Source organism: Brachionichthys hirsutus, chromosome 15 (genome assembly GCF_040956055.1).
Source record: "Brachionichthys hirsutus isolate HB-005 chromosome 15, CSIRO-AGI_Bhir_v1, whole genome shotgun sequence".
NCBI classification, from domain to species: domain Eukaryota; kingdom Metazoa; phylum Chordata; class Actinopteri; order Lophiiformes; family Brachionichthyidae; genus Brachionichthys; species Brachionichthys hirsutus.
Genome location: NC_090911.1, coordinates 2,321,305 through 2,458,651, shown reverse-complemented (window position 1 = coordinate 2,458,651; position 137,347 = coordinate 2,321,305). Strand labels below are relative to the sequence as shown.

The 137,347-nt window shown below is 44.6% G+C and overlaps 11 protein-coding genes and 1 long non-coding RNA gene across 15 annotated transcripts in view; 8 read left to right on the top strand and 4 right to left on the bottom strand.

Annotated features, from left to right (window-relative positions):
• Window positions 1-2,962, top strand: part of LOC137904974 (proenkephalin-A-like) — an 8,895-nt gene extending 5,933 nt beyond the window's left edge. Inside the window, exon 2 of the mRNA XM_068749199.1 lies at window positions 2,384-2,962. Coding sequence (XP_068605300.1) covers window positions 2,384-2,962 — 579 coding nt within the window. The remainder of the gene's footprint in view (window positions 1-2,383) is intronic.
• Window positions 2,963-17,209: 14,247 nt separating this feature from the next.
• Window positions 17,210-30,354, top strand: LOC137904567 (epidermal retinol dehydrogenase 2-like). 3 transcript variants are annotated; one of them, XM_068748763.1, is made up of 7 exons: window positions 17,210-17,317; window positions 18,889-19,216; window positions 19,301-19,432; window positions 20,194-20,293; window positions 21,646-21,790; window positions 23,114-23,239; window positions 30,258-30,354. In XM_068748763.1, exons 2-7 carry the CDS (start codon window positions 18,896-18,898, stop codon window positions 30,352-30,354), a joined length of 921 nt encoding a protein of 306 aa, XP_068604864.1. In that variant the 5' UTR covers window positions 17,210-17,317; window positions 18,889-18,895. The 3 variants fall into 3 exon arrangements, with proteins under 3 accessions (XP_068604864.1, XP_068604865.1, XP_068604863.1); XM_068748764.1 differs by lacking the exon at window positions 30,258-30,354 and adding an exon at window positions 25,159-25,481; XM_068748762.1 differs by lacking the exon at window positions 30,258-30,354 and adding an exon at window positions 25,156-25,481.
• A 2,625-nt stretch (window positions 30,355-32,979) lies between these two features.
• tmem70 (transmembrane protein 70) lies at window positions 32,980-34,999 on the bottom strand. Of its 2 annotated transcripts, none has more exons than XM_068749095.1 (3): window positions 34,765-34,999; window positions 34,216-34,312; window positions 32,980-33,804 (listed from the first exon to the last, which is right to left on the bottom strand). In XM_068749095.1, exons 1-3 carry the CDS (start codon window positions 34,948-34,950, stop codon window positions 33,362-33,364), a joined length of 726 nt encoding a protein of 241 aa, XP_068605196.1. In that variant the 5' UTR covers window positions 34,951-34,999; the 3' UTR covers window positions 32,980-33,361. The 2 variants fall into 2 exon arrangements, with proteins under 2 accessions (XP_068605196.1, XP_068605197.1); XM_068749096.1 differs by having other exon boundaries at window positions 34,216-34,306.
• Window positions 35,000-37,732: 2,733 nt separating this feature from the next.
• On the bottom strand, window positions 37,733-41,859 carry cyp7a1 (cytochrome P450, family 7, subfamily A, polypeptide 1). Its single transcript, XM_068748446.1, has 8 exons — window positions 41,780-41,859; window positions 40,622-40,862; window positions 40,287-40,490; window positions 39,802-39,996; window positions 39,521-39,720; window positions 38,472-38,602; window positions 38,164-38,342; window positions 37,733-38,035 (listed from the first exon to the last, which is right to left on the bottom strand). Exons 1-8 carry the CDS (start codon window positions 41,857-41,859, stop codon window positions 37,733-37,735), a joined length of 1,533 nt encoding a protein of 510 aa, XP_068604547.1.
• A 6,759-nt stretch (window positions 41,860-48,618) lies between these two features.
• On the top strand, window positions 48,619-49,362 carry LOC137904287 (uncharacterized). The gene is made up of 3 exons (XR_011105815.1): window positions 48,619-48,730; window positions 49,040-49,077; window positions 49,164-49,362. It is a non-coding gene; the product is annotated as an uncharacterized lncRNA (long non-coding RNA).
• Window positions 49,363-49,480: 118 nt separating this feature from the next.
• Window positions 49,481-53,774, bottom strand: LOC137904286 (leukotriene B4 receptor 1-like). Its single transcript, XM_068748447.1, has 5 exons — window positions 53,681-53,774; window positions 51,340-51,928; window positions 50,717-50,917; window positions 50,586-50,629; window positions 49,481-50,265 (listed from the first exon to the last, which is right to left on the bottom strand). The coding sequence occupies exons 2-5, from the start codon at window positions 51,910-51,912 to the stop codon at window positions 49,989-49,991; spliced, it is 1,095 nt and encodes a 364-aa protein (XP_068604548.1). The 5' UTR covers window positions 51,913-51,928; window positions 53,681-53,774; the 3' UTR covers window positions 49,481-49,988.
• Window positions 53,775-61,592: 7,818 nt separating this feature from the next.
• On the top strand, window positions 61,593-74,640 carry nfatc4 (nuclear factor of activated T cells 4). Its single transcript, XM_068748602.1, has 13 exons — window positions 61,593-61,779; window positions 66,529-66,686; window positions 67,314-67,835; window positions 67,920-68,086; window positions 68,684-68,846; window positions 68,997-69,097; window positions 70,258-70,359; window positions 71,502-71,689; window positions 71,811-71,951; window positions 72,179-72,234; window positions 72,319-72,445; window positions 73,031-73,726; window positions 74,419-74,640. Exons 1-13 carry the CDS (start codon window positions 61,593-61,595, stop codon window positions 74,487-74,489), a joined length of 2,679 nt encoding a protein of 892 aa, XP_068604703.1. The 3' UTR covers window positions 74,490-74,640.
• Window positions 74,641-80,521: 5,881 nt separating this feature from the next.
• On the bottom strand, window positions 80,522-82,857 carry LOC137904749 (myeloid-associated differentiation marker homolog). The gene has a single exon (XM_068748952.1). The coding sequence runs from the start codon at window positions 82,855-82,857 to the stop codon at window positions 81,976-81,978; it is 882 nt and encodes a 293-aa protein (XP_068605053.1). The 3' UTR covers window positions 80,522-81,975.
• Window positions 82,858-89,234: 6,377 nt separating this feature from the next.
• pex19 (peroxisomal biogenesis factor 19) lies at window positions 89,235-93,529 on the top strand. Its single transcript, XM_068748740.1, has 8 exons — window positions 89,235-89,321; window positions 90,109-90,185; window positions 90,431-90,593; window positions 90,679-90,764; window positions 90,846-91,019; window positions 91,098-91,268; window positions 91,531-91,575; window positions 92,197-93,529. Exons 1-8 carry the CDS (start codon window positions 89,258-89,260, stop codon window positions 92,281-92,283), a joined length of 867 nt encoding a protein of 288 aa, XP_068604841.1. The 5' UTR covers window positions 89,235-89,257; the 3' UTR covers window positions 92,284-93,529.
• Window positions 93,530-94,587: 1,058 nt separating this feature from the next.
• copa (COPI coat complex subunit alpha) lies at window positions 94,588-106,942 on the top strand. Its single transcript, XM_068748450.1, has 30 exons — window positions 94,588-94,737; window positions 95,057-95,170; window positions 95,251-95,324; window positions 96,261-96,341; window positions 96,414-96,490; window positions 96,742-96,851; window positions 98,314-98,423; window positions 98,564-98,663; window positions 98,808-99,026; window positions 99,125-99,275; window positions 99,358-99,424; window positions 99,527-99,602; window positions 99,784-99,866; window positions 100,643-100,868; window positions 101,214-101,352; window positions 101,487-101,649; window positions 101,751-101,897; window positions 102,088-102,277; window positions 102,374-102,469; window positions 102,715-102,803; window positions 102,988-103,111; window positions 103,192-103,281; window positions 103,384-103,487; window positions 103,632-103,778; window positions 103,882-104,022; window positions 104,124-104,306; window positions 105,130-105,240; window positions 105,349-105,510; window positions 105,932-106,126; window positions 106,594-106,942. Exons 1-30 carry the CDS (start codon window positions 94,698-94,700, stop codon window positions 106,651-106,653), a joined length of 3,669 nt encoding a protein of 1,222 aa, XP_068604551.1. The 5' UTR covers window positions 94,588-94,697; the 3' UTR covers window positions 106,654-106,942.
• Window positions 106,943-107,325: 383 nt separating this feature from the next.
• ncstn (nicastrin) lies at window positions 107,326-125,038 on the top strand. The gene is made up of 17 exons (XM_068748708.1): window positions 107,326-107,383; window positions 108,564-108,665; window positions 109,109-109,232; window positions 109,562-109,683; window positions 110,490-110,635; window positions 118,879-119,023; window positions 119,171-119,283; window positions 119,730-119,882; window positions 119,967-120,071; window positions 120,275-120,352; window positions 120,941-121,110; window positions 121,753-121,855; window positions 122,010-122,108; window positions 122,542-122,629; window positions 122,760-122,923; window positions 123,028-123,240; window positions 124,004-125,038. Exons 1-17 carry the CDS (start codon window positions 107,326-107,328, stop codon window positions 124,124-124,126), a joined length of 2,106 nt encoding a protein of 701 aa, XP_068604809.1. The 3' UTR covers window positions 124,127-125,038.
• Window positions 125,039-131,700: 6,662 nt separating this feature from the next.
• On the top strand, window positions 131,701-136,812 carry vangl2 (VANGL planar cell polarity protein 2). The gene is made up of 7 exons (XM_068749003.1): window positions 131,701-131,780; window positions 132,332-132,455; window positions 133,231-133,838; window positions 133,945-134,078; window positions 134,658-134,793; window positions 134,932-135,175; window positions 136,411-136,812. Exons 1-7 carry the CDS (start codon window positions 131,716-131,718, stop codon window positions 136,669-136,671), a joined length of 1,572 nt encoding a protein of 523 aa, XP_068605104.1. The 5' UTR covers window positions 131,701-131,715; the 3' UTR covers window positions 136,672-136,812.
• Window positions 136,813-137,347: the final 535 nt, after the last annotated feature.

Genomic DNA, 137,347 nt, shown 5'->3' with positions numbered 1-137,347 from the left:
ATTTTGGTTAAGCCTCCAGGGATGATGGCAGGTGTGGAGTTGAAAACTTTTAATTTATTTTTTAACTGTGGTGTGATGTGCGCTCTCATGCTATCCATCACAAGCAGAGCTTTGCGTGCTCTAAAGAAGCCATCCGGTCGCTTATTGTAGCACTTTGTAAGCCACAAGTTCATCATTTCTTGATCAATCCACCCTTTCTCGTTCACGGCGACTTCAACTGAGGAGGATTGGATTTTTGGCATGGTTTTTCGTTTGAAAATGACCATCGGTGGCAGTTTTGATCCGTCTCCACAACATGCCAGCACCACTGTGAAGTGTGATCTCTCATGACCAGTTGTAACGATATTCACACTTTTTTGCCCTTTCTCTGCAACACTTCGGCCCATGGGGATGTCAAAAGTGAGGGGGACCTCGTCCATGTTAATAATATGATCCGGTGTCACGTTGTGATCACTTACATGCTTTTCAATGAACGCGCGGAAACTGTCAACCTTGGCTTGGAAGTCCGCTGGCAGTTTTTGGGACAGTGTCGTCCTTGCTCTGATAGAGAGGCGTTTGCGTTGCATGAAGCGGTAACACCAAGAAGGTCCTCCCGCAAAGCCGTTTATATTCACCTCCTTGGCAACCACCTGGGCGCGGAGACGCAACTGCACCGTTGACAAACCTCTCCCAGCAGCACGTTGTTCAAGCACCCATGCGTGAACTCGTTCCTCCAACTGCGGCCACCTAGCTTGTCGCCCGCGATTAGCTTTCTTTGTTTTCTTCATTTCAGTAAGCGGAACCTCCGCTTTTCGCCAGTCCCTTACAAGTTTTTCGCTCACTCCAAACTTTCTTTCTGCTGCTCGATTGCCGTTTTCGGCTCCATATTTCACTATCTGAAGCTTGTAAGCCGCGGAATATGACTTTCTTTTCGGCGCCATTTTCATTCAGCCCTTCTAATTTGTGTTTTTAGATAACAGGTGTGACAGATAACTCTGTGACCCGTCAGAATCTGTCGCGGTTTCTGGAGGTTCAGAGTTCCCTGTAACACCTGTTATAGAAATGTGTAGGCTACTGTCTCTGCGCTCACAGATTTTGTAAAAAAAAGCATATATAAGTCGCTCCGATTTATAAGTCGCACCCCCGACCAAACTATGAAAAAAACCGCGACTTATAATCCGGAAAATACGGTATTTATTTTTTTATTTTATTTAACTCTTTAGCCGCCACAGTAATTACAATCAAACATTCAGTTTTGATATCACTTTTTGAAAAGGTTGTAACTTAAAGATTGTTCGAGATAAAGCCATACTGTAAATGAGAAAAATCATAAGTATGAACCAAAGTTTGTGATGGGAATAAATGAACACATCTAATAATGTGGAAAAGTTCCATTCAAATGCCATCATCACGGAGGAACAAAGATAATCAATACAAAATTAAAGCAAAACCAAAAAACCACCACCTTGTCTTGTCATGGACACGCGCAAACCAAAAAAACCAACCGAAGTGGGAAAGATAAAGAACATACCCCGAGTCAATGCCACGGAAAAGACGTCACTTTCAGGATCAGCACTGGACAGCTCCATATGTAGCCGACTAACTATGGAGCTGTCCAGTGCTGATTCTGAGCGCCATATGTAGCCGGGGTCAACATTTGCACATGCTGGAAAAAACAATAAGTTCAAATAACTAGTCAGCGCCAGCAGATTATTGAAGATGATAAAGATTATTAATTTCCTGACTGCAGCGTGTTGCTCTTGTTGTTGCCATGTTGCTTAATTTTTCCATTTGATCAGTTCACTACTTAAATTACAAACATTGCATATTCAATTGTATAGTTGTAAAAACATATGGATAGATTATTGCTGTTATTATAACATAAATCCTTTCAATTGATCAGGTTAAGAAAACCACACTACTCCATCGATCAATAATCAAACTGATTCACTGTCACGTTGTTGCTAGCGCTGGAGCTGTGGACGGTGGACGTTGTAAAGACATTTGTTTCACTTAAAGAGCATGCAACCTTGCAACTACTCTTTAGCTACTTGCGGAGGAGGCCACGTGGAGGCTGTCTTCTCCTCCAACTTCAGCATTAAACAACCTTTGAAATCTTGATGCCGCTGTCCAAAGTTTTTTTTTTACATGTTGCTTGCATAAAATTAAAAATAGGCATGCAATCCCCCCCCCCCCCCCCCCCCCCAATTTCTTTTTCTCATTTTCGACATTTGATACTTTGAATGTTTGCTATTTTCATTTAAATATGGGGTTATGCCTTTTTGAAATCCTCAGATTCTGTTTCTATTTACATTTCACTCAGGCTCCCAGTTTGTCACTATAATTCAGTGATAGTTCTATTGATTAGACTGATTATGAATCAATAACGCCTGTCTTTTTTCAGACATGCTCACTTGAGTGTGAGGGTGGGTTAGACAGCCAGAAGCTCCGACTGTGCCAGGATGTCCTTTTGGAAGAAGAAACTCTGAATGCTGACCCCCAGCAGGAGCAGGAAGTGATGAACGCCATGGCGTCTGAAAAGGATGCGTCACCAGAACAGCAAGTGGCCAAGAAGTACGGCGGCTTCATGAAGCGCTATGGTGGTTTCATGTCTCGCCGCTCCTCCTCTCCAGAGCGGCCTTTGGCTGATCCAGGAAATCAGAACGAAGAAGAAACTGTTGGTTTAGAGATCCTGAAGATTCTCGATGCAGTGACCAACCGTGGCAGTGCGATGGATGGTCAGGGAGGTGAGGTGGCGAAGACGTATGGGGGCTTCATGCGTCGGGCTGGAGAAGGAGTGGTGCGGGGTGACCTGCTGGATGCCGTGTTAGACCGTGGCCTAAAGAAGCGCTATGGCGGTTTTATGAGGCGTGTGGGCAGGCCCGAGTGGCTGGTGGACAGCAGCAAGAGCGGAGGAGTGTTGAAACGAGCTTGGGAGAATGGCAGCGAGCTACAGAAGAGGTACGGGGGCTTCATGGACTAGGATGCCACAGTTATGACCCTTCATGGCCCCCGTCGTTCCAACCTGCCATCTTGTCGTGTTGAGTTTTCAAGCCTACCTGCTCTGCCAATGACGTTGCGTCATCTGGCTTTGTATAAGTTTGTGCTGCCGCTACTTCATTGGTTCAAGTGATCCCATTCTGAGAGCGAGAGAAAAAAATATATTGTTCAGACTTACATTTTTAATCTGTATTTGGTATTTCATGTTGTTTATTAAAAGAATCTGTTGATCAACTTGTGCTGGTGTGTCTGATTTCTTTTTTCTTTTTAAGTGTCTGTGTGTTTCTGTGCGGAGAGTTTTTCTGTCATTTTACAGAATTGTTCAACGACGCGAGTCTGAACTACGATTACACAGCAGCTCAGTCCAGGAAGATTCGGCTTAGAGACTGGATGGAGGCCAAGTTGGGATCATATGGACCAAGAGCAAACAACTCAGGAAGTCACATAACACTCCAGGTCAGGCTGACATAACCCCCTCGCCCCGGTCACATCCTCACTGACACTGCCTCTGTCTCTCAGAACTTTAATACGAGCATCTCCCTCACACACAAAGCCGGTACTTTGAGCACATTTTGCCACCAATCTGGCAACAACATCAGCAGAACATTCGTGAAGTCCTGTAAAAGTTTTGATGTTGGGCCGACTTGGATTCACCAGGACATCAGAATTTAGATCTGGGGAATTTGGAGGCAAGCCGACATCTTCTAACTCATATCTGTGTTCCTAAATCCAACCGTTTCACTGCTCCATGATGAAGTTCTGATGCTCACCTGCAGCTTGTAAGCATTTTCAGCAGGATAGCAGGGACACACGGTCCACTCTGCTCTGCACATCCCATTACGCAGCAATATGTGATGCTCTGTGTGTTCTAACGTCTTCCTCTCCGAGCCGGCGCCGGCGGTTTCAATATTTGATGCGACATTACCTCTTCAGTGGAATCAGTGGAACGAACAGCACTCTTCATCACTGAGCCTTAGCTGTCCATAATCACGGCAATTAACAAGAAAAGCCAACAGAGCTCAGAGAATAAACATAAATAATTACAATCATTCAAAAGTTAAGCCCAAGATGAGGGGAAATGTGGGTTTCTGTGGCAGAAATTAAATGATGCTCTGAGTCAGAGTGACCTTTTCTCTGTTGTCCAGTCAATATACAGGCCAAGATCATTCCTATCGCTTTATCAGCCTCATGGGTAGCGCAGGTAGCACGGCTAGCAGGAGCTAGCCAGTGTCTCCCGTGAGCCGGTCCCAAGCCCGGTCTGTGAACCAACATCACTCACTGAACTTCTTTCGCCAGTCCAGTTGACTTTATTCAACACAAACCCTTAAAACTTTAGGAAGGTTAGAAAAGTGGGAGCAGTAAATGATTTGACACAGAATGCAAAAGAACAAAAGTGAAAACCAGAGTACTACAAAGACAAAGCGTGATCAAACAAAATAAAAAATACAGTACAAAATGACTCCTCCTCACAGAAACCGTATCGTCTTAACGTTCCCTATAAATCAATCAGCCAGATCTCGGCTTTAACCATCTGGTGGTTGAGCTTGATTGATTAACATCATTAAATGTGAAGATTAATTCTTATCTTGCCACAAATTCTGGAGTAGGATAGGCAACATCAGTCACTACACCATTTTATCTTTGTATCAAATGCTCAATCATAGGTAAGCAAACAAACAGCCAAACGGACCCAATTGCAACACCCCCGCCTCCCCTTCAGCGAGGGTAACGAGGAAATCCGAGCCACCTCCGAGGGGAGTTGTTCCGTGTTCTAGCCAGCAGGGGGTAGACCGTTACCAGCGGAAGACACAAAAAGCAAGGAGAGCTGAGCAGAGGGTGGCTTTCACATTTTATTATTATGGAGACAAAGATAAACGGGAAATTATGGATCGACCGTGAGAGAAACAAAGATTTATTTCTTTAATAACTACTCTTTTTGTGTGTTTTTATGTATTTTTTTTTTACAAACCAAATTCGATAACTGAGAACATAAAATGCAGCTTTTGTGACACACATATCAGACAGCGTTGTCTTATATAAATTCACATCATCAGATGATTGTAGAGATAAAAACAACAACAGCAACAACCCTGAACCAAAGGAAATAACAGGATTTGTGCTGAATTAGTTTAAAATATAAATCCCCTCAAACAATGACAGTCTCCCACAGTTTGATGTGGATCCTGCATGGCTGTTGGATTAAATAATAATGTGCTCTGTTTTTAAACATAAAGATCCTCGTACTTTTGATTAAAAAAAATTGGTATTGGACGGCATTGGCCAAATGTCAGAAATGTTGCCCATTTAAAGTGGTTAACAACATGTACATGGTTTTAAATAATCTAAACAATAAATGAATAAATATGTAATAACTCAAGACATTTAAACAAGCAACAAAAGAGAAATAATGAGATATATCTTGAAACTTAATACCACAGTTAAACAAGCCATTGCACATCATCACATGATCTATATTTGTATATAGTGTTGTTTCTTTTTTCTTTCGGATTAGCTCAGAGCAGATGACTTTAAATTCACAACTTAAAATAAACTCCATGTTTTTTTTGGGGGGGGGGGGGTTTCTGCCAAAACCTCATGACATATTCACTCAAATGCTAAAATCAGTGCTGTGTCTTTACAGAAGATTGGTCATCCTCGGGTTGTCGGAACTTAAGGCGGACCGTATGTGTGCGTGTGTGTTTTTGTTGTTGTTTTTTTGGGCTGTGCTGGGGTCAGGCGTGGGGTCGTGCCGGGGACTAGGGAGGCGGCAGTGGGGGTTTGAAGGTGCAGCCTCCGGTACACTGACGAGCGGTGAGCATCTTGCAGGAGAAATGATGAAGGGCATCATGAGTTTCTGGGGAGGAATGAGTCCATCAGTTAGAAGATGCAGATAACCGTTTATTGATTACTCTACCGGTGTAGCATTGAAATCGATATGTCGTAATCAGGTGCAAATCGTGTCCATATTTTGTTAAGAATGTCTTAAAAAATTAAAATGTTCTGACATGTCCAAATGTACCGGTATGTATAAATAGTTTCTGGTCCTCCATACAGAGGGAGAAGTGATGGAGAAACTCCCTTCAGGTTGAAATCATCGCCCGTGCTGGAGGATCCAGAAATCACATCCAGCCTCGTAAAGTTCTTTCACACAAAATGTTATTTTTGTGCGTTACTGAGACAGCGACATTAAAAAAAAACTATAAACTATATCAGAATGTACTGAATTGTTTGAAGAAAATGTACATACATTTCAATCTACACTGAATATTACTTGCTGGCTTATTTAGAAAAACAGCCGGTCAAGAGGAAGAAGACAACACAATGGTGACGGAACAGAATGCATCAAAAGGTGGAAAACTGATGGAAATATTTGTCTTATAAAAGGTGTATCTGGATGTTTAATACACTGAGCTCAGCTTCTCTATGATGAACCGACTCAAACTTCTTTCTCCTGAGTCTTTACTCAGAAGAGCAGAGTTATGCTACGCTCTTAATGCTAATTTAACTGGAACATATCTGAATTATTTTCTCAGATCTAGTCTCGTTTCCCTTCACTGTTTACATTCATCTGATGTGTGACGCGGATCTTCCATCAATCCGCGACCCCACAATTCACACCAAACACGCTGATGAACCAAGGAAGCTGCCGAATATCCAACCTTGTCGTTGGGATTTCTTATATTCGGTTTTTTTTTTCCACCTTTGCTGACGAAGCGTGCTCAGTGGGAGGAAAGCCTCATGAAATCACATGTGACTGTTTCACACTGCCGTCACAGCAGCGGGAATCACACGTGATCAAATCACAATTAAAATCATCACATTTCTTGTCCTGAAAATGAATCATCTCAGCTACATTTGACAAAAAAAAAACAAAAGAAAAAAAATCTGGTTTGGGCCACTTTCTCCTGCAATGCGAAATCAAGCACCAACTCAGGGGTGGGCAAACCTTTTGGCTCGCGGGCCACAATGGGTTCTAAAATTTGATAGAGGGGAGTGTTTGTGTGAACTAATATAAATGACATGTAAAAGCCATTACATGAAAGGATTTGGCCTTTTCCAGGTAGCATTACAGAGAAAAAGGTAAAATGAATGAGGTTTATAATAAAATTTTATTTAATGATTTTATTTGGACAAGTTCGGCGGGCCGTATTGCCGGAGCGCCCCCTGAAACAATCTGTCAATCTGTGCTAGTAAGTTTTATTGCATCAAAATTATAACAAAAACTGTTTGATGAAAAGACAAAATGAATTTTACTAAATTACATCAAATTTATTTTAGTATTCAGTAAAATCTGTTTTTACATACACACTCAAATAATGTATAGTATATGATGTGACTTACACGATCCCGCTGCATGTTTTGGATTCGTTCTTCTGGAATCCCTCTGCTTTGAAACAATGACCGAAGATCATCCTTTTCCAGATCGGATGCTGAAGACGTAGCCGTAGCGAATTCTGTTGTTGCCACAAAGAAAGTAGAATGTTTTATTTGATCAATCAGCACATTGATCAACACAATAACTAATTCATTGTTGTTATTATATTATACTTGTTTGCAACTAGTCTTGTTTAGTGGCCATAAACATATAAATTGTAGTTTATTTTAACCCTGCGCCCATAAGATACCCCCCAAACAAAAGAAGGCAGTAAACTAACCTTACTTCAGCAATAAACCACTCAGGCATTTGGTGTCATTGATACTTGATGTTATTACAGGACTCTGTGTTTACTGAGTACATGTTGTGTGTTGTTTTTTATTGGACCATTGTGTCTAATACAGATTTGATTGATTGATTAGGGGCACGATCTTAGCAGTGTTTAGATATGACCCCATATTTGGGGTTGCTGGTAAAATATGTCCAACCCTTTGGCAGGTAAACCACGGTATGCTAATATCGATCAGCGGAGCTGCAGAGATCATAACTCGCGTCGTTAACCTGGTTAGCAAACGGAGGCTATGAGCTAACAGGTCGGCTAACAGCAGATTCTAAAACAGCGCATGACGCTCAGCGTCCAGCAAAGCAAAGCACATTAAGCTGCATTTAGTAATGCAGGAAATCAACTCTGAACAACTTACCTGCGTTCACCTGCTGCACTGATCAAAGTATCCACCCTGCGGGCAAACGAGGGCGGAGGCTGCTTCGGAAAATAGGGCTGCTCCGGAAAGTACACATTTTATACTTTAATCATCTCATTAATTTAGAAATTCAGGAAAACCGAAACTTTTTTTTTTTTTTCAGTGAATGCAATAAGCTTCCGTAGTTTCATCCATATTCTTGTAGATGAGACAAACAAAATAATTTAAAAAAATCTATTTACTTCGATACGACTTCCGGAAAAGACTTTGGAAGCGCAGTTTGTTTCCATGGTAGTGCTTTGATGCCTTTTCTGTTCGATGGCTTTGATCAACACGAGTATATAAGGCAGAGCAGTATCCCGGCTTTCTATTGCGTTTAGTGTCTGCAGAGGTCGGTTGATTTTGTGCTTGAACATAAACTTTAGCTTGAAAAACCGAATCAAGACGAGCTCTTCACACCTTCCAACTGTGAGTACACTATTTAAAATCAGCTCTATTTGTGGATAATTGTTGCTTTAAAATATAAAATATATATTTAATAAAATGCTAATTCGTTTTTTGTCTGTTTTCACATGTTTATTTTTAGATCACTTGATATTTTGAACGCGTAATTCTATCAGCATCCGTCTGATCGTGCTCGATGGAGAAGGCTCCGGCTCAGGACGCGCTCCTGGGTACTGCCCTCAACTTTATCCAGCTGCGTCTGCTGCGGCTGGCCAGGAACTGTGGTGCGGCATTGCGGACCGGCGGGGCCACCTTACAGTTCTTCACGGAGCTACAGAAAGAGATGGAAAACATCCTCCATCAGGTAACTAATGCGTTTTCTTTCTGCTACGTCTGTTGGAAACCTCCTCAATGCATTGGCTGGGGCAGCGGTCCCCAACCTTTTTCCTGCCACGGACCGGTTTCATGCCGTGAATTCTTTTCGCGGACCGGGAGGGGGGGGTGCAGACACACCCCCCCCCCCTTTATTGCAGACACAATTGTCCAATGACAATATCAATATCTACTCACCATAAATTGTGGTCCCAATAATTACTTCTGTCCTTCATGGTTTTTTGTTTCATAAATTCCACATTCTTGTCTTTTAATCCGGGTTCTTGTTTTTTAATCCGGGTTCTGGTCTCAATGTGCCGAAGCAGTTTTGAACCCTTCGTTTCTCGTTAACGGAGCGAATCAGCCGTTAATACCCGAGTTTTAAGTCTTAGTCCTGGTTTCTCTTCTTGGAGGTCGTCGGCGCCTCTTCTTCCTCCTCTTCTTCCTCCTCAGTTGGACTTTTCTCCTTAGCAAAGAAGCGCTCCAAATACTTTAGTTTTTTTTAAATTAATTTTCGCGAGTTCACGGCTGTTTTTTTTTCCCGCAACGTATCAAGACGCGATTGTTACGTTGGAGAAAATCCGGTCGTTTTTCAAAATAAAACACCTTTTAGACGCTAATAATCGATACAACGGAAATTGTATACATTAGTTGTTCTTTCTTTGTGGCCCGGTAACAAATGCCTCACGGACCGGTACCGGGCCGCGGCCCGGTGGTTGGGGACCCCTGGGTTGGGGTAGATGTGATGGGCCTAACACTTGTTCATGCATTTTATTTATTTACTTTTTTCTCTCTTGCATTTGATTTAGACTCGGGCAGTCTCCTGTCCCCCGTTGGAAGCTCCAGGACTGAGTGACTATAAGACCATCCGGTGCATTGGCAGTGGCATGTTTGGGTGAGTCAGACAAACTAACTGTTCAGTTTCTGTTTCTCTGACTGTCAAAGCAGAAAAGACACCGAAAATACCCTGTGACATTGCTCTTGAATATTTTATTTTGATATGACTGGTTTTTTATCAGTTTATCAGTGGGTTTTAAGGACCTTAAACCTTTATCAGTTAAGCCGGCCAACTGATAAAAATCAGTCAGAGAGGGCTAACTTACCGTGTTTCTACAAAGTCCTGGAAAAGTTAGTATGTAGAAGAGTTATTAAACACCTTAATGATAATAACACTCTGTACAAATACCAATATGGCTTTTGCAAAAAGCATTCAACATATATGGCTCTTCTGCAACTTTTAGATAAAATTTCTACTGCTCTGGATAAAAATGTTTGCTATTGTTATTTTAAAACTCCATCGATACGGTCTTCAAGATGTTGTGATCAGATGGTTTAGTAACAGAGAACAATATTTTTGTATCAATGGCCATGTATCTAAAAAAAGCAAAACTATACTGTGGTGTTCCTCACGGGTCGGATTCTTGGGCCCCTTCTCGTTCTAATTTTTATTCATGATTTTGCCGTAATATCTGGATCTTCGCTGCCCATTTTATTTGCGGATGATACAAATATTTCCATGTCTCACTTGGACTTTGGATGTCTAATCAGAAATGCCAATGCCACTGGAATACGCCCCAAGATGGTTTCAGATGAACAAGCTTTCATTGAATGTAAATAAATCAAATTATATACTTTTTAGAAACAAAAATAAAATCATTCCTAAGCAGGACTCAAAGCTGCCAATTAATAACATTGAAATCAAACAAGTCTCTTGTACAAAATCTCTTGGTATACTAGTTGATGAAAGATTGTCCTGGGGAAACCATATTGACTATGTATGCAAAATAATTATGGTCTTATGGTATTATCAGAAGAGTCTCTCAGTTAATCAGTCCTGTGTCATGACATGATATCACAGTTTAATTTATCCATATTGGACATCTGTAACAGCTTGGGCTGCTTCATATTCCTCACACCTTAATCAGATACTCGTAATTCAGAAGAGATTCTTGAGAACTTCAAACTCTACCAATCAAGTATCATCTGCTTCTTTATTTAACAAATTTAAACTTCTCAATTTTTTCTATTAATATGTTTCAAATGTGTCTTTTTTATGTTTATATTAATTCATTATACACAAGACATTCCAGGCACTTTTAAAAACATATTCCTGTTATCATCTGATATTCACTCGTATTCAGTAAGAGGTCAGAAGAACTTTCGATCTTTATCGTACCTCCAGTAATACATTTTTCATCAGAGGAATCTTCTGTCCAGGCAAAATGGTACTCATGTCTAGTATTGGAAATTCATTTGTCATTTTATGATGTTTATTATTTTGGATATGAATAATAATAATAAAAAAACATTCCCTTTTCCCTGTTATCCAGCTCAGTCAGCCTTGTCAGCCACAAAAAGATGGGTGGAAGATTCGCAATGAAGACCGTCGCACGGGAGTCAATACCCTACATCCCAGAGGAACTTCGGAAAAGGGAGAGAGGCATCCTTACGTTCATGGACCACCCACATGTTGTGTCTTTGTTTTGTGCCTTTGAAACAAAGACCGACTTTCATCTTGTGATGGAGCACGCAGAGGGTGAGGAGCTTACTGTGGATGGTTCAAGTGGGCATCATCGAGTGTCATGTGTAGCCCACTCTTAGAATTAATTTATGAAGTACTGACCATCATTCACTGTCCACTTCTGACAGGCTCCGAGAATTACACAGGATGTCTGACGCTGTTCTGTTCTTATGTCTTCCTTTGGCGTCGTAGGAGGAGATTGTGGAGCTCTACTCGAGCGCTGTGGGCCTCTCCCCTTGAGCCTGGCCCAAAAGTATGTGTCAGAAACGACCCTGGCTTTGGAGTACATACATAGCTATGGGATCGTACACAGGGACATTAAGCCGGCCAAGTGAGTCCACAGCCTGTCGTGAGACATGACATGCCAAACATGACATTAACTTTGGTACCATGCATGTAGCAACGCTCTCTTACAGCTGTAGTTTGAAGGCTCTTAGGTAAAAAGGTTCCGACCTTTTTACTTAAGATCTTATTTTTTGGCGTTCATAAATTACAATTTGGACAAACAGTCATAATTATTAAAGTTGCTATGCTGTGATTGGACAGTTGTTGCTCAGAGGAGGGATTTAGCCAACGGTCATTCACAGTAAAGCTGTCTCATGATATTGCAATCCTCTTTTAGGAGCTCAAAATGTGCATATAATAACATGAGTCATTTTTCTGCTGTCTTCCATTTATAGTTTGTTGATCAGTTCCGGAGGCCACATCAAGTTGGCTGATTTTGGCCTGGCCATCATCGGTCCCGTCAACATGACGGTTGACTTGACGGACCACAGTAACCACGGTCGTGTTGCCAAAGAATTTAATGGCAATTCGGTTAGTCTCCTCTCCTCTCTTCTATTTCAACTGATTGTTCCTTGGACTTATCAGTCATGCCTTAATGCATTTCATTTGTTTACTCCTACAGGGGGCAGGGACCAAACCATACATTGCTCCTGAAATGATATTGAAGACAGGTTACGGGAAACCTGTGGACTGGTGGGCTCTCGGTGTAACCCTATATGAGTTCCTGACATGCACTCTCCCCTTCCGTGGGCCTCCGTCCTCGAATTACTTTCGTTCCATTGTCAACGGTAAGACTCTTGTTTAATGCAATGTTTTCCATATCACAGCAGATGTGAATGCATCTGTCTCTATTTTAACAAAGAGAAATACGTGCATTTTCCTAATTATACATTTACCTTCAGGTATCGAAGCAGGTTGAATTTTTTTTGCGTCTTCTGAGATTGGGATATTTGTTTACACTCTAGGTTTATGGTGATCGATGTAAAAAGTCTGCCATTCAATCCTTTTGATGATGTTGGTAACAAACATCTCACTCTGGCTGCTTATATTTGCTTCAATTCCAGATATCATCACATGGCCATTAACGTGTCACACACTTCCAATCCAAGCCAAGTCCCTAATCGGTTGTCTTCTCCTCAAGGATCCGATGTACCGTCTGGGCACAGGTTAGTAACAGCTAAAGGTGGCCAGGTGGATTAAAGCAGTTTGACACAGATAAACTACTGCAGGGAGATTTGGTCAGGGTTTAGGACAGGCCCAAGATTTGCTGATGTACAAACCGCATTTAAGCTTATATGACTGTTTTACTGGTTTTCCAGGGGGAGCCGTTGAGGTTAGGAGGCATCCATTTTTCTCCGTTCAGTACGACAAGCACGAGCCTCGAGCGGATGTGCCGTCATACGTTGACTGCTGGACTGAGTCGCCAGTCAATGTCGCCAGCAGAAAGAACAGCAGCATTGAGGAGGCCATCAGCAACTCGGTGGAGGTTGATCGCACACGGGACAACAGCGACTCCCAAAGTCAAATACCAGACATACGAAGGACAACGCGCAGTGGGAGGAGGAGGCACAGGAGGAGGGGGAACAGGAGGCGAGAAGGAGGCACATGAAGACGATGAGTGGGGGGGGGGGGAGCGGGAAGATGACAAGAAACATAAAACATGAAAATGTTTTATGTTTCTTTATTTTTTATGTTTCTTTTAAGTTTTTTTTTTATGTTTCTCGCCCTTTTGTATGTAAAAGTGCTAAAAAGTTTTAAATGTGTATTTTCTTACTTGTATTGTTTCAAATAATTTATCGTTGTCAGTCAAATAAATGATAACAGATAAATAAAATGTCTGAGTCTCGTGATCAAGCAAACAAACGTTTAGACAACACGGATCTGACAGGTTTCGGCGAGAGTCTGAAGGACTTAGTTGTGAGTAAATTCCCACAGATGCTGGACAAGTCAAACTGAGCTTTAGCATTAGAATGACATTTTCTCCTATCATTGCTAATTTGCTACATGTCATTAAGGCACAGACAATTTGTCAAAGGAGACAAAGTTAAAACACCAACTTTGATATAAATCACACTGACATCATCTTGGGACTCATGATGCAAACATTTTATTGTACTGCAGAAAACAAAACATCAATTGTTCATGACATCAAACCTGTCTCTGGTCAGAAACTTAATTCTGATTATATATTAATTTAATTATCTCTGTAAAAATCTACTATACTTAAAGTAAGCTGTTTTTTTTGCTTCTTTAAATTAAGAATTTATGCAGAATTTGTATTTGTAGGATATGATGACAACTGCAATATATTACATGTACTTAAAAAGGGGTATGTTAGCAATTTTATAAGATTTTATACTGGCAGAAAGCAGTGCAACATTCTATAAAACAACTGCATATATAATATATTATACAACACACACACACACAGGTTATATATGCCAATGGAGAGGATTCTTCCAGCCAATCAGGCACAAGCTGAGGAGTCCAAAGGCTCAGAAAGGCAACAAAAATCCACTACAACACTCCCCTTACTACTACTACTATTAGAAAAAATGGAGAAGTTAAAAACCATATAATATGACCACAAATTGGGAAAAAGATTATCAGAAACTGAAAGATTATTACAAACTGATGACAAACATTTTTGAGTTAGACAGACAGACAGACAGAGACTCCAGTCAAACCATGTCCTCCTTGGCGGAGGTAATAATGATTACAACAAGATGCAGAACAGCCACCAAGAGAAAAACAAACAAACGCTGACAATCACAAAATGAACAACATGGCAAACCAAAACTTCCTCCATCATCATGTTGAATCTGTGCATCTTCCTGCAACTTGTGAGGAATGATCTGTGTCTGTGTCCAGCACTGCACTCACACATAATCCATTCATGCCCGTCACCACAAATCAACTGTAATCAGGGTTTTATTCATGCTCAGCAGCTGAATAAAAAACACAGCACAGCAGACGAGGATCTCCGCCGGTCTTCCCAGCCTGTAGCATTCAAAGGGGCAAAGCCAATTACATTCACAGAAAATGAACATGCAGTGTGTGTGAGTGACATCACATGAGAATCTCTCTCAGCACCGGAGCATCGAGGGATCGAGCGCCTTTTAATCAATTTATTCTATTAGTCCTCCCATCAGAAAGATTAGATTTCACTATTAGAGATCAGCCTGCTCCCCTGACTCCACGTCAAACATTAGAAGTTGACTGAACATGTCATGCACTGATGTAAGAGGCTAATGAAAGAGATCATATCGAACTCAAACACAACTAGAAAAAGACAATCAGAGATTGCAGACCCTCGCCTCCAAAAGACTATTGGATCTTGTGAGACAGTAAACAGGGCTTCCGGATCAGAGGGGCCAAACCTGCGCTAGCTTGCTGCTCCGGAACGGGAAAAGATACAACTACAACTGTAACATATATAAAACTAGAATGAACTACGAGTGTGCACACCAAATTTGAAGACTCTAGCTCCAAAATTGAGTTCAGGATGGACTCCTGAAAAATGCAGATTTTAGAAGAAAAAGCTCTCAGTTCCGGATTGTGATCCGGATACGGACAAAATTAGTCATGGTCATAGACCTTTAAGGAGTACTTATGTGTGATTTTTTTTCAGATCCATACCGCCATGCGTTTTGAAGAAATTAAGAAAAATGTCAAAAATCCTTACAAAAATTCTAGAATCTGGATCCAGATCCGGATCAACGCCATTCTCGGGGAGGATCGAGCCACGGACAGAACCTTGCTTGTGTAAACATTTCAAGTCGATTGGGTTACTAGTTTTTGAGTTATGCGCTCGGACAGACAAACAAACAAACAGACCCAATTGCAATACCCCCGCCCCCCCTTCGGCGAGGGTAACAAGACGTTATACAACCCCCGCCGAGGCGGAGCTCATGTAATCGCCATCGTTTGTCTGTCCGTCCATCGTTTAGCAAGATAACTTGAAAGGTTCTGGACGGATGTGGATGAAATGTTCAGGAAATGTTAGGGATGTTACCAGGAACCGATGATACAATGTTGGTGATGATCCAGAAGGGATCCTGGATTATGGATCCATCTGAAAATGTTGGTAACATTGCAGTCAATGGAGCTTCAAAATCTCAGTTGATTATTGGCCAATGTTTATGGAATATGACACAGTCGTGCAGGGTGGGGGCCTCTATCTCACCACCGAATTGCATCTGGATCGGATCCAGAATGAAGTCAAATTAAAATATATTTAATTTTTACATTGGAAACTAAAAATACACATCAACGCAGATTCCCGTTTACTTTTCATAGTTGGTGTATAAAGAAAAGAAACACTGTTTCAGCTTCTTCAACACGGTTTGAGAAAGCATCGTATTAAATGCTGAGCTGAAGTCCATAAACTGTCCTCTGTGGAATGCTGCAGGGTTGCCCAGGTGCTCTCAGGTGTTGCAGTGTTTAATGTGTAATCATTGCCTCTGTCCTCACTGTAAGCAACTCGATAGGGGTCCATTACATTCTGTGCTCCACTCCTTTGAGCCCCAAACATTATGGGTTCAAATGATCAACACCACCATGCTATCGGTCTGAAAATAATGTCTTCCTTTTGGATTCCTGGCAAAGGAATGATACTATTTTTCACACATTGTAGGTCTGCTCAATGCATCGTCAGAGATTCCTTCATTGAGGGGAACAGAGTTTCTTTGTCTTTTGACCAATCAGATGAGACAACGGCACCTTGTTAGAAGCATATATGACTTGTAAACAAGAGCTATTCCGGGTTCTTGGAACTTGGATCGACTCGGTAAGTGAGGTGCACTTTTACTGAATCACCTGCAGAGCCACATCACATTTTAATCGACTCTTGAATAAACATGCTGCTTGTTTGAGCTAATCTGATACTGCGTTTGTTCTCTTTCACAAAATTAATGAACACACTGTTGGGTGAGTTCGAAGCAACCCAATAGAGGCAGGTTTCATCGTTTGGAGGGTGACTTGAAGGTGGTGAATAGTTGGATGGTGTTGAATGCTCGCATCATATACAGCTTTAATATTTAATATTAAAATATGATTGATCAAGGCTGGATCACTTTAAAACTGTTTGGCAATGGCGATAAAAATGCTGCTGCGAAATTTGTTTAAATTAGTTGTTGTTTTTTCATCCCAGATGAGCCAACAAAGTGTGTTATTAATGTCAAACGGGACAAAAATCATCAACATTTAAAAAAATAAAATGCGTATATATTTTCTTCCAGACAGTATATGTGTAATTTAAACACATATTTTTATTAAAAACCGTTTCAAACACTAATCTTATTGAAACCAGACCAATGTTCCCTCTAATTTTTCATGCGTCTGATTCTCGCTGGAAGACCTATCAGCTGTGCGTAATTACGCACGAGCGCACATCTGAAATTGTGATCTTTAGCAGACACTCCAAGTCCCACAGTGCACCGCGTCACGGGTGGGCCGCGGAACTGGGATTGGTTGATTACTTGTCATGTGACCCGCCGCGCAGTTAAAACATTGCCTCCCATGTGCAGTCGGGACATCCTGTTTTTCCTTCTCCTTAGGCTACAGAAACGACGAGCGGCAGCACAGAACCGCTACAGAGCCAGAACCGGAACCAGAACCGGAACCCTCACGAGCCGTCGGGTAAGCCTTGCTGGACGCGCACTTGAAACGCGCACTCCCGTGGTCTTATCGGTGCCGCTGTCGGTCGGGGCGGGGAGGTGCGTGTTTGAACTGCACCGAGCAAAGGTCTCGTTCGCTGCAAACAAGTTACGTAAAGAACCGTCCCCGCGGTTCCGGGGGGGGCTCGGCCTGAACTCCACACGAAGTACTGGCGCTGAAGCCATACAAGTATCCGGAGGGGTTTACTTTGTTGAGTTTAGCAGTTTTTATATTTGTGTCTCAAACTTCTGCAGACTTGAGGCTCCAGTTCGGTTGATGTGTGAACATCATAACGTTTTAAAGTTGTGCCTTTTTTTTTATTCTTGTGGAATAAATTTGTTTGGTGCATAAAACGGCAAAATGAATGTTTGGACACAATGGTGGATACACGTGTGTGTCTTAGCGTTTGGCAGTCTGTGGTTAGTCACCAAAGGGGCCGATGAAGCAGCTCTCTGTCCTGTAGGTTGAGATGTTGTGTAGAATAAGAGTACAGATACTAGCAATATGCAAATATGTATTCCTGTCTTATTTGTGTTGAGGTGGTATGCATGTAGATGCTGTAAGGTCAACCAACAGGTGTTTGCAGGTATTCTAAGAAGTTTTTCATCAGTTGGGCAAAAAAGTATTTGGCAGCCACCGATTGTGCACGTTATCCTACGCAGAAGGATGAGGCCTGTAATAGTCACCGAACCTCAACTGAGATAAAATGTGGGGAGGTTGTGAGTTCTTGTGTGGAATAAGTAGACAATAAGACATTCCTGCTTAAACGGGCTCTTCTATCCGCCACTCGTCGGCTGTATTATTGGGGCCTGATTGAACTCGTTACCTGAACAGAGACACCTGTCCACACCCTCAAACGGTCAGACTCGGGCCTCCACTATGGGTGGGACCAAGGGGACCGTTGTTCGCCCGCACGAGGCTGCGATGAGCCCGTCTACAGAACAATTATTAGAAAATGTAATGAATACAAAATCGCTGATCTCCATTGACCCGGGGCCCGACGCAAGATCTCTCGTTGGGCACACATGATCTTGAACGGTATGTTTATATTCTGAACCATTGTATAGAAGTTTTTTTTTTTTTTATCATACAATGTGATTTCCTGATTTATTTTCATTCAGTCTCTCAGTTGAAGTAACTAAAATGAGAATTACTGATCTTATCTTTGCAATTAGCCACGCCCCCGACCTGTGCTGCTCCCTGCATATTGTCCGCTGGCTTAAAGAAGCAAACCTCCAGAGAAATGAAAGAGGAAGGCTGTGCGGAAGTGGGCAGAACTTGCTGCAAAGAGGCAACCGTCAAACTAGAAGTGTAAATGTCCGTATAACCTGTAGGTTGAGCTTGACCTGACGAGACCTGCTCCTCACAGAAGCCTTGTGAGGATGAGTTCAAGTCAACTTATCACGCTAAATTGGTTAAAAATGACTGAAAAGCTGTCGGCTTCTGTCAGACGGGCAGAGGGATGTCCTGCTGCGGCTAGTCGGAGACGTGATTGTCCATCCGGACTCCGTTCCCTGAGTTCACCCTGGATTCTCATTGCTGTCCTCCTTTAGATCCACCATGAACTTCTTCCTGGAAACCATCCGAGTGCTCCTTCTGTCCGTCTGGTACAACGTGGAGGCTTTCGTGCACTTGTTTCTGCCCAAGAAGAAGAAGAACGTAGCCGGCGAGGTGGTGCTGATAACGGGAGCAGGAAGTGGGATCGGCCGCCTCATGGCTCAGGAGTTCGCCGTTCTGGACGCCGTGTTGGTGCTGTGGGACGTTAACCAGGACGGGATGAGGGAGACGGCGAGGTTGGCGAAGCCGTGCGGCGCCAGCAGAATCCACTGCTACCTGTGCGACTGCAGCGACAGGAATGAGGTTTACCGAGTCGCGGACCAGGTGAGGTGTCTGAACGGTTTAAATCTGGTGGCCCACGAGGTGCGACTTCTGCCAGTGACGGCCGCGCTGATTTGTTTCCTGCAGGTGAAGCGCGAGGTGGGTGATGTTAGCATTCTGGTGAACAACGCTGGGATCGTGACTGGAAGGAAGTTCATGGATACTCCGGATTCCCTCATTGAGAAGACGATGGAGGTCAACACGATGGCTCACTTCTGGGTGAGTCGGCTGAAGACGTGCTACAGGCGTCTGCTTGTCTCTCTGAGGGCCCCGCCTTCGTCCTGGAGTGGACCCTTCATGCGACACGACGTGGCCTCTGAGTCGGGTTTGGCAGCGTAGTGATGCTATCTCGATGTGCCTGGTTTGCAGTAATTCTGTTTCTGAGTAGATTAGTTGAGCTAAATATTCGTCAAACGGCAGCTTTAAATGAGCTTTAGGTTTATTCTTGATCTTAAACTGACTGAATCAAACCCTTTTGAACTGCCTTTGACGGCCTAATCCAGGGGTGGGCAAACGTTTTGACTCGCGGGGCCACAATGGGTTCTAAAATTTGTGTGAACTAATGTAAATGACATGTGAAAGTCATAACATGAAAGGATTTGGCCTTTTACAGGTAACGTTACAGGGGGAAAATGGAATTTCGTTGTGTTTGCCATGTAAAACGTATAACGACAATAAATAGGTCAAATGAATCGGGTTTAATGATAATAACATTTTATGATACAATGTGGACAAGTTCAGCAGGCTGGATTAAAAAGCCCAAGGGGCCGCATATGGCCCCCGGGCCGTAGTCTGCCCGTGCCTGGCCTAATCAGATGAGAGGTTCTATACGAGGAACTCTCTGCATAGCAACTTGACATAGACCGTTGATTACTGATGAGCTTCTGTGGTTAAAATGATCCACAATTACACTTGTGAAGTTTACCATCGAACCCCTTCCTGTTTATTTCACGACCGGTTTTCTGCACTTGTCCTCTCAGACCTACAAGGCCTTCCTTCCTGCCATGATTGCCAACAATCACGGCCATCTCGTCAGCATCGCCAGCTCCGCTGGACTCATCGGTGTCAACGGATTGGCAGGTGAGCTATGGAAAAGGTGCATGTGAAGTGCACTGATGGCACACGCTTAGAACGGGCTCGGGTCTGCGGCTGAATCTCTGATTAGCAAAGGGACTGGGAACACGGCTGGAAACGTGCACTGGCTGCCAGCAGGTGGCGCGAAGGCGTGGTGTACAGAACCTCCTATTGAAATGTAGACTGTAGTATTTGGTTGCTGCTCTACTAGATGGAATCAGAGCTGGTTGCGTTCGAGCACCTCACGCAGAAAGGCCGTTTTCAGAAGCATTGAATGCTCTCGTAGTCGGAGGTGGAGAATCTTGTAACCGTCGTTCTGGGAAGAGTTTCGAAGCGGTTTGAGTCTCTGGGACACTCGGTGAGACGCTTTATTTACATTGGATACGAACACCGCTAACCTTGCACAAGAGCACGGCGAAGGCTCAGTCAGGAAGTCGATGGCCAAAGGGGAACGTCCATGAACTACAAGGCTCGGCTGTTCTGAAGACGCTGTTAGAATGAAGGCTTCTCGTAATTGGCTGTCAGATCCTTTCTTCAGTCGCTTTAAACTAGTACTCGGTGATGTGCGGTTTGTTTCTGGTGAGGCGCTGACATTATTCAGATTTACAAATGAATGAGCTCAACAAACTCCATTGAGATGTTAAACTGGCCAAAGGGTCGTTCCTACAATGCGGTGCCGGTTCAGCATTGTGACTTTCTTTTTAAAAGTGTTAAGCCTTGCAAGGATTTTTCATATCGTCTGAAGGATGGCTTATTAAACTACAAGAACATTATATTTGTCGGTCAGGATATTGAATTTTAATACTTTTCACCAAATTGTTTATGTAAACATACAAGTGTAACAGGGTGAACGTATTGCCTAAAAACATTTATTTACTTAGTCACACCCTCACCCTGAAACGAATCTAATTTTACTATAAAAACAAGTTGAGGTTCATCAGAGTTAACGATGCACCATTGGCCAATATTTTCCGGCTTGATAACCTCCGGCCTTGAGGGTTCGTCGTTACAACCCGGGCTCCCCTCCCTCAGCTCAGAACGCCCAGTCAAGGGCGCGTCTGTCTGGCAAAGACGGGCTCAGAAAGCATTCGCATGAAAAGAAAACGGCCTTGAAGTACAATCTGAAAGATCAGCGGTCAAATTAAAACGCTCGCATTCAATGCTATGCTCCAAATGTAAAATTAATATTACTGAGCTACATTTGCTTCATTTATTATTCACCAAGATGTTAAATGAATCTAAAGATCTAAACGGGTGCAGAAATGTCGTCACTGTTCCACAGACGTCCTGCACACCTTGATGGTCACATGACCTGAGTGTGTGCGTGTGACCCTGTATGTTTTTCTGTGATCTTCCAGACTACTGCGCCAGTAAGTTTGCGGCAGTGGGCTTTGCAGAGTCTGTGGGTCTGGAGCTGCTGGCAACCGGGAAAGACGGCATCAAGACCACGATTGTGTGTCCATATTTCATCAACACTGGAATGTTTGATGGATGCCAAACTAAGTAAGCCTTTTGTTTGACTCGAGGGAGCGTCCACTCCTGGGTGGTGAACGATGCGGATTGAAATGTATAAGACCGAATATGACGCTTTGCGAACCGTCGAGCCCCATCTTTAATTGAAGAGGACGGACGGCATAAAAATGAACAGAATTTAACGTATGTATTTATCATGTTTGACCGACTACAAGCAGGTGGACGGTGAGATGCCATGAAGAGGTTGATGACGGGTTCATTTAAACTGGAGGTGATGGTAGCGCCTCGTTTGAAGCCATCGGAGCGATCCAGGGGCTATTAACTTCATGAAGGATGCATCATTATTGAGCGGTGTGATGCGATTAGTTCTGGTGGCTGAAGAATCGGTGATATGACGGCTGCCCTTCAGAAAATAAACGGGTCATTTCCACTGATGGGCCACCAACGGACCTTAGTGTGTGTGATAAAACAACCTGTAGGAGAAGTTTAGCTCCAGCACAGATTCCCTTGCTTCCTCCGGTGGCGTCTTTTGAACAGATTCATTTTGATGCGTCTAATCTGTCACCACAAACTACTGTTAGAGGACAACGGTCACAAATAAAGACTGTTAAACGGCCATTCCGACCACACCGTCTAGCAGATTGCCGTTAGATGCTCCACGCGTGAAGTCGGCGGCTGATTGCATTGCTGCGTCGTTCCTTTCCACCACTCATTAAAGCGCTCATTATATTTAGCAGCTGTTTGATCAGTTTCAACACATTTCGTGATTTGCACCTCCATAAAATTTTATTTATTTATGGCAAACATCAAATCTGACCAGTACACCTGGCGGCCTTAAAGAATTTTTGTTGCTGATTGTGTTTTTAGAACTGGACAGTGTCACTTTCACCAGTAGCGGGGAGAATCTTTTCCAAGGCTGAGAGCCAGAATGATCCACCATGAAGACTTGGGCCTCATTAAAATAACTAGCAGTTAGTTAATTAACTAACTGGTAATTAATTTCAAGAACATTAAGCTCTATTGGCAATTATGTTTTAAACGGCACCAAATCCTACATTGTGGTAATGCTGGTAGATTTGAGGACGTGTTTTCTTTTAAACCATGTACATGCGAACTCAACGTGCACATTATTTTCGGTACACTGCACTGACCTCAGGTTGGCTTTTCATATCCGTCATCCACGTCTGTCTATTTGCGTCGGCTGGTTTCCGTCTAACAGCCCCTCGGGCTCCGGGACAAAACGTCTGGCCTGTCTTCTTCGACTCCTCACATCTGGACCTCCAGGTCTTCAGAAGTAGTACATGTGTGATGCAAGTAAAATGTTCTGTAAACCGTAGTAATTCCGTTCATCAGGTGGCCGAGACTGTTGCCGACCCTGAGTCCGAGCTACGCGTCCAAGAAGATCATTCATGCAGTGCTCACCGACCAGGTCTACCTGCTGATGCCCAGGAGCATGTACCTCATCGCCGCGCTCAAGAAGTGAGTCCGTTTCCTTACTCCACATGACTGCACCGAGGTTGCATCGCATGCAGTCTGCCAACCTGCCCCGTCTACTGGAAAACCTCAAAATGGAGGGTTCAGTTCAAACTCTTCGGTTTCTGTTGCCGAAGGGTCTCAGTTGCAGGTCCGAGACGGTTTAAAGCAGTGGCTGCTTTGATGTCGTGAACTAGCAAGGATTCACGGTACATGGGGAACTAGCGAACTGTTGCAGCAAAGATGCTGAGAAAATGGAGGATTTAAAGTCCACTAAAATGATCCGCACAAATCCATCGGTTCCGTAACGCAGTTCCAGCAGGAATGGCTGTTGGAAGAAATGCAATGTGGTGAATGTTGCCACAGACGAAATCAGAGTTTATGTATTGAATTCAGAATCGGCAGTAAGGGTAAATGGAACTTGTCACATGGTGTCCTGGGTGTGCTGGCGAGTCCCATTATCTGACGGCGAGGATCCTTCCGACACCTCGTCTCATTTGGTCTATCACTAATAAAAGTAATTTCTACACATTAACATGTATAAATAAAATACTGCCCAATTAATACATTGATAAAATAATTTAACAAATGAAATCTTGCAATACATTCAGCGCAAAGTCTCTTTTCCTGCTCTGTCTCTCTTTGGGCGTTACCTTGACTGTCATTTGCTCCAAAACGGGTAAAGCGTGAGCTTGTATTGTGGATTCAAATGATCTGCTCTTCAGTGCCTGTTGGCAGCAGCGCGGGCCTTTGTGCTGCTGGGGGGGGGGCACCCCAGGCCGTTGGCTTCTTCAGCCTGAAGGGGTGGATCATGTCGGATCCTGTCGGATGTTGGCTGGCTCTTTTTTGTTCGTGGTCTGGTCTTGGGTCAACCAGCCATGCCTTTCTCTATTGTCTCCGGTCTGGATGGGTCTGCTCTTGTACGTCTCTTCCTTTGCTTGGAGGACACCCTGGATGGGTCTTTAGTGGACGGGCCGTTTGCTCTGGGGTATCTTCTAAACGTGTTACTTTCTCAGCATCCTTCTACCCATGTATTCCCTGTCTCTCCTCTGGACATGTCCAAAGCATCGGTCTGTCCACCCTGACCTTGTCTCCAAAACGTCTAACCTTCACTGATTCTTCTCTTCCTTTCTGCATTCTCTCCATCACTCTGCACCGTTGACCCGAGGTACCTGAAGTCCTCTACCTTCTTTACATCTATTCCTTGTAACTTCACCGTCCCTCCTGGGACCTTCTCATTTACACACATGTACTCTGTTCTGTACCTTCATCCCCTCTTTTCTAAAGTCTCCTCTTCCTGCTCTCACTGCAGATCACTTCTACCTATTCACCACTTGGAAAGGACCAGATCTGAGTCTGTCTTGATCTGTGGGGGGAAAAAAACTCTATGGATGAAGAGTGGAAGTGTTATCTTGTCTCTCTCTTTGGAAGGGTATATTAATGGTTCTCTGTGACCTACTGAACGCTCTCCATATAAAGCAGGACCACAAACGGGCTGTAAATTGATCCTTTATGATGGCAGCTGTGCTCACTATTCTTCTGCTCCGGAGCCTTTTTGTTAGAATGCTGCCTTGCCTTCCCACCGCCTGATTTCATTTGACCTTTATTGAAGTAGGCCATCGCTTTTACAATTTAACTTTGGCTTGCGCTATATAATGCCAAGCCATTTAGACACAAATTCTAAAGTTTTTATTTTTTAATGAATAGCCATTCTCACATGTATCAGTTTACACCAGTACAAAATGAGACTTATTAGCAGCGACTTCCTATAGGATCTCGTTTATAACAGTTAGAATCTGCATTCTCTGTAGGGGAATAAATTTACCAGGTGGTGAGTGTTCGGAGTGAAACTGAGGCGGCGTGAAGGTTGGATGCTCAGAATGTCTCTATTTATTTAATTCTCTCTTCCTCATCATCCTCAGCAGCGTTCTCCAGTGGAAGCTGAACTTCACCCTCCTCTGCTACCTGGGATTGACGAGGCAAAGTAGAGTGCGAGAGTAACCGAGCACGAGCACAACTCTGCGTGTGTGTGCCTAAAAGAACTGGAGAAACATGAGCGACTGATATGAGTCCTGTGTTGGACGTGCAGCTCGTCCATTATATGGCTACTGGTGAATATGGCTGTGAACTAGGTCACGTTTTGCATATTGTGGTTAAACAGTGTGACAGTTGTTGGCCGCCAGACGTCAAATGAAACGAGACCCGGTCGACCCAGTTTTTCGTTGTACATTGAAATCTGTATGAAATTATATGAAATGCTCAAGCAAATCTTGTTTCCTGTGTTTAGTTGCACCGCCCCTTTCGTCTCTGTTCTGAAAGCTGCCTGCAGAACGTCCGGCTCCCCCCTGTGGCGGTGGGCCGTGAGCTACCGTCGCTCAGGCCATCGCTGCTTTTAACCATCTTCTGTTCTAGAAAACGAGTGTTTGCTACCAAAAAAAGCAAAAATAACTTTGGTGTAAAACAAGAGCGGGAAGCTGCCTCCGACCCAGATTAGAAAACGCGGCGATTTATAAGGCACTGGTCTAAGTAATTATGACTTTAGGTCTCGGGTCAAGTTAACGTCGCGTCAAAGATCAGCAGGAAATGCGTGATTGGTGCGGATAACCGGCACTCTGGCCAGAGGGAACAATAATATCCAATCTATTTCCTCCCAGATTGGTCTCTGCTTTCAATTTTGAAGTCATTAATGAAATTTATGAAATACAAAAAAAATGTTGAGTGAAATCCCCCAGAGTGTATTATTTGAAATATGGAAGTGCCGTTAAAGTGTAAAGACTTGTCACGTTTACAATAGAGCGATGTTCGCATCGATTAATGGGCCTTAGTTTAGCGCTAACTAAATGCGGAGTTCTCATTAGTGGATTTGTTTGCCAGACTGAGATCGCCTTCTGTTTTTCGCACATTCCTGATCCTCTGCAGTTTTTTCCACTTTATCTAAATGAAGTAGAAGAGTAAACTTTAATTTAAATATTCGTGATATGATTTGGGCAAATTTAAAAGGAGGTAACCCAAGTTCATCCTGGTAAAGATGCAACTTGTCTGATCGTTTTCTTCTGGCTCTAATATATGATCTAATAGTTAAATGCTGGCGGTGGAGGCGCATCTGTCTTCGGGTTAAGCAATTTAGCACGTTTTAGGAGCTCGGTGAGCATGTCAACGGTTTGGTTGGTGCTGTTCAGGTTTCTATACTGCTAGAACCTTTATTGGTGCAAACAGAACCGATGACCATGGCCGTAAAGCTTTAACTCGAGAGTGTTAAATGGGCTTGTGTAGACGTTCCCTCGGAGATTTTGCTGGGAAGCTCAGAGGACCTCTCCTTGCAGGTGAAACAAGACGTCCCTCAACCCGTTCGTGTTGCTCCTGGACATTCTTGTGCATTTCAGGAATTCAAAGTTCCCTCAGGCAACCGCCCTCCTCATGGGAGTTGATTTTTGGTGAGGTGGTGAACTTGCATTTTTCTTTTCCATAACCCTTCAGCACACGGATGTGTTCGAAATGGCCCGAGAGGATGTTAAAATCCAGAAATCTGTTTCAAAAGTGCTTTAGTGTAGCTCCATAGGAGTCGCCTGAAAGATTTAGAGTGAGTACAAATGGTGACATTTACAAATGAATGGGAAAAAAAAAATGGCAGGTGGACATTTTTGTCTTTTTTTGAAGGGTAGCACAAATGTTAAACTGCAAAAACAGGGGGGCAATGTGCTACAATATTAGGAGTGGCAATATTTCCAGTTCGGTACGATCCTGAGAATGAAAGACAAAGCGATGGCGAACGCAGAAATACCTGGATGTCCACGGAAGACAGTGGTGGAATAAAATGGCGATCCAAGTTAAAAGCCCCTCCGGGAGGTCGGCGTCTCATAGTCCATCTAACAAAGACGGTAAACAGAAGGTTCACTGCACAGCGCAAGCCAATCACAAGCCTGGAGTAGAATGGCTAGGCTGGACTCTGCTTTAAGTCGGCACAGATCTGGGAGAACATTCTTTGGACAGATGAAACCGAGCTCAACTTCGAGTGGAATTATGGCAAGGAGAGAACTCTGGAGAGGATATGGCAAAGCTCATGATCCAGAGCGGATCATCTGTGAAACATGGCGGCGTCTTAGCGTGTATAATAGCCAGCCCAATGCTGGGCTGTTGTAGTGTTGCCGGTAGTTCTCGGTTAGGCGCACTCCAGCGGCTACGTCTTGTTTTTTCCGCGCCGTGTCCACAAAAGGGAGAGTCCAGAAGCGGTTCAAGCAGGTAAAAATGGTCATTTAGTACAAAATACAACAAAATTACACTCAAAACTCGAGCATCTGGGTAAAACAGTCTCGCAAGAGCGGTCAAAATCTGTGCCCTTCCTGGTCGGCACCTGGGCACCGCCTAATTGGCCCTGCCTGATATACACCTTATGGCCACAGTGCACAACGTAGACGCATTCCACCAATTGCATTTGGCTCCTACAGCGTGCATGGCGAGCAGTGGCGCTGGCGTTTATTGATGATGCGACACCGGACAGAAGAAGCTGGATTTATTCTGAGGTGTTCAGAGACAAACCATGTCAACTGTTAAATACTAAACTTCAGACCCCAGTGATGGCGATGGGTTCAGGACTTCAGGCAGTCTTTGCCAACGAAGGGTTTTCAACCAAACGGACATCAAATCGGCACCGTTTCTGACCGAACAAACGAGCGTGGGTACAAGTGGCCCGAACGAGCTTTCTCCTCCGGGGCAGGAGCTGAGACACTCGGCATATTGAAATCGTCTCATCTACACGGAGATTGTTGGATGATATTTCATTTTTGTTTGATTTATCCGGTTAACTTTTGAGCATCTGAAATGAAGAGATTGTGTTTAAAGATAAAAAGCTTTACGTCCTCACGTTTTTGTTTCATATATTTGTTCATCCCACTGAATTAAAAGTGAAAGTCTGCACTTCATTGTGGTACCAATGGAAGCAAAATTAGACAAACTTTGTCTCTGTCCAAATATTCGTGGACCGAACTGTAACTAGAAAGGGATTCCTTCACTTCTCGTACAAAAATCATTTCTGAGGTTGGTTATAACCGCAAAACAAAATGCATTGAATGCATATTTGCGGACGACACCACTGTGGTGGGTCACATCTCCAACAACGATGAGACCCGCTACAGAGCGGAGGTCCAGAACCTGATGCTGTGGTGCTCGAGGAACAGCCTTGTTCTGAACACCAGCAAGACCAAGGAGGTCATAGTGGACTGCAGGAGGTCCAGGAAGACTGAACACGCCCCCCTGTGCATACGAGGGGAAGCAGTGGAGCGTGTGAAGAACATTAAATTCCTGGGCATCCACATCTCCTCTGACCTCTCCTGGACACTCAACACCAGACACCTGGTGAAGAAGGCCCAGCAACGGCTCTTCTTCCTCAGGAAGCTGAAGCGGGCTGGACTCTCCTCTGTGCTGCTTGCAAACTTTTACCGGGCCACGATAGAGAGCATCCTGTGTCTCAGTGCGACCGTGTGGTACGGCAGCTGCACGGCGCAGGACAGGAAGGACCTATCCCTGGTGGTGAGGACAGCTCAGGGAATTGTGGGTCAGCGTCTGCCTGATTTGGACTCTGGCCCTCCTCTGGACTCTGGAGGTGTAAACAGACGCATCACCACAGACCCCACCCACCCGGGCCACAAACTGTTTGTCCCGCTCCCATCAGGGAAGCGGTTCAGGACAATAAGAAGCAGCACTGCAAGGCTCGGGAAGAGCTTCTTCCCCAGAGCTGTGAAAGCAGTCGTTCCCTTGTAGCGATCCGGGACGCTTTGTGCCTGCTCTGCTGTGCTGCTGTTGCTGAGTTGCACTATTGTTTGCCGATTCTCATTCGCTCTGTGCATATATATTGTTGCTTTAGAAGAGATTTTGTATTTTTTGTTTTTCGTTATGTTCCGATGAGTGCCTTAAGCCGTGGGCCTTCACACGATTGTATTATGTTCGCATAATGACAATAAAGTATCTTGAATATTGAATCTATTTAAAAATAACATCTCTATTGATTGTTCAATATCTCTGTTTTTTGAAATATATTTTCTGGAAGAAGGTTGAATCTAATGGTTAGACTCGTTTAAGATGCAAGTCTCAAAGGCTGAAGTCCGAATGTTCAAAGATTCTCGTGGCTCTCGTCCACCGGGCCGGCGGAGACGTCGTATAATCAGCTGGCTGCTCGCTGCACGTCTCAGGCTGCGTCACCACAGCAGATCAGACGCAATCAGATTAATGGAGACAACAGGTTGATGACAAAGAGCACAATCATCTGATACATAAAGCTTATGAAGCATGAAATGTTGCCGTCAGGAGCTCCAAGTGGAATCAGTCGCAGCTGTGTTGTGTCCAACGTAGAGGACGCCGGATTTATGGACGGCTGCATTCTGACAGACCGGGGGACGGACGCTACGGTCGGCAATAGACCGAGGAAATAACTGCAGATCATCATCCTGCAGTTCATCAAGCATTTGCACTTATAAATTCTGTGAATAGCTTAAAGGACGCTTCCGTCAGTCGTCTGTCAGTGGAAATGGAAACACAGGAAAGTGATTCACGACGACGCAACACGAGGAGCGTTGCTGATCAGAGCGGGGCGGGGCTCCGAGACGGTCAACATTGTCCACGCCAGGCCGATTATCAATAATCAGTCTTTTTCACAAATGGAGTGAGACTAACAAACAGATCAGGGGCAGCGTCTGCAGCTAGTGGACGTTTGAACCGGCCTGTTGTGGTGAAGCAGCTGAGCCAGAAAGGGAAGTGCTCAATTCCTGCTTTAACCTGCAGTCATGATCTCTGGGATCTAGTGACCGAACAAACTCGAGTGTGGATACAAGTGGCCCATATGCGCTTTCTCCACCGGGGCAGGAGCTTTCTTCACTCGGCATATTGAAATCGTCTCGTCTACACGGATATCGATGGATGACATTCTAGGTTGAACCTAAATTAGGTGCCTTCATTTGTCTGATAAATATAAGGCAACATATTGCCAGCACTTCCTGGGCACCTGATGGTTTGTTGTTTGTCTCTTTCACAGCATCCTCCCCATGAAGGAGGGCATTTTGCTCGGGCAGTATCTGGGAGCCTTCAACCTCATGGACAAGTTCAAGGGACGTTCCAGAAAGCCGGAGTGACTGAAGGAAAAGGAGATCAACAAGCCAAGAGGATCTGAAACGGCCCTCGTCTCCAGCGGTTATGTAAAACATGTCGATCTTTAGTGAATTACAGTAGCAATACCTAAACACTAATATTGATCGGTCCATCCTTTCAAGCTATCATATACTGTATAATCCATTATAAGTATTAGTTAATCGATCTAATGAAGTGAAAATGTGATCTTATTTATAATTGTCAAATGAATGGAGAATGATATCCTCACGCTACCTACGATAGATTAATGATTGTACTTTAGCATACAGGTGGGCGTTGCTTAGCGACGGCGTCGCGTCCCAAAGACACCGTCGCTAAACGAGTTCGTCCCTGTTGATCAGCATTTTGTGTGGTCAAAAAACAACAACGAAGAATCAACTGGGCTTGTTCAAGTTTTATTGAAGACGGTTCACCTCTCATCCAAGACGCCTCTTCCATTCTGTCTCAGCGTGTTTAACGCACCGAGACAGATGCTGGTCCACCCAAAAGACAAAACTTTGTTGTTTCCGCATCTGGACCCTCGGCCAGTCTTTCAGAACTGAAGACGGTGAGATGCCTTCAACCCTCCTTAAACAAGTCCAGGCGATTGTGGCGTTGCTCTTCTTGATGAAACGTTTACACGCTGGTCGCTCATTTCTTCCGGCGGTGGAGGTCGTCCTCCATTGTACGTGTTGGTGAGGAAAGCACATTGTATTTGTGTCTTTAAAGCCCTGCTGTGTGACCATGGTTTAGATCAGGGGGTTTATGTTAGTGAGCCGGTCACCAGATTGTTCAGGGGGGTCGTCAACTTACGACCTTTGCGACTCGTGACTGTTCGACTTGACGACCGCACTCGTCTGTTGTGTTTAGTCTGTTTACACGGTGTCACTCACGATGTCCACCAAGAGGAAAGTGTCTCTGATGCGGCGTGATACACTCAGGGTAATTTAACGTGGGCCGACGTACAACCAAGTCGACGACACCCCCCCCCCCCCCCCCCCCACGCAGTTCAAAACATTTCAAAAGAGCGACACTTCAAGTATTTCCAATGTATTTTTACATATTTAATTTCACCTGATTGCAACCATACAGTTCTATAATGCACGCATGATATATTTTCAAATATAAAAGTTGGAATGTGTTTTTAATCTGCAAATTGTTGAATTTTCGCCAATGTTTTATCTTTTTTTTCTTTATTGAATCACTAAATCGGCTTTCAGAGTGAAACGTTTGTTGAATTTGAATGAGCATGTTCAAACATTTAACAGGTAATAAATCATACGGAGCACATTTCGTGCGGGTGAACTTGTGAGAATGAGTTGATGCTACTCCACCTTCATCTTGTCTAACAGGAGGAGGACGAGACTCTGTCACTGGTAAAACAGAGAGCATGAAGATCATACTGAGAGACAAAATCATTAAACTAGAAAAGCACAGAGAGCACAGACCTCCGCCAAGCATCTCAGTCCCCCCATATTGTGATTTACACCAAAAATAACGGCCCTACATTTATTTTATCTATATTTTTATATTCCTTAACCATGAAAACAAACCTTTATCAACTGGATTCACATTAATCTCGTCATTAATTTGTTAACGGGCCGCACAGAAAGAATAAATAATTTGTATAATTATTGTATTGATTGTTACGCTCTGACTGGATTTTCTCCAACGTAGAAATCGCCTGTGAATCTTCTTGGTCAGTGATACGTTATAAAAAAACAAAATCCAGGTCATTGTAGACCTCTGTGTTGAATCAAACCAACTGGACCTGCTTATGAACATGGTTGTCACGGGGATTGTCATGAACTTTCAGTCCAACAAGCACAAATACTGACAAACAGCCCTACAGGCCACGGCGTAGTTGATGCGACAGGTCAGCTTCTGGAGCTTCACCTGCCGGCGCCCCACATCTGTAGGAGCCCCACATCTGGAGGCGTGCAGCTGATCGTTCACAGCAGCAGGGAGGATGCGATTCCAGAGAGGAGATCTGCTACAAGTCAACCTGAAGGCCAACATGATGAATGTCAGTCAGTGCGGTTTTACTGATGAACAGTTTTAATTTGTTAATAAAGACGGACATAAATGTTCTCGTTCACGCCTACCTGCCCTGCTTGTGTTTTGGCTTTTTGTCTGTTTGCCTGCTCCTCTGGATTTGTCTGCCTGGTTTGTGAACTCTGTTTCCTGGTACGCGTCTACCACCTGCCCGCTTCTGATTTGTCTGCTGGAAACATGGAAGTTACGTTTCTGGATTCCCTGCGCCTGTCGTGATTTCGGGTTCTCCCCGTCTGTGACTTGACGCCATATAATGAAAAGAAATACATAAAAGAAACTGGAAATTTGGCCAATATTCATTATTGGCCCCTCAGGCTGAAGTAACTAACTGACTGATCAGTAGGTTAATGCGCTGCTAATCTTCATCCCGCTGCTGACCAGAATAACCAGATGAACTGTGCTGTTTTGACGACACATTGGAGAGCCTTGTTTCCTGTTAAGGACAACTTTCGAATGTTGTGATCCTACACCTTCGTGACTTCACGTCGGTCTCTGATAGTGACATCGTTGTGTAATTGTTGTCCGGTCACTGAAGTCTGAAGAGAAAATGTTGTAATTTTTCCATAATGGTCAAGATTTCTTTTAATTCTGCATCTGGATGATTTCAATCACCATGAAAATCTTAAGATTATTTGGGTCATACCCTACCCCTGCAACAATAAAGAAAGTATGTAATACATGTACTACTGCTAACAAATATACAAGCCAATGTTCGTTAGTCCATTACATGTTGAAATCATGGATAGTTGAAAATAACAGTAAAATTGGGATCTGCTGTTTGGAAAGTTTAAAAAAAGAACCAATTTGATTTTACTAAAGATAACAAAGGTACAATTTACCCGCAGGACAGAATATTAACCACAACATATTTTATTTGCATGTACATAAAGCACAGCTTGGATTGGTGTGAATCGTTCATCTACCAACACCTCCGTACTCCTGCTTTCAGTCAGTCCTTCATTTATCTGGTCTGTTAACGCTGTCCGTGTCGAAACTGAAGGGCTTGTCATAGCCCATCAGGTGGTTGTAGTCCTGTGGGATGGGGAACAGGTCTGGGTTTACGAGCAGCCCCATGCGGTCGGCATACAAGGTGGTGAACATCTTGCTGACGGCTGGGATCCTGACTTGACTCTGGTGGAACACGGTCTTTTTTTCAGTGAGGAAGAGACTCAACGTGACGGCGGTGTAGGTGTCTTTGTCCGGCTCGTGGTACAGACGGAGGACGTAGCCCTTGGTGAGAAGGTGTAGCAGGGCAGGAATGAGGAAGGTGAAGAAGCCCGCGATGGCAGGAAACAGAACCTTAACAGCAAAGCCGTGGGCTCCAAAATCCGTGTGCAGGAGGACATGCAGCGCGAGAAGCAGGCTGGCGACGCTGCTGCTGTAGGAGAGCAGCTTCACCCCTGCCAAGAGACGACGCAAACGACAGTTACAGGAAGCGCTCGTGTGCATCTTCATCAGCGAGAACGTGCCGCAGTACTCACTACACAGTAAAACGGCAATATACGCGCAGTTTGATGCAACAACACTAAATACAGTAAGATTTAATTCCACTGCTTATTTGTCAAATCTTACAGACCATGAAATCAATTTCATTAGACGATAACCTGAGTAAATGCAAAATAAATGTTTTACATGAAGATTGAATTCATTATGGGGGGGGGGGTAACCTACCTGGCCCTGTGATGTATTTGACAGTATTATTAATGTATAAAAACCTACTAGCTCATAAGAAACATAATTTTTAGATTTTTTTTTTTTAAGAGCAGCCCGTGTGCTATTCATTCAGGTATAAACTGATGAATGTAACTTACCGAGAACGGCACGGCCCATGCTGCCGGTGTAAACCAGATTCCCATCCCCAGAGTGGACCACGGAGAGGCAGCGGATGGAGGGACGTCGAGACTGCACCTAGAAAAAGACCAACACGTGAGGAGAGCTGGCTCGGATCTGTTGTGATGGTCTGGAAGACCCTCCATTCAGCCGGCACTCGATTTGCATGGAGGACACAAAAGGGAAAAGACTGATTCAACTTCCAAATTTAATTTCCTTTAACTTTGCCTGACCTTGGTTTGACATTCATGAAACTATCTTAAGCTTGGCAATGATGGAACACATTTTCATCATTTTCATCTTACAGTAAGCGATAGGCGCGTCCAATGGGACGAGAGGCTTCTGTCCAGAGCTGATAGCAGCAGCACAGGAGCACCCAAGGCTAGGCTAGGCTAGGCTACGCTAGGCTAGCTAAACTGCGCAAAACAAAAATACACCTGTTCATTTTAAGCATTCTCAGTAATGTTTATCCACCGTTCCGAGCTATACCTTGCAAAAATACAATGTTGGAACGGCGATAATAACAATACCTTGTAGTTCACGTTGAGCAGCGACCTTCGGATGTCGAACGGTGGCCGGACCTCCGTCACTGCTCCGGTGAACGACGCGCTGTGACGCGCGGGCGCATTGTGCGCGTTACTGACCGACAGAGAAACAACAAAGGGTCGAAATCTAAGCAGACGATGAACCGAAAACAGAGTTAGTCGCGTAATCATCCTGATAAATGCGAAACACCAACGCAGGATGTAAATACTTCCGCTCCGCCTCCTTCCTGGGTTGTAGTGGCGGCTTGCAACACCGCCCCCTGCTGCTCCGGAGTCCACACTACAAACAACTCGGAGCAATGGGGGAGCTTAGGAAAAAGGCTTATCCAATTTGTTTTTAACAGTCTATTCACAGAGTGTAATTTGTGTAAACGAGAAAGTCCCAGGGAGAACAGTGCAGAGTGATGGAGAGAATGTGGAAAGGAGGTGAAGAATCGTGTGCAGAGAGGCTGGAACGGGCGGAGGAAAGTATCAGGTGTACTCTGTGATAGGAGAGAGTCAGCGAGGACGAAGGGAAAGGTCTACAAGACAAAAGACAGTGGTGAGGACAGCCACGATGGACGGCTTAGAGACAGTGGTGAGGACAGCCATGATGGACGGCTTAGAGACAATGGTGAGGACAGCCGTGATGGACGGCTTAGAGACAGTGGTGAGGACAGCCAAGATGGACGGCTTAGAGACAGTGGTGAGGACAGCCGTGATGGACGGCTTAGAGACAGTGGTGAGGACAGCCGTGATGGACGGCTTAGAGACAGTGGTGAGGACAGCCATGATGGACGGCTTAGAGACAATGGTGAGGACAGCCATGATGGACGGCTTAGAGACAGTGGTGAGGACAGCCAAGATGGACGGCTTAGAGACAGTGGTGAGGACAGCCATGATGGACGGCTTAGAGACAGTGGTGAGGACAGCCGTGATGGACGGCTTAGAGACAGTGGTGAGGACAGCCATGATGGACGGCTTAGAGACAGTGGTGAGGACAGCCAAGATGGACGGCTTAGAGACAGTGGTGAGGACAGCCATGATGGACGGCTTAGAGACAGTGGTGAGGACAGCCATGATGGACGGCTTAGAGACAGTGGTGAGGACAGCCATGATGGACGGCTTAGAGACAGTGGTGAGGACAGCCGTGATGGACGGCTTCAGGGCCGTAAACAGGCAACAAGGCAAACCAGGCCCACGATGAAAGCTCGGTCTGAACGAAGTCCTTGTCTCCGTTCGATGGACGTTCCTCCTTCACAGACATGTTTCTGCTTGTAAAACACGAATGACCTCCGGCCTGCCGGACCCTCACAGAAATACACAGAAGGACAAACTTGTGTTGATGCTTTTTATAACAGCCTGTATCTGTTACAAGACATTTCAGACATCTACAATGTTTTTCTTTTTTAACATCGCTTTAATGTTGTTGTATTTTAATAGTCACATATGCAGGTATTGATTCATTAGGCCTTTTGAAAGCATTTACCAGTCCACACACACACACACACAACATACGTTGTTCTCCTTTGCATTTTTCTGTAGGGTATTTCCAAAATACATAGAAACCTCATATGCTGCTGCCCCCTTACACAACAAAGGGACTGCATAACACAGTTTTATTGATTTATTGACTGATCATGTTAAATCACCATAGGGCACACCAGACATATTGCACAATAGACCCTTTATGAGTTGTGCCCTCCCGTAAGAGGGGGCGCAGCGGAGCTCTTAGAGGGTCGCTTTTGGAATTTTCTTTGTTCGGCTCCTGGAGCTGCCGCGAGAAACACCAGCCGGACCTCAGCGCTGAAACCCTGAACGTTTGCTTCATTGACCGACAGAGAGGTAAAGAGAGAGAATATAAAACTCTAACATTCCTGTAGGAGAAGGACATGGAGATCAAGGAATGAATGAGACCTGTTGTTACACAGCATGTCTAGCAGTCGTCACACAAAGACAGTGGACATACCCTGATTTAAAGAGGTCAGCGTAATCAGACATGTTTTGTCTGGAAGCATTGCTGGAGTTTGAGACCGGCAGAGAGAGCAAACTCCAAGGTTTCTGCAGCCGACTATCACCTCCTGCAAGGTGAAGCCAGTAAATTCTGATTAGACTTATCATTCCTTTATACACTTGCTAGAGATGAGCGTGGATTGGCCAGTGTTTGTTGCCCCTAGCAAACCCAAATGTGCTGAATAAAATGTGTTATTTTCCTATTTTGGTTCCTTTTTTTTAAGTATACTGAGTCATCCCAGAAGTTAACACCTATGAATGTTATTCTGGTGACTTAAGTCGTTTTAACTGTGCATCCATTGCTAATTCTCAGGAACAGCTGTTAGTTCTGAGCCACGCATCAGTGCCGAAAGATTGCAGGAAGGTCCGGAGAAGAATGAGAGGCTGTAGAAAAGGAGTGGCGCGCCATGCAGGAGCAAACGTTAGGAATGTAGCAACGGATTTGTCTAGTTTACATGATTTTTTAAAAGCTTTGGTGTTCGAACAGTATTACGGAACAACTTATATTCAACAACCGAGGTTGCACTGTATTCATATTTGCAATTATTTCCAAACTTTGTTTTCGTTATATTCCTTGTCTTTTGCACGCTGCTTGTTACGACACCTTTTATTCACCACCTGTCGCTGCTGCTGCTTTAACAAGCACATTTCCGCAGTCTGGGATTAATAATCTCTTTCGTCTTGTCTCGTCTTTTATCCCGTCCTTTTTCCCGAGATGGCGGATGCCTGCCGTCGCTGCTCAAACAGGGACAGGAGGTGCTCAACATTAAAACACTGAAGGTCTCAGCACTTTGTTGGGACACCTTCCATATGTGAAGTGTATTATTTCAAGAGTGCATGAAAGCAACGAAAATACACAATTCATTCCGTGTACACATACAGCAAAGCATCTTCATCAGGACTGATAAATATACTGTACACTATGTACAAGATGTACTTCAATCACTCTGCCTGGCTGATCCTAGTTCTTTGATCTCAGCTTGTACCTGAAGTCCACATCATAGGTCGGCTGCAGGATTCCCAGACCAGCACGCGACTGGTCAAGTGGTGGGACTCGGAGGGCGGGATCCAATAGTCCCATGTCAAAGTAGAACAGCATCAGAGTCAGGAACTGTTTGATCTCATATATAGCAAAAAATCTTCCAGGGCATTTGGTGACGCCTGAGCCGAAGGGCATGTAGAAGTAGCGCAGCTTCCGACCGTTGCGTGTGAAAGTGCTTTTTTCTTGACCGTTGTCGTCCAGAAAACGGTCAAATTTGTACACCTGTTATGTGATGAGGAGAGGGGAAGATTAGGTTTCAGAAGGAAAAACCAAATGCAAGCCCTTTCTTCAAGATGTTTTGTGTGTGCGTGTGTGTGTGTGTGTGTGTGATAACTACATAGAGGACTTACATATGGGTCCTCGTAGATTTCGGGATCATAGTGCACCATGGGTGGATACAGGGCAAGGACATCGTCTTTTCTTATACGGTAAGCTTCTTTGTTGTCAAGGTGAAGCAAGAAGTCCTCCTTGGCAACTCTCACATTCATCGAAGCGCTTGAAAGGCGCATGGCTTCTTTTATGATGCTGTCTGTAGACGAACAGGTGAAAGAAAGAAAATTTCAACAGAAGAAAAAATATGCATAACGACTGTGTAACGATGAATGCAGTATACAACAGCACCAACAGATCTTTATTTAGCAGTAACTAGTACTTCTACCTAGTACAGGCATGTTGTCCAACTGATCCCTGGTGAGCTTTAGTCTCGGGTTGCTGGACTCAACCGCTACACCTACTTTTTCCACAACTTTCTGCACCTCTTCAGAAGCTGCTTTCATAGCATCTGGACTCCTGAGGACAAATATGTGAACATTTTTAATGATTTATGATGCCATCACTCTCAGTGTGGTTATTATTTGCTGACTGGGCATCTTATTTGATAATATAATAATATATGAAGTTTGATCATATTAAATAATGAGTCACTTTTCATTTCATTTCATTTTCTAACCGCTTATTCCGCTATCGGGTCGCGGGCCAAGCTGGAGCCAATCCCAGCAATCAATGGGCGAGAGGCAGGGGACACCCTGGACAAGCCGCCAGTTCATCGCAGGGCAACACAGAGACAGACAACCAGCCGCACACACACTCACACCTACGGGCAATTTAGTGTCACCAATCAGCCTAGGCTGCATGTCTTTGGTGGTGGGAGGAAGCCGGAGAACCCGGAGAGAACCCACGCAGGCACGGGGAGAACATGCAAACTCCTCACAGAATGGCCACAAGCCGGAGACGGACCCGCGACCATCTCGCTGTGAGGCAACAGTGCTTACCACTGCGCCACCGAGCCGCCCTGAGTCACTTTTCTTTTTACATATTTTAAACCTGTGGCATTGACCCCATCTTATCTGTAACCAAAGCTGGGGAAATAATTTGCCACACCTGATGAGACATTGGGAATAACAGATATTTTACTGTTGTTTCTCAGCAATCCTTCTAATTGATAAGGTCCAAAGAAAACTGTATTCTGCAGTAAACTAAACTGGAATCACTTTTTTGGTTTTCTGCTTTATTGCCAAATATTTCAAGAGCATGAAGAAGGAATGTGTATATCAAAATAAAAATGCCAAGGCGAGGACACCATCTCAATCTGCGTTATGAATTCGCATTGAAGAGGAACATTAAATATATGTGGGTATCTGTTCAACCCTTAGCTCCTACTTGCTTTCAGACAACATACACAGCGCAGAAGATGAGGACTCGGCATACCTGATCATATAGAAGAGACTCCAGAAGGTAGCAGGTAAGGTGTTAGCCTGCGAAGCCCAGAGGAGGGCGACGTGTGTCCTGGCTTTGCTCACATCATTGAAGGTGGATAAGGAATCATTCAGGATTATCCTCATAGAAATCAGATCGGAAACATTCTCCCTCCTAGACAGATTTTCAGGATTCATGGTCTTTGCTAGCTTCTGCACATTTAAAGCAAAAACAAAAAAACATGTTAATTTGAGCGTGATTGCCATGTCTAAATGCACGAGAATCATGCTCACCTCTCTGGCGCTGTAGGCGCTCTTGAAAACGTGAATGGGAAGGCCAGCCACCAAGGCTGGAAAGATCTTGTCAAACTCTTTGAAGTTCTCTAAGGCACTGAGCACCAATGCTTTCTGAGCTGCCTGTCGAGCCTGGCACTCGTCTTCACCAAACTCTTTACCGAAAAGAGTCAGGTAGCCAGACTCAAACATCACCTGCTCGACAACGGGACAGAAGAAAAGGCCTTTTAGGACTCCTGGGGACATTTGGCTCATTGCGTTGGGCATGGATGCTAAAGAAATGTGAAGTTGTAAGTAAGTGAAGTCTCATTAAGCAGGTTCATTTTGATTGATTTGCAGTTATAACATACATTTTTAGGGCAAAATGTAAATATCAGATGTTTGTATGAAAATGTAAATTAGACAATCCAACACATGCAATGAGATTTAGACTCATTCAAAAGCCTTAAATCGATTGGGATTCTCTCTGAAGTCCAGTTACTGACCTTGTAGCAGAAAGCAAAGATGCCATCCACCTCCCAGTGGTCTTTGCTGGGGCTGTCTGACCTCAGCATGACATCCTGGAGGTGGCCCATCATGGTCTCTATCAAGGACGGCAAAGCGTCGCCCTGCAGCGTCTTCAGAAAGGTTTGGTGTAGGTTCTCTGTAGTATGGCCATGGCGAGGGTCAAAGCTGTCATGACCAAATGCCTAGTGAGGAGAGGGGATGAGGAAGTGCCACGGAAGTCCACAACAACAGCATGAAAACATCTATCTAAATACAAAAATACCATGAGTCAAGTCTATTAAATAAAATAAAGGACAACATCACACAAACTGACCTTAACTGATGTAGCAAAATGGAACTTTCTCCAATCCAGGTGCCTCCCCTGTCGGATGACTGAATGGTAAGAGAAGGGGTCACACAGGAAGTGGATGTACCGCCCTGCAATCTTGCAGGTGAAAATATGGCCATGCTTTTTATGGCGACTCCGGAGGAACTGGAGGGGGTTTGCCCCGAACTGCAAAGCACAACCCAGATAGGGCATGAGGCCATTCTCAACCGTGGGCTCGCCTGGTTGTCTATAAGCAGTCGCAGGAAACAGATAGGAAATGAGGATTTAGTGACAACCTGTTATCGTTGGTTGGTCATCCTGGCCCGTGTGAGACGTTACTACCGGAGTCGACTGGCGAACAGGTGTTGTCCGATGTTAACGTCTACGTTACCATTCAAATCTACGCAACTCAAAGTTGAAAAGAATTATATCATAGCAACGTGATAATGTTATCATGGCATTTGTCATTTTAGGTTCTAGATTATCATGTTCGCTTGCAAGCAAGAAAACAATGTTGGCTTTTTTTTTTGCTATCTCACTTAATTCTACTTTGACACTTGCTGGCTGTTGCAGTTCATTGTTTGTTTGTTTTTTTGTTTGTTATAGAATGCCAACGCAGATAGTGGGACAGTAGCATATATTGATACATATCGAATTGATAACTGGCTGGTCTCTCTCGCGTTTGTCTTTAGCCTACCTTGCACAGTCATGGCAACAAGTTGTAGAAAATGAATGAAAAAGCTGTGTGCTCAACACTGCTGGGTTTTTCAGTGAATAAGTGCTTTTTAAGTGCTTTGGTTATATTCCTGCCTTGATGATTATTACATCTTCAATATCAGAGGGATTTTCTTTCAGGTTGACGAGTAAATTCACATCTTCGGGTCAAGTAGAAACAGCAGAGCAATAACAGCACACTAGTGACTGGCCGGTGAATCATCAACATACCAAAAGAAAATCCAACCTTTAAAGAAAGGTTTTATTTGGTTAGCACACTCTGCAAGCATACTTAAGTCATTCAGTAATGTTGACATGTGAGTCATGCTCCTGTACCTGTTAGCTGGAAAATAAGTATGAATATCTTTACTGAGTCTGTGTGGCTCATTCTATAGCACAAGATTCCTATTAGACACACCACACGGGTAAAAGGCAGAAGAAATGCCTTACCTGCGGCGTATCCCCAGGACAAGCCAAATCAGGCAGCAGAATCCTGCCACTACTGCCCAGATCAGAGCAATGCTCATCATCACGGAACGAGAGAGGGTCCAATCCAGCAGCAGGCTCACTCAATAGTTCTGATGCTCCACACAGGCCACACCGACAGGAACCGAGATTGCCTAACTAATGCCTGCTTTATTCAAGTCAACCGTCCTAGAGAGAGAGAAATGGGTGTTAAACGTGTTCCAGTACAGAGACTATGAACGCACGGGAACAATGCTTGTCACTAACAATCGTGAAAACATCCAGTGAGCTCTGTTGGTTCAGCTGAGTGTGATGACACATCGATAGGAACAGGTTTTTATACCTGCGTAATTCCACAGGGTGGGTCCACGGGAAGCCGTACGGCAGCATGAGCCTCAATTACAGGAATTATGTGTTGAATACTCAGGGATTTAATTGCAAGATTATTTTGGGATTTTTTTTTTATTTAGTCTTCTCTCTGGAAAATGTGGTGTCGATTCACACAAAAACGAATCTGTTCAAATCAATCATGATTTAATTATTCATGCTCATATTCATTTAGATTTGAATATTTTGTGAATTTTCTATCAGATATTCTGACGTATAAAGTGTTAAAATAAAGCCTGTTTTTCTAATAGAATTTGTCGAGGAGAGGGGGCTGTGTGTTGCGTGTGTATGTGTGCGTGTGTGTGTGTGTGTGTGTGTGATAACCTTGACTGGAGTCCATGGACAACACTAGCTGATGGACTGTTTTATAATGGTTCAAGGTTGCTCGCGTGCGTGCGTGCGTGCGTGCGTGCGTGTTTGCGTGTGTGGGTGTGTGGGTGTGTGTAGGTGTGTGCGTGCGTGTGGGTGTTTGTGTGTGTGTGGGGTGGAAGGTGTTACCTGAATAGATATCATTCTCTGGGACATAATTGTCTCTTGCTTTGTTCATGCATTCAAGCGTAATGATAATTCCGGCATGTTTGCGTGCAAAGCATTTTCCTCATGCCTGTAACATGACTGATAATGTTTTTATGGCAAAACCAGCCGTTTCACCGTCTGAGTCTGTAGTTTGCATATTCATGAGAGCGTGAAACACACGGTGACTTCAGCCACTGGTTTGGTGACTGCTGTCCAGCGGTTTGGCGTCGTTGTCACATTGCTGGCTTGTATTTTAGCTCTGCAGCGGCAGCATTTATTGCTTATCGCACAGTCATTGCCAGTTTTCTGTTTTATTAATTAAGTAGTTTGAATCTTATTTTCTTATACTTTAATTCATCAAACTCGGTTGCTCCCTTTGGTAGCTTTGCTATCCAACATACTTTCCTGAACCCTAGCAACAGGCACAACGATTGGATGTGTGGGCCCGACGGGCAATAAACCAGATTCAGAATGTGCCACACAAACCCATCGGCCCTGCGTTGCTAACGTCCCGCTGACATTCCTCTCAGACAGAGAGGGCATTGTGCCCGAGGTGACACCATAATGAACTCTGAATGGCTCCGGCGCTCTTCTGCACGTAGCGCTTGTGTTTCTCACAGAGCAGGAGAATTGGAGCCAGTAGGAGTCTGATTCACAGACAATGAACGTTCCCCACAAAAGGGACAGTTGCAGAGGTATGTTCAGCGTTACATTATCACAGTGTGAGTCGTGCAGCAAGGCGGCACGGTGCGTGGCGCGTACCGCATCACAGCAAGAAGGTACCGGCTTCGATTCCTATCGGTTCTCTGGGTCTGCGCGGGTTCTGTCCAGGTTCTCCAGTTTCCTGAACTCACAGCTAGACTGTGCAGCTGGAGGAGCTCCACACTCCATTGATGGCCTGACCAATGAATTTTATAAAACCTTCCGGAATACTTTAGCATCTGATATTTTAGAGGTTTTTTTATACCTATGAAAAACTCACTTTTCCCATGTTTCTACACTATTATGGTGGGTTTGGGTCCTTATCAACCCAAAAACAGCAAAATAAACCATCCAGCCAATCCTGCGTAGTTTGTGTAGTTCTGTAATCACCTTCTGAAACGCGTCTGGCAGAAATATTTGTTAATGTGACGTCACGTTGTTAGAACGTGCACAAGATGTGTGTGCATATGAGAGGCCGTCTGGCCAGCTGCGCGAGTGCACGCAATGAACTTAGTTTCTGTTTCTGAGGCAGAGCTGTTTGAGACAGAAAAGAGGGATGCTGTCCTGCAGCATCTGAGACAGAAAAGAGGGACGCTGTCCTTGCAGCATCTGTTTGAGACAGAAAAGAGGGACGCTGTCCTGCAGCATCTGTTTGAGACAGAAAAGAGGGACGCTGTCCTGCAGCATCTGTTTGAGACAGAAAAGAGGGACGCTGTCCTGCAGCATCGGTTTGAGACAGAAATGAGGGACGCTGTCCTGCAGCATCTGTTTGAGACAGAAAAGAGGGACGCTGTCCTGCAGCATCTGTTTGAGACAGAAAAGAGGGACGCTGTCCTTGCAGCATCTGTTTGAGACAGAAAAGAGGGACGCTGTCCTGCAGCATCTGTTTGAGACAGAAAAGAGGGACGCTGTCCTTGCAGCATCTGTTTGAGACAGAAAAGAGGGACGCTGTCCTGCAGCATCTGTTTGAGACAGAAAAGAGGGACGCTGTCCTGCAGCATCTGTTTGAGACAGAAAAGAGGGACGCTGTCCTGCAGCATCTGTTTGAGACAGAAAAGAGGGACGCTGTCCTGCAGCATCTGAGACAGAAAAGAGGGACGCTGTCCTGCAGCATCTGTTTGAGACAGAAAAGAGGGACGCTGTCCTGCAGCATCTGTTTGAGACAGAAAAGAGGGATGCTGTCCTGCAGCATCTGTTTGAGACAGAAAAGAGGGACGCTGTCCTTGCAGCATCTGTTTGAGGCAAAAAAGAGGGACGCTGTCCTGCAGCATCTGTTTGAGACAGAAAAGAGGGACGCTGTCCTGCAGCATCTGTTTGAGACAGAAAAGAGGGACGCTGTCCTTGCAGCATCTGTTTGAGACAGAAATGAGGGACGCTGTCCTTGCAGCATCTGTTTGAGACAAAAAAGAGGGACGCTGTCCTGCAGCATCTGTTTGAGACAGAAAAGAGGGACACTGTCCTGCAGCATCGGTTTGAGACAGAAAAGAGGGACGCTGTCCTGCAGCATCGGTTGCTATTTTGTTTGCTATTTTGTCAGATATTTCATAAGTATCTGGGAACTGCATTAACTTGTGGAAAAAGGGTACAATACGGGACCTTTAACGACAGTCTGTCCTCAGGCTCTTTGCTACTGTCCTGTCACCGGACTGCCATTGTCCTCCCACCAATCTGCAATCTGCAGGATATAAAACTGGTCCTCTGGTGAACCGTTTGTTGACCTGTGTTTTTCTGCTTGCTGCTCACTGACCCAACTTTTGATTATTCCTACAGGTGCAGCTACGAGTGAACTGGCACAAATGAGACACACCTGAAGCTCATCCCAGCTCATCTGACACCACCTTACTTAGTTCCTGCCCTCCTGTTCGGTCCCTGACAGAATATCCCTTAGCTTCGTGTGTCCGCTATTCTGCCCATTCTCTCCGTGTGCTCCCTGTCGTTGTGTTTTCTTTGCCTGTTTGCTCATCGGCAAGTATTTTCTTGGTAACATTTGGAAGAGTACATGAGGCTGTGCTTTTGTGTTTACCCTTTTATTTGGCTCCAGCCAGCCGCCGGTAGGTTTAGATACGACTTCAGCGTGTCCCTATGGTCGTATCACTACTTTTATTATAGGCAGTTTACTTCAGTTACTGTTTTTTCTGGCACCTGTCCATCATTCTTCTGTTTCTTGTTTGGTTTTATTAAATTACTTATACTGTACACGCTATCTTCCGCCTCCTTCTCTGCTTTTTGAGGCGGACTCAGTACATATCCTTGTGGGACGCCGGTGTTGAGTGTGATGGTGGGGGAGAGGTGGGAGACATGTCTGGCCCTTTGTGTGCGGTCAGACAGGAAGTCCTTAATCCAGGTGCAGATGGAGGGGGAGAGTCCAAGGTGGGAGAGTTTAACCGTCAAAGTCGGATGCTCTATGGCTCCTCCGCAAGAATCGGCCTTACCTTCCTCAACTGCCTTGAATTGAGGAAACTGTGCTTACCCGCTGCACGTGCTTGATGTTCCAACCTTAAGTCACTGTCAATCTTGAATCAATCCGAGACAGTGGGCCCAGATCGACGGGGGGGGGGGGGGGGCACTAGGACCAAACACCATCACCTCCATTTTGCTTTCATTGAGGCGAGGGTCAACCAGGCTTTAACGTCCTCAAAGCACTCTAGGAGCCGATTCATTGAAGTGTCCTGTGACTGTAAGCATCCTTCTCCAAATTTTTCAAGATGAAAGGCAGCTTGGAGGTTGGCCTATAAATCGTCAGCTTTATATAGTGAACAATTTAAGACATGTAGCTTATGTGTTGTTTATTATTTCATGATTAACTTATTAAAATATATATAATTTTCTCTCCCTTTAAATATTTTTACACTACATTTCTGATTGTAGTTCTTGGAGAAAATGTTAATGTGGGCACAGAAGGGAGTCAGTGGCAAAATCACCTCTCTTCACTCACACACCGAGGCTTAGCCTGACTGTCACAAATCATGTGTTGAAAGTCACCACAGATCATCATAAATGACAGCTTCAGTCTTTAGATTATCTGTAGAGTTGTTCTATTAGCTTGTCAGTTTTCCTTTTCTTATCTGGTAACCATATAGCAGCCCAACCTTTACACTCTTGTCTGGTTCTTACTACCTACTATGGAAACATGTGAACACATAATGACAAACCAAGTCACATGTTGTGAATTTGTTATGATGTTTTTGCAGCCTGAGACACCTGCAGAAAAAAAGTCCTAGGATGTTTAGAATCATTTATTGGGCTTTGGAAAGCTATTCATCAATGACAGGCCTTATCCAAATTTGGGTCTGGACCGGTTTGTCTACGTCGGGGCGGCACATGTAGCACCAACTGCAAATGCAGAAGTGAGGAGTGGTCCAGATTCACAAATAGAGAGTTATACGGTAATAATTACCGGTAATTCAAGTAGTTATTAAAGCAAGCATGACATTCTCAAAGTACTTAAAAGGCCATGCAACAAGCATTCCTGTGGGGGCAGGTCCAACTAGCTGGTATAACCTTAACCTGTGTTTAACTTCAAGTGGTGCATAATTGATGAAGGCCAGCAGGGAGAAAGACAAAGGAAGTGTGATAAAGAAAGGTCAGGAGAGGAAATTACATGATAATCAGTAAGATATAATAAACGCATGCCTCCCTGCAATCAATGTTCAATCAGCCTGGCCTTGAAACTCCAGATGAACTCTAGTAACTCCAGAAGAACAAACGGCATGCTGCAGCACCATTGAGATCTATATCATTTATAGATCTCATATATAATTATCTATATCCTTTGTTTATTTAACTGAGATCGTGCTAGCTAGGAGGGCCGGGACAGGCGTCATGTGATCCCTCTTAGGCGCTCCAGTGAGAAGACGAGAACCTATTGATGAATCGCCGATTTGTTCATCAAACGTTCGTACGCACAATTTAAGCACAACTTTGTGAATGAGGCTGAATGGTTTTGTTTTTAGTTCTTCTTTTTTGTATGATGTGGGGGCCGGTGGCTTCTCCGATGAGGTCAATGAGGGGGTGTGGCCCGGTGCAAATTTCTTAACCACGTCATCCACTGGAGCCTATCCCAGCACTGCGAGTGAGAGGCGGGGTACACCCTGGACGAGCCACCAGTCCATCGCAGGGCATAATTTACAACATATAAAAAGAAAATGCGCGTCGCTGTCTTCCTGTCTGCTTGTCTGCTGCAGGAATTAGATTGGGCTAGTGCGCCCTCTTCTGGAATGTTGGGATGGCATTCCACATTAGAGCGATTACTGTCAAATTCCATTGGTGACAATATCGATCAAATCTGGAATAGGTCCTCACTATTGACATGATATTCACACACATGATAAACTTGACAGAACTCACTGTAGGGCCGAGCGTAGAGCAAGGAAGAACCCATTACAATTTGGATTTTAACATTTTACTTTATTTCTTGACAGATTTTTACAACATTTTTACAACTACCGGACAGATTGTGATTAAACTTCATAGAATTGTTGGGGATGTAATAAGAAAATAATAAACTGTAAAATAGATCACGTTAAAGGAGCAGAATTGTGTTTTTTTTATTTTAAGGTTTTTGTCAGTTGTGCATGAACTACTGTCCTTGATGGGTGAGATGTGGCATTTACCAAGGAAGAAATAAAATGTTATGATAAAGAAGCTGATCCATTCCCTTTTTTCTCTTCCTTTAGCACTGTCGGCTACTGTTGGTCATTTTAAGCAATTATACTTAGTGACTTTATGAGGATTGGGTGTCACTATGCCGCTCCGGGCATTAATTCCCCCAAAGCATGCATGTCTGGTCATGGAAGTTTTTGAATTTTCAGATTTGGCCTAGAAATAAGTGTTTTATGGAAAATCTTGTGTTTATGTTTGCCATATGTCCTTCTGATTATGGTGATAACATCAATGGGCGTGTCCTTATTCTTCTTCTATTCATTGGATACAATATTCAAACACATTTTTAAATAATGAATATATGATTTTCCCCTCAGCGTCAAGTTCATCAATGATTAAAGGTTGTTATTTCTTATGTATAATGAGCCTAATGAGTGTAAGAAAATGTTATTATATATAATGTATTTTATAATAAATAATAATACAATATAGTAAAAATTATCATTCGACATGTACAAAATGCAAAACAAGAGGCGCTTTAAGTATCGTTTGCTGGATTTCTGAACATTTTACTTTGATAAAGCGTTTGCCTGAACTCGTGTTCCGGAACCGGAAGTAGAACCCACGTGGTTTGATGAAGCGATAAAAGGAGCCGCAGCGGATCGGCCGGGTCTCTTCTCTCTTCTCTCGCCACTGCGGCGGATGTTCGGCGGCGGAGCGGCGTTTACGGTATTTACCCGCAGATCGCGTCGTAGGGGTTGATTTGCGTAGGTGATCCGTGGAGCGCCTTTACGCACCGATAAGCGCGTTTTGTTTAATTTAAACGGAGATCGATATTAAACTGCGCCTCCATGTTTGATCTCGCTACTGAACACTTTAGCTCTGCGGTCGAACCCCGGTGATGAGCTGCATGTGAGTCCGTGTTTCACCTGAACCTCGTGATTACTCTTTCACTGCGCTGATGGGTTTGACGAGTCGTGCGTAATGGCGGAAGTTGGTTCGTTTCCTTTCAGTCTAAGAGTCTGTTTCCTGTTCCAGGAGCCGAGAGCCCACGCTGGATTGATCCGTGACCTTCGGTTGGTATTGATTTTGTTTCCTTGTCTGGTTGCTATGGAGACTTCCTGTTGAACAGGTAGTTTGCTCACCTGTTCCTCCTTTGCAGGTGTTTGGGGCGCTGTGCGATCGGAGAACGTCGATGGATCATCCCGGGTGGACTCGGATCGCTCATTTGAGATGTTTCAGTTGGTTCTGCGTGTAAACGGGCACCTTTGGGAATGTGGAACATAACTTCCACTGAAAAATAAACCTGACAAAGTGTTAAATTGTTTGTCTTGATTTGCTAACGCCAGAGATTAAATCAAGTGTAATGTGACTTGCTTGCTACACGGTTGGATGCTGATCTCAGACGATGGCGACTGTTATAAAAATAAAGAGTTACCGGTAGTTGGCTTCAACAAAAAAAACCAGCCGAGGAATAAATCCATCAAATTGTTTAAGCTTTATTTAATGAAAGCGAATGCGGCGGTGTTCAAAGAACAATGTTGATCCGTTAAACAGTGAAAAGGAGCAGGACCTCTTATATACAGGTCAAACATGAACATTCCAGGCTCCGGTGCCTGCACCGCATTTCAGTGCATTTCACTGATTATTGATTAACATCGATATGAACACTTAATGGTCGTCGCACGGGAACACAAAGCGATTAAAAGTTAGTTGCACAATTGTCTCGGATGGAAATCCGTCTGCAAAATGCTCTCCTGCAAGCCCGCATGTCTCCAAATATTCAAATCAGCCAATCGGCATCTACCGTATCTCAAATTGGTGTTGAGATTTGCAGCAGTGCATTTGTGCTGCCTTTTGCATTAAATCAAACTGGGATGTTTGAAGCAGCCCCACCCAGCCCCAGCTTGTCTGCGTTTTATTCCCTCCAGCATAGCAAAATATATTACTTCAACCAAAATGTACACGTCCTTTAATGTGTTTCTACTCATTTATGCGACAAGTTTCCCGCTGATCTCCCATCTTGTAAAGTTCCAGTGGTCGTCGAGGAGTCGGTCCCCGTTCCCACGTCTTTCCCCAGCATCTGACTCTTTTTGTTTCCCTGTTCCAAAGACGTGCCCTCAAACAGCCGAGCCATGAACGAGATGCCGTTCCGCCTGATGTAAGACTTCCCAGCGAAGGCGTAGAGGACGGGGTTGGCACAGCTGCTGATGAAGGCCAAGGCCGAGGTCACGGCTCGACTGGATTTGGCGATATGGTCCAGTCTGCATACGACAGGGTTCCAGATCAGTCATGCAATATGTGCTTACTCTGTAGCTTTTGAAAGTCAGATTGCAAGCAATTGACCTTTTGGTAACATTAAATTGCATAAAGGATGAAGTACTGGAAAAAGAACCGACTGCAAAGTGAAACAAAACATCCACTGAGATTAATTTAAGAGACACGACTACAAACGGATAACAGATGAATGCAAAAAGGTAGAACCATCAGAAAGAACAAAAGGATGTAACATTTAGAGTGGTTAACTCGACAGTCGGATTGTGCTGCTCTGTATGTGAAAACACGGAGATGTTTCGTGACTCACGTTTCTCTTGTGGTTGAATCCTCCGGGAAACACTCGGCCACCACCTTAACCAAAGCAAAAACCAAAGAGATCAGCTCATGAATCCAAACGCGGAGCGGTGCCCGGATGCTGGGGAGCCTGCTTTAACGCACCTGCACCAGGTTGATGATATGGTACGGCAGCCAGAACAGTCCAAACATCACCACGATGGCCAGGATGAGCTTCTCGCTCCGGACCTTCCTGCGGAATCGGGTCTGCCTCAGGCGTTTCAGGATGAGGACGTAGCTGACGATGATGACCGCATAAGGAAGAATAAATCCCACCACCGTCTCCAGAGAATATTGAAACCTCACCTGCAAATAAGAAGCGGACACAAAACGGACGTGGGGGTTCCGAAGAAGTTAATGGGCCGGGTTTAGGATAACGGAAAATTTCAACTTGAATTTGTAAATATTTGAAAGGTTTGTGTTCACCTATGAGCAATATTCTTCTAATATTCATTCTAAAGACATACTAAAGAATGGAGTCACAACTTTACAATCTAATACAATCAAGAATAGTAATCAATGGAGAAATAGTTACCGGAGCTGCTCTCCGGCTTTCAGACAGAATTATGGAATTTCAGATTTTTTTTATTTAAAGAGTTCACAAATTCTCATTTAACTTCCTTTAAAACTTTTGCTCAGACAAAATCTGAAGGTGTGGGGGCTGGGAGAATAAATGTTAAGAACAGCTTGAGGAATGACTTGACCCCCCCCCCCCCCAGTCTACTTACATGTCGAGCTAGGGTGTGATTGGGAGCGCACACCAGTCTCGTTTTATTCATCTCATCTTTGTCCTCGCGGACATCTCGAAACACGACCGAAGGGATGGAAAGAATCAGAACCAAAACCCACATGCCAGCGATCACCCTCCTCACAACCTTCCTGCTGATCTGAGAAGACAGCCTCCTCGGCATCACCACGGCAACCAGCCTGTGCACACTCATCAGCGTGATCAGGAATATGGAGGCATACATGTTGGTGTTGCACAGGTAGAACACGCCTTTACACATTAAGTCGCCGAAGACCCACGTCTGCTTGGCCAGGTAGACGATGAAGAAGATGGTGAGCGCCATGAGGAAGCCATCGGCACACGCCAGGTTGAGGATGAGGAGGATGGTGACCGAGCGCTGTCGGATGCACGCCAGAATACTCCAGACAATGAAGAGGTTGCCGGGGACGCCGAGGAGGAAAACCAAGCCGAGGATGAGGGCGCCCAGGCTGGCGGAGAAGTTGTTGCTCACAACGCTGTCATACTCCGGGTTAGAGTCGTTGACGATGAGGTAGGAAACGCTCCCGTTGTTCATGGTGGAAGAAGTGATCCTGATGACGAGAGGCAGATTTAGTGCTTTAAAAACATCACTTTTATTCTTATTATAGAGTATTTATTAAATGTTTGGATACATCGACGTATCCAAACTGAACTGAACTGTAGACTCTTTGATAATGGTAATGATTTAGTGCGTACATGTACCCCCCCCCCCCCGAAACAAGTGCATACATTGATCCGCAGCTGACTGGCAAAGCAGAGGAGGAAACTTTACAATACTGCCCCCCAAGGCTGGAACTGTTTGACTCCTGCCCTCAAAACATGCACCTCTTTGGCCGCATTCAAACTGGCCCTAAAAATTCTACTTTCAGGGGGGCAGAAACAGCGATAGTCATCACGACTCTCTCCGGATCAACCCCCCCGCCCCCCTTTTATTGTAATTTTGCATCTGTGGTGTAATTTATTTAGAATTTATTGTTATTTTATATCTGTGGAGTAATTTATTTTTAATGTATTGTTATTTTGCATCAAGTTAGTAATTTAATATTAGTTTTATTTGTACTGTTAAATGTCGATTTATTTACTAAGGACTTTCAACGGAAACAAGACCACGAGGGCTTTTTTGAAATGCTCCTCTTAGACAGGATGTTTATTTGTAGTAGATGCTACTGTGTGACTGTACTTGTACTCTAACATTCTATCTAATAAATATATTCATCATATTCATTCATCATCACAGACAAGACAATATAAATAGGCACGGGAAAAACATGAGAAGCAGGAAGTCAGAAATGAGAAGAAACAAACACAAAACCGGAGGGAGAAAGAAAACTACTGTAAATAAACAAGTGCTTCTGAAAAAAGGCGTGATTTCAGCCACGTTTCATAAATACTCGTAACTTAACCCTCACCCAACCAATCTACAGACATGGCAGAGGTACAATGTCATGAAAAAATACAGCAGCTAAATAATGCTCTGGTATTTTTTTTTCGTTCACATAGCATCAAATTAAAGTCGTTTTCAGTAGATATTGAGACAGTTCTCAAAGACAAATGCTGTGAATATTATTCTGCTGCACTAGGATGGCTGCCATCCTGACGCACGCTCTGAAATATTCACTTCAGATGTGGAAAACAACGACGTGCTGTAAACTCCGAGGCAGCATGCTAAAACATGTCGGACAAACACCAGACTGTGTTTCAGTTTGGTTCGCTTCTCTCCTCTGGGCTGTTTCTCACGGAAATCAACACCAACACAGGTGGACTATAGCAAATCGAATTGTCTAGATTCTAGAATGAGAGATGATGCAACTTCAAACCCAGAGATCCAGATATCCAAAGCACATCTCCTGATAAAGTCCTAATATCCTGGCTCTGACTCGACGACAGCGTGAATGGATGCTGTTACAATAAATGATGTGAACTGAGGAGAACAACTAAAGGAAAAGACAAAGACTGACAGCAAATCCTGCAAAGATCAGATTGTTTAGTTTTTTACTAAATCAAGAACAATATGGTGCAAAAAGAACTTAAACATATCAAGAAGTGAGAAACACTGCCTGAAACTCGAGACGCCAGCGGAGACGCTCACGGTTCGGTTTGATGTCCCACAGCGTTCAAACCATGACTCGCGTGTTTGTAATAAATCCCCTACTTTTAAATAATCCCGTCAAGAAAAGTAAATGAACATTTTGGGATGGAAGAAAGAAAAGAAAAGATGCAAGGGTTGGAGAGGTTTGGGGGGGGGGGGGGGGGGGGGGGTCAAGAAAAAGTCATAAAGCGTTTTCAGGAGCGACGGGCCTTACCAGGACGGGGTTCTCTTTGTGGAGGGGGGGGGTCAGGTTCTCTTCAGCCTCTTTTGCGATCCTGCCGGGGATCCCTTCTGCAACCGTCTCTGATCAGCCTATAATGAACCGAATCGCATCCTGTCCCACAGGCTCCAGCATGCTGCGGGGAGAGGGGGGGGGCAGAGGTGTGTCTTCCCTTTCACGTCTCACTCTCCCTCTGGCTGAAGCAACATGTATTAACCTCCTCAGGGTGCGTGTCGGGCATCTCTGCTGCGAGACACCGACCATGATGGCAGTCCAACAACCCCCCCCCCCCCCCCCCCCCACCACAACCACCAACCTCTTTGAGTCAACGGTTGCATAATCTGAAGAATTAGTGATTGAAAGTCTTGCACAAGCGCCTTGTTTCACTGATGCTGAGACACATGTGCAAACATGCATGAAGACCGCACACACGCGCACGCACACACACACACACACACACACACTGACAGGAATGCCGAGTCGAAGCCAAAAGGCAGAAAGTCGGGTGAACACGCATGTATCTGCTCAGTGACGTCAGAGCTGCTGCTGTCGTTATCTATTTAGATGCACAAACTGCAGTTTCTAAAAGCTCTTTCTAAATATCTGAACGAACACTTGAAAGGCTGCCTCAAAGATCTCTTTGAATTGAACCTCCGTCATAAATTAACCACATCAAAGACTGTTTGCGTGTCCTGAAAAGTACACGAGTGTGTAAAATGTGAATGTCGCGGTGGCCCAATCTTAACCTGAACCCCAAAAAGTCATTTAGCGGTAGGTAAAGTTGTCTAAAAGGGTCGGACCAAAGCAAGCAGCAGTGGGTTGTGTTCTCTTGTGTGCAACATTATAGATATAAATCAATATACCGGTAGTCACTGAAGTAGGTCGTCGTTAGTGACAGGAAATATCACAAGAGTTGAGAAGTGGCTCAACTTTAGGGCCCTGCTAGTTTAGGTTCCTGAGAAGAGAGGGAATCGTAGTAGAAATAAGAACGTGATAGGCGCTCGGGCCTAATCACTTCAGAACAAATCGGAAAATGTGTGCAGAGTTTTGAACTGAAGTTGGGGCAGCTTCTAGTTTTCTAGAACGTCTCCCGTTGAAGAAGAAGAGAGCCTCCAGCGAAGGGCCAGGTTCTCTCGTCTGGCACTGAATGCAACCAGGACGCCGTCTGTTCGCTCCACCGGACCTGCATGTCCTCCATGGCAGATCAGCTTCTGTTCAAGTGATAAATAGTCATAGGAAATAATCCACTTTGTTCCCCCCCCCAAAACTCTGAGAACGATACAATTCCCGTAAAAAAAACCACAAACAATAATAATAATAATAATGATGGACAGGAAATCGATTGTGAGGTTTTCATCTGGCTATAATTTACAACAGCTGTTGTAAACTTTATGGTTCTGAAAACTTCACCTAATTATTTTAGCGAGCTGATAAGAACCTTTGACGAGTCGGGTCCATGCGCTTTAGCACATCTTTTTTTTTCATGCCCATTTCTACTTCTGCACTATATTATGGAACATTTAAAAAAAACTTTACAAAAAATACTTCTAAGCATCACAAATAATAATTAATTGTAGTCCTCTTTAAAACAATTTAAAATGAGTCCAAGTTGAAGCAACTACAAGCTTTGATTTTAAAGTATATTATTAATACGTTTACTTACAAGAAGGATCTTAAAACTTCCACCATGTAAATGGACTTATTGATCGAGACATTAAAAAACATGTTATTAATTATCACTGGGTGCATTTATTTATATATAATGCTTTTAATTAAAATAGAGTTAAGAAAAGCAATAAAATAAATGATACCATTTCCTGCAACAAAGCAGTAGAACATAAATGTTTAGGTTATAAAGTAATAATGTTTTATTCTATCATTTACTTTTTTCCGAGTCCAGCTACACTTTGTGTTTTATTTATTTGGAAGGCACATTGTCATCATTATGTAAATGTGTGTTTTTTACCTCCTGAGCTCAGACGACAGACGAGCTGAAACCTGCTTGTATCAACTTGTCTGAATATTCAGTATCAGGAAGAAATGACGCCACAATTTTTTATTTTTTTTACAGTTACGTCCTTTGGATCATATTTTATCTGTGTCTCATAGATCCTCAGCGTGTCGGGAGAGGAGTTGCAAAATATCCTTCAGATAGAAATCTGTGTCCTAAGGCTCTGAAAAGTGGAGGCGCGTCCCAGATAGATAGATAGATAGATAGATAGATAGATAGGTTGAATGGACGTGCAGCTTTTCTCTGGCATTTGTTTGAAGCAATCATTTGTTTTATGTTTTACGTTTTCGTCCCACTGTGTGAAAAGAATATTTGATGTTTAGTTTTGGATTAATTGGCCAGTGAACCATCTTCTTTTGGACTTCCTTCTTTGTACCTGCAAAATGCATTGTGTATATTTTTATTTCATTATTGTCTTGCTTTATGTCTCTGAGGAAAAGACAGGAGGCGGAGCTAGAAGTGGAGGAGATGAAGATGCTGAGGTTCTCCTTGGGAGTGACCAGGTTGGACAGGATTAGAAATGAGACAATAAGAGTGACAGTGAAGGTTAGACGTTTTGGAAACAAGGTCAGAGAGGACAGACTTTGATGGTTTGGACATGTCCAGAGGAGAGACGGGGACTATATCGGTAAAAGGATGCTGAGGATGGAACTGCCAGGGAACAGGGCTAGAGGTCGACCCAGGAGAAGATACATGGATGTAGTGAGGGAGGACATGAGAGTGGCTGGTGTTGGGGAGGACGATGCAAAGGACAGGGTGAAGTGGAGGAGGTTGGGTTGCTGTGGCAACCCCTCATGGGACAAGTAGAAAGTACAGTAGTAGATTTTCTTGCTTCATGTCTGAAGACCTTGTAGAATAAGTGATTCATATGCCAGCCTGAACAAAGCGTAATCCATTAAGGAATACAGTATTTAATATTAATAATATTTATCTATTTCCATTTCTTCACTTAGTCAACCAAGAGACGGATATAAATATAAACATAATATTTTTAGATCTCATCTAATAATTTAAAACAGATGCAGAGAAAAGAAGCGTGCCCCCCCCCCCCCCCCCCCATACAAAGTGTTCACAGGTTATAATCCATTAAAGGTATAATCCACATTTCAGACCATTTTAATCCGCTGTTCTCTTTTTCTACCAGCAGAGTGTGCAACTGAATGGAAAACAAATTAGTCATCCTCACCCCACGCATCGCACGCATCATGGAGACAAGGGCGACCTTGTGAGACCTCCAAGTCTCAACAGCCCTGAAACCCAATCAGCCTTTTTCCAGCCATGTTGAGGTGAAGCCGCTCAATGTGTTACAGTATCGAGATGCAAAATAAAAAGAGAATCCCAAATAAATGTAATAATATTTATTCGTACAAACAAAACAAAAATGCTATGCAGAGCTAAACACCATATGGCGGGCCAACATGCAAAACCCAACCAGAACACTGCAAGCTTAAAAATATTCAAAAGAAACTGCAAACTTTAACTCTTTAATAGAAAGAAAACACACTGCAAGAAAACCAGATCCCAAATAATAGATGAACAGTGTTTAGGGGCGTGACCGACACACACAAAACAAACAAACAAACAAAGATAAGGAGTTATGCCGCCACTACTAGGACAGATTAACAAACATAAGCAAAACACGAAATCACAAGGACAGCAGGATGCCACTGTAAAAACAAATAATACAAAATCACAACCACACTCAAAACCAGTTTTATATTAAAACCCTAAAACAACTCAGAAGTACCTGCGCGTCCCGAACGACTTCCACCAGGTGTGTTCAATATGTTCTCCTGGAATCACCAACTGCTGAGAGCATCCAACCTTTAGACAGTCCTATCAGAGACTGTTTAAAAGAGACTGTTCAACCCACTCTGGCTGCCGACACACCTGCTCCTGATTAACACTGCTGTTTAAATAGTGTGCAACGCCACCTCGAGGTACCCCCCATTACAAATGTGTTACAGCATGCAGTATTATTTCTACCGGTTAGATACAGAGTTCTATTTGGAGCGACACCAATTTAAAAACAGTTAAATGATTATTTTCATTCATTATCCCCTGAGAAATTGAAGCAAATGTTGAAAATGCATTCAGAATCAACCACGAACATTCAGGACTCAGCTGTCTGCATTCACTCACTCACTCACTCACTCACTCACTCGTTCATTTTCAAGTGTATTCTGTGTCATGTAAAAATAACCTCATGGGCTCAGGCCCATGCACTTTGTAAATCCATTAAACACAATTCATTTTTAAATTGCTGCATTTATTCTCTATGCTTTTCACTGTAAATACATTTTTTTTTAATAAGAACATATTTTTATTGTTAAAATAAATGTTTCTATAGTTGTTTCTTCCACTTCTACTTATTTTAAGGATATACCACCTTAGTACTTGCTTTTATTCTGTGTTCTTTTAGTTCTGATCTGCTCATTGCTAATGAAATAATAAAGTTGGTGTGAAACGTTTATTACTGGGATCCACTAAATCTCTTCGCCACCTGAGTCATTTCTTCCGTCTCTCCTCGCTCAGCAGTTCCTGTTTCAAAAATCCCACAAACCTTCCAGAGATGAATAGAAATTATGCAGAGTATACTTTTAAACTTCTACTTTATTGACCAGCTAACTCAATTATCAAGAATCAAGAATCAAGAATCAAGAAATGTTTATTGTCATTCAGACACTCTCATGCACGAACGAAAAACAGCACTCAGGTCCCAGCTCGAGGCACACAACAAACACACATTCATTCAACTTAAACTAAATATATACACAAAAGTGACAAAAGTGATTGCACGATCCCCAGTAGGGTCCAACAAGGAGCAGTGCATTTGGCCTCCGAGTTATCCACTGTTTATAACTCTCACAGCATCAGGGAAGAAACTGTTTTTGAACCTGGTGGTTCTGGCCCTGATGCTGCGCAGCCTCCTCCCAGATGGGAGGGGGGAAAATAGTCCGTGTGCAGGGTGGGTGGGGTCCTTCATGATGCAGGTTGCCTTTTTCCTGCACCTCCTGCTGTAAATGTCACTCACGGTGGGTAGGCTGCTCTCCGAAGTCCTTTGGGCCGATTTAACCACCCGCTGCAGGGCCTTCCTGTCTGCAGCAGAGCGGCTGCCGTACCACACCATGATGCAGGATGAGAGGACACTCTCCACCGCACACCTGTAGAAGGACGACAGGACAGGGGAGCCCATACCTGCTCGCCTCAGCCTCCTCAGAAAATAGAGGCGCTGGTGGGCCTTCTTTACTAAGGCGGCTGAGTTAGTCCTCCATGTTAGGTCGCTGGCGATGTGCACGCCCAGGTATTTGATGCTCTGGACCACCTCGACAGCCGCTCCTCCGATGTAGAGGGGAGGGGGGGTGTAGCCTCCTTTCCTGTAATCCACAAACATCTCCTTCGTTTTCTTCACATTGATGCAGAGGTTATTTTCTCTGCACCACTGCACCAGATGTTCCACCTCCTGCATGTACTCCGACTCGTCGTTGTTGAGGATGCGTCCCACCACTGCTGTGTCGTCTGCGAACTTGACGATATGACTGCTCGGGTACTTGGCTTTGCAGTCATACGTCAGCAGGGTGAACAGCAGAGGGCTCAGAATGCATCCTTGAGGGGAGCCGGTGTTGAGGATGATGGGGGCGGAGGAGATGTTGCGGATTCTCACAGTCTGCGGCCGGTTCGTCAGGAAGTCCAGGACCCAGTTGCACATCGATGGGCTCAGCCCCAGTGTCACCAGTTTGTTGACCAGAGTCTGCGGGATGATGGTGTTAAATGCCGAGCTGAAGTCCAGAAACAGCAGCCTGGCATAAGCGTCTCTGGTCTCCAGGTGACTCAGGGCCTCGTGAACCACAGAAGCGATTGCATCGTCAGTGGAGCAGTTCCTCCGGTACGCATACTGATGGGGGTCCACGCTGTCATCGACGCTCTCCTTAATGTGCCCCATCACCAGCCGCTCAAAGCACTTCATGACTATCGGAGTCAGAGCAACCGGCCGATAGTAGTTCAGGCATGAAACGGTGGAGGTCTTGGGGACAGGGATGATGGTGGCTGTCTTCAGACACGTCGGCACTGAGCCCTCAATTATCCAACTTATAATGAAAACTGTGTGTGTTTTGGGCAGTTTTCTTATAGTTATATTGTTTTCTCTAAAAACCAAAAACTCAAGCATATTAAAAATAAAATAGATAGTGTATAAAATAAATTTCTTGTAAGGGAGGAAGAACTGTGGACCGATGGAACCTGGGGTGGAGGTGGCAGAGAAAGCATCTAGATGGCTGCAGCAGTACAGTCAAGTACTGGTTTGTAGTACAGTGGGACGTGAAGAACATGGGAAAGCTCAAAAGTACAAATACCCTATAAAGTTAAACTTGGACAACGTACATCTTGTGACTTTCCGCCTGTCTTTATTGAAGATGTGATGTAATGTTAATAAATAACTAATACTAAAACCCATTCCTGATTTCTGTCTTTGTTGATGCTCGGCGTCAGAGTTTTTTTTTTTTTGGTAACATAAAACCTGGAGTTCAGGTCAAGTCACCATAACTTTCCAACGTCGCCGTCACTAATCTCAGGATTCAAACTAGCACACGGCAACCATATTTCTAATAGATAATGTTAAATACCACTGTGCTCAAGAGGATGAAGGCAAAAGGCTAATGTGCACTGTAAGTAACGTAGGACACAAACTGTTGTTTCATTGCACCGAGCAGCAGATTTTATTGTCACTGATTGATGGCGCTGATTTGGGTCTGAAATCATTCACTGTGGAGCCAACGTAAACGGAACAACCCTAAAAACCAATTTAACTGTCTTGAGCCTAATTTTATCAGAAGTGCGTGTCCTCTTTAATCCTGTTCCAGTGTCCAATAAAGACTGCAGCTACTTGATAGCAGTCCAGGATCCAAGGCCTGCCCATAGCCGAGGCTGCGACTGTGGGAGTGCGAGGAGGGTGAGGAAGGGGAACCAACGGGGGGGAGGCAGCGAGAGGCGGGCGTGGGGATTAGGAACTGGGCTGGGGAGGAGACAGCAAGACAGTGTGTTTATTGAAGTTTTTCGTCTCCTGACTCAGACGGAGAGCAGACTACAGAGGATAATGAGAAACAGATCCTCGGAGGAGAGGGAGGGGAGGGGGGGGGGGGGGGGCTGGAGAGAGGTGGGATGAGGAGGAGTTGGGGAGAAGAGAGCAAGGAGTGGGTAAAAAAAAAGGAAGGGGAAAAGGGGAGGAGAGGGAGAGTGACTGCCTAAAAAGGGGGGCTGGAAATAGGCCACAGGAAATAAGCCCTCTTACGTTCACTAGTGACGTCACTAACATCCCAACCATGGTGGCCGTGCAGGTTCTGGAGGCTGAACCACGTGTCCTGTGACGCATAAGAGAAGTTTCTGACGCAGAGAACGACGAGGTGGTGAAAACCTGAATGTGTGGAAACGACAGAGAAAGATGTCCAGTGCGCTGATCCGAAAAGAGCCGCAGAGGGGGGGTCGTGACTGGCAGGTCCAGGGTCCTATGGGGAGCGAGGAGCGGATCAACTGGAGCTGGGAAACCCACCCAAAGGCAATTAAGGGTAAAGGACGACAAAAAAGACTTGATCGACTTCTTTCTCCTCTCCCCGTCGGAATGGGGAGGGTGAAAGGTAGCGCGTAATCTGACAGAGACTCCCCAGAGAAGACGCGGACGCATTCCATTTGGACCGGAGGCTGTCTGAAAGCTGAAGAAGTTGCGCATCGTGTTGAAAACTGCGTGGAAACGTTGCTGAAGTTCAAACCGCAATCTTTCAAGGGGATGGACAAGACGCGCGACGGCGCGCGCGTAACGGACTGACGAACGTTTCCAGCGCGTCCGCGTCGCCGAGTTGGACATAAGTCGTTATCTGCGTCCTGTTCTCGCCGCGCAGGGCGATGGGGGCCGCGCCTGGCCCGGGCTGGGAGGAGGGTGAGTTCGAGTTTAAGTTGGTGTTTGAAGAGGACCCGCCGCCGCGACAGAGCCAAGGGCCATCCCCGGTGCGCACGGCGGAGCCGGAGAGCCCTGTCCCCGCGGAGGAGAGCGGCGGTTCCCTGCCGGCCGGCGGCAGCAGCAACAGCCTGGGTTAGAGCCGCTCATTGGGCGTAAAGGGACAGACGAGACGCGGAGCGGCCTGTCAATGCGTGCCCAATGCGTGCCCAATGCGTGCATGGGAACTTCTATGCGCGTGCTTGTGTGCGTTTCCGTGTAGTTGCAGCTGCATGCGCACATCTGCATGCTGCGCTCCAATACGCGCTGCGTCTGCGCCTGCACTTGCGTGTGATGCGCGTGCGTGCCTCCATCCATATACGCATGCGAGCGTGTGCATATTGTTTCTGCGCGCTTGCTTTGCGGCTCGTGTGTGTGCGTGTGCGTATTTTAGCCTATTCCTGTTTGCGTGCGCGCAGCCCCAGACGGCAATGTGTTTCCAATCAGCTGTGCGTGTGAGTGGAGTTAACGGCTGCCATCTGGGAAGGAACCTTAACCTCTGTGTACCGAACGCAGCACGCACACACGCACTCACCATCACATCCACTCATTTGTTTCCCACCCACACTGGCACACAGTTGTCTCGCCACAGTGAACGCAGCAGATCACTCCATTTGACTCTTCAGAGCTTTTTTAAATAGTTTTGCTCTTCATATTCCTTTCTTTCAGCGTGATGATGCAAAACGTACCGAGCGGTTTCCATGAATCGCGGTGGGAGGATGGTTCTTGGGCCAGAATAGACCCCATTAAACTTTGTTGCAGATCATTAAAAAGGGGGTGGATCCAGGATTTTATTTTCTACATTGCAGGGTCTCAAATGCTTCCTTTAAATTCTCATGTAACAATGTATAAATCTTAATCAGAAGAAATAACGGCATAATTGCGGGGTTTGGTATCTTTGAGTGTGCAAAATCCAAATCCGCCAAAGTTTAATTGTTGAATGTTACAAATCCAGTAACTTTAAACGATGGTTGCAGGGCTGGGAGTTTCATTGTGGATGATGAAGCTTGATGGAATTAAAAGGAATTGCTTGGCTTTGGTGGAGGTATGCGCCCCACTGAGTGCCATTCTGGTTATATGAGGTAACATGAGGCCAGGGATTGCATCGTGCCAAACATCACTGCCTGTAATGCAGAGAAACATTTGATTTTATATGCAATAAGAACTGTGGTTAACCCGACGCTCATCAACTCCTATGCTAGGTCAGCATTGGCCCGAGAAATGCGCAAAAGTTATATTGAGTTTAAAAAAAAGGAAAAAACCTCTTTCAAAGGCATATCAATGTCATGGTGATGCGGGTTTGGGATCGGTGTGTGTTTTCGGGCGTGACACTTTACAATCGATGAGGCACAAGAACGTAACAGTGTGCATATCCACATCCCGTTAAAATACTGTCCCCAAAAACCCCCCATGCAATCGTGTGTATACCGTGTGTACCTTGCTTCTCGCCGTAACCAGCTGGGACGGGTTCCAGCAGAACCCGTGACCTTTGGATGAGCGGCTGAAGGCGAGACAATCGTAATCGTCTCGTCTTCAGCCGCTCATCCAAAGTCCAGGAGGAGGAGTGAATGAATGAATGAACTCTTAGGCTAATCTTCAGAACATTCGTTCATCCTCTGAACTGCTTTGTCCGTTACCGGGTCGTGCCGGGAGCCTAAATCAACGGGCAAGGGGCGGACCACACCCTGGACAAATAATCTGTTACAGATTACAGATTCACAAATGTGGTGAGCTGGCGTCTCATCCGGGGTGTAGCCTGTAAACCCTGTGTCATCTTCATATGGTGCTGAACTGAAGGTAGACATTTTTTTTTTGGTTTCTTGTTCATGTATTGTACTTAAAATACAGAGTAAAAGGCCGAAACCTGTTGGTTACCGTTATCTTGAAGTAATATCTACCTCTCATGCTTTACATGCACAACAAACAACACAAAGTTATTCTTGTGTTTACAAAAGAATTGACAGCTAAGTTAAATATATCCTTATTTTTGGATTGTGGCGTGTGATGCTACAGTAACGCATTTGGATTTTGTTTTATTGCGTAGAGCAGGGGTGTCAAACTCATTTTCTCCAAGGGCCACATCAGCATTATGGTTGCCCTCAAAGGGCCAGTTGTAAATGTAACATCGTGTAAATGTAACTAAATGTAATGTAAATAAAATGTAACTACTCGTTAACATGCTGCTAAATAACTATTTACTACAACATACTTAATTAAATTATAAATATTACATATGCAATTGCATAGTTCTAAAAATATATTGATACCTTACTGCTGTAAAAATATCCGCCGAGGTTATGTAATCGCTGCCGTCTGTCTGTAATTTGTTCTTCAATATCTCCATTGATTATTGACCAATATTTAGGGAATTTAACAGTCATGTAGGGTGGGGGGGCGTCTCTATCTCACCACTGAATATCATCTGGGTCGGATCCAGAATGGAGTCAGCAACAAATATTTAATTTTAACATTAAAACCCCATTTACATATTAAAAATCAGTTACAAATACACATCAACTCTGATTCACTTTTACTTTTCAGCATTTTACAAAAACAAATGTCTGCACAAAGCTCTTGCGGGCCAGAAAAAATGACGTGGCGGGCCACATTGGCCCCCGGGCCTTGAGTTTGACACATATGGCGTAGAGGCAAAGACTTTGTCGGAATATTCCCAAATGTCAGTAACCCGCTAGTTTGAATCTATAACTTGTAGCTACACAGGACCTCACACAATAAAGAAACAAATGTTTCATAATTATTACATCCCATAGACTTTAAATGAGGTTCCTCAAAAGAAAGTAGAAGGTAACTTTTGGTTGGACACAAACACACGGTTGTTTTCTATATTGTTATTGGCCTGTAAAGGTAAAGATAGTTTAAAAACAAACAAACAGTAAACTCTGGAGAACTCCAGATTTAACTTCAGCATCAGTTTAGAATCAAGTAAAGAATCAATGCTGCCAAGATCGGTTTATGAGCGGTTCAGCCGAGGACACAGTAAAATAATGCAATATATTTTGCAAACATGAAATCACTTTTACTGTGCTAAACATGTGTTCTGTATGTTTTACGGCTCATAAACTCCTGTAGGTCAGCACAAACATCGAAATCAGGGTTTCGTGTGAAAAATCCACCAGTGTTGCAGATTTAATCGCCTGGAAATATTTTTCTTGCCAGGAAACATTTGAAGAAACTTTTCACCATGACTCTTCATTTGTTGGCAGTCGCTCTGTGTCTGTGTCGACCAAAAATTGCATGAATGGCCCAATGATCAATGGAAGCCCGGCTCGTTACAGAGCACCTACTGTTTGGCTCCGTGTGGCTGCTGACCGCACCACGTTCCTGAAAGGTTGCGGCGAGGACCGCATCCTTGACGGGTTTTGTGTCCTCGTTTGTTTTGTGAAACTCTTGAAGCTTCCTTGCATGTTTTCATAGATTTTCAAAAAGGACAGGTAGAAAAGCATGGAATTGTTTTCAAAAGTTTCAAAAGTTTCATCTCAATGAGCCAAAAGTGAAGTTTGTTATTTCACTCTTTACTGCACCGCTGACTCAAATACTTGTTAAAAACAAATGGATTGAAATACTTTTTTCACTCCAAGGAGAGTTCAGAATGGATGTTTAGTAAATTGCTGCCATATGGTTTAGTGGGATTACATAATATGAAACCAAATTATGGCATTATGTAGCTTTAAACCAAACCATTTATCTCATTCTCAGTGTTTATGAGAAGACTGCTGCAGTAAAACAATTCAGCTGTGCAGAAAGCTCCTATAGTAATGATGCTTTCATGATAAATATGTTTACATTAAAGGAGCAGTAGAAGTTTGACATTTCGGTATATTTTTACTAATTTTCTCGATGAGGTTAAATGTTCTGAACTCATGTCAGTTTGATTTGTATCGCACTCGATCACAATAAAAGTGCTGATCTGGGGTCCAGACCATACTCTTCCCTGTACGCTAATTTTACGATAGCATGACAAAAACACTAATGTTAGTTTACCATTGCAAAAAAAAAAACAAGAATCGTTGGGAACAGCTTGCATTGAGTACAACCATATCTTAAACTGGGTTATCTTTGTATGTTGTTGTTTTTTCATTTATGTGTCGTTGTTTATTTTATTTATTTTTGTAAAACAAGAATGAACTATAATTAACCCAACTACCCCATCTGTTTCCTCATTTTAGCCTCCATTACTTAAACCACTACACCTTAGGTCTGGCTTCTGATTAACCATTCAGATGCAAAAATGCTATCAATCATTTCATCTCAGAAAGTGAAAAAAGTATACTCTTTTATACTTTATTGTATTTAATTTTATGTAAGGTAAAAAAAACACAGCACTTTGATGAAATTACAGTTGTCTGGCTTTTCCATGCTAGCAATTACAATCGGTATCTAAATTTGATGCATGATGAATTACGTGCGCAAGCTAATCTTGATTGGCCACAGTTTGTATGAGTCTTTCTCATGCCACATGTAAAAGATGATAATTTTCTGAGGGCTCACTGTCAGTGTGTGGCTGTGAGAAAAGATGAATGAGAAGTTCCAGAAACCCACGACATGTGAGAAAGTGGTCGTTCCAATTTTCTCTTCTTTTCTTTTTCGTTAATTTTCATTTTCATTTTTTTTTTTTTGAGAGAGAGAAGGAAGCCAGAAAAGAAATTGTTGCCATGTGGAAGAAAAGCTTTATATTAGGAAAATGAGCACACTGTAAACTCTGCATTTAATCATCAACATTTTGTAGACCAACTTTTGTCACGAGTGCCGGGGCTCTTATTCTTGCTACTTTCTTGCTGCTGCCATTGTTTATCGTCTTTCGTCTCTCCTAATGCTTTCCATCAGTTCCAGATAACCACATGGCTGCACGACACTCCATCAACATCCCCATCTCGCCACCCTCAGCCAATCAGCGGGCTGGGATGCACTCCCCTCCACCGCGACGAGCCCACGCCAGAGAGTTCAGTGGGACCTATGAGAGCCTGCCGGCACGTTCTGTTCAGGTGAGCAATCCTGCCTGCTGAGGTTCTGGATTATTCTGGATTATAGGTTTTGATTTGGGTTCCGGTGTGATTCCTATCTGTGTGGAGTTTGGATGTTCTCCCCGTGTCTGCGTGGGTTTTGCTCCGGTTACCTCCCACCTCCAAAAACATGCAATTTAGGTGAATTGGCCACTTTGAATTGTCTGTAGTGTAGGAGTGTGTGCGTGAGTGGCTCCGCGATGCACTGGCGACATATCCAGGGTGTACCCCGCCTCTCACCCGCAGTCAGCTGGGAGGAGCTCCAGCAACACCCACATGAGCTGCAAGGTGGAAAAGTGCCTGTCGATGAGAAAATGGTCTCAAATGGATGTACAAAACATGCAGAAAATTTAATTCAGCTTTTTTTTTTGATGGTCAAATTAAATTGTAAGATGACCCCAATAAAATCAGATTTAATTTCTCAGTCATTTCATCATTATTAGTGCCTCAGTAAGTAACATACATTTCTGGACAACAGAACATTTAAATATCAATAACAGTAGCCAGTATTTACCTTCCTTAATGGTTTTGATTATTGAATATTGGTAAAACCTACCGTACATGCAGAGACAACTGTTGATGTCTCATTCAGTCCTAATGTTCCTCCAGGTTTCAGAGTCTTGTGTGGTTGAGTGTCCCAGCATTCAGATAACCACCATCTCCCCTGAAGACGACCCGGCGCCCACTGTTTCCAGCTACTGGGACATGGGTGGTGGTAGTGGCGGTGGTGGGTGGGACAGAGAGCGCCTCTACCTCCCCCTCTTGGACCCTTTTACTTACCGTGATAGATGCCCTGGCTCCCTCAGCCCCAGTCCCGCCTCGAGCCCCTCCTCCCGCGGCTGGCTCAGCCCGGCCTCCAGTTGTGACTCGCTGCTGGTTGAGGACGAGGACCTGAATGAGGTCGCAATCAACTTGGGACTTTCACCATCTTCAAGGCCCGCTTCCCCTGCGGGGAAAAAGCGTAGAAACTCCCCCCTCGCTTCCCCCTGTACTTCACGAAGGGGGAGTTACTCAGAAGACCTGCTGGGAGGTAATCCCGAGGGTGGAGATGTTGTCGCGCTGTCACAAGCTACGCCCAACAGCTGTGATCTCAGCATCCCACAAAAGACCAGGAAGACGTCACTGGAGCAGGTGAAGAAGTCAGCTTCATTCCATCATTGAAATACCGAGCAGCCCCCCCACTAAAGTAGCTCGCCATTCTTTTGTGTTTTGCAGTTGTCTCCCAGGGAGGTGGACCAGGAGCAGGCTCCAGGCCACAGCGCCCCCTGCCTGCTGCCAGAGACCAGGAAAGAGCCTCCGTCGCTGGGCATGGACTACCTCTCCGTGCCCCCTGCCCTCGCCTGGGGCCGAACACGAACCAACAGCCACAGCCCTCTGTTCAGGTCGGGATGCACCGATGATTCTAAATTGTTTGTTTACCCAAATCGAATATAAATATACCAATATGTCTTTACAGAACACTTTCATTTTTTCCATGCACGTTTTAACCTCAAGTGTGTTTTACTGGAGGAGGGACACGGATGCTATATTAGCAGTGTGACACCCGTCGCTGTTACATAACCCTGCGTGGCAGAATGAGAAGTAACAGCAATAGAGACTTTTCTCTTCATGTCCTCTTGGCTAAGGCTAAAATCATCACAAGGACCGGCAGTGTTTAACTGACCTGCAAGTGGTTGCTCAATCTTCAAGCTTAGATCACGTTCCACTTTACAAAAACAATTTTCTGGTGTCACTAACACTTACACTGTATATCCATCAGACTGGCTCTAACCTGACAAGAACCCTTCACGATGCAACAGAGCATATCATCATATGACCGTGTGACTGTGAACTGATTTAAAACATGTTTAAATGATCCGTTTTAGATTTGTAAAAGAGCATCCATCTATCCGGATGACCGAAGACCCAAATCTGTCACTCATCGCCATTAGCTGGCGTCATCCCGTTAAATTTCTCTAATGTTTTATTGTTCCAATAAGGTCTAACGCTCTGCCACCGCTCGACTGGCCGCTGCCTTCCCAGTATGACCAGTACGAACTGCGTATCGAGGTGCAGCCCCGCCCGCACCACAGAGCCCACTATGAGACCGAGGGGAGCAGAGGGGCAGTGAAGGCAGCACTGGCAGGACATCCCGTCGTCAAGGTGTTTAAAAACCCGTGCGCTCAGGATTTAGATGCTTGTAGCTTTTTTTTTTATTTCGACCGGAGCCGCCTCACAAGTTGGAGCAGAGTCTCGACTGATCTTGGCCTCGTCACAGTTTGAGTCCGTTCCTCTCACTTTGTCTCTGTGCAGCTGTGTGGATACACAGACAGGAAGCCGCTATCCCTTCAGGTTTTCGTGGGAACGGCTGATGACAGATCGATCCGGCCTCATCCTTTCTACCAGATACACAGGTACTGAGCTGTACTTAAAGCCGAGCGTATCCCGGGTGGCCCTTCTGCCATGCATGAAGTTCACTCAACATGCTGCGTGTTTAGCATCCGTCTGCTGTGGCTGCAAGTATTGCGAAACTCGCTACCAGCTGCTGCTCGTGCCGATCCTGGACGCTCCTTGCACCAGTTTGCTCTCAGTGCAACGTTCACCGAGCTGAATGTGGAACGTGTGGAATGGATGAACACGACTGCACAATGGAGCAACAGCGGCCCAGCCATTCAAATGATGGATTTAAATGATAGATAGATGGAGACAGCAGTCCTGTGGGGGGCAGCAGTGGGGTAATTTGAACAGACTTTGATTTGCCCGTGTTTCAGTAAACATTAAGTTTTTTTGTTAGCAGGATTATGGAAAAGCTGCTGGCTGGATCTTGATGAAAAACAATCTGGAGATTGGTCTCGGTCTAACTTAGATCACCTTAAATTTTGAGAGCGATCCAAATTATTTTATTTCTTTTTTCCCATTTCCTTATAATGGAGGCATTCATTTCACTCACCAAAAATCACAGTCATTACAGGGGTCCGATAGGAACTGTCATGAAAAATGTCATCTGGATCGGATCCCAGAATGAGGTCAGGAACAAATATAACCTTTTAACATTAAAACCTATTTACATCAACCCCGATTCACTTTTACTTTTCATGGTTGGTGTATAAAGATACCAAGAACAATCTAGAACCTTTTGATGATGATGATCCAGATCACCATGTGGGTGGTGTAAATCCAGTTAGGAGGGGAATGAGCTGCTTGGAGGAGGTCTGCGCTCTCTGAGTGTTTTTCAAGGGGAACAAAAAAGCAGAAATCTTTATTCTGTCATTGCATGTACAGACTCACAAAAAGAAATGACAATTGCTGTTGTTTTCATTGAAAGGTGTATAAATAATCTGAATAGATTAAAAAATGCCCTGTAAATATGTCAGATATAGGCTAATGCTCAACATCGGCCAGACGTTTTGTTTGATAAATGACTGCAGTTATTGATCAAAGATGTCGTTAATCTGTACCATCCTGCTCAGGATTATGGGACACTGCATGCATTTTGTGAGAGAGGCAGCGGCCTTTGATTCAGCATCAATAGAACAGTCGATGGGGGCCTTTTAAAGCTGCGCCTCCCTCTCAGGGTGACAGGCAAGATGGTGGGTACAGCGAGTCACGAGAGCGTCCAGGCTGGGACCAAACTGCTGGACATCCCCATCAGCCCCGAGAACAACATGACTGCACTGTGAGTAGGAGAAACCTTTATTCTGAAAGGTGTTTTATTTAATGCACACCTTTATTTAGTACGTTTTTCACGAGCGCAGCCTTATCTTTTAAATCCCCCCTCGTGTGGTCGTTGTTGAAAAAAACTACTAAACAAGAACTTCCAAGTTACCCATAAGCAAGACACGAACTCCTGCAGCAACCGGTGAAGAGTATGAAGCCGGATGCTGCACATACAGCCTGATCCACATGCAGCCTGATCCACATGCAGCCTGATCCACATGCAGCCTGATCCACATATAGCCTGATCCACATGCAGCCTGATCCACATGCAGCCTGATCCACATGCAGCCTGATCCACATGCAGCCTGATCCACATGCAGCCTGATCCACATATAGCCTGATCCACATGCAGCCTGATCCACATGCATCCTGATCCACATGCAGCCTGATCCACATGCAGTCTGATCCACATGCAGCCTGATCCACATGCAGCCTGATCCACATGCAGCCTGATCCACATGCATCCTGATCCACATGCAGCCTGATCCACATGCAGCCTGATCCACATACAGCCTGATCCACATGCATCCTGATCCACATACAGCCTGATCCACATGCATCTTGATCCACATGCAGCCTGATCCACATGCATCCTGATCCACATACAGCCTGATCCACATACAGCCTGATCCACATGCATCCTGATCCACATACAGCCTGATCCACATACAGCCTGATCCACATACAGCCTGATCCACATGCAGCCTGATCCACATGCAGCCTGATCCACATGCAGCCTGATCCACATGCATCCTGATCCACATGCAGCCTGATCCACATGCAGCCTGATCCACATACAGCCTGATCCACATGCATCCTGATCCACATACAGCCTGATCCACATGCATCCTGATCCACATGCAGCCTGATCCACATGCAGCCTGATCCACATGCATCCTGATCCACATGCAGCCTGATCCACATACAGCCTGATCCACATGCATCCTGATCCACATACAGCCTGATCCACATGCAGCCTGATCCACATGCAGCCTGATCCACATGCATCCTGATCCACATGCAGCCTGATCCACATGCATCCTGATCCACATGCAGCCTGATCCACATGCAGCCTGATCCACATTTCCCTCTGTGTCCTAGCATCGACTGTGCTGGGATTCTGAAGCTGAGGAACTCAGACATCGAGCTGAGGAAAGGGGAAACGGACGTTGGAAGGAAGAACACACGCGTCCGCCTGGTGTTTCGGGCCCATCTCCCTCTGGCGCCCCCTATGGCCCCTTCCGGCAGGGTCCTGGCTCTGCAGGTTGCCTCCCTGCCAATTGAATGCTGTGAGTAGCTGGTTTTACAGAGACTAATCAGTAAATCGGTCATTGAAGGCACCATTGGTAACACATACTTATCATACTTAGTGGTAGGAATGTTTAAATTGCTTGACTGTCCCTGCCACAGCCCAACGTTCAGCTCAGGAACTACCCGTCATCGAGTCTGTCAGCATCACTTCCTGCTCCGTGGAGGGAGGGGAGGAGCTTCTGCTGAGTGGTTCTAACTTCCTGCCAATCTCCAGAATCCTGTTCATGGAGCGAGGGACAGGTAAAGACCCGCAGCGGACACGGGCTCATATTTAGTTTATAAATGTAGAAATAAGAAGCAGTCACAGATTCTTCTGAGGATGTGTTAAAGTTCTGCTTGAATGTGGGATTTTTTTTAGTCGTAAGTAAAACTCTACTTACGAGTATTCAGAACTCCATCGTTTATGGCGATCAGCCTGATTTGATGTCTGGGTTACACTTAATGCTCCCTTGTGTTCTCATAAATAGATGGTAAACTTCAATGGGAGGAGGAGGCGCATGTCGACCGTGACACCAGCAGTGAGGTAACCTTTCGTCCCTGGCCAGGTTAATGAAGCAGACGTGACTCTTGCCCAGTAACCTCCGCCTCCACACCTCTTGTATTCCAGTGTCTGTTATGTGTGAGGGTCCCCGCCTACAGCGACCTCTCCGTCAGCCGGCCCGTGTCCGTCAGTCTTTGTGTCTCCAATGGGAAGAGGAAAAGAAGCAGCACTCACTGTTTCAAGTATCTCCCCAGTGAGTGTCCAGTCTCACCTGGTACTCTCCCCTCGCTGTTTGTTCGGATATTTTGTTTGTTTTATTGCCATTCTATCATCACCAAGACTTTAAAGCACCCCCCCCCAAACAAGCAAAAATAAAAATACACCAATACTCTTATTTTTCTCCATATATTGTGCCAACAAGGGGAAAAAAACTGTAAAATGCAGTAGACGAGAACTGTTCTCTATTTTATATTTACTAAATGTATTTCTCCAAAAAGTGCACTTTCTGTATGAAGTCGGAGTGTCAGTAAATAATAACTATCCTTGCCAAGAAGCTCATGCTTCTACAGTATTGGTTTGTGTGTCTTTCTGTTTGCAGGATTATTGAACAAACTGCTGAACAGATTTTGATTTTTTTTTTTGAGGAACAATCCATCCGAATTCGGTGGCGGCTTGTATCATCATCTGGATCCAGAATCTTTGTGAAGCTGTAATGACATAGGGATGATACGCCTCTAGCTTAGCGGCTACAATCACATCCCACAATGACAAACCACTGATCACACTGATGTGTTGAAATAATAAAGAGAAATGTCCATTTCATCTGTTTTCTCCACAGATATGTTCAAAGAGGAGGACCCACTGCTGTCCCGGCCTTCCATGCTGCCTCTGGATGGGGGCAATATGTGTCCTGTGGGGGGTCAAACCAGGATCGACAGTGGCTTCCATGTGAGAGATGAGACCATGGAAGACGATCGAGGCCTGGGCTTCCACTTGCCCCCCTACCCCTCCAGCTTCTCCTCTCCCTGCCCCACCATGGGCTACCATGAGGAGTATTGCTCTAAACCTGACGCTGCTGTGGAGGAACCCAGTGGGTCCAGGGCCGCCATGTCTGAGGGTCACACAGGCTTTGACAATCTGGAGTTAGGCTTCACCGAGCTCCTGCCACCCTTGTACCCCCGTGGCCCCCAGCCTCCGTCGCCCTCCCCTTCCCCATGGCTGGACTCACCCTACCTGTCCTCCTCACCTTCTCCATCCCACTCCTCCTCCCTTAGCCCATTTCCTGCCGGCAGTCCCATCTCGACTTCCCCTCTACCTCCTATCACCACCTCCCCTTACCCCCAGTACTCTGCTTATCCTCAGGAGGTGTGCTCCTCCCCTCCCTCCAATTCCAGCCCATTTCAGGACATATGCCCGGCACCGTACTCCCACTATGATGGCTGGGAGCCCCATGGAAAGGCGCTGGGGGCCGAACACGGTGACTCTCTGGAGTTTACCAGCTCTGCCTCTATGCACCACATCACATTTGAAGAAGGTGAGCTGAATGGATTCATCTTCATCTTATTTCGTAATGGTGGTCTACCCTTAGCAAAAAACACTGTGGAATGATGTAAACCAATCATTTCAAATGCAACTTTAAAACCGGAATTTAATGCCTAATCCACCGCTTAGCTTAATTTACCTGATCCATGTCAGATCCCTCATCAGAGATTTGTGTCTTTTCTATGATTCTTGTGATATTTTAAAGAGTTGCTGTCTCACATTATTAATGAGTGTGTGTCTCACACTATCAATAAGAGTGGGAGATAAATACTCCGACACATTCGTCCCGATGTGCACCTCGATAGGATTTGATATCTGTCCTGCCAACATGTTTTGTAGGAATCCATGCAGTATACATGTTACGTAATCCTGCTAAGGGCTAACGCATAATTGTAATATAAAGAGAATATAACATCCTTGGCAGAGTTAATAAAGTTGTGTGATCTTTTTTCGGACAAACTCCATAGCCGAGTCAGTCATCTGTCTAAGTTTCCTCAAATTAATATTTTAATTACATCATGACATCGTCATGACAACACACTGATGAGGATTTTTCATGTCATGATGCTTTTTGTAGAAAGTGTTGTTTTTTTTTATTCTTTATTATGGTTTATTGTAGCAGTGCACTAAATAAATGAATGGTACAGGTAACACAGGTAACGGCATTGTCTTCTTCCTCCACAGTGACGGAGTTCATTGGGCAGGACATCCAGTCATACCAGTCAGGCTCACAGATGGACAACCAGCAAAACTGAACTCAGACCAGCTCCTTTCAATATTCAGCTTGATTTGAAATTCATCGTGCACTTGGTATTAGGACACATCCCTCCAGTTACATGCAATACTGAGAGGGGACTTTGACAGCCAAGACACTGTTGTAATTATGACCACAAGCAATTGTTTTATAAAGGGAAACTAATATTTGAACATGTTTTCAAAATAAATTATACGGGAAAACGGTTTGGATTTGCTGCGTTTCATTTCTTGCAAAAGAAAAAAAAAGTTATTGCGACAATAGAATAAATACAAGATGATCCCCCGAATGGGTCTGTCGGAAAATAAAATACAGCATCTGCTATAACATTGGAAATACAGTATATTTCATTTGTTTCAAGAGACGTAATTTCTTTTACCTGGATTTGAATATATTTTAGATTGAGCGCAATCCATTCTTCTCCAATTCTCTCATTTCCTGGATGTGATAAAAAAATTCTGAATGCTGGCAAAGCGATTAAGGGATCCTGTATTATCTAACAGCAGCAGCTGCTTCTAAATTTTCTGTCATGCCAGACTTGGCAGCATCATCAAATGAGTTGTAGGTAGAAAAAAAAAGAAAAGACTGCTAATGAAGTGTGAATGATAAGGAAATTGCTTTATTATACATCCCATCGCCTTATAGCTTGAGTCCGAGTGTCTGGCATTAAGGTGAAGCAGTGGAAAAGGTCGGCTGGCCTCCTGAAGGAATGGCGTGACTCAGCTGTGACTGTTCAGGTGTCTGAAAGGTTTGGATGAGAACTAGTTTATAAGGTTGTCTGGACGAACAGCTCGGATGTGAAGAACGGTGCCACCTGGGGGGAGATAGAAGACGTCTCAACAGCCCTAAATCAACATCTGCTGCAACGATTCATATTTTATATTATTGTGCACATTCAACATTAAAAGTAAAAAAAAAGAAATACTGAAATGCAGCATATAGGCTGTAAAAACGCACCCTTCTAACCAAAATGCACTAAGGTCAGACATCTTTTCCTGGCAGTTTTATGAGTCTAGATGGATCAGAGCAACCATAAATGGATATGTTGCAAACTTGAGAACTAAAGTCTTGATCGCGAGGGATATACATAGGCTGGGGGAAAGCTTTGAACACGTTATTCCTTTTGAAATCTGAAGCCATCGTTCCTGCATAACACAAACTATTCTCTCTAGCTGCAGGAAAGGCAAATATATACATGCAGTGTGAATTTGGGGAAGTTAAACATCAAGTACAATCAAATATAAGTGATGATAAATATTATTTGCACAACTCTTCTTTTTCTGCATCTTTACTATGTTTTTTTAAAGTACATTATTTTATTGTATTGTATGCCTGCTGTACGTACTGTTTGACATGTGCTCTACAGTATGTTGTATGGAAATGCTCTTAACAACTATTAAACGTAAAACTGTAGCGATTTGAATCTTTATGAAAATATACCGTTTATTTCAACCTATATTTATTATATTCACTTCTTTCAATATAGTTTCATTGAAAAGAAGTCCTATCCTGTTTGTTAAGGGCAACAAAACCTGACTGGAGTCATGAAATGCATTTGTTGCTTTCATTTCACATAATGATGAAGAAACGTAATTTCAGTGTCTACGTCCAAACCTGTGAAAATGCTTCTACCTAGTGACGACATTTGGAAGCACATCTTGGGCCTGTGCTTTTCCGTGCACTAACTTCTCCTGTCTTCCAGATCCTCCTCCTGCAATCAGCTCATTCCGGTCACCTGTGCTCCCAGGCTCACCTGCAGCTCATCACTCATCAGCCCTGGCTCTATATAAACTCAACTCAGACACCACACCTCCGCTGGATGTTTCCTACCTTTGAGCGTTCCAGATTGCTCTCCCGTGTTTCGACCCTGCCTGATTCCTGGATTCTGGCTCTTTGCCTTGTCTATTCAAGTTACCCAGTTTGTGACCTCTGCCTGATGTTTGGAATGGCCTCGTTGCCTGCCCCTATCTGGATTTGTCTGGCTACCAGGAAACGAACAATAAAGCTTCGTTTCTGGATCTCCCTGCTTTGGTCCGTGACACATCTTTTATGAGGGAAAGGTATGGTGGAGGGAAAAAACAAAGATTGGACATTTGTTTGGACCTCCAGACTGTCATTTATGTATAGCTTCATGAAGTCCCTATTTTAAATACAGGAACCTCCACGTTCAACCGACTTTTCAGTTGTTTATTTTGGCTCTGAAAGCTTTCACCCTTGTGCGGTACACTAATAACATCAGCAGAGAAAGCTGTGACGAGTTCACGTTTGGGAACCTTATTCATTCCCAGTGACCGCTTGAAAAGAAAGCTTCACGTCTCTCAGCAACTCGATGGTTAAAATACGACATTGCTTTGTGAAATGGCGAGTATCACGGTGAAAAGGTGTGCGACTCACAATCCTCTACTCTCTTTCCTCGACCAACAAATGGAGACACACAACTGTGTTGCAACAAATAAGTTGTTTGTTCTCCTCAGCCACATCTCTTAGGCGTTCATCTTCAAAACGTAGAACCTATAAGCTGGATACTGGGTCAGGTCCGCATCAGATTATTGAAACTAGCAGAATATAAAATAGTTTTGCAATAGTAGTTGATGCGCTGATATCAACGCCACTTCCTGTTAGTCTCTCTGCAGAGCTGATAGCTGTGACTGACTAATCTAACAAAACAGCCAGTATCTACACTACAATCAGTTATATATTTGGTGTAATTCATGATTCTGTAAATTCTGAATTACTGTACACCTTCGGCTTGTTTCAGAGTTGCTGGATGCATATTCTCCTTCCTTCAAAAGTTGCAGCATGTAAATGTAAACCGGCTCACACCCCGTTTGTCAGAGACTCAGCCAAACGCATGCAGCTTACTTAATAGAACAACTGTATGTTTTTATGTCCCTGCTGCTGGGATCAATAACATATTTCAGATCGTGATTCTGAATTTAAGGTTCGGGTGTTAAGTCTTCACAGTGGATTGGTGACTCTTAGGGTTGGAGGTAGGAGAATGGCTTCGTTTGGGTCCTGGTTTCTGTGGAACATACAGGGAACAAGTAAAAAAAAAAAGATTTGATGAACTGAAAGGAGAAACAAAGTGTTTAATTGGCACTAATACAAAAGTGGCATACAGCAGTGCCCCAGAAGGCAAATGGCATCATCCTCCTCATTAATTTGACATCCTCCATGGCCTGTTGGGTTTTAGGTTTAGCCCTCATTTACATGAAAATAGTGTTAACAACAATTATGAATATAATAGCATAAAAAGGGCACTAAAGCTTGGTTCTGATGTTCTCTCTTTTACAGTGTCACAAACCTAACACACATGCACACTCTAACTGCAAAATAAAAGCACTGAAGACAGACTACAAAATGATTTGATAGTTTTATAATCTTGCTGCTCAGAATCGTTACTTATTTTGAAAATTAAACTCTTTGTCAAGTGAACATAAACAAGCGCTGTCACATGCAGTCAGGGGAGACTGAATTAAGATCGGATTGGAAGACATTTGCTGACTCGTCACGCTGCATTGCAAGGAAGCTATTGGATGAGCAGAAACCGGTGGCTCCAAAACAGACGTTTGTTTTGTTATTCAGTTCGATGGAACAAACTCTCCTGGTCACGTCGTGCTTTAACACAAATTACAACACAGCCAAGGGTCAGTGTTGAGTCAGTGGACAAATATTTGGAAGTCAAAAAAGGGAATTGAGGAACAGTCCAACCAAATTACTTCACGTGTTTCTTGCAAACATCTTGCACAGCTGTTTGCTCATGGGACTCTGGTTTGGAAAGACAAGGAGCGAAACAAGCCTCTTGACATGGAGGGGGGGGGGGGGGTTAAATCTGTGGATGACGATGAGAATGCATGAACCTCAGCAGTGAATTTCCAAACCCTCAACATATTCATCTATTTCAATGAGCTGCATGTTTAAAGAGTGTAAACGCTACGTTTACATTTTATGTATCACGTTTTTGTAGTGCTGATGTAGTGCGTACTGATTGTGGATCAGAACGGGAAGGCCAGCATGAATTTAGCTACTTTAGCAGAATAGGAAGCCAGTCGGCCCGGACTTTTCCCTGGTTTAGAGGGACATACCAGACAAAAGGGGTGCAGATCAACCTCATGGCTGCAGAGCTTGAGCTGCAACAAATATTCATTGAACGACAACTGGTTATTTTTTGGTGTTTATTGCTGACTTTCAGTGATGGAAGTTGTAACTTTTGTTGAACATTAAGTTTGGAATAAAAAAAAAAACCTCCAAACTTTTTACATTTAAAATTTTTGTCATATTAATAGTCAACACTTTTAGACAGACAGGCATCTCAAAAAGTAGAACACAAAAACACTGCCAAACTAAATATTAGACAAAAAACACCAAATGTGGACAGGCAGGATGTCCAGAATCACAAACGGAAAATCACAGCCTAAAAAGAGATTCCAAAAGTGAACCAAAATGAACCAGAAGGAAAAAAACAAACCAAAGAAAGGACTAAGATCGGAAATACGGGAAAACACATCAAGCAAGAGTGATCGGGAATTTAGAGCAGAGTAAACATAGATATAGATAAACATGAGCAGAATAAAGCAGTTCACGATGAGAAAAAATACAGAGGACATAAAACAGTCATTAAAAACCTGAATAAATAGAGGAACATGAGCAGCATAAAACTTTTCACATAAGAGGCGTGACCACGCAAAGTAAAGTTAAATAAATAAAAACTGAGGACTTAATGTCATTAAAAACCTTCTCAAATACTCTCACTAACCGCAATTGTGAATAAAGGACTCTTTAACCTTGATTTAAAAGATACCGAGAGTTTCAATGGACCTGTATAATTCTGGAAGGGTAGCCCAGACATTTGGGGCATAAGAACTGAAAGCTGCTTCTCCCTGTTTGGTCCTGACCCTAGGGATGGAGCGGAGGCCTGAAGCCGAGGACCTGGGAGTTCTGGATGGTTCATATGAGCTCACTTGTATATATATTTGGGTCGTAGACCATTAAAAGCTTTGTAAACTGACAGTAGTATTTTATAGTTTATTCTCTGAAAGACAGGAAGCCAGTGCGCAGACCTCAGGGTGATGTGATGTACTTTTGGTGTATCTGTGTGTTCACACAACTAAGTGTGGTGAAAAGCAGCACACTATTAGTACCTGAATGGTATACGCTGCCTCACCTCAATCATTGTCATCTTGGCTGTAAAGCAGGAAGGGGAATTTGTTATTCCACACTTTATTAATCCTGTTGGGGAAATTCTTTCCCTTAAGACTTTTGCATGTCAAGACAGAAAATCGCCGAAGTTCAATTCGATTCAATTCAGTTTTATTTATATAGCGCCAGATCATAACAGAAAGTCATCTCAAGGCACTTTAAAGGATTAGCAGGGAAATACCTGCAGGGAAACACAGAACCCAACTTGACCCACAAGAGCAACGGAGGCAAGGAAAAACTTCCCTTTAACAGACAGAAACCTTGGACAGAACCTAGGCTCATGGTGGACGGCCATCTGTCTGACCGGCTGGGTTGGGAGAGAGAGAGAGAGAGAGAGAGAGAGAGAGAGAGAATGGCAGCTCGGAGGATGGTCAAAAACAAGGTTGTTTGGAGTCGTCCTCTGTCGACCTTGAATATTGACACAAATGCTTGTAGCAGCCTATCGAGCTGTTGCCATGATGTTTCAGTGTCACATTCACAGTGGACGTCTGTGGGATTCATCCTATGAGGAGCACGAATGTCTCGGGGAAATGAATGGCAAGCCGGATGGAACCGAGTGATATTGCTGAAAAGTAGGACATTTTGTCAAATTGTGTTCGTGTGGGTTCTCTCCGGGTTCATCGGTTCCCTCCCACCTCCAAAAAAATGCAGTTTAGGTGAATGTGTTAATCCAAATGTTCCTGAATATGTGCGTAAATTGTTGTCTGTCTCTGTGTGGCCACGCGATGCGCTGGCGACGCATCCGGGGTGTACCCCTCCTCTCACCCGTGATCCGCAAAGCAGAAGTGAATGAATGAATGAATGAGACATCAAATAATACAACACGCATTTGTTTATCATGTAGTTTTATTGAAAGGCTGGATTACGTTTTCCTACACCACTGATGTGGTTTGCACAATGGAAACATGAAGAGTGGAATATTAAAAGGTATATAAGACAAACAACAAACACTATATATTTGTAAAGAAGCATCTTTGTGATTTCTTAGTATTTATTACAGCAGTACAATAGAGCCAATCAACAATGGGCATTAATTTAGTGGTGTTTAGATGTGCATTTATATTTGGAGACAATGGAGCGTTAACCACATATAAAAAATACTAAGTGCACTGTTAACATACTTTTCTTCTTTTTTTTAAATCCACAATCTTGGATATGTTTTTTTCCATATATATATTCTTGCCATTGATTGTAGCTTGCATACACAGGAGCATAACATGAGCAAAAAGCTAGCTTAGCATTCATCTTAGCATGAACGCTCTGTTGCACTACTTCAAGTCTTCAAACATTGGAGCCGTGTAAAAAATGTCAAGTTCTAAAATCTGATCAGCTGCTCTGGGAAAAAAATATATAATAATAATAATAATTCCCAAAACCATAACATAAATGCAGAATTCTTTAGAATCTTGGGTTTCCAATTTCAAGATATTCAAATATTTTCTTCAAGATATATCAATATTTTGTCCTAACAGAAAATAAAATGAAAAGGAAAAATACTGCTTGGTATTCTTTATACTTGCTATCAAATTTAAAACAACCGAAGGACCGACTTCGTCACTTGACTTAACCTGTATCCTTATTTACTACTTTCAATCTGTATACATGAAATATATATATATATGTTTATAGCATTACAATGGATGATAAAATGACCTGGTTTTTAAATGTCTCAGGTAATCTCAACATGCTCCAACCACATCATCAATCTGAGGCTTTCCAGGCCATTTGAAGCTAAATGTGTTTTGTTTTTTTTACGTGCTCAAACGCAAAAACGGGAAGCGTCTGAAATTTAAGGGACTACGTGTTGCCTGTAAAAACGTAGCCAATGGCCACCTCTTCCTCTTTTCCCTCTCGCTCTAGTCAGAATACTTTACATAAAATTAGATTTGGCAGGTTTGCAGAATCAAAACTGTGAATTTGGGACCGAAAAAGAACCGTGACATTTTGGTTTGAGTACCTCTTAGACCACTCCCAATACATTATCTCTAGCACATCCTGGGTGAGCCATCCCACCTGCTTCTATTATTTTGCGCTACCAGAACTATGTGGAAATCAGAAACTGTCATTTTCATCAATGGAGCCACACTATATTTCAAAAGTGCAGTCACAATCAGTTGTGGTACAACCCTAAGGTCTGCTTCCTTCATGACCCACAAGCTACTCTTGGTTGGATGGAGATGATTGAACAAACAGTCCAGAGTAACGCCCGCTGGCAGAGCGCCATTGAGAACGTGCCAAATTCAATTTTATTTGGAGCATACTGCTGGAGTAGCACGGTTCCTCTTCCCTCAAGCGCTGACAAAGACCAGGCGGGTGGAATAGATCAGGTCGGCCAAGTAGAGGATGAAGTTGACAGCAGTGAGCACGGCCACCGCCATGAGCTTATCCCAGATGCACAGCCCAAGAGCACTGCCGCAGGAGTAGGGCCTCTGTTTTGTTCCGCCGTGCTTGGGGTCGAAGTTGAAGATGGGCCAGATGATGGTCGCTGACAGGTAGAGGACGACCGCCAGAAGGGCGTACCCAGACAGGAAACGGGCGAATGGGAAGGGAAGGCAGCCGGTGCACTCGCCAATGCAGAGCATGATGATGCCCGCGGACAGGATGAAGCAGATGCAATAGACAGACATGCAGTACTTGAGTGCATCGTGGCGGTTGTACAGCACTGGGTCGCTGATGAAGACGAAGATCATACAGGCCACGAAGGTCTCGCAGACTTTCAGCAGGCCGGGGGCGGTAGCCATGTAGCCAGCCACCTCGCCCGGGCGTGCCTTGGTGAGGCTGACCTCGGTAATGTAGGCGATGGTGGCCAGGCAGGAGAAGACCGTTGACACGATACGGTAGTCGCGGGTTTCACTGTGGCCCATGGAACCCTTGAGGAAATAGAGAGGGAAGATGATGGAGGCAGACAGGCAGAGCAGGGCAGCGTAGCAGGCGAAGGTGATGGGGAAATTCTTCCAGGAAATAGGGGCTCTGGTCTGAAGGCCGAACAGCTCCACCAGGAGGATGAGCAGAGTGCCGGCGAAACTGAAGGCCCAGCAGAAGATGCACCAGTCTCCAGTTCCGTGGTTTACTCTGCCGCCATGCACAGCCACGGCGAAGGCCACGCAGGAGAAGATCAGGGCTGCCAGTCTCGTCCATAAGAGGGGGCTGGAATGGAGTACGATAGCCATGATGCAAGATCGCCGTCGGGGCGGGGGTCACGTCCTTTGATTGATACAATCAGCCACTCAGCACAAGCAGAGCAAACTGCAATGAGAGGAGACAATGAAATAAAATGATTGAGCGATACGTGATAGACTTCTGATACCAGATGTAACCACAGGAGGGCAGCGGTTTGCAGCTCTGCAGGGTCTGTTCGATACGCTATCCTTCTCCTGAAACAATGGCGTTATTGTATGATATAAATGGTTGAAAGGAAACCTGTGAGTGGCGCTTGCACTGGGGGTCGCATCACATTTACATCTGGTGGAAGCATCTCGTAAACATTCCTCTCCTTCGTCTCTGAGGCGCATTAAACCTTAAAACATTCCTACGCTGAGAGCAGACGGTTTCACTCTGGCGTTCCTCTACGCTCATGTTCTCAGGGATGGGCGTGGCGCCGCAGCCTCCACCGACCCCACAATATGTCTGTCATCGTGTTCTAAGCAGGGCCCCATTTAGAGACCCCCACTCTGAACTCTGAATCGAGTTCTGCTGGGTCCGAGTCGACAATTAACTCCATGCAAACGTCCCATAGTCTTCTTCCCATGAGGGACAGAGTCGCGTAAAATCACACATTTGTTTTTGTTTAAATGATTAAATGATTATCCAACGTCTTTTTGGCATGTTGCTTGTCGACTGGCAGATTTCAGTCGGGATGTAACACGCAGCCATTTCTTATTGCGTAGCCACTTGACATTCAGATTTAATGCCGGCTGCAAAATAACAGCAACCACAAGTTCCATGCTGAAAATGAAGTCAAGTTTTCTGCAAGACACGAGGTGTGAAGTTGTTGCATTGGGCCACGCCCATTGTAAAGCAGGCGGTGACTGCAAATGGCTCAAACTGTAACTTGATGCGAAGCTGCGTTGGAATCTCAGGAGGCTGCCGTCGTCCTCTCCGTCTTTTATGATATTGAACATCAGCGTCTGCACAGCAGATGATTTTTAGAGCCACTCGGCCAACGGCTCGCTTACACTCCCTGTCCACATGAAAATAAATACCGTGCGTTCTTTTAAGACGATGCACCGTTTCCACCAACACCCACGTATTTCACTAAGGCACTGATGCGTCCAAAAAAGTGTCCTGAAGGGTCAAAGGTTTAAACAGCCGCGTTGAAGTTAAAAAGGAGGTTAGTGGGACACACTGTCCCAACAATTTTCCAGGGGTGCTGCACCGTTTTGTCCGTTTCATGCGCCCCGTATTCGCACACGTCCTGCACACTGGACAGAAACGACCGTTCGTGATTTTAGGGTACAGAAAGGAAACGAGATATTATGGTGGAGATATTGTTCTTCGTGCAGAAACGCTTCCACCACATCGACTGTGCTCCTCCCACCCCCCCCCCCCCCCCTCCCTCTTCATCATTTACACTGGGAGGCTATTATAAACATGGAGATTGGGCCTGTTTACGTTAGTCCTATTAAAACGCTATAAAGCAGCTGAGGGTGGGGACTTGCACAACTGACCTCGAGATGAGGTAATAGCGAGGACAGGAAGAGACAGAAAAGGGAAAAGGGAACTCAAAACTCCTGCACAATGACTCACTTGAAAATAAGAGGGAATGTGGGGAGGGGAGTTTAAAAAAAGGGGGAGGAGCTCGGGGGAAGCCCTGCGCCTCGGGTGCAGAAGGACACATGGTTTATACACTGATGGCGTGGAATAGCAGGGAAGTGAGTCACCATTGGGCCCCTCGTTTTCACCACACCCCCTCCCCCCCCCCCCCTTATTCCTTGTAAGATTTTCCAACTTACTGATGTGTTCCAGATGTGCTGCGTCTGGCTGCTGCTGAATAACTGCTAACTTTGTCGTATTTGCCAAGTTCTTTCATTCCTCTCTTTTCCTTTCCCTCCTTCCCGCCTCATGGTCTCATTTGGCGGCTACTCCCTTTCTTTTCCATCGGCCGTCCTCTCCCTCCCTCGCAGTCCAGCGTTCTCACCCTGCCCTTAAAGTCAGGGTGCCAATTAAGCGTCGCGTTAAAACAAATGTATACGGGAGGTTGCAATGGAAAAATCAATCCCGCCACTGCTGCTGCCGTTCCTGCGCTGCTTATGGAATCAAATCAGGGGAGAAATAGGAGAACAAAATGGAGGGAGGGGAATGAAAGAAAACAAAAGGAGCAAAGTGTGGAAAAATGTATTTTCACAGCACAGTATGGAAAACATGACAGGATCACACAACCGGGGGGGGGGGGGGCGCATGGAAGAGATGCTGAAAATAGGTTCACACATTCGGCTCGCAGCAGCAAACAGGATGTGACACCATCAACATGCTCCTCTGAAATGTCATTTTTCATATATATATGTCAGGGGTGGGCGGTCTACACACACGTACACACACACACACACACACACATATATATGTGTGTGGGTGTGGGTGTGTGTGGGTGTGTGTGGGCGGGCTAGCGGTTCAGGAAAGCAGTGTTTGTCTCGGGAGGAGGGGTCATGTGCCCAGCTTGTTTGGTTGTCATGACGCAACATCACTAACTCGATTTCACCCATAATCCAGTTAGGGACGAACCATGGATCGAAGCACAAGACGAGCACTGTCGGCAAGCCCTGCCAGTGTGTGTGTGTGTAGGTGTGTGTGTGTGTGTGTGTGTGTGTGAGAGAGAGAGAGAGAGAGATTAGTTTAGGGACGATGTACATGTTCACCTTTTTATTCCCAAACACCGAGCTTTCCCACCACACTGCTTTCTTGTCAAACTGGGGAACTAACTGGGAACGGCGTGGCCCAGTGGGACGTCCTGGTTGTCTTTCAGGGCTGGGCCCGTGTTTTTTTCAGGGCGGAACGACCCACCACTCCTACTGAGGGAAACTTGGACACAGGTCCGCATTTGAATGAAGAGCCGCGAGGAGCTTGTCGATAGTCAATTCTAAATCAATGTGTTCAGCAGAGCCGATGAAAAGACTTTGTCTGCATGTCGACTCCTGCAGAGGGTCGTTCATCGGCCACCTGCCGCACCCTTCTCCCTCAAATACTACTACAGTACCACAAACAAACACACAAACAAACAACAAACCACCTAAATAATATATACACACAAATCTAAACTACGCAGAATCTCCAAAGAAGCAGTAATTAGGAGGCTTTTCCCCTGACTCTGCTATTTTGGGACAATTCCAAATTGCGCCTAATTTCAAACGTGCTATTTTGTGTCATAATAAGAAAGAAGCTGTGGAAAATTTCCATTCACATGTAAAAAAAATAAAATAAATAAATAAACGTCTCACATTTTATTGCGACGAGGCGAGCGGGACGCAACAAGTTGCAGCAAGGCGCTGCACAAACTGGACCTCTGCACCTCCTACAGCGCCTCCTCCCCCCCCAGGAGAACAAGTCAACGCTTACCGTTTCTCACACCGGGCGCGGGCAGCCTCCGTTCTGCAGGACATCCAGCGGCAGACAGTCGGGGGTTGTGAGTTCGCAGCCTTCACCAAGCCGAGGAGCAGCTCCCCGCCCAGCAAGCCAAATTAGGCATCGAATGTTGCGCCGTTACACACATCTGTCTCCTCCTCCTGCTCCTCCTGCTGCTCCTGCTGCTCCTCCTGCCCCAGCACAAGACACTCCGGTTTATTAACGCGGAAACAAAAGTTCATTCTCATTCAAAATGACTTTTCTTTACCGGTTTGCTCCAGATAATTACCGGCAGCGCAGTGAACGCGCTAAAGTGATGTTCTCCTCCAAATAGTCGCATCGATCGCTGTTAATGGATGTAAACGCGCAGAGTAATTAGAGGATATTGATTTTTATTCCAATTTCAGTCTTTCTGATCGATTAAATACGTGTGGCAATCTTTGCTCCATACTGGCGATCACAGAGTTTACGAAAAATTGTAAAAAGTAAAACAGGAAGGGCGTTTATTCACTAAAAGAAATATTGTATGACGTCATTAAACGCGTCCGAGTGACCAAAAAGTGGGGCTTTAATCCTGGAAACGCCCATCCAGCTTTTACTACTAAAGATGACGTCATCTTTATTTTAATGCCTCAAGATAATACAAATTGTTAATCACAGAACTCTGACATTATTTGTGCGCGTTGTTCGGTAAACACGGCTGTAACCCTTGACAACCGTTTTGTGTTTACTGAGATACGAAATCGACGCGTTTCCTGTTAAAAATGATCTGAGCGACAGAAAGAGAAGTTCTACCCAAAAAAAGAAAGAGAGAGAAGTTCTGCTAAAAAAAAGAGACAGATAAGTTCTGCCAAAGAGAGAGAGAGAGAGAGAGAGACGTTCTACCAAAAAAAGAAAGAGAGAAGTTCTACCAAAAAAGAGAGAAGTTCTGCCAAAAAAAGAGAGAGAAGTTCTGCCAAAAAAAGAGAGAGAGAGACGTTCTACCAAAAAAAGAAAGCGAGAAGTTCTACCCAAAAAAAGAGAGAGAAGTTCTGCCAAAAAAAGAGACAGATAAGTTCTGCCAAAAAAAGAGAGAGAGAGACGTTCTACCAAAAAAAGAGAGAGAAGTTCTACCAAAAAAGAGAGGGAGAGAAGTTCTACCAAAAAAAGAGAGAGAAGTTCTACCAAAAAAAGAGATAAGTTCTACCAAAAAAAGAGAGGGAGAGAAGTTCTACCAAAAAAGAGAGAGAGAGAGAAGTTCCTCCAAAAAAAGAGAGGGAGAGACGTTCTACCAAAAAAAGAGAGAGAAGTTCTACCAAAAAAAGAGAGGGAGAGACGTTCTACCAAAAAAAGAAAGAGAAGTTCTACCAAAAAAAGAGAGAGAAGTTCTGCTAAAAAAATTGAAATGTGAACAATTGAATAGAAAACATATGATATTATATTCTACACTACATCAAATTGATTTTATCTTATTTGAGGTTATTCATTATTGGATCATTCCATTTAACAAGAAGAAGTGTGAAAAAAGAACTCGTTTCAGAATATATATAATAAAAACACCATTGTATTTAAATATACAATGATATGGTTTGTGCTCTGGCAAACAAGGGCGGGGCTAATTTGAATACTTACTGGGTATTTTACAGTGCAGTATATTATTATACTGGTTATCAGAATTTCATTTACTTATCCCAAATAGGAATCCAAATTTCCAAAGTAACATGTAGCTAAAGTTACCAAATCAATTTAGTGGAATTTAAAGTACCATACTGGCCTCTCCGTCCATCCATCCATTTTCTTCACGCTTTTCTGCTTTGCAGGTCAGGCCTATCCCAGCTTGCAATGGGCAAGAGGCGAGGAACACCTCGGACATGTCGCCAGCGCATCGCGGGGCCACACAGAGACAGACAAGCACTCAAATACACATTGCTTAAGTAAAGTACTTTAGTAAATGTACATTATACTACTGACATGTTGGACAATGAGTCAGCGAATTGTCATTAAAAGATATTCAGCATTTTAGTTGGGTGAAACTAAATTATAATTTCAAGTGCTTAATTTAATGTTCTGTTAAAGATGATTAAACAGTATGTATTAGAATACTTTCATAATGTTTTTATTTGTATTTCTTTTTTTATCTGTCAAATAAATATATTGTGATTTCTGTCAAAAATAATAGTCCTACATTTATTGCATCTACATTTTTAGATTTGACCACCAAAACAAGCTTTCACATAGATATTATTATTAGTTCAGCAGTTTTTTCTTTTTCTGTCATGGCGGTTTTCTTCTGAATCGAGCTCCATAACTTTTGAGGAAGCAATAAATCTGTTAGCACACTTCTGATTCCTCATGCAGTGTCTTTTCTATGTTTGTTTGTTGTTGTCTATACCTTCATTTGTTCCCTCACAGTGATGCAAATTCCAAAGAAAACCAATTTCCCCCCCTTGTTCTGGATTATAGGACAATTTCCGGATTAATATCTTGTAGACCCTGTTGGGAACTTACATGGGTTACATGTTGAAAACAGCCATATCTCTCAATGATAAGAATCCTTTAGAAAAATCCTGGGTCTGGATCACCTCCAAAATCTAATCATTTGTTTCCAGACCAATGTCAGACATTTACATTGGATTTCATTAAAACCGGTTCCCACCTTTTTGAGTTATGTTGCTAACAAACAAACAAACACAGATAAATTCCTTCTAAAACTGATCTTTAACATAACCGCTAGGTGCCGCCAAATCTTAAATTCCGGCCGCTAACTCTGACACCTACTATGACGACGCCAGCTCCCGCCCTATTCGATATCTGAGTGGCTTATTCTGTTGTTGTTAATCTAAATAACCAATCAGCACTCCTGATGGCGAAACGTTCGCCTCCCCAACCAACAAAACAACAAATATTAGCCAATCACAACGAGAGTAGACCCGCAGGGCACGACGTCACAGATTCTGCGACATTTTTACGGCATCGGCGTCAGTTTTCGTCGCCCCGTTCGGTGAGTGTTCGGACCGGTTGGGAGAGGGCAGCACCATGGCGTCGGGAACAGGAGAGCAATCCGCCGGACACGATGCAGAACTGGATGAATTATTGGACAGTAAGCGTTCGCGTCGACTTCCTGTTTACATTTACAAAATGGACTATTGTTCTGCTGTTAAGGACTACACTTCCTGTTTCTCTGGGTCAGGGGTCCGGCCCAGGTGCGTCGGTTGGGTCCAAAATATCAAAGAAGTAGTTTAAGCTGTCGCTGACAGTAACAACAAGCGGTTGTCCCGGTGTCCCTGTAACCCTGGCTAGTGTTATGTGGTTGATTTAATGTGGATCAGCTGATCTGTGATCAGTAGCAGGCGAGCGGAGTTCTTCCGTGATGTCTTTGCCCTTGATATTTTGTCAGTGATATTTCTCTATCTGATTCAATGGTGATAAACTCCACTTGTTGTCAGCATGTTGTGGTTAATGCCAGAAGGTTCTGCTAGCTCGGCTAACGTTAGCTGCCAGTTCATTTGGTACACTTGGCTGCAAATCAAAAGGTTATAACGTTCAGTTTGTTCTGTATCGGTTTGAATAAATGAAATCAAAATGACCGCTGTGTACGGAAGAGAAGTGATACTTTTACAGTGTTCGATTTAGCTGGAAAACACAAACATGTAGATCGAACACAAGCAAGTGGAGAGATGAACTTTGACATACTATTTACTACAAATGCACACTGAGTACACACACACACACACACACACGCACACACACAGACAAAGGCTCGGTTTCCAGAGGGCTCCAGTGCTGACTAACGCTTCCACGCACGTCGATCTGCAGTTCGTTGAACTGTGCTGCACAATAAGCATCGCAAAGTCTGCAGAAATGGTTCTAACAGGTGCGTCTCACAGGTGCGCTGGAGGACTTTGACAAGACGCCGGTCCCTCCGGCACCTGAACCTGCAGCGGCTTCTTCCTCAGCCAACAAGGTCTGTTTCATGTTTGAGCCCTTCACAGGCAAGAACGTTCAGTGTGCATCTCTGTCAGGTTCAGTTTCCAGGTAATACTCAACGGTTCACCTGTTCTAGTCATCTGCTCATCTTCGCTGCAGCTTTGCCTTGATTGTGCAAAAGTTTGAAAAGTTCAACTAAATTGGAATAGTTTGCTTGTAGGAAATGTTTGTTTTTTTACAATCGTTACAATTATTTTACATGGTTTCCTTCAACCTGTGTAGCCACCCATGCTTGAAGATGGCAAACTCTTTGAGACTCTCTTTGAAGGGGACATGGCCGTCCAAGCAAAGGAGGAGTGGGAGAAAGCCATGACTGAGCTGGCCCAGGAAGAGCCAGAGTTACTGCAGCACTTCCAAAAATTGTCTGAGGCTGCAGGCAAAGTCGGTGAGCTTGCCTTTGTTTTTGGCGTTCATCTGTTCTCATGCTTCCAGTTCCTCCTGCCTAAATGTTAAATGCATAAAATATATAGGCACTGACACCGCCTCCCAACAAGAATTCACTTCCTGCCTTAAAGAAACCCTTCGTGGCCTGGCCAAAAACACAGACAATCTGCAGGTGGGTCAAAATAAAACTCGTCTACTATGACACAGGCAACAGGAATGCAGGACGTTTATCAACAGCATTGTCCCGTGACAGTCCTCAGGACTAGCTGGAGAAGACCTTGTCAAAACTCTCGACGGCCTGGGATTGGATGAGGGCGGTGAAGGAGGCGGAGAGGACGGAAACATCCTGCCCATCATGCAGTCCATCATGCAGAACCTTCTCTCAAAGGATGTGCTTTATCCGTCGCTCAAAGAGATCACTGCTAAGGTTTGCGTCTCTTTTGCTGCCGTTCGCGTCATCTCTGGTTCCGCTGAGACTCGCAATAACTGTCCCTCCCCATGGCAGTACCCAGAATGGCTGGATGCCAACAGGCCAACCCTGAGTCCCGAGGACTACCAGCGCTTCGAGCAGCAGGCCAAGCTCATGGGAGACATCTGTGGGCTCTTTGAGAGGCAGGAAGGGGCGGAAGCAGATCAAGAAAACACCTTTGAGAGCATCATTGACTTGATGCAAAAGGTACATGGACTCCAAATTAGACTTCTGGGTTGTTGAATCAAACCAATCTGTTTGTTACAGACCGTGACACAACACTCGACTCCTACTGTAACTGATTAACTGTTAGATTAGTGCATGACGCAGATACAAAAGAACCCCCGTAAAAGCACATTGGCAGCGGCTGGTGAAGCCTGCGATTGGTCACATTGTATTCTCTAATGGCAATAATGAATACGTTTTATTCATTTTTATTTTAACATATTAAAATGCTCTAAATTAACAGCTGCAAGACCTCGGCCAGCCACCCAGAGAACTCGCAGGTGACGCGGTAAGTGTGTCTTCTTATGTGGTGACATTGTCATTCATTTTAACGTTCCGTTTGCAAATGTGAGAAGGTTTGAAAGTTTAAAGCGAACACTGAACTTCAGAGGAATCAAATCAACGCCCGTGTCCAGAAGAGTGTTACTGGATTACATTAGACTGTCCAGGTTCACCAAAGGACTATGCAGTTAAATATGATCACGTTATTTAGAGTGTATCAGATGGTTTAGACTAGAAGTAGCCAATGAATAGTGAAAAAAAATATTTTTGCATTGTAGTAAAAAAAAAAAAAGACAAAATGAAGCCACATTAGTATCTAGCAAATAAAGAAAATATTTAATATATTACAGAAGTATGATTCTTCAAAAAAAAGTCGTCGTCCTCATCAAAGGATAACTTTGGACATTTATTTTGTCAGTGAGTAGAAAATTGGTCAATTAAAAAAACTAAACTATAATTTTGTTGTCATCTCACAATGTGAGCCTTTCAAAGGTCACTTCTACACCAAATGATGTTTTATTAAATATACTTCATTGATACTGTTCCCTGGTATTTTTTATCACCAAATCCCAGACATTGATGATGATGACGATGATGATGACATTTGACTTTTCTTCTTCCTCTCCAGCCTCCGGGATTCAATTTCGACATGGACTCCCTCAATCTCCCGGGACAGCCTGGGGCTGGGGCGGCAGAGCAGTGCTCCGTCATGTAATGAGATGGGTTTCTATCCCTTCAGAAGCGCTGGAGCCACGCCGGTCACTCTGTGCATCAGCAACACACACACACACACACACACACACGAGGACATGTGAGACAGCAGGGACCAGACTATCGACATTGTCCTCCGTTACATAGAAAGTGTGTGGAGGAAGAGGGAACAGGAGGAGGAGGCATGGAAAACAAACGCACCTTTCTCCGTTCAAAATGACTCATTTCATGCAAACAATTAAACATCTGTGCTGTGCATTCTTCTGTCAACGGTTGCCATAGTTTTTCAACTGTTTACTTTTACAGCATTGAAAAAGAAGATTGTCCTATAATGCCGTTCTCCGTATTGTTTTAATAACCGCCGTTTAGCCTCATGCTAAATTGATGCAAACGAGTGTAAGCGGTGTGTTTGCAAAATACATTTTACATTATTTTAGGTCTCGTCATAAAATAAGACTGTTGTGATCATGCATTTGTATAACCCCACCCCCCCCCGATTAATATCATGATAGGTGGTGCCTGTGCAGGCCGCACATGGTTTAGTGTACGGAGTTATTGACCTAGTAACATGAGGAAAAAATGAATTGTAAATGTGTTAATAATTTAAAGGATTAAAAAGGCTCTGTAAGTGTCCCGGCGCAGACTGGAACCGAGACAACTAACCTAAGACTATTTCTCCCAGTGTTGTCCTCCATTGCCAGATGCTGTTTCGAAGTGATTGGGATGTTGATTAGCAGATGCCTTTGCGGTGGTTGCAGTGATCGTCATAGTGCTCCCAGCGTGTTTCTGAGAACGTGTAATCTATACCCTCCTGGAAACGTACAGCATGTTCCGACCAGAATGACAGAAACAACAATTCGAGGAGGTGCTGTTTGTTAACAGCTTGATTTTAGTGCGTTTTGGCTGTAGTGGGTGGAGTCGTTTACTCCTGTGCTACTTTTCACTGCTGGACATCTCTTTTTATGGCTGTGGTCAGAGAGAGAGAGGTCTAGAACTCACGTAACCATCTGCTCATCAGTAACTAGGATAGAGGAGTACTGTGAAAGGATGTAGTCAGCCATGCACTGAAGAGATCAGAATTATGTCCAACAACTGAGGGGAGGCCATTAAAGGCTGCTGATTCTCAGCCGAGAGGTCGGGCGTTGGACTCTATTCGTCAGGGCTGGTAAAAATATGCACAGATTACTGTCAAAATGTCCTTTGACACTATTTTGTTTTGCAAATACATGAAATAAAACTTACTTAATGAATTTTTTGCTGTTATTTTAGATTGGTCAAACGTGACTGTGCCTTTATATTGAGGTGCTGTCTGTGTAATTCTGTTACATGGTGCATTATAAGGTATATTCATTAGAAAACTGACTACTAAAATTACAATTTCAGATTCAAATATGATGATCATCTGAGAGAACATGTATCGCTGTGGATTAAACTATCCAGTTTTATTATTAAGGTCTAAAATACAATTTCAATTGAAAGATGTACAATAGAAATAAAATAAGGTTTCCGTAAGACTTGAGCATAAAACTGGCATCATCAAACAAAATATAAAAGCATTGAACAACTGAGGATGTGCTCACCGTGCCGAGGTAACAACACAACTAATTAAATTAATTATCTCAGTCAAATGAATGAATAATTACATGTATTAATATATTAAGTACAGTACACACGAGGTAGCAATCAAAGTGATGTAAGGTGACAAGTTTTATGTGTGTTTTTTGTTGAACCATCTTTTTCTCCCTTCTCTGTTTGTCTTTTATCACAAGATCAGTGCGAGTATTCAGATGTCACAAAATATTTTTCTGAGCTTTTAGAAATATCTAAATGAATAAATAAAGTATTGAAAGTTCTGCAAATGTATTTGAAAATTAAATACATTTAATCTGCAGCCACAGGCGGTTTGGGTTCCTTCCTAATCTCGTTGTATAACCACTATGCAATGACAATAAAGGCTTTCTATTCTATTCTATTCTATGTTGACGAAAATCATGCAATAAGACCGAAAACTCCAGAACCTTTTTGCTCAACTTGAACGAACTTGCTGAAATAATATTTTCCCATCAAGGCGTACTTTAATCTAACAATTTAATGCATCTTTACGTACGTACGTCTATGAACCGGACTATATAGAATTTAATAATCTAGATTAGTTATGACCCCGTAAACAATGCAATGTGTGTCAGTTCACTTCTACGTCACCTATTTCTAGCTTCTGCTGCCGTGGAGCTTTCTGCGTCAAATTTTGTCCACACAACTTTATTGTTCAAAACCGGAAGACAAAACGAACTACGTGTCAGAAAAAGGACGACTCCTATCCTAAATTTGTCGATTTAGAATTTGAGGAGTTTTTACTGTTCCTGTCGGGTTATATTTTAACACAGTTAAAAATATTACTTCTATTACTACCAAGCAGCGATGTTAACAAAATTTGAAACGAAGTCGGCCCGTGTGAAAGGTGAGAATTCGTCGGCCGTCGTTAGCACAGCAGCTAATTTCATCGAACCTTAGCTGATGGTCTCTGGCTCAATTATTTATCTTGTAAGTCAGATTTCTCCCTTAAGATGTTCATTCTTCAAAGATAAACTTTAGTTGAATGTTTTGTTTTGGACTTTAATGACGTTTATTTGACACCTACCTTTACGTTTCTATCCAGCAACAGCAGTTAGCAACCCTGGCCATACATTTGACGACTTGGATTTCCTGGTTGATGGAATAAATGCTGACCACACGTATAATGTTCATCAGGGAATAACCGAATAACTGTCATGTTTCAGGTCTAAGTTTCCATCCCAAGAGGCCGTGGGTTCTTGCTAGTTTGCACAACGGTGTCATCCAGTTGTGGGACTATCGGATGTGCACTCTGATCGATAAGTTTGACGAGCATGATGGTAAAGTATTGGTGTATTGTAATTTTTCAACGATGTGCTCTTGACATTTAATGCTAAAACAGATCTGCGTTCACCCACAGGCCCCGTTAGAGGAATCGATTTCCACAAACAGCAACCTCTCTTTGTATCTGGAGGAGATGATTACAAGATCAAGGTAGTTCTGCATCACGTGTCGTTTTCACAAATGAGATACGATTCTACGAAAGTATTCGTCACCGAACATTTTGTTAACGTGCACCTATAAGTTGTTTAGATTTACTTAAGTTTCAGATGCTATTATGATTCATCTCAACGTCATATCAGAGTGCTTGAATGTGCCCCAACAGTTTACGCATTATCTAAATGTTTTCTTTTTTTAACAATCACATTGTTGTTTGACCTTCATTACATGTCTTGAATATGAAAACCTACTTTGGATGTATAGCAGTGTAATTATTAATTTGATAATAATAAAGGGCAAAAAGTCACTACTTTTATTCTAGCTCAGCGACTTTTAAAGGTCCCATATTATGAAAAGCTCATTTTCCCATGTTTCTACACTATTATTGTGGGTTTGGGTCCTTATCAACACCAAACCAGCTAAATAAACCATCCAGTCGATCCGGCGTAGTTTGCGTAGTTCTGTAATCAAGTACACAAACGCTTCTGGAAGAATTCTCTCTTACTGTGACGTCACAGGACGAAAACGTGCACAAGATGTTTCGTTTTTTTACGAGATTTGAAATATTACGTTGATGGAGATTAGACTTTGAGATGCGGTAGATCAGAGATCTCATGGGAATGTCATTGTGTAGCAATGTAGGCTTGATCCATGAAGTTGGAAGCAAAAACTAAATAAATGCCTCAGCCGTCTCCCACTAAAATAATAACACACTGTATTTTAGAATAGATGGAATATTACACCAAAATTTAATGGATCCTTTCTTGTCGCGTGTCAGAAATCAGAATTTTTTTTAATGGACAATTTTGTACAAATTATTTTGCTGTATAATTACAATTGCCAATTGATCTTGATTATTTATTGGTGTGTGACGTGTTGTTAAATATTCCATTCCAGTCGTTAGAAAACAAGTATTCTTTTTTGAATCAGGTGTGGAACTACAAACTGAGGCGCTGCCTCTTCACTCTGCTTGGACACCTTGATTACATCAGGACCACCTTCTTCCACCATGTAAGCTGTTCGGGTTCAAGACTTGGTGTGCCATGGTGTATAATTTACTATAATCATTTTACTTTTCTGTAGGAGTACCCCTGGATTCTCAGTGCTTCAGATGACCAGACGATTCGTATCTGGAACTGGCAGTCCAGGACCTGCGTCTGGTATAACTCACTGGAATGTTTATCATTCACAATTTTGAATAACATGTATTAAATTAAAAAAAGATGAAAGCTTTTGGTTAGACTGGCTAAAATCATGTCAAATGATGTAACATGGCCTCAACCACTGCTTTATGAGAATCTTTGATGTCTAATTTTGTCTTTTCATTCTTTATTAGCCTGAATAAATATTTTTATGATCGCCTATGACCTGCACATTCTAAGAATAATGCCCCTTTCCTCTTCATCCACAGTGTGCTGACTGGCCATAACCATTATGTGATGTGCGCCCAGTTCCACCCCTCTGAGGACTTGGTGGTATCTGCCAGTCTTGACCAGACTGTGCGAGTGTGGGATATTTCCGGTGAGGGCCTGGGGAATGGCGGACAGAAGGGCAGTGGGCTGGGTTGAGGAAGGGGAAGGATGGATGAGGCGGTAGCAGGATCATTATGAAGTCCTGCAGCGCCTCTTCCATGTGTACAGGACAAATCTCTGTGGGTTGCTTGCAGAAACACCGCTCCTATTAAGAAAGGCAGGGGGGGAGGGGTATTTATTGAGAGACCAAATTGGCAGTGTTTTTTTTTTTTATTACATTAGTTCTGATTGAGGATCAGAGTAAAATAAGATGTAAGTGAAAGACTAATATGGAATAGGAGTCGGGTTTCTGCACTTCTGCATGCACTTGATTGTTCTTTGTGCTTCTTGTCTTCTCACTAACTTAATCTACTGTCACATTCTAACAAGTGAGGATGATTTCTGTAACTGCCTCTCCTGTCCTTGCGCTTTATTCTTCCTTCACATTCCATAGCATCGAGAATGAATGCATTTTCACACACTATATTAAGGAGCTCTGAGATCATAAGATTTCATAGCAGGATGTAAACATTTCAATGCTTGGTTTTTTATTTTACTCTAAATCTCATAATATCCATATGTCCATGCTGCTTTTAAATTGCATTAGAAAACAGACCCAGCACTACTAACCAGATTGAAAGTGTACGTTTTACAAACGTACACTCTCGTTTGAGCTCCTCCTGGTTTAACATGCACGACTGACTGGCTGTAACTGACAGGAAATATAGTCGCCATATTCTTCCTACATTCCTAATCCAAACATTCATACGTCCAGTTCCATTAATTCTGCATGTGACTCAGACAGCTGTGAAGAAGCGTGCATGAGCATCTAAACAAATAACCGTAAAGCTCCTCACGTGCCTGACATCAGAGCTCGTCTTTCCATTGCCAACCACCCCATCAGCCATGCCCCCCACACTCCCTACGTCCTCCTTATTCCATGCTCCCCCTGGAAACATCCACACCTGCACATGGGATCCCAGTGCCACCCCCCCCCCCCCCCCATCTATTCAATGTTGAACTATCTGTTCACCACATTTTATTAATGGGAACAAGTCATGAATGCAAACGGCGCTTTCTCTAAGCTTTTTACGTTTTATTTGAGTCTGGGTGGTAGTCTTGGTGTTCTGTAGTGCTGTCCAATCAAAATTATTGTTTTTCTTCCTCTGAGTGATTCATCAACCCAATCAGCAGCACCTTTTCCCGCCGCGATTGCCTCCAGACTCAACTAGAAGTGGGACAAGAGAGCAGAGGTTGTGTTGGTGTGTTTTGAACCTGCGTGTGTGATCAGGAGTTCAACATTTCTCCCTCCTTATGATTCCATTCTGCTATACGTCTTTGACTATGATATTTAGACATGTTTTATCCTTTTTTTAATGTGTTTTTCTCCCTCCCTGGTGCCGTGGTTGTGCCCTGGGTAACATGAATGTGACTCCTTCCTTGCATGCAATATCCTGGATTTTGGTTCCCAGGTCTGAGGAAGAAGAATCTTTCTCCGGGGGCTATGGAGACGGAGGTGCGCGGCATCTCTGGCGTTGATTTGTTTGGTGCCTCGGATGCTGTTGTGAAGCATGTCCTCGAGGTGAGAAAAGAGAGTACATTTTTGGGGGAGGGGCTCCAGTCCCTCATCAACCATACAAAAACTATGCACCTGTAGAAAATGGATGGATGCCAAATATTGTTTTATTATGTAGTGGTCAGACGTTGTGTACTTTCATCCAGGGTCATGACCGGGGGGTCAACTGGGCTGCTTTCCACCCCAGTATGCCTCTCATTGTGTCTGGAGCTGATGACAGGCAGGTCAAAATCTGGAGAATGAATGGTAAATAACTACAGTCCACTGCCCCGTGTCCATTACGACCGAAGCTCTGACATGTTCGGGTTCATTTACGTGAGAAAAGTAAAAGCCATGGTCAAAAATTCTAAGACGTGATTGTCATCTCGCCTCTGGTCTCGTTCCATTCAGAGTCCAAGGCGTGGGAGCTGGATACGTGCCGCGGTCACTACAACAATGTCTCCTGTGCCGTCTTCCACCCACGCCAGGAGCTCATTCTGTCCAACTCTGAGGACAAGAGCATCCGGGTGTGGGACATGTCCAAAAGGACAGGGGTGCAGACTTTCCGTAGGGACCACGATCGCTTCTGGGTGCTGGGAGCTCACCCAAACCTCAACCTGTTTGCTGCCGGTAGGTGCAGAAGTCCAGTCTGCAGCTACAGACACTTTAATGCAAAACATTGAGTTCAGAGCGAGCTCAAATTTAATCTCGGTCTTCATCTCCTTCAGGCCATGACAGTGGCATGATCGTGTTCAAACTGGAGCGTGAGCGTCCAGCGTACGCCGTGCACGGCAACATGCTGTACTACGTCAAAGACCGCTTCCTCCGTCAGCTGGACTTCAACAGCAGCAAGGACACTGCTGTCATGCAGCTACGCAGGCATGTCTGCTGGAGTGGGAACCTCACCGTACAACACCAGTGAGTGCGGCGCTAATGTGTTGTGTGTGTTCTCTTGTTGTAGTGGGTCTAAGTTCCCTGTGTTCAGTATGTCTTACAACCCGGCTGAGAATGCTGTCCTGCTCTGCACTGTAAGTATCTCAAAGTTAGACCTTTGTTGTTGCATCCTTGTTTGTTTGTGACATGTTATATAATGTTTTTTTTTTGGGGGGGGGGGGGGGTGTCTCCTGCAGCGGGCAACCAACCTGGAGAACAGCACCTATGACCTGTACTCTATTCCCAAAGAGAGTGACTCTCAGAACCCTGATGGTAAAGAAACAGCCGATCAAAATGAGTCCGGCTGCTCCTCCATTTTGCTTTGCTGTTTCCTGTCCTTTATGTCGTATCATCCGAGAATGATTGATTACTTTTAAGGCGTGGCACTATGCTTTGTTGGCTGTCAGTTTAGATATGCAAGGCTTAAATGACATGGAATCTTCCTCTTTCTCAGCTCCAGAAGGGAAGCGCTCCTCTGGTCTAACAGCAGTCTGGGTGGCCAGGAACAGATTTGCCGTTCTGGACCGTATGCACTCTGTAAGTCTGAAAATTACAGTGATTCCATCTTCAGAAGTTGGGAATTCTTAATAAACATGGGATCTATGGGGTAAATATGATCCTCTGCCAACCACAGTTTGATAGTGAACATTGTGGTGAACACAGTAATTTAGATGTGTGACTGATTAATGAAAGACATCGAGGTTTGATCACTCTGAAGTTCTAAAAGTACATTAGATGGGTAATATCTGAGTCATTTTATTTATTTACTACACAAAACATCTTGAGAATGTCATGAAAATTTGTTTCTGAATATTTATATGAAATTAGTTGGTAGAAAATGTTAATATTTTGAGGGTTTGCACATTCTTTATGTATTATTGTTTTTAGCTTAGATTTAACTCTTTCAGTGCCAGCCATTTTCAGCTACCGGTATATGCTGAGTGCCCCAGTTTTTGCCCATGTTGCCTGATTTTCCAATCCCCAGAGAATAGTCTTTACTATGACTAAGCAAACACAGAATATATCAAACAAAAGATCAAAGTCTCTTCTTTCTTCAGGAAAAAAGTGTGTTCCTACCATTTTCTGTTCCTGCGTTATTGGCCGTTGAGGAGAGGCAGATTTCAATGTCAGGGTTGGCAGTGAATGTTTGGGTTATAAAAAAAAGTCTTTAGAGGTTAGCGTATTTGCACTGAAATAGTTAATGACAGCTCGTTTAAAAAAAACAAAAAGTGACTTTCTTGAAAGTTCTTTCTAGATTTAGTTGTTGTTCTTTTTCCCAGGTTCCACAATAACATGTCGGTTCTTATTTCTAGCTTCTGATTAAAAACCTGAAGAACGAAATTGTGAAGAAAGTTCAGGTGCCGAGCTGTGAGGAGATCTTCTACGCTGGGACCGGCTCGCTGCTGCTGCGCGATGCCGACGGCGTCACGCTGTTCGATGTGCAGCAGAAGCGCTCTCTGGCCACCGTTAAGATCGCCAAGGTCAAGTACGTGGTGTGGAGTGCCGACACGAGTCACGTGGCTCTGCTGGCAAAACATGGTGGGTGGACAAGAACATGCATGCGAGTCTTTTTCTTCCTTTTGTCCTCTGAACTTGTTTGTACCAAGATACGAGTCCTGTAGGATACCGGACACAGAACGCTAACTGGATTTAATCCTTAATATTTTTCTGGGGTTGAAGTATATCATGCATAATTCTATTTATTTTCTAGTTTGTGGGAGAAAGATGTGTGTGTGTGTAGCTAAAAGCTCCATTAAATAGGTTACGATGGGCTTTAGTAGGGCTAAGTGAATTTGACTTCAACAACAAGGCTGCTCTCCTGGACTGGTTGGCTTGACTTCTCTTTTATGTCGAGTGATTTTTTTAAAATTTATTATTCCTCAGCCATCATGATCTGCAACCGTAAGCTGGAGAGCCTGTGTAACATTCATGAGAACATCCGAGTGAAGAGCGGCGCCTGGGACGAGAGTGGAGTCTTCATCTACACCACCTCCAATCACATTAAATACGCCCTCACCTCTGGGTATGTGCTGCTTTCAAAGACTGTTCTTAAACACAGCTATCTGACATCAGACAGGTTTTACAGCACACTTATCAACTGGGGATGGAATATTTCCCAAAAATATCCAACGTGCTGCTTTGACTGTTTCTCTTCAGTGATCATGGCATCATCAGGACCTTGGATCTGCCCATCTATGTTACGCGTGTGAGAGGAAACAGCGTTTACTGCCTGGACAGGGAGTGCAGACCACGTGTCCTAACTATTGACCCCACAGAGTACCGCTTTAAACTAGCCCTGGTCAACCGCAAATATGACGAGGTACATATAGTTATAATAGTGAGATATAAAAATGAATATCGAGAATTCCCCAGCTTTAATCTCTGAGTACTTGGTTTTGTCATTCCTCTTTCCTTCTCCAGGTCCTTCACATGGTGCGAAATGCCAAACTGGTGGGCCAGTCCATTATTGCATATCTGCAGAAGAAGGGCTACCCTGAGGTGGCGCTGCACTTTGTCAAAGATGAGAAGACGCGCTTTAGCCTGGCCCTGGAGTGTGGAAACATTGAGGTGCGTTGTGGCTGGATGAACTGCATGATGAGACTGCTTTGTTTAAGAAATGAACTTTTTTTTAATGTAACAATTTGTTTGTTTGTATGTATGTATGCTGATGATACTGCTGTACTTTCTCATAAACTCTCTTTGGATTTTCTCCCTGCTGTCCGGTGCTTTAAAACATTTTCTTCCTCCGCACTTCCAGGTGGCTCTGGAGGCTGCCAAGGCCCTGGATGAGCGCACTTGTTGGGAGCGTCTGGGTGAAGCAGCACTGCTGCAGGGTCACCACCAGGTGGTGGAAATGTGCTACCAGAGAACCAAGAACTTTGACAAACTCACCTTCCTCTACCTCATCACTGGCAACCTTGCAAAGCTGCGCAAGATGATGAAGATTGGTGAGAATCCCTAGAGCTGATCATGAGATGACTCGGTGGGAGGTTCGTGTGTCTTGCATCTACGTGAATGAAGTCATATTTTTGTAATGTTTGTAGCTGAAATCAGGAAGGACATGAGTGGACACTACCAGGCAGCTCTCTACCTGGGAGATGTCACTGAGAGGGTCCGCATCCTGAAGAACTGCGGACAGAGTGGGTGGATTCCTCTCTTTCACGCTTCTTATTGTTCTTCTGTGGTTTAATTTGTTACCATAAGTAATCAGTAAACCTGATGCAACAGTTAAGATTTGACTAAAAGGGTATAAAAGTCCTACCTAAAAATATTCTGATTTATCATTTTGATTTCCAACACATCGACATTTTCTGACTAAATCTTAGTAACAGTTTTAACAACGTTAAACATGCTGTATGTGATGTTTTGTTTGGCTTGTTTCCAGAGTCTCTTGCTTACCTGACTGCAGCCACTCATGGGCTGGATGAAGAAGCCGAGGCGCTACAAGAAACCTTTGATGCCGAGAAGGAGACGGTGTGTTGAGGACTCCCCTTCTTGTCGTGCATGGTCGACTGTTTTCTGCTGTAGCACGTTTTTGCCTGCTTTCATAGTGGGCTTTTTTAACATGTCTGCTTCACCACATCTCTGAGCATGAAACGACTCGCATCAGTGGTGAAATGCTGAATTTATACAAACTGTGGATCTGGTGTCTTTTCAGGTGCCAGAGGTTGATCCCAATGCACAGCTGCTGCAGCCTCCCCCGCCCATCAACCCTCTGGACACCAACTGGCCTCTCCTCACTGTCTCAAAGGGCTTCTTCGAGGGAGCCATCGCAGCCAAGGGTAGCAAAGACATCACTGTGTCAGTAGTGTATAATGAAATGACACGTCTACACAGGGTGGAAACTGTTTTTGTGCTGTAGGGAAAGCCGGTCAGATGGCTGCCGAACTGGACATGGATGCCCCTGGGGGCGAGGGCTGGGGAGACGATGCCGAGCTCCAGCTGGATGAAGGTGAATTGGCTTTACTTCTCAGTCAGCTGATTGGGGCCCGTCATCGATACTGCAACGTGGTATTAATTCATGCGTATCTTTACCCGTCTTCCTGTCTCTCAGATGGATTCATGGATGCACAAGAAGGATTAGGGGATGATGGAATGGGCAAAGAAGAAGGAGGAGGCTGGGAGGTGGAGGAAGACCTTGACCTTCCACCTGAACTGGTGAGAAGAGATTTGAGAATCTTTTTAAGTGTCAGCGGGTTGTATTTCCATCACTCTGACATAAGAGTTGTGTTGATACATTTTATGCCAAGTCTTCTTGAGGTCTGTTGACATTTCTTGGCATCATCGCCCTTGAACCTTCAGGATATACCAGCCGGTGCAGGTGGAGGGGCAGACGACGGCTTCTTTGTCCCGCCGACAAAGGGCATAAGTCCTACACAGATGTGGTGCAACAACTCCCAGCTTCCAGTGGACCACATCCTGGCTGGCTCATTTGAAACGGCTATGAGAGTGAGGGCACGATTTGATATTGACTTCCTGCTGTTGTTTGTAATTTTTTAATTGAATCCATTTTTTGATACGTTACGCTCACTGTTCCCTTTTTGTATCCCAGTTGCTCCACGACCAGGTAGGAGTCGTGAACTTCGGCCCTTACAAGTCACTGTTCATGCAGACGCTGTCCAGGGGTCGCACCTGCTACCTGGGGCTGCCTTCTCTGCCCTGCCTGCGCGGCCATCCCCAGAGGAACTGGAAGGTACAGCTGGCCGACATGGTTCCTTTAGCTTTACTCCTAATGAACGGTCGACTTTTTCTTGTTTCCGACACGCGCAAACGTACCAGTATTTTCTTCTTTAGGATTGTGGGGCAAAGCAAGGACTGCCTGCTGTGGGCCAGCGCCTTTCGGACCTCATCTCCCGCCTGCAGCAGTGCTACCAGCTGACTACGGCGGGGCGATTTGAGGATGCTGTTGAGCGTTTCAGATCCATCCTTCTGTCCGTACCTCTGCTTGTGGTTGATAACAAACAGGAAATTGCAGAGGTTAGTTTCAGACCGGTTGTGGTTTGCAGTCGCGTTAAACTCTAAATGTAGCACACGTTTTTGCAATACTCTCTGCAAACCCGTGTGTGGCTGCAGGTTGCTTTTGTCATGGATGCCAATTTTCTGCTGATCAGCAGATTTCTGATGATTTAAATGTTCTTGTTAATGAGACCATTGTAAATTGTCCAAGGCCGTTGAAAGAATTTAGAGGGGTTAGGCATCTTATTTTTGTTGTGTTGAAAATTATCTCATGTCAACTCAGTTTTGCAATTTATTTTCCATGAATTGTAAAATCAAATAACTTTAGCTTGTTTGTGAACGGATTGGCGATTGGATGAGTATGAAACGATTTAGACCAATGAGAATGTTTGTAGCATTTCCCTTCACAAATGCACAGCAGAAGGAATTAAAGAGGAAGGCGGTGCAGAAGTTGTCAGACTAGAAGAACCAATAGTGAACTGTAAATATGAATATAACCTGTAGCTAGAAAACAAGAGAGATGTCGTCTTTTCAGAATCCTTCTTATGAGAACAAGTGCAAAACATTGAAAGAAAATAGTGACTGAATATATTTTTAAGAGTAAATTAACTTTGTATTAAATATGTTTGCTTATATTAAGCCTGTATTTTACTTTTCTTATCAAGGATTGAACTCTAAATTGGCTATAAATTACTGAAAAGCTCTCAGCTTCAAGGGGGCTGAACTCAAGCTGAAAGTATTTTCCTGCTAGCATCCCTGTTATGTGCATAATCGATGAATGAATTGCCAGAGAAAATGCGTAACACCGTATTGAATCTAAACACTTCACCTGTGTGTATTTCAGGCTCAGCAGTTGATCACAATTTGCAGAGAGTACATCGTGGGTTTGACCATGGAAACGGAAAGGAAGAGCTTGCCTAAGGATACATTGGAAGAGCAGAAGAGGCTGTGTGAGGTGAACGTCTGATAACTGATGTTTCTGCCAAAAGGAATAAAGTGTTTACTGAGCGGTTGTTAATCAGACTTGAGTTTGGTTCTTAACCAAACGTTTTTCTCCTTGCAGATGGCTGCCTATTTCACCCACTGTAATCTCCAGCCAGTCCACATGGTGTTGGTGCTGCGCACAGCTCTGAACCTCTTCTTCAAACTGCGGAACTTCAAGACCGCCGCCGGCTTTGCACGACGTCTGCTTGAGCTGGGGCCAAATCCAAACGTGGCACAGCAGGTTGGTTGTGCATCATCAACGGCTTCGTGTAATGTAGTTTTAGTTAAAGCAGTTTTCGGTTAAAAATGGACACTTATAAGATGCCGTTTCTGCCTTTTCTTTTCCATTTCACAAGCTTAAAACTGTTCACTTGCGCACATTTCTACCACACCAACATTTTTAAAGCGTAGATGGAGACTGCTAGCAAAGCAGCATTGCTATCTCTAATTTAGCTCACTGCAAACAACAGATTACTTCCCCTACTACTTAATTAAAACATGTTTTTTTTTTAATGAATTTGATGTTGGCATCATGAATGTGATGAAGTAGGAAAGTTAACTTGAATGGCCGTCAGCAGAAATCACGAAGCACAGCTGTCCTGATGACACGATGCAAAGAGGCTGAGTCAGTTGACACCTAGTGATAAAATTATTTTTTTCAGACCCGCAAGATTTTGGCAGCCTGTGAGAAGACCCTGACGGACGCCCACCAGCTGAACTACGATCCCCACAATCCGTTCGACCTGTGTGCTGCTTCCTTCGTCCCTCTCTACCGTGGGCGTCCGGTTGAAAAGTGCCCTCTGTCTGGAGCCTGCTACTGCCCCACTTACAAAGGCCAAACCTGCAGGGTCACGCAGGTAGGTCAGGACTCAGGATGGCGATGCAAAAACCCTTCTAAATATAATAATTAATGCTTACTGACTGCTACAAGCTGGCAAGCCTGTCAGTCATGGCAGTATCAAAATGCAAAAAGCAATTGTTACTGATATAAGGAACTTGATGACACATGCAGGACAAATACACGTCTAAGTCTCATTTCTCTTTATGGGTTATGAGACTTGCATTTGTCACCAGAATTAAGGTTTATTTCTCTCTCGTCAAAATTGGGTGACGTGTGTGAATAACAAAGAGGAACACACAAATTGCCCAAGTACAACTGATAAACTTGTTCAGAAACCTCTGTGTGGTTGCGTTGTCTGTCTTTCAACGCTTTCTATTCTTAAAGGCCATTTTCCAAATAAAATGGAGAAAGTGATTATTAAGTGTTCACTGTACTCGTTTCTGCCTCGTAACCTCTTTCATTTAATGTCACCTCCTTTTCTAGGTGACGGAGATCGGCAAGGATGTGATCGGTCTGCGTGTGAGCCCACTTCAGTTCCGTTAAGATGAAGTGGAGAAGAGCAATCTGTTGAGACACATTTATTCTGGAAAAAAAATAAAAACAGAACCGTATATGCTCAGTCATGTTAAGCCTCTATATTGCTTTTAAATAATCTCATTGAATGCTTTACCTATCCAGCAAAATGTACTTTTCTTGTTAGTTCCCTCACATCTGTGCTGTGACTTAGCTCGAGACGTTAACTTGACTTTCTCATTTCTGACTTGTATGGTGTGAAACATTGAACGTGAACTTTGGTGCTCTGTGGATCTGCAAGCATAATAAAGGTCTCTTTATCAGCTGATGATGTTTGTGTGTTATTTTATGTGGTATATGGGCATGGCTTCTTGGGAAGATCGTGTTTTTAAAGTTTGTTCATGGAAAAAGTGACTTGGGAGTGCCGTGCGCCACGGTTCAAGTGGGTATAAAGTTCACCTTGATTGGCCTTTTGAATATAACGAGGAAGACTTGGGAGGAAAATTAAATTTATTCCCTAAAGATATTTGTAGTTATGCTGAAAAAAGGTTTTAAATATCTTTACTGCCTTTGCATTGTTAGAAGGGACTCTGAACTGCCATTTTGACTGATCACACAGGTTCAAGAGACCGGAACTAAAAATTGAAGCCCGGACGTTTTATCCGTGAACACTCGCTGATTTCTGCTTTCCAAACCAGGAAGATGGATTTACTCTTGAACAAGTGGTTTGCTAATTTGGTACTTTGTTGGTTTTTCGTCGGTAAGTATAGATTAGTTCTGTTCAGTTCGTATATGCGCGTATTTATTAACCGGCAGAGTGTGTTTCTGTTTTAGGCGGTTAGCTTGGTGGGCTTCTTTGTGCCCGGAGCTAGCAGGAACGTTACGTAGGCTAGTTAGCATTAGCAAAAGCTGCCCTTTTGGGGTGTACAGTATTTTACATTGCCGGGTTGTTTATTTAAATTATTACAGTGATGTCCATAGTGACAACTTTCATGACCAATTTCCCGTAACTGTTAACGAAGAATTATTCCTATTTTCCTTTAATTATTTTTCTACAACTTCAAGTCTCTACCTTTTTGACAGAAACGACTCGCTATCAGCGTGACTGCTCGTGATTTCCCTGCTGTCGAGCTCCGGGGATTAAACGCTACAAACCCCGCGGTACCTTTCATTAAAAGGTTTTGTTGTCTTCGTTTGAGCCCCAAATCAGTGCGTGTGATTCCATTAAATATTGTGCGCTTTTCTTTTTAGCAGTGGGACAAACAGATGAACATCGCCTAGAAATGTTGCGTTTTGATTGAAGAAATTCCCTCTTTTTCCATTTGCATGAAAGTTATAACAGGATCAAAATGGCAATAAATTAGCCTTATGATGTATAAAACAGAAAATCATTTCCTGATATTGTGTCTTGAGACAAGAGAGAATGTCAGCTGACCATATCCCTGTGTGGGGAAGTTGCTCTGCAAGATGACATCAATTATTACAGGAAAAAAAAGAAGACATTTGGCCGCCAATCTATTTTAATGAACCGGCGTTATTCAGAAAAATGTGTTAAAATAAACATATTTGTGTACGTGTCTGTTGTTTCACAGTGTACATGTAATACACACTAGTAAAACATACTTTAAAATGTTAAGCAGCTTACTGGCTCACAGACCACTGAGTAGAATCGATGTATTAACAAGATCAGTAAAATAATATATATTATCATTTTGGATAAATAAAGAAGTTTCTAATTATTTGAATTCAAATCATTAAAAAAAACTAGGGTCAAATATTCACAGTTGTACTGACACTATGAGATGTAAATCTGTCGATAGTTTGTGCCAAACAAATGTTAAATTTCAACCCACTCCAGTGGAAACGGTGACTAATTTTATTTTGTCTTGCCCTGATGTCTCCTAGTTGTCCTTGTGCAGTAACGTTTTTCCCTCTTGCAGGTGTCGGCTGTAACTCTGTGGAAAAGAAGATTTATGTGCATCTCAATTCTACCGTTCCATGCGTGCGGCTGCTCAATGCAACACATCAAATTGGCTGCCAGTGTGAGTAAAGCGATAAATAAAAGTAACGCTTAGCCGGTCACGGGAGTTCACAATGTATCTGCTATTCACATGCACACACTAAATACATGGCCGTGTATCTTCAAGGCCTCTGCGTGTCTTTTACTTGGTTTCTGTGGTAAAATGCGTGCTTTGCAAACTTCTCCGGGGCCACACTTGGCAGGTCTGTCCAACAAATTAGTCTTCTGACTTTGAGGGTTAGAGATGAATTGTCAAATAATAAATAAACCGTTTTATGTGATGACTATCTGACTTTAAAAGGTTTTCTGAATGTTGCGTAAACCGCAAGCGTCCCAGCAGTAGTAATTTTGTCTGTGTTGCTTTAAAATGCTGCAGTTTAACTTTCTGGTGCACACGTACTCCTAGAGACAATCTAAAGGCTTGTTGCCAGGCACTGATAATTAATTGGCTATTTTGCATTTCAGCCACTCTGTCAGGGAACGTGGGTGTGCTGCATGTCCTGGAGTCGGAGGAAAACCTTGACTGGGTCCTGCGCTCCGGTCCCAATCCTCCTTATCTGGTTATCCTGGAGTTCCCGCTCTTTAACAGGTACACATAACGGGAGGGCGGGGCCACACGGAGCTCTTCATAAGCTCTGTCATATAATCACACATTAGAATTTTCTTTTTTTAAGTATTGTTTGTTTTTTATTCAATGACAAAACGGTCCTTTTCTGGAAGCAGCGAGGGGAAGGTCACACGTGGACTTGGTAGCAAAATGTAATAACTTGACTTGTAATATATCAATAATAGAAATATACAGAACAGTAATTTTTCCACGTGTATTGTAACGGAAGTGACGAGGATCGTACCTCGATCCAGTCTGTAACCTGTATTTGTACCTGCGCCGTTTGTATTTGTACCCGTGCCGCCTGCCAGATCCATCATGATGAAGTTGAGGAACGGCTCCAGCAGGGTGGCTGGTGTTGCTGTTGTGGCGCCAAACTCAAACCCACCCGACGGCTTCTCTCCACACACAACCTGCCCCAACGAGAACACAGGTGGGTGCGGGTTCTCCTGCCGGGACTTGCTCCTTCGCGTCAGTAATGAATTTCTGTTTTACGATGAGCAGAGGGAACGGCTCTTCAGGTTTCACATTTTGTGGAGTGTTTTTGCGTTGTTCGTGTCACCAGGAATCTTGTTTACTGTCTAAACTATCAGGAACATGCACGACCAGGTGATGTAAAAGTTCACAGTGCAATTTAAAAAACAACAACAGCATATCAACGCTATTATATAAACCGAAATCACAATGGCTGTAATTATTAGTCCAACCCTTCTGGGTTTTATTGTACGGATTTAGATTTGTTTTTGTGTAAACTTTGTATATTTCAACTTGGTTTTACGCTAAATGATTAGTTTCTTCCTCCGTTACTATAGAAAATAATAAACCTGGAGGCATTAGGTGGACCCCCCCCCCCCCCATTAAAGTATTTTAATATAGTGTGTGAACACTGAAACCAGAGCCATCAGGACTGACATTGGATGCAGATTTGTTTTCATGTAATAATCATATTTTGAGGTGTGTGATTTGGCTGCGTCTAAACTCTTCCCACACTATGGAGAAGGTCGTGCCTGACTTCTTCTCATAGAACCAGTTCAGCCCAGACAAGCCCATGTCTGCTGTTTCTCGAGAACGAGCTCCTGACTGTCACACTTACTGCAATGAATATGAAATTGTTCTCGCGTCAGTCGTTGGGATACTTGCAGCTCAGTTGTAGAGATTGAGGGGATGGATTCCGACAGCACCTTTAGTGACGTTCTTATTATGGCTGTGTCTCACATCCAATTTATGTATCTCTGTCAGGTGTGTACACGGAGGACTATGATCCAGCCTTGGCCCGTTGTAACGGGACCGTGTGGAACCCTTTGGGAAGCGGCCTGTCCTACGAAGACTTTGATTTCCCCATCTTCTCTCTGAAAGATGACAATGACACCCAGGTCATACGGCAGGTAATCGGACGGGAGCTCCTCGAGGTTTGCAGCAGCAGCTGCTGTTTCTTTTTTTTAATTTTTTTTATTTTTATTTTTTTTTGTTTTTTTTTTTTCCCTTCTTTTTTTTTTTTTTCTTTTTTTTCTTACCTTGTCTGCATTCGTGCTCCACAGTGACGGACATAACGTCAGTCACTGCAGGAGTTCTATGCAATTTTTATTCTTATAGTGATTGTGACCGTCACCTGCCCTCTTGGCAGCCTAGCCTATTCCTATTTTATTGATTTTATTACCTGCTTACCACCGTAGAGGGCTGTGCACACCGCAGTGAACATACAACATGAACAAACAAAAAGTGACAAAAACACAGTGTTCTGAGAAGAAAGTGCAATGGATTTATTTGTGCCCCTTAATTCTACCCCTTCCATCCAATCATCACCAAGAGTTGTCCCAATAGACCAGGTTCACATTCGTCTCTAGAGGAAAGTATGGATCACCAAGTTCTCAGATCTGAGGAAAAAGAGAGAGAGCATAGTGAGAGCCACAAGCACTGACCCAGCAACCTCCACTAACTCAGAGATCTGTGTGCGGGGTTGACTCTCTAAACGAGTTTTAATAGGTGCTGGAGTGGTGGATCTGGCATGCGTGAAACCTCCACCTAAGAACGGGGCAGCCATCCCGGACCCAACAATGGCAACATAAGCCCCCAGATCACCCCAAGCAGCTACAGCAACCCAAGAACGACCACCATGGCCCCACCAGAACCACACGCAGAAGAACCAGTCCAGGGCCCGGGGGGCGACTTACACCGACACAGCCGACGAAACCTAGGCCAGCGCAGCGGCACGGGGCACAGCGGGCCGGCCTGGCGCCCCACCAGCACCCAACACCACGCCCCCCCCAACCACCCGCCCCCCTCCCAGCACCCTCCACCCATCCCACACACCCCCCACAGTCCCCCAGCCCCCCCCACAGTCCAGCCCCCCCCACCCCCCACCCCCCACCACCGCCCCCCGCCCCCGCCCCCCGCGCCCCCCCCGCCCCCTCCCCCCCACCGCACCCCCCCCCCCACCACCCAACCCACCGCCGAGCTCGGGCAACCCCCCAACCCAGCGAACCAGCGTCTGGGGAACGGGAGTAGACAGTGCAGGGGCTTCAGCCCTATCCGACCCTATACAGCCATTTGGGAGGAGAGTATTATTCCCTGGGATGGAGAGTAGGGAGCAGGAGGCCGGACCACCGTCCCACCCCAAGCCCAGCCCGCTAAGGCCCCACATGCCGCGCCAAGGCCAAAGATAAATAAATTGATTGTGAACCCCCCCCCATACCCTGTCTATATGGCTCCCCAGATCCCAGACTGGGGAACCCTCCCAACACCGTGAATGTGTGGACACCCAGGTGCTATATACACATGTATGTAGTGCGTTAAAATTTGGGGCAGGAGGGGCCAGACGGGGGATGCGGAGGAGGGCAACGGCGCACTCCTGCCCTGCGCCCTCCCCCTTATCTCCCCGCCTAGCACCCACGTAACCCCATGTGGTGCATTAAAATGGGGGGGGGGGGATTGCAGAGGGACGCTCGGTGAACGCCCCCCAGCACCAGGCCCCCCAGGTGCATGTCCCTATGTGTATATTTACAAATGTGTTGTGCTAAGGTGGTGAGTTAAGAGGCGCAGCACATGAGGCCCCAGCCAACCAGGCGGGGGGAGGAGGGAGCCCGACCATAGTCCCCAGCCTCACCCATCCCACCCACATGTGTCAGAGGGCCCAACCATGCACAGGGCCTGGATCGAGCGCCGCCCCCGACGCATCCCACCCATCCCCCATAATCAAGCCCCCAGGAAGGAGGGAGCCGCGAGGCCCCGGCGGGAAGCAGGATGCCGGAAGAGGAGATGCGGGGAGAGAGGGGAAGGGGGAGACCACGAGGGGAGAGGAAGGGAGGCGAAGGAGAGGGGAGAGGGGCGAGGGGGAGGCAGGACAGGAGACGAGACCAAGGAGAAGAGGGCGAGCAGGGGACGGGGAGGGTGGAGGAGAGAGGTCAGGGAGGAGGGAGGGGAGGTGAGGGGGCCATGGCCACGCCAGGTCACCAGCCGGACCCCGGCCGCTACTACCAGCAGAGGAGTGACAGACTGCGCCAGCTCAGTGCCATCCCGAACGCATAGGCCAGCACCCCCGCATGGCAGCCTAGCGGAACACCGGCGGCCGCCCGAGACGCATGCGCCACCCAGCAGAGACCCGAGGAGCCGGGTTGCACATATCAAGCCACGGGGACAGCCCCTGAAGAGTTAGCCCAGCATGCCAACAGTCCCGGAGATCAACCATCCTTGTGTGAAGAACATTGAGCTGGAGACTGGAGCTGAAACATAGAAAGTTAGAATGGCTGGGCGACGATGTATTTCTGAGGTCCACTCGGTCCTGGATACAGAAAACAGAAACAAGCAGCATTACCATTTACATCGTTGTGGTGGCTTTCGCTAGCAGGCAGAATCAGGTTGTAATATTTATATTTAATGATTTAATAAAAGGAGACCAGCTTTCTGTAAAATATTTAAAATGTTTTTTATTTATCTTTTTAGAAGCAGAGATTTTCTCCATTGATATGTGTTCTATGAGGAGATTCAACCAATGATTGATGTTTAAAGACTGTTTACTTTTCCAGTTAACGAGGATTGTTTTCTTGGCGATGGCGAGGGCTGCGAGTGTGGGGTGCGTATATTTCTTAGAAATAACGATTTCTGCCAAGTCACCGAGTAGACAAGAGATCGGAGATAAAGGGAACGTACAATCTAAGATGGACGACAGTCTATGTGATACTGCGACCCAGAAATCCTGGACGGGTGAGCACAACCATAGGGCATGGAAATAAGTGTCAGCAGTATTTTGGGAGCATTGAGAACAGATGTCAGATTCAGAGAAGCCCATTTTCTTCATCATATATTGAGTAATGTGTGTTCTATGAAGGATCTTATACTGGATGAGTTGAAGATTTCTGTGTTTTGTCATTTTAAATACATTTTCACAGATTTGTGTCCAAAAGTCATGATCTAGGGTTAGTGACAGATCCGTCTCCCATTTTGAGATGGGAAGAAGTAACGTATCTGTGCTTGAGAGGAGTTTATAAATCTTAGAAAGGGTCTTTTTAACTGTCGGGGAAATCTTTGTGACTTCCATAACAAATACAGGTGGCTGAGGCGGGCCCCGGAGCGTTGGAATTCTTTTCTTAATTGTATTCATTACCTGAAGATAGTAAAGGAAATTTCCGCTTCCGAGTTCATATTTTTGGAACAATTTTGTAGATGACATAAACGTATTGTCATGAAAGAGATGATGGAGTTGAGAGATTCCCTTCTGTTCCCACATACCTACATGGAAAGGTTGATTACTAGCCTGAAAGTCAGGGTTATTCCAGATTGGAGAGAACATGCAGGGTTCCAGTTTAGAATTTGTAACTTCTAACGCTTTCCACCAGGCGGACAAGGTGGAAGAAATCATCGGGTTTTTAAAACAGTTATGCCGTTTAATGGTTGTTGTGATAAAGGGGAGATCTGCGAGTCTAATATCCTTGCAGTCCTTCTGTTCCAATTCTAACCAGTAATTAGAGTCTCTATTCGGGTGCATCCATAGTACAAGATATTGTAGCTGGTTAGCCAAGTAATAATTCATAAAATTTGGGGCTTCCAGGCCTCCTTTAGATTTACTCCTCTGAAGGGTAGATAGACTAATTCTTGCTTTTTTATTTTTCCAGTAGAATTTGGTGATGGCTGAATCCAACGACTGGAGGCAGTTGGAAGTTGGTTTAAATGGAATCATTGAAAATAAATAATTTATTTGTGGTAAAATTTTCATTTTGATGGTGGCTATTCTTCCCAAAAGGGATATCGGGAGGTTATTCCAACGCTTCAGATCACTGCTGATTTTATCCAGAAGTGGGGTGAAGTTTAATCGGGTTAACTCAGACAGTTTAGGTGAAATATTAATGCCCAGGTACTTTAAATTGCCCGTAGGAAAGGAGTAGTTTGGGTCCTGGTCTGCAGGGTTCCATGACTTTTCTGTAATGGGAAGTAATGTTGATTTTGTCCAATTGATGGAATAGTCTGAAAGTTGTGAAAATTTAGCTATCAACTTGAATACTTCCTGCAGCGAATCCGAGGGTTCTTGTAAATAAAGCAGGATGTCATCAGCATATAAATTGATTTTGTGTTCTGACACCGCAGTGTTGATTCCCTTAATCCCGTTATTTTGCCGCACTGCTGCTGCTAGGGGTTCAATAAATATTGCAAATAATAAAGGAGAGAGTGGGCAGCCCTGCCTGGTACCTCTCTGCAAGGTGAAGCTCTGTGAGGTAATCCCGTTGGTGGTTACGGTCGCTTTGGGAGAGTTATATAATACTGACACCCAGTGAATAAATGACTCTCCAAACCCAAGCTTGTGTAGGACGGCAAAGAGGAAGGACCAGCTAACTTTATCAAAGGCTTTTTCTGCATCCAGCGATACAACCACTGCCTTTTTTCCAAGTCGCTGCGACATACTGATCAGATTTAGCAGTCTTCTAATATTGTTGGTGGAATGTCGACCTTTAATGAATCCTGTTTGGTCGCTGTGAATTACAGACGGGATCACTGTCTCCAGCCTGGATGCAAGTGCCTTTGCTATAATTTTGATGTCGGCGTTGATTAATGATAGAGGTCGGTAGCTTGAAGGGAGGGTAGGGTCTTTGTCCGGCTTCAGTAGAAGTTTAATTGCTGCTGTATTCATGTGGGGTCGTATATGACCATTGTTTTTCATTTCTGTCACTGATCTGAAGAATAACGGCGCTAACATGGTCCAGAAATGCTTCATAAATTCAGCCGGGAAGCCGTCCGGGCCTGGTGCTTTGCCGTTAGGCATACTATCTAGGGCGCTGTGGAGTTCATTTATAGACAGCGGAACTTCCAGAATGTTCTTATACTCTGTTGATAGTTGAGGCATATTCAGATTACTGAGAAATGCCTCAATATCCTCCGGGTTGGGTTTATTAGCTGCTGAATACAAGTTGTGGTAAAACGTGTAAAATATCTGATTGATTTCTTCTGGTGATTGCGTGCACTCACCATTTAACCCTTTAATTGCTGTTATGAGAGATCTTTCTCTGTTACGTTGGAGTTGATTCGCCAGAAACTTGCCTGATTTGTTATTATATTCAAAGTCGTTGTATCTCAATTGTTGTAATATGAACTCTGTTTTCTTTGATAATATATCATCTAGTTTTAGTTTTGTGTTTTGTAGTTCAGTCCACATTTGATTGCTTGAGTTCGCTGCGTAAGCATCGGTTAATAGTTTAATTTTCTCCTCTAATTCCTTTTCCATTTTCTGTTCCTGTTTTTTTTTGTAAGAGGCATATGATATAATTTTACCTCTGATTACAGCTTTCCCTGCTTCCCAGAGTAAAGACGGAGATGAGTTTGGAGAGTCATTCATTTCCAGATAGTCTGCCCACTCTCTTCTTATGACCCTATCAAATTCTGCATCTTTAAGCAAAGAGGTGTTAAAGCGCCACGTTGACGGGGGTTTAAAGGTCGCTGCGATTTGTAAGGTAAGCGTGACCGGAGCATGATCGCTGATAATTATTGGATTAATTTTAGTAGAAATATTCTCAATCACAGAATTATTTGTGAGAAAATAATCAATTCTTGAGAATGAACGGTGCACAGAAGAAAAGAACGTGTATTCCCTCTTCATTGGATTTTTTAATCTCCAGCCGTCGCCAAGGCCAAAATCATCCATATATTCCAGTAGTACTTTGGCTGATTGTGAACGCCTCATGTGTACTGTAGTACTGGAGCGATCTACTGATGGATTTAGAACTGTGTTGAAGTCTCCGCCGATGATGATAGTTGATTCTGCTGTTAGCTCGAGTAGCTGGGAGAACAATGTGTGGAAGAAGGCCGAATCATCACTATTAGGAGCGTACAGATTCACAATTGTGTATAATTTATTGAATACGGTTGCCTGAATAATAATGTATCGGCCCTCTGGATCCGTTACAGTGTTGTTTAACGTGAAGAGTAGTCTCTTGTGTATTAATATAGAGACTCCTCTTTGTCTGCTGTTATAGCAGGCAGAAAAAACTTGACTAAAATTTGTGTCTGTGAGTAATTTCTCTTCTGATTTTTGTAAATGGGTTTCTTGTAGGAGACAAATGTCTGCTTTTAATTTTGAGAGATGGTCTAAGATGTTGATTCTTTTTGCCTGAGAGCGAGCGCCACACACATTCCAAGATACCAAAATTAACTTAGACATACCGATGGTGAGCAGTCAGGTCTAAATGTGTGTATCTCTGTAAGCTGCTTACTATTCTCTGCATGTGATAAGTTAAAGTCAAGGTGTTGGATGGTTGGATAGCTGAGAGGGATATAAAGAGTCTTAAATGCGTGCACAGTAGAATCAAGAACACTGATACATAAACAAGTATAACAAACAAGTGATAGACATAGAGGGTGTGTGTGTGGGAAGAGGGGAGGGGTGAGTAAAAGGGAGGGGGAGACGTGAGGGGGGGGAGTGGATCTGAGGGGAGGGTTGGGACAAGAGGAATACATTAATTCCTAATAGCCCAGTGAGTTTTGGATCATTTGTTTCTCTATTTCACATATATATATATATACGGACATACACATATATAAATACATATACATACATACATAACCATCTACATATACACCAAAACATAGCTACACCTACACATATTGACGAGCATTATGTTAAAGCATAATCCTCATCCACATGAAAATGCCTCTAATTCTTAGCTGAATGGAATAATTACAGGTGTTTCTGACTCAGAATAGCCAGGGGGTGGTGGCAGGGTCTCGGTACAGCTGGTTGTCGATATATAGTTTATCCACAACCAGCGTAGCTCGTTTGCCCTTCTGCCTATTCTGCTTCATGATCGGATACAGTACCTTTCGCCGCTCGTTGATCTCTCTCGGGAACTGGTCATTCATCCCGAAAGAGGTTCCTTTAAGCTCCCGTCCTTTGCTCTTTAGCAGCACTTTATGTTTAAAGTGTTCAAATTTGGCGATAATAGGACGGGGCCTATCGCCTCTACGGGCTCCGAGGCGGTGGACGCGGTGAAAGGAGATTGTACTTACCGTCTCCGGGGGAATTTTCAGTGACGTCGTCATAAAGTTTTTAATTAAGGACTCTGGGTTGTCCGCGGCGCTCTCTGAGATGCCTGAGAATATTAAATTGTCTTGCATACTGCGCGACTGAATGTCCAGGACTGTCTCTTTGAGCGTCTTATTTTCTGTTTTAATCTTCTCCATTTCGACTGACACAGTCGCAACGGAGGAGCGTAGCTCGATGTTCTCGCGCTGAAGCTCAGCCATCATACCATACGCGAGCTCCAAGCTAGCCTTCAGGTCTTTAACGTCGGCGTGAAGCACGCCGAGGACGTCCAGTTTTTTATTAATGGAGTCCAGTACGCTAGTCGGAGCATCTCCGTTGCCGAGATCTTCCGTATCAGTAGCCGAGTCGGCCTTTCTTTTCTTGGAGGGATTATCGCCCGACGCGGATTCCTCCATGACGCAGCAGCTGGAATAATACTCGTCGATAAATACCTCGAGGTCCTCCACGCTGAGCGATAATCCAATCCGTCGATTAATAAAAGTAATCGAAAAGGGCGAATTATGCGATGGTGATGTCTAATATTATATTAGTTGCAGAAAGCCGTCATATATCCTATCCAAAAATCACACGGGAGGTCTCGCGCGATCACATCCGGTCCGACCTATACCTGGATGGGCAGCTGCTGTTTCTACGGATACGTTTGCTAGATTGAACTTTGCAGCCGCACCACAGCGGTTGTCTCATTGGTTCCTGTTGTCTCTGGGGAATATAAGTAAAATAGAATACTCCACGTGTGATGTGATCTGATCTGAGTTTGTCCCAGTCGTGGTCGAGATGAGGAATAGCACCATGTCGCTGTTTATCAGCACTTCGGATCGTTTTCCTGGCGTTTAGTAGACGCAGCATTGTGTGCGACACAAACACGGATCATTTCACACACTTCTGATATCGTGCAACCGTTTCTGGTTTGATCCTCCGAGCTTCAAAGTGATGTATTTTGTCCCAGATGTGTGGGTAGAATATTTCTGTACCCACATCTGCCATCATGTCCCAGAGCACCAGACCCGGCTGTACAAGTTCTAACCTGTTCTACGGTGAATTAAAATGCTTTGGTGTTCAAGCCCACACGAGTTTGAACGCTCGCATGCGTTTGTCGGTTTGCAGTGCTACTTGGACCATAACCGCGGCGTGAACGGCAGCGCGCCTCAGTACCCGCTCTGCGCCATGCAGCTGTACTCCCACATGTCCGCCGTCACCGACACGGCCACCTGCATGAGGAGAAACAGCATCAACTTCAGCCTCAACCCAGGTACAAGTACAACACGAGCAAAGCCTCGCGTTTTACGTTTCTATCCCGTGTTTTGTAAAGACGGGATAGAAAGTCTGTTTTTAATAAAAGGACAGAAGTCGAACTTCAAATTTATGGCCTTTGGTCTTTTTGTGTGTCTCCCTTTAGAGGTTGTTTGTGACCCACTGGGGGACTACAATGTTTGGGCCTCCACCAAGCCGCTCAACAACACGGCCAAGGGCCACAAGCTGGGGGAGCGTGTAGTCGTAGCAGCAGCCAGGGTGAGGCGCAGGAGAGCGAAAGCGATCCAAATCGGCCTTTGTTCCGAGTTCACTGCGTAACGTTTGTTTGTTGTCAGGCCGCTTTTCAACCAGATCCTGCAGTGATCGCTCTGAGCTTTGTGATGTCACAGCCGCAGCTTTGTGATGTCACAGTCGCAGCTTTGTGATGTCACAGCTTTTTCTGCCGCGCTGCTTCCGGCGGTCGAGAATGTTATCTGAATGAAAACTGATGAATGAGAGGAACTCTAAAGCTGTACAGGCAGCTGGCCACACTGAATACAAAGAGAAGGCATAAATCGAAGGCATAAATTGAGTTAAAAATAAATACATTTACAAACATATCGAGATATGCTAGAGTAGAGTCACATCTTCCTTTCCAGCTGTCGATGCGATGTTATTTGACATTTAGGTCTCTCTCTCTCTCTCTGCCCCCCCCCCCCCTTCAGTTGGACAGCCGGTCTTTCTTCTTTGACATTGCTCCAGGAGCAGAGAGCGGCGTCTCTGGGTTCATCACTCTACTGGCAGCCGCCCACGCACTGCGAAACGCAACCCAGGAGGCCCCGCCCAACCGCACCATCCTCTACACCTTCTTCCAGGGGGTCAGTAGCATCCGCGCTGCTGCGCCGGCCGGTCGCTGCGGTCGCCAGCGCTAGTCATGCTTCTCTCTGACTTTGTGACTCAAGGAGACGTTTGACTACATCGGCAGCTCGAGGATGGTGTACGACATGAACAACAGTCAGTTTGCTGTGGACCTGGACAACGTCCACTCAGTGCTGGAGATTGGACAGGTGAGCACGGCGACTCATTCAGGATGTGTTCGGCACTGCTCAATTCCAGGGGAACACTTTGAGGTTTTCCCGCTTCTTTTTTGTTTTTGTAACAAAGGAACGTTTTCTATTGAAGTCAAAATGATATCCTTGAATTTCAGCACAAATACCAGCGAGATTTATTATGTTTAATAAAATGTTGCTGTTGAATCTGCTCGCCACAGGTGGGACTTGGTTCCGCCTCCAAGCTGTGGCTTCACTCCGACCCCGTGTCTCGGAAGAACAGCAGCGTCAATGAGGAGGTCTGTGCACCGAAGGGGGGGGGGGGGGGTCGTTAAACTAACAGCCCCACTCCACGGGGGCATCAGGCTGATTTTCTGCGCCGCTTTGGATGTGGTCGGGCCACGTGGTAATTTTCTGGATCCATATAGCAGCAAAGGGGACGTAGGAACATGCGTATAAATGACACATGTTTACTACAACTAGAGGACAAGTACATGAACATCGTACTGTCGAAGGCCAGTGGCTGTATTCACCAGATAGAAACATCTCCTTCATTAAAGTGGAATTGAAGTGCTTTGAATGTTTGAATTCAAGAGACCTTGTTAGGTTATTTCTCCACTGCATTTAGTTCAGATGACAAAGATGTTGTTTTTGATGCCTTTTAATGTGCTTGAATACTCACTAAAACTAAATAAACCATTTTTAGATCTGCGGAAATACAATTTATGATATTTAACTCAAAACCCACTTTAATTGAAATGCTTTTTAAGAGAAGAGTAGAAGCAGAACAGCAATAATAATGGATCTCTCATTTCGCCCTCTCTCTGTGTGTGTGTGTGTGTGTGTGTGTGTGTAATGCATTTTAACCCTCCCGTTGTGTGTTTCAGGTGAGGAAGCTGATTGAAAACTTGCAGCTGGCTGCAGAGGATTTGAGCGTCTCGGTGGAGGAGCCTGGTTTCTCTCAGCCACTCCCGCCCTCATCTTTCCAGCGTTTCTTGCGAGCTCGGCCGATCCCTGGCGTGGTTCTTGAGGATCATCAGTCCGTGTTCACCAACAGGTGATTCAGGGTTTCTCAACTACTACTACTGTACTTTCTGCTTGTCCCCTGAGGGGTCGCCACAGCAAATCAACCTTCTCCACTTCACCCTGTCCTTTGCATCGTCCTCCCCAACACCAGCCACTCTCATGTCCTCCCTCACTACGTCCATGCATCTTCTCCTGGGTCGACCTCTAGTCCTGTTCCCTGGCAGTTCCATCCTCAGCATCCTTCTACCGATATAGTCCCCGTCTCTCCTCTGGACATGTCCAACCCATCAAAGTCTGTCCTCTCTGACCTTGTCTCCAAAATGTTTAACCTTCACTGTCCCCCCTGGGACCTTCTAATTTACACACATGTACTCTGTTTTACTCCTGCTCACCTTCATTCCTCTCTTTTCTAGAGCAGACCTCCAGTTCTCTAGATTCTCCTCGACCTGCTCCCTGCTCTCACTGCAGATCACATCTGCAAACGTTATAATCCAAGGAGCTTCCTGTCTCACCTCATGTGTTAGTCTATCCATCACTATGCAAACAAAAAGGGGCTCAGAGCTGGTCCCTGGTGCATCCCACCGCTGCACTAAACTCCCGTATCAGGGTTTCTCAACTGTGATTTCATTTTTTTTTTGTTTGTTTGAAACTTGACTTTTCTGTTCCGTCACAGGTTCTATGAGAGTATGTATGACAACGCAGAATACCTGAACGTGTCCTACCCTCCCAACATGACGCCAGAGGAGCAGATGGAGTTTACTACCGAGACTGCAAAAGTAACGATTGTTACCCAATCCAACATTCGCCGTTTTAGACTTGCTTTGAGACAGTTTTCCTTGACGTCATTGATTGTTGTTGGACAGATCATGTTTCAGCATGCGTGACGTTTCATTTGAATGTCATGCAGCACATGATGAAGTTGTTTTTCAGGCTCTGACTGAGGTGGCCACCATGGTGGCTCGGGCTCTGTACATCCAGGCAGGAGGAGCAGAGACGCAGCTGAACAGCATTAACGCAGACACTCAAACAGTAAGTGTCAATGAAGGGTTAACCTCATGTACCTGCTCACTATTTCTGTATATTGTTAGCCTAATAGCATAATTGCCTAAGTCTTGGGCAATGCCTGTTGATAATGGACAATTATGCTATGAGGCTAACAATATTTTTGGCCTCCCTGCTCCACCTTTTTTTGTAATGTCATTTTTTTACATTTGCTTCATTTAATTGAAATTGTGCATCTCAGCATTGGTTTCGCCCGTTGGCGATCAGAACTTAAACGATTAGCTCACAAGCAAAAAGGAATATTGAGAGTCTTCAAATGGGGATCCTTCCAAGAGACTCCGGACCAATAGCAACGGCGAGCACAAAGTTAAAGATGGTCTTTTTACCACTGGGAGGCCGTCTGTGATGCTGGATGTGTTTTTTTGTTGTTTTGATCTTGACTATGTTTTCATTCACTCAGGTGACCAAAATGCTCTACGGATTCCTTGTTCGGTCAAATAACTCCTGGTTCCAGCAGCTAGTCCCCTCAGACCTCGCAAGCCACCTCGGTAAAATGAAAGCTTCATTTCATTCTAATTTCATTCATTCATTCCTGATCAGAGAGCTGCGTGTGTGTGTGTGTGTGTGTGTGTGACCCGAGATGACCTTTAACTGTTTGTGCTGTCGTCTGTCTGTCAGCTAACAGGCCCACGAACTTCTACATCGGCGTGTCTCAGCAGTCCAGCGAACCGACGCTTCTGGTCCAGTATCTGCTGGCCAACCTGACCGGAAGCACCGTCAACATCACCCAGGAGAACTGCCAGAGCCAGAGGGAAGACGAGGAGGACAAAGAGAGCAAACACGTGAGCGTTCAATGGGTCAATTACACAAGACTTATGAAAAGCACTCATCTGTGGCCCCCACCTTAAACTGCAACATCGGCATGAGCCTGGTTCATGTTCCTCAGATATACAACTACATGTGGGTCCAAGGAGCGGCGCCTCCCAACAGTACACAGCGGGAGGGTTTCTGCGTCCGCTCCACAGTCCGTCTCTCTAAAGCGCTGTCCCCAGCCTTCGACCTGCAGGAGTACACCTCCAAAGATTACTCCACGTGGACAGAGTCCAGGTGGAAGGACATTAAAGGACGTATATTCCTGGTGGCCAGTCATGACCTGGAGGTACAAACCCCCCAACTCGTCACAGTCCATGTCCGATTTGTTAAGATCCATCGTTCTATTATCTTCTCCTCTAACAAACCTTGTTATTCCTGGACGTGGAGTCGATCTCAGCAACAAACCGGGTGAACTTCCCAACCATAAAAGTCTTCCCACTTTAACTAGGTCATCATCAAAAGGTTCTAGATTGTTCTTGGTATCTTTATACACCAACCATGAGAAGTAAAAGTGAATCGGAGTTGATGTGTATTTTTAACTGATTCTTGAATCCGTAAATACCATAAACGTCGGTCAATAATCAACCGAGATATTGAGGAACACATTTTGAAGCTCCATTGATCGCAATGTTGACGAAAATTTCAAATTGATCAAGAATCCAGGATCTCTTCTGGATTATCACCAAAACTAAATAATCTTCCTGGTAACATTCCCAACATTGTCTGAAAATTTAATCAAGATCCATCCGGAACGTTTTACTCCATCTTGCTAAAAGGTGGGGAAGACGGAACCTCCTTGGAGGTGGTAATAATCCCTCTCTGTTGTCATGACGCTCAGATCCAAATTACTTCCAGAACCGATTCTCAATTGAAAGCATTGATAACCCCCCCCCCCCCCCCCCCAGTAAATCTTTTTACATGCTTTGCACATTTACAGAAATGTTGATGTGCATTGTTCCTGTTAAATAAAAAAACGCTCCTACTAGCTGCTGTTCTCTAATAGACGGACATTAAGACCCCCCCCCCCCCCCCCCCTCTGATTCCTCCAGATGCTGACTCTGGGGGTCGGGGTCGCCGTGCTGCTGACCTCCCTGGCTCTGATATACATCATCAGCTCAAAGGCCGACATGCTGTTCAGCTCAGGTAGGGAGCCGACCAACGCCACCTACTGATCCAGACGGAGAGGACGCAAGCCGACCACCACCACCACCACCACTACTGCTAATACTACTACAACTACTACTTCTATCCCAACCGATCCGGACAGGCAGTTTTCTTTCCTTTCTACACCCGGACAGCGGCAGAAGGGTTTTGTTTTTCTTACAGACGACGCCTCCATGTAAATGGACTCACTCAGGTGAGGCGCTACACGAGGGCCGTCCCAGGCCCGGTGGATCTGGACTCACAGGGGTCACGAGAGACTCTGGTCCGGCACCAGCCGACCCGGCCCGTGGAAAAGATGTTGATATTTGTTTTATTTCAGCCATTTTTTAATGTAAAAAGAATGTTTTGTTTTCCGTGTCAGGGGATAGACACTAAACACGATCGTGTGTGTGTGTGTGTGTGTGAGAGAGAGATTCAGTGTCTGTGAAGAATGTTTGCGCTTTGTCTGATGGTATGTGCAATACTGCGTCTTTCCTGTCCTTGTAGGTAACTTATCGATTAGTTCTGATTATAAACCACTTTCTGAGCGAATGAACAAACGCTGACGTTTAAATTCGTGCTTTTGTGTGGAGAAGAATGTCGAGTCGCGGGTCCTGGGATGCTGCCGTTAGTTCTACTCAGTCCCAGTACATGTACAACTGCATATATGTATGTATTTGTACTTCAGGCCCACGTTGATTTCACATATCGTGGTGTTTGTGTGGAGGAGACGCCGAAGTCTTTCCTGGGGAGTCGAGACAAACGCTTCATGTACGTCAGCCAGACTCTGGCTGTGCACTATTGATCACTTCTATTGACACCTGAAGAGTGAGACGACACACGAGGCGGTTTTAGTTGTGTTTTTGCTGACGGGGGTTCGTTTTAATGGCTGGAATCAGCGGCCGAGTGTAAATGCCTTGATGAAGAAATAAACGCGGCTTCTTTTCCAGTTCGTCTTTCATTTTCAACAGATCATTGATGAGGTGAGGTTTGACCTCGGATTCATCCCCGGGGGGGGGGGGGGGGGGGGGGGTAGACCTGAAGGAGACTGTTGGGTGGGAATGGACCTCATTCAGTCGTGGTACAGCTGTGATAAAGGGGGGGGGGGGTCCCCAATCTGCTCTGGTCATGTAACAGAGTTGTTATGAAAATAAAGTCACTTTCTCAACCCACAAAGATGTTTAAAAGCGTCACAGAAGAGGGTTAAATAGAAAATAAAAATTTTGAATTCAAAATTCTGAAATCAGAAGAAACGTCAGGTTTGTGTTCGACAGTTCACTACTATAGTAGTAGAAGCAATACTAATTAAATAATACTACTACTATAGTAACGGAGTAACACTACTACTATAGTAGTATTACTTTAATTAGTATCAGAACGTTTGGAGATGACGGCGGCTGTTCTAGAATGTTTTGCGTAAAGGGTGCGTTCGTTTTATGGGCCGTTACGGGACGGAGCTGTCTGTGACTCTCCCGGGGGGGGGGGGGGGGGCGCTCCTTCCGGTGCGTGCTCGCTCTCACGGTGATAAAGACGCTGCGGGTGAACGCCGCACCGTTTCACGGGCCCGACCGGGGGTAATGGGGAGGGGCCAAAGCGCGGCGGAGGCGGGGCCAAGGATTCCACGGCTGAGTGGAAAGAAAGTGGGAAGCGAGAGAATACCTGGATGGGCAGCCCGGATTAAGTCCCGGTAAGTAGCATTTCTCTGCGGACCATTTGTTAACCCGCAGCCTGCGGTGACGTGCGTGGCGCGGCGGGAACGCACGCACGGACGGGCGGGCGCGGTGGTTGCGCCGGAGATCTCCGCGTTCGCCCGACAACAGTCGGAAGGACGCGATGGTCGCCTTTTCTCTTTCTTCCTTTTCTTTGAAACCGCGGGGAGGTTCCGGTCCCGCGTCGGCCCCGCGTCGGCCCTTTGTTGTTCCCGCGGCGGCCACGCAGCTCCGTGGGAGGACGAGCGTTGCTTTCTGGGTGTTTCTGCGGGACGGGGGTGATGCGCGTGGTCCGTGGGGGGGGGAACCGCGCGTCCGGGTTGATTGCAGGCCGGAGGTTGTTGCGTTTAGTCCTCGGTGAAACGCGCACGGGAATCTGAGTGCGCGGCGAGGAGACGAGGAGAGGAGACGAGGGAGCGACTCCTGGGTTCGATCCGTGGGGCCTGGGAGTCTCCCCCATTGTCCTCCCACGACACCCTCCTTTCCTCACAGCCGGGCCACGCCGGTTCCTCTCGGTAAGACCGCCGTTAACGACCCCCCCCCGCCGGTCCCTCCTACCGCATCCAGACGGGTTTGCCCTAAATCAAACTGCCCCGGTGCGATGGGGCTTCTAGGCCCTGAGCCTGTGTGTGTGTGTGGTGGGGGGGGGGTAAAGGGGAATACAAATGAATACAAATACTATCAGTGAAGTTTTTACTTCTTAAATGTTCATAAAACTTCATAAAATGGGAATAAATTAGAAACCCTCTTTAAAAACGGGCTGAAGGAGGAGCATCATTGGCATGAGGCTGATTATTGATTGTTCTGGTTCTAGGAATATAAATGTTTTTTTTATTGTCATTTACAGCATTTATCTCTTCGTCCGCACGGCGACTTTTGATTTAGTTTACTGACAAATAAGTAAATAATCCAGAAGAATCAACAATTAATTATAAAAGTAGAATACAAATCGGTTGTTCCTGTCTCATTTGAACAGACAGATTATTGATTAATCAGCTAATTATTTCAGTTCCAGTGTAAACGTGTATTCTGCTTAGCTTTGCTGACAGTGTCTGGACTGTTTTCAGTACCACTACTACTACTAGTACACATACATAAATGTGTTTTTAAGTTGTCGTTACCTCTGCAAAGATGGGGATTATGTAAACGGCAGCGTTGTTTTGTCTTTCTTTTAGCAAGATAACTCAAAAAGTTACAGACGGATCTTGATATGATTTTCAGGAAACGTTGGGAATGCTACCCGGAACAGACGAGTAAATTGTGACGACGATCCAGAAGAGATCCTGGATTCTGGATCACTTTGAAATCTTCGTGAACATTGCAGTCAACGGCGCTTCAAAATTTCTTCCTCAATATCTTGGTTGATTATTGACCGATGTTTATGGAATTTGACACAGTCATGTGGGGGGGGGGGGGGTCGTCTCTATCTTCCAACCGAATTTCATCTGGATCGGATCCGGAATGAGGTCAGGAATAAAAAAAATTAGCATTGAAAACCCCATTTCCGGATTCAAAAATCAATGCTTTTTTCATGGTTGGTGTATAAAGATAGCCAGAACAATCTAGAACCTGTTGGTGCTGATCCAGATTACCATGTGGACGGTGTAGATCCAGTTAGGAGGGGAACGAGCTGCTTGGTGGAGGTCTGCGCTCTGAGTGCTTTGACTAATTACATTCTATTCTGCGTCACGATGGTTCGGTATATTTGCTGGGGTGATTTACACTGATGCTGTTTCGCTGACCCTTTGAAGTGCTCCTCTTCCTGATTTCGTTCATCAATGCGTCCTTCCCGCCCCTGCCTAATGGACCCGAGTCCTCCGGTGTCGGAGTCACATCTATCTGATCTCGGCTTTGAGCCACATCCTGCCTCCTTAATACTTTGTTTGGATACGAGGCCAGCGAGAATGCAGCGACCCTTTTGAAACGGAGCGCACGGCCATCCTGATCCAGCCGTATCCGGTTGGATTCAGGCTCAGGCACACCTGCTCTGGACGCTAAAGCAGATGTTTTGTTTCGTGCTGGTCGGACTCGGCGCTGTGTGTGGTCCCAGTGCAGTCCCGTCGGTGCTCGAACGGACCGCTGATTGAAGGCAGTCGCTTCAGAGACGGGCCGGCCTGACGGCTGGCGCCTCGGAACCAGCCTCCTTCACGTTTCACCACCGCTTGACTTCTTTTTGCCTTTTGGAAACGTCAAGGCTGTTAGAAGACGCCTGCATCGGCCCTTTGGAGCGCGGCGTGACTCGAGCCGCTCTTTACGGCAGCATTCCTGCGTTGCTTTCATCAGACTTGCAGTAATTGGGGGTTTGAAGGAGCACGGACTGTCTTTGATAACTGCGTTTTGTTGGGGGGGGGGGGGGTTGTACTTCACAGCTGTTCAGAGCGCTTTGCATCATATACAGCTGGTCCTCACTTAACGACGACTCGGAGCTACGACGGGTTTTCCGAAATGTAAAAGTCTGTGTTTAGCGATGAAGAGTCGCCGTTACGACCGGCGTAATGCTCTGGCAGCGGAGCTACGAGTGAGAACGTACATAATGTGCCGTAGAAACGGCCTCTACGTGTGAAAATAGAAACAAAATGTCCATTCATCGATTCGTTTTCATGTCCGCAAAAACTAAAACATGTTTTCCTGTCAGATGAAAAGCAGTAAAAAAAAAAAAAAGAGCAGAGGATAGATAGTAGTGCTACAAAACTATACCAAAGTACTGCAGTTAGGTAAATCTACTTCATCGCTGTGTATTCTCAAATGTTACAATAAGATATAAAGTTTTAGTGCAAACGTTCCAAAGATTAGTTATCCGTCTCCGTGGTTACTAATAACCAGTTCTGGCCCTTTAAATGATCTGTGCACCTAGAAGATTCACTACCAGTATTAAGGTGTTGTCTGCTTGGCAGGTAGCTGAGCGTAGCTTCGTCTTTGCAGTCGGTTGATGGCATGAAACCGCTTCATACTCCCTTTGGTTCAGCATCAGAACAGTTTCATCTTATGCCACTCCCACACGGATCATGAACTGACCCGTTCTCGGCGTTAAATGCAGCCCAGAGAGATTAATTTAACGGTTTACGTCCGTTTTTCATAACCCGCCCCCCTGAAGAATGACGCCACTGTTTTCCGCAGGTGATGCTTTCACACCACGTGCTGTGACTCACTTTGTGTTCTGATGGATCTTTGTTCGTTCAAATGAAATGTTCCTGAAATAGGCCACAGGACTCCCGGGGATGAATAGGAAACCTGATCCATCGCCACACCTCTGGAGATCAAGTGTTGTGTCTTGTTTCCACCGAATGTCAGACAGAGCTGTGTAGATAAATTACGACTGAAGTAAACGTTTATCCAGGAGAATGGAAGAAAGGACGTGTAAATATTTTTTTGTTGTTGATGTTGAGGTTGTTTTTTCATGTTTGCACTGCTGTTATTTCTGTCTGTTTTGTTTTGATTTAGGACCCCCTTGAAAACGAGATGGTTTCATCTCAAGGGGTTTTATCCTTTCAAATAAATAAATAAATACCACGGCGCAGAAGGTAAAGGCAATAAACTCGTGCTTTTACTTTATGTAACAAATTAAGCTTCAGCTATTCGTGAGTGAACCGAGCAGACGGGTGCCCGACCCTCAGAGGATGACATCAGATGTTTGATGTCCTGTTTAGCGCCATTATCACTACAGCATCAAGGGAACTTTTTTTTTAATGCCCGTGGGTAGACATGTTTGCCTCTTTGCCTCCTCTGGGGAGGATTCTGTCTTCTCGGGCGCTGCATGCTGCAGCCAATGGAATAGACATTAGACATGTTTGTGTCGGTGAAGCGTTTGCAGTGCTTTGTACGATTGCTTTACCCTTGAGTATAAATCATCGTTTGCAGTGCCGTTGCTTTAAACTGTAGCCGGTGTTGCTGTAATTGTTATTTTCACGAGGACAGCGATTAGTTCAGATTGTTATTTTGACCGGCTTCTCAGTCTGGAAGGACAAGTTTCTGCCGAACCTTCAGTCATTAGATAAAATCAGTGTTTAGACTTGGTTTGTGTCTCTTGGAAAATCCTATGGCTGTGTTCCTCCTCTTGAATCTCCATGTGGAACGTCGCTTCATACCAGCTGAGGAAGACGGACCTTTATTTCTGTCTCTAGTTCTTGATCCTGTGATATTTAAGACGGATCCCCCTCTATCTCAAGAACTGTACTTTAGGGGCTCATTCCTTCACCATTACTGAAGTTAAAAGCTCCTAATGATTCACCAGGAAGTGGTGCCGGTCGTTTGGGTTTTATGGTTCAGGCTCGGCGTGTTGTTGAGGTTTTGCTCGTGTCTGCAGGGATTCGACGTCTTAAAGTCTGATTTATCCGCCGCGGTTGGGGATGAGTTCTGCCGTGGACAGCCCTTCTACTTGGATTTTATTATGGATTGGTGCAGCATGAAAACCATGTGAAGTTAAATCCGCCCTATAGGACAGCTAACGGCTGACGCCATTACCCTCAGAGGACCAATCGGAAGCAGCGAGCATCACTCTATCAATCAGCCAGCCTATGATGGCTGACGTCTGTCATGCCAACACTTTATTTTGGCAATTCCTCCACAGTGTGTGGGGAACAGACTGGCAGAGGGCGTTGTGAGGTCAGGTTTCCATGGTAACTGTCAACCTCCAACTCCTTCAGCTGAACGCCCTCTTTCATCGTCATGGCAGCGGTGAGGCCCCGTTTCCCCGGGGACGGGGGAGTGCGGTAGGGAATGTGAGACGGCAGGCGGGAGGGAGAGGGCAAACAAGTTTTGTGAAAACATGGTAATCCAATATGGCCGCCATTGTGTCCAAGCTGGCGGCGGCTGAAGCTGACTTCTTGGTGAGCTGATCGAGTCGTGTGATGATTAACCCGGAAGACACGAAGTCAGGTTAAAGTGTGGACACCCCACTATGGATAAGGATGGACTGTAAAGGATGTGATGCTGTGGTGGTGCAAGCTGCTTGAAATGCGATTATTATTTATTAGTATATTTCTAAAGTGTGCAAAAAGAAATTCAGCAAAGTTTTATTGCTGGAGTTTGGAGAGAACAAATGTGTTTATAAGAAGAACAGTCAGTTTTACAGTTTCGTCAGAATGTAATTTTAAAACAAACCATTGAAAAACATTTTGCTTGCCATGTGTTGAGTTTCTGCTTTTCTCTGTTTCATGTATTTATTTCTTTAAAAATATGCCGTTTGGTCGGATTGTAATTCATAATTTGTAGTTGCTTCTACATTCACAGTTTTGTTGTCTTTGAGAAAAGGATTGTTAAAGGACTAGAACGTGACTAATTAAAATGATTAATAGATCAACTAATGCAAAGACGATTAGGAGGATCAATAATGAATGGCATCACTAATAATCGTCAGTATGAGCTCAGTTTATCAGCAAATTAATATTAGGTTAAAAATGTGCTATTGTTATTTTAATGCAATGATTAGTCAGTTTTAGTCAGTTATTGTTTGATTTTCATTATTAATTTGATTTAAACTAAGTAAATGTTCAAACGTGTTGTGGTCACAGCTCCAGATATTCTGAGATATAGTTGTTTCCTTTTTTTACATGTTGTATTAAGTCCGCTCGCTATAGTATATATATTATATATATATGTATATTGACGCTGTCTCTCTGTCCGCCTCTTTCAGATCGTCTCAGCTCTCCCTCGTTGCAGCAGTCCCACCCACCATCCCCTCCTCTCCGTAGCCCCCCCCAGTCTCCCTCTCCCCTTCTCCTTCTCCCTTCTCGACGGCCTCCAAGATAGATTCCCTCAGGAGTAAAGTTGACCTCCTCAAGCTGCCCCTCACTCTCTCCACAAAGTCCATCTCCGAGCGCAAGAGCCAGGTGGGAGGAGTCGGCGAGCAGCGTGGTACGGGGGGAGGAGGAGGCGGGGCTCGCAAAGCCCGCCCACCGCCAACCCGAGACATGGACAACGAGTCGCAGTACTCGGGCTACTCTTACAAGTCGTCCAGAAGCTCCCGCAAGCACAGGTAGCTAATGAGGTAGCTAATGGTTAAGTTCCTGGCAACTTAACCCTTGTTACCCCTATGACTCTTCAAAATGACGGGTGTTTTTGTCCGAAGGGTCATGGATAGGTCAAACATGGATTTTCAGGCTGAAAGTTGAGATTTTGAAATTCCTCCAGAATGACGTCACCGCACCAAAAATCTACTCCGGTGAGGAGGATGACTGCCTGCGAGATTGTCTTTCATTTCTGAAATGGACAAAAATCTCCAGAGGTGTAACACAAGGGTTAAAGCGAGCGTGTCGACAAATCATCTCCTCGCTCTCCCACACTACGTTTCTTCACAGTTGCATAATAAATGGACATTTTCAGCTTCTATAACGACAATTCTATAAAGTTCTTACATTTCTTTCAGTTTGCGATGAAGAATCTCCAGATCAGATCTTGCGACATTTTACAGCAAATTTAGAGCGATTTTTGCAAGCTATGCTGAAACATGTTTGACGGGGGGGGGGGGGGGGGGGGGGGGGGGGGTTCTGTGGCACTGCGAGTACGATTTTCTTGTTTTTCCTGCAGGGAGCGGAGGGATCGGCATCGCTCTAAGAGCCGAGACGGCAGCAGCCGTGGAGACAAATCGGTTACGATCCAGACTCCAGGAGAGCCGCTGCTGGATGCCGAGTCGACCCGCGGAGACGACAGGGTCAGTTTGTCCAATTAAAACCTGACCCTCCCCTTGAGGCGTCTGGTATTTGGTATTTCACTCCAATTCTGTATTTCATTTTTTTTGTCAATTCTTTGTTTGGCTCCTCCGGGGGGGGGTCTCTCGCAAGGTCTTGAAAATTCTCACATTTCTCATCTTAATTTTTGGCCTTAAAAGCCTAAAAATACATTGAAAGAATTCTGAGCTCTAAAATATGTCTTAGGTCTTAAATTATCTTCCATTTAACGCAGCTTTGACTACACATTTAAATACATCTGTCATTAGAAATACATCATTGTACACGGAGTACACGAACTGTGTCCACTCAGTTCTCTGAATAAATTACTTCACTGGGACTCCAATCCTCTTTCATATCTGACAAACCTTTTTTTTTTTCCCATAATACGAGTTGGTCTTAAATTTAATTTGTACTAATCGTAACAAGTTCTTAAAAAGTCTTTGTCAAAGTCGTCTTTCTTACACAAGGAGAAGGCATTTAGGCTTTCGGGATTCGAAAGGGTGAAGCGGGTGTTCTCTAGATCGTTTCCGGATGGACTTCTTTGCTCCACGCTGCCACAAAAGTTCTTGGGAATCTATTCCATACCTTTATTTGATGTCATAGAAAGGTTTAGGAGCCATTAGTCTGTCACTTCCTGCTAAAAATCGAGCCAGCCGACCGACGTCCGTGGCTCGGGTTCAGTCGTTGGTGCTGCGTCGTAGGTCTTCTAGAGAGTGGAGATGAAGCCTAGAGATGAGTCTTTCCTTTCTACGACAGGATGACAACTGGGGCGAGACCACGACGGTCGTCACCGGTACCTCGGACCACAGCATCTCTAACGAAGACCTCACCCGCGTCACCAAAGATTTGGAGGACTCCACTCCGCTGGAGTGCAGGCGCTTCGTCGGCCCCGCTCTGGGAGGCTGTCTGAGCTTCTTCGCCCTGGTGACGCCCTTAGCCTTCCTCGTCCTCCCGCAGGTCCTGTGGCGAGACGCCCTGGACCCCTGCGGGACGCCCTGCGAGGGCCTCTACGTCTCCTTGGCCTTCAAGCTCCTGGTCCTGCTCATCTCGTCCTGGGCGCTGTTCCTCCGGCCTCCTCGCGCCACGCTGCCACGCTTCTTTGTCTTCCGCTGCCTGCTGATGGTGCTGGTCTTCCTGTTCGTGGCGTCGTACTGGTTGTTCTACGGCGTGCGGGTGCTGGAGCCCAGGGAGAAGGACTACAGAGGGATAGTGGAGTACGCTGCCTCGCTGGTGGACGCCCTGCTCTTCATACAGTACCTGGCTCTGGTGCTGCTGGAGGTCCGACACCTGCAGCCGGCCTTTTGCCTGAAAGTGGTGCGGAGCACCGATGGAGCCAGCAGGTTCTACAACGTGGGCCACCTCAGGTTAGATAACGGACAAGGATGAGGAAGCGTTGTCCATCGCATCCAATGCAGAGCATATTTGGATGCAGAATACGTTCCTCTATTCGTCCTTTTCTATGTGTTCTAGTGTCCAGCGGGCAGCTGTCTGGTTGTTGGACCGTTATTACAACGACTTCCCCGTCTACAACCCCGCCCTGCTCAACCTGCCCAAGTCCATCCTGTCCAAGAAGATGACCGGCTTCAAGGTGTACTCCCTGGACGGTACTACAGCCTCATCACGGCTCTGATGCCCGTTTCCTGATCTATACCTCCATCCTGATTTCATGTCAGAATTCAGAATTTGGCGATGCGTTCAGTGACACACGTTGATGTCTCATTGAAATCCATAAGTGGGTTTCAATGTTGACATTTTTTTATTTTTCCTGACCTCATTCTGGATCAGATCCAGAAGACATTTTGCATGCTAGTTCATATCGGACACCTTTATCACTGGGATTTGTGGTGAGTGAATTAAATGCGTATTTTACAAGATGTGATTTTCTTTTTTTGGACAAAGCCTCCACTATAAGTAAATGGGGAAAATCCAGATTTATTTTTGTATCCAGACAGGTATCCGGATCGCTCTCAAAATTTAATGTGATGCAAGTTAGTCCGAGACCCGTCGTCCATCCAGCAGTTTTTCCGTGATCCTGCTAACGTAAAAAAACCATAACCTCCTTTGTGGAGGTAAAAATACTCTTTCCTGCTGCATACTAGTTAATCCATCGTTCCTTATAACAAGAACGTCACATATATGCCTTAAATATGTGAACTCCTCCTTCTGTGTGTGCTGCCTTCTAGAAAACACCACTAACAACTCCACCGGCCAGTCCCGGGCCATGATAGCAGCCGCCGCCCGGAGGAGAGACAACTCCCACAACGACTTCTACTACGAGGAGGCCGAGATGGATCGCCGGGTCCGCAAACGCAAAGCACGGTCAGATGAAAAAGCCTCGTACAAATACCGCGTCATCGGCTGACAAATGGAATTCATGATTTCTGGAAAAAGCTGATCCACCAAGCATCAAGTCACCGTCGGGTCTTTAACGACAACGCTTTTTTGCCTTTCCTGTAGTTTGGTTGTAGCAGTCGAAGAGGCTTTCACACACATCAAGCGTCTCCATGAAGAGGAGGTCGCCGCATCCCCCAAACACCCCAGGGAGGTGATGGATCCCCGGGAGGCGGCTCAAGCCATCTTCGCCCCGATGGCCCGGGCCATGCAGAAGTACCTGAGAACCACTCGGCAGCAGGCTTTCCACAGCATGGAGAGCATCCTCACACACCTGCAGTTCTGCATCACACACAACATGACGCCGAAGGTAGAGCAACCCACAAGTCACTCGCCTTTCTGTTCAACTCTGTTGATGTGGGCGTTTCCAAAGATGCCGTTTTAAGACGGATTCATATATTATTTTAGAATTAAAAAGTTGGTTTTAATTGAAATTGAAATCAAATCAAAAGCACTTTGCTTTTTGACATTTCCCTAATAGCCGTCCAAAAACTACACGTTACCACTGCGCAGTTAAATCAAATCAATCACGTTTGAAATAAATATTCCGACGTTTGCATTGTACTGGTTCAGCTCACGATCTCTACGTGCATGTTCGCCTGCATTCACGATCATGGGCAGGCCAGTCAGGGAGCCAAACGCACGGTTTGATTGGTCATCTGAAACTCCGCCTCCATTAGTCGAGCTCTCGCTTCACCTGACTGTAATCAATCTATCCAGTGTTCCAAGAGATTCATGGTTTTACAATCCGCCGTTGATTCATTCTGACAATCGTGCTTGTTTATTACACAATGAAATGTTTTGGAACGAACATGAGACTGAGAAGTCGGTTAAGAGCAACACGATCTACTCGCTTGGACGTTGTGCTAAATGCAGGCTAACTGTACTTAATCGGTAACAAAGATGCACTGAGACACTTAGCAACATAACCCAAAGAGATCCTGCATTGTGGATCACTTTGAAATGTCGGTTAACATTGCAGTCAATGGAGATTAAAGATTTGTTCCTCAATATCTCAGTTGATTATTGATTTAAATTTTTGGAATTTGACACAGTCATGTAGGGCGGGGGCCGCTATCTAACCCCTGAATTTTATCCGGATTGGATACGGATTACTGATACTGACACAATTTTTCAAAACATAGGGGTGCGCCTTGCGATTAGCAGGATTACAGATAAACTGGATCTGAGGATGGGTCTTGGTCTAACATAGATCCTAATCCTATCTTGTAAAATATGCATTCAATTCACTCAAATCAATGTGGACGGTGTAGATCCAGTTAGGAGGGGAACGAGCTGCTTGGAGGAGGTCTGCGCTCTCTGAGTGCTTCTCTAGTTTTAAGAACGTAATTTCAGTTTCAAGAAATGAGCGAGAACCAAACATTTATTGTAATCAAAAATAAAGTTGATGTAACCGGATAGGATAAGATACAAAGAGAGTTCTTGACTTTTTAATAGCCTTTATTTAACCCGGTCTAAAAACCTCCCCCACCCAGCATTTTCATGATAATTAACCCCTCCCCTACCCGACCTCCTCCCTGGCAGGCTTTTCTGGAGCGTTACCTTTCTCCAGGCCCCACCGTGCAGTACCAGCAGCAGAGCGACAGGGGGCGCCAGTGGACGCTGGTCAGCGAGGAGCCGGTGACTTCGGCCCTGCGTCAGGGTCTGGTCTTCTCCCTGCGGCGCCCGGACTTCTCCCTGGTGGTCACGGTGACGCCGCTCCCCTTCCTGCGGCTCGGCGAGGAGTTCATCGACCCAAAGAGCCACAAGTTCGTGATGAGGCTGCAGTCAGAGACCTCGGTGTGAAAGCGCCTCCTGCTGGATCACTCTTGTGACGGGACGTATTGTGACCCCCGCTCATCCAGGCACCCCCCCCCCCCCCATCTGTGACAAATATCCAAGGAGAGGAGGCTCTCAGTCCCCCGTCCTGTTCTTTACAATATCAAACTGGACTCCGTTAATCGATGATCTGAACCTGGAATCTAACAGCTGCCTTTTTCTGTGTCGTTACGTCTCTAGAAAACGCTGTCACGACTTGTCGAGGGGACCTTTTATCTCGTCCCTCTTTTGCTGTAACCACTGGACTATTTTTCTGTGCTGACTCAGAGCATCAGAGACGCCTGTCGCTCCCTCGTGTCTTTAAGCAGAACACATGGAGCTCAGCGCTGACCGCTGCGCCGGCCTACCACTGCCTTCTGCTTCCTGTCAGTGTTGGTGCTTTGTTTGAGATGAGGGAAGCCGTTTTTATATTGAAGAGTGACTTTTTTTTTACTTACAGAATGTAGCATTATGTGCGTTGAGATTAACACGTGGCTTCTCTGTGGCCTTGAGGCCTAAATGTCTTTTTATGTTACTGTAAAGGAAATTGGAAGTACATTCCGTACTCCAGATTCTGTACGGTCATGATGTTCAAATATGCAGCTTTAGATTTATTGTGCACTGGCCTCTTTTTAAATATTCATTTCACACTTTTAGACTCCAG

Coding starts and splice junctions, on each gene's coding strand:
- LOC137904567 (XM_068748763.1), top strand. CDS start 18,896: ATGAACTTCTTCCTGGAAACCATCCGAGTGCTCCTTCTGTCCGTCTGG. Junction 19,217..19,300: donor TTTACCGAGTCGCGGACCAG/GTGAGGTGTCTG, acceptor TGTTTCCTGCAG/GTGAAGCGCGAGGTGGGTGA. Junction 20,294..21,645: donor CGGTGTCAACGGATTGGCAG/GTGAGCTATGGA, acceptor GTGATCTTCCAG/ACTACTGCGCCAGTAAGTTT.
- tmem70 (XM_068749095.1), bottom strand. CDS start 34,950: ATGATTACGCGACTAACTCTGTTTTCGGTTCATCGTCTGCTTAGATTT. Junction 34,313..34,764: donor TGCTCAACGTGAACTACAAG/GTATTGTTATTA, acceptor GTCTTTTTCTAG/GTGCAGTCTCGACGTCCCTC. Junction 33,805..34,215: donor CATGGGCCGTGCCGTTCTCG/GTAAGTTACATT, acceptor GTCTCTTGGCAG/GGGTGAAGCTGCTCTCCTAC.
- cyp7a1 (XM_068748446.1), bottom strand. CDS start 41,859: ATGATGAGCATTGCTCTGATCTGGGCAGTAGTGGCAGGATTCTGCTGC. Junction 39,997..40,286: donor TCTTTGCTTTCTGCTACAAG/GTCAGTAACTGG, acceptor GTTGTCGAGCAG/GTGATGTTTGAGTCTGGCTA. Junction 38,036..38,163: donor AAATCTACGAGGACCCATAT/GTAAGTCCTCTA, acceptor ATCACATAACAG/GTGTACAAATTTGACCGTTT.
- LOC137904286 (XM_068748447.1), bottom strand. CDS start 51,912: ATGAACAACGGGAGCGTTTCCTACCTCATCGTCAACGACTCTAACCCG. Junction 50,630..50,716: donor ATATCATCAACCTGGTGCAG/GTGCGTTAAAGC, acceptor GCTTTGGTTAAG/GTGGTGGCCGAGTGTTTCCC. Junction 50,266..50,585: donor GATTCAACCACAAGAGAAAC/GTGAGTCACGAA, acceptor TGTCGTATGCAG/ACTGGACCATATCGCCAAAT.
- nfatc4 (XM_068748602.1), top strand. CDS start 61,593: ATGGGGGCCGCGCCTGGCCCGGGCTGGGAGGAGGGTGAGTTCGAGTTT. Junction 67,836..67,919: donor GGAAGACGTCACTGGAGCAG/GTGAAGAAGTCA, acceptor TGTGTTTTGCAG/TTGTCTCCCAGGGAGGTGGA. Junction 71,952..72,178: donor GTTCATGGAGCGAGGGACAG/GTAAAGACCCGC, acceptor TCTCATAAATAG/ATGGTAAACTTCAATGGGAG.
- LOC137904749 (XM_068748952.1), bottom strand. CDS start 82,857: ATGGCTATCGTACTCCATTCCAGCCCCCTCTTATGGACGAGACTGGCA.
- pex19 (XM_068748740.1), top strand. CDS start 89,258: ATGGCGTCGGGAACAGGAGAGCAATCCGCCGGACACGATGCAGAACTG. Junction 90,186..90,430: donor CTTCTTCCTCAGCCAACAAG/GTCTGTTTCATG, acceptor CAACCTGTGTAG/CCACCCATGCTTGAAGATGG. Junction 90,594..90,678: donor TGAGGCTGCAGGCAAAGTCG/GTGAGCTTGCCT, acceptor TAAAATATATAG/GCACTGACACCGCCTCCCAA.
- copa (XM_068748450.1), top strand. CDS start 94,698: ATGTTAACAAAATTTGAAACGAAGTCGGCCCGTGTGAAAG. Junction 99,603..99,783: donor TGACTCTCAGAACCCTGATG/GTAAAGAAACAG, acceptor CCTCTTTCTCAG/CTCCAGAAGGGAAGCGCTCC. Junction 102,804..102,987: donor TTGATGCCGAGAAGGAGACG/GTGTGTTGAGGA, acceptor GTGTCTTTTCAG/GTGCCAGAGGTTGATCCCAA.
- ncstn (XM_068748708.1), top strand. CDS start 107,326: ATGGATTTACTCTTGAACAAGTGGTTTGCTAATTTGGTACTTTGTTGG. Junction 110,636..118,878: donor ACACCCAGGTCATACGGCAG/GTAATCGGACGG, acceptor GTCGGTTTGCAG/TGCTACTTGGACCATAACCG. Junction 120,353..120,940: donor ACAGCAGCGTCAATGAGGAG/GTCTGTGCACCG, acceptor TGTGTGTTTCAG/GTGAGGAAGCTGATTGAAAA.
- vangl2 (XM_068749003.1), top strand. CDS start 131,716: ATGGACAACGAGTCGCAGTACTCGGGCTACTCTTACAAGTCGTCCAGA. Junction 132,456..133,230: donor CGACCCGCGGAGACGACAGG/GTCAGTTTGTCC, acceptor TTTCTACGACAG/GATGACAACTGGGGCGAGAC. Junction 135,176..136,410: donor CACACAACATGACGCCGAAG/GTAGAGCAACCC, acceptor CCTCCCTGGCAG/GCTTTTCTGGAGCGTTACCT.